The 144,179-nt window shown below is 35.6% G+C and overlaps 2 protein-coding genes across 10 annotated transcripts; one reads left to right on the forward strand and one right to left on the reverse strand.

Moving 5' to 3' along the window:
• Positions 1-17,470: 17,470 nt before the first annotated feature.
• Positions 17,471-25,218, reverse strand: TIMM21 (translocase of inner mitochondrial membrane 21). 4 transcript variants are annotated; one of them, XM_007487789.3, is made up of 7 exons: positions 24,525-25,192; positions 21,946-22,008; positions 21,753-21,850; positions 19,294-19,326; positions 18,518-18,591; positions 18,330-18,435; positions 17,471-18,233 (listed from the first exon to the last, which is right to left on the reverse strand). In XM_007487789.3, exons 1-7 carry the CDS (start codon positions 24,832-24,834, stop codon positions 18,129-18,131), a joined length of 789 nt encoding a protein of 262 aa, XP_007487851.1. In that variant the 5' UTR covers positions 24,835-25,192; the 3' UTR covers positions 17,471-18,128. The 4 variants fall into 4 exon arrangements, with proteins under 4 accessions (XP_007487851.1, XP_001373599.1, XP_007487852.1 ...); XM_001373562.5 differs by lacking the exon at positions 19,294-19,326 and having other exon boundaries at positions 24,525-25,218; XM_007487790.3 differs by lacking the exon at positions 21,946-22,008 and having other exon boundaries at positions 24,525-25,204.
• A 1,274-nt stretch (positions 25,219-26,492) lies between these two features.
• On the forward strand, positions 26,493-109,577 carry FBXO15 (F-box protein 15). 6 transcript variants are annotated; one of them, XM_056823581.1, is made up of 11 exons: positions 26,754-26,995; positions 29,200-29,448; positions 35,281-35,385; positions 44,205-44,309; positions 59,912-60,154; positions 66,814-67,023; positions 71,966-72,092; positions 75,201-75,283; positions 76,099-76,244; positions 104,663-104,787; positions 109,038-109,577. In XM_056823581.1, the coding sequence occupies exons 3-11, from the start codon at positions 35,297-35,299 to the stop codon at positions 109,305-109,307; spliced, it is 1,398 nt and encodes a 465-aa protein (XP_056679559.1). In that variant the 5' UTR covers positions 26,754-26,995; positions 29,200-29,448; positions 35,281-35,296; the 3' UTR covers positions 109,308-109,577. The 6 variants fall into 6 exon arrangements, with proteins under 6 accessions (XP_007487848.1, XP_056679559.1, XP_056679561.1 ...); XM_056823583.1 differs by having other exon boundaries at positions 29,200-29,401; XM_056823582.1 differs by lacking the exon at positions 26,754-26,995 and adding an exon at positions 27,778-27,916.
• The last annotated feature ends 34,602 nt before the right edge of the window (positions 109,578-144,179 follow it).

The following is a 144,179-nucleotide window of genomic DNA, read 5'->3' on the forward strand; positions in this document are numbered from 1 at the left end:
CCCTTGAAAGAAATAGTCATAGTCAAGCAAAATAAATTCTCACATTGTCCCTGTCCAAAAAAAAAAAATATGTCTTATTCTGTATTCTGAACCCATTTGGAGGTAGATAGCACACTTCATCTTTTGTCCTCTGGAATTATGTTTGGTCATTGAAACAGGACATTTTTTAATCCACTTGGTTTTTAATTTATGGGTTGTGAAGTTGAACATTTGGGGTAATGAGCTTTCATTTAGGAGTTTATTATTTATGAGACACTTTAAAGTTTGCAAAGTCTTTACATATGTAGCTGTGGTGGGTTAGAGTAGGGGTGGCGATCAAGGTTGTTCAAACAATTCTGTTAGCATTTTCTCATACTACTGAATTGTTAGCTAGATGAGTTTCCTAGTTTAAATGCTCCTCTTTCACTGTAGGGAACAGTATCAAAAGAACTATGATTCTCTTAATCATCTTGTTAGCTCTGGGACTGAACTTCTGGCAAAACACCTCAGTGCTGGGTCTATCTCAGGGAGATGTTTCCCTTTCATTTTCCTCTTCAAGTCAATTCAATAATAATTCATTAAGCACCTGCTATATGCCAGGCACTCTGCTAAATTCTGGGGATAAAGAGAAAGTGAAAACTCCCCCCACCCCAAACAGCCTTTGCTTTCAAAGAGCTCAGAGCCCATGTGAGGAAGACAACACGTAAACAACTATATAGAAATATGATATAGAAGAGATGAACTGGAGCTAATTTCAGAGGAAAGGCACTAAAATTAAGGAAAGTCAGAAAAGACTTTTTGTAAAAGGTGAGACTTTAGCTAAGATTTGAAGAAAGAGTTAGAGATAAAGAGGAAAGGAATTCTAGGCATGGAAGACAGATAATGAAAACCCCAAGGAGGCTAGTGTTACTGCGTCATAGAAAAAGTGAAGGGGAGTAAGGTAGGAAAGGGCCAAGCTGTGAAGGACTTTTTAGCCAAAAAGATGATTTTATATTTATGTAATTCCTGCCCCGAAGTCCATTGGTATGGGACTCCCTTCTTAGAAGGCCCTGCCTTGTGTGAGGGGTGGGGCAGAATTGGCAAGAGGAAAGTTCCAGTCTCTTCCATCTTCTCTCTCTCAAAGCTGGAAGTCAAGAGCACCTAAGAAACTTGTTTCTGTAATAATTCCTGCTTGAAGGGAGAGTCTGGAATTGGCAGGGAGGAGCAGAATCAGTAAATTGGGGAAATGAGTGAAAGTGCAACCAGTGCTTGAAAGAGTGACCATGGAAACTATCTCATCAGGAGAGTCAGGTATCCCTGAGCCCAAGAAATAGAATCTAAATAAAAATACTCCAACTTCTAATAGCCACTAGTTAGATTTGTTTGTAAAGACAAAGTAATTGTTTTAGACAAAGAAAAGTTAACAGACATTTACATTCCCAGAGGAAAAATTTCCAGGCTTCAATGAAGGATCTCAAGGAGCAAAAGGAAACACAAGATCACCACTATGGTATTTGTAGTCCAGGTGGTGAGGTTCAGTAAAAGTTTCTATTCCTATACAACTGATTCCCCGTTTGCCCATGAAATCTAACTCTGAGACTTTTTTTTATTTAAAGTAGTTGCTTTCCTAGATTTCTCCTCTTTCATCTCTATATAGCTTCTTATAGCTTTCCTTCCCTCAGTTATGAGCATGTTCTACTAATCCTTCCAGGAGCTGAAATCCACTTTTAGTTTGTCTATAGGGCTCAGTAAACTGATTGTTAAATGTCAACAGGAACTTTGGATGAGCAGGACATTCTTCTGGTCTGTTGTTCTTCATCTTTTGGTGCTATTTCCTTTCTGATGAATTCAAGTGACTCAATAAGATCAAAATAGGGTGGACAAATTATATATTATCCAATCTTACAATAACCCTGTGCTGTAGGTAATGCAATTATTATTATCCCTATTTTACTGATAAAGAAACTGAGGTTCAGAAAACTTAAGTGATATTCCTATGATTCCATAATTAGGAAACATTAGAATCAGTATTTGAAGTCATCTCCTGAGTGTTCACTTTATGACAACAGCTGCTTTTCTTTTTAATTAAGCCATGTCCTATTTGTCACCTTCATGTTTGGAACCTCAGCTTCCTCATCTGTTAATTGAAGGGGTTGGACTAAATCATTTCTAGGTTCCTTTCAGCATTAAATCCTTTTTCCCAAGGGTAACTAAGTTTTGATGCATAGAATTTAAATGCTGTACAAGTTTAAAATGGGTAGAGCTAAAATACTTTGGGAAGGCTTCATAGAGGCACAGCTTTTTACATAACAGACAATAAATACTTATTGAATTGAAAATGAATTGGACTAGGATTTTAGGACTTAAATTAAGCTGTGATTTAAATAAGCAGAAATGAAAGAGAAGTATGTGAAATGGGAGAAAGAGCACAAGTCTTGATTTTCAAGGCAAGAAATAAGATTCATAGAATTTTAGAGCTGGAAGGAATCTTAATGATTATTTAAATACCAGACACTTGATTTTTGAAATATTGTAGTGCAGACAGAGAAGTCAGATAACTTGTTCAAAGTAATTTAGTGGTTCTAAAGAGCCCAATACTATTTCTATTACAACATGAGTCATGGGATGTTCATAGAACAGTAAAGAAAATGACCAGAATATACTATGTACATTGGGAACCTAACAGCATAATCTGGTGGAGCAAAAGTTCCCGGTTAGATAAGGAAGTGAGTTGGTTTTTAAGGATGGATATGGGGAAAGCTGAATGAAGGGCACTAGCTCCACCAGCCCCACTCGGCCCTTTTCAGTCTTGTTCCCACCGTGGCCTACATTAAGTCTAGTTTTTAATATGGTTTTTAAAAATCTCTTCACCATTGCTCCAATCAGATCTTCTGAGGTTTTGTAAGTGCAACTCCCAAGATGATTTTCAGCGACCTAGGCTGGCAACCAAGAGTATGATAAAAGTAAAAAAGGTATTTTCAGCACATAAGTTAAATAAGAAGCATCTGAGTAACAGCAGAGTGAAACTCGTAAGGCAGTCCCAAATGCTTATGGGCTTTTCTATGACCCTGGCTAGGGCCTGGGAACTGAAGTCTAGAGTCAGGGAGATGAAATAGCCCTGGCCCTAAGATCAGATCTAAAAGACTTGAGATTCCAGAAGTAGCAGCCACATTTCTGAGACGCCCCAGTAGATGGCAGCAGAGAGCAGCTCAGCACTGAAAAACGCCCTTCGAGTGTCAGTAAAATCAGAGCAAACGACCCGAATTCCGGAGGGAGAAAGTAGCTCATAAAACGCGACATCACAAGGGGACGGTGACTGTTTGCGGGAGCAAGCAGCAATATTACAGGGAGAGAAGGCCATGAGTCTTCCCTCGTCACTCATGTTGTCCGATGACAACTGGGCGGCCATAGGCTACTTGACCTGATACTCGAGACGGATCCAACTAGCCAGTAGAGGGATTTCCACAGAAGCCAGAGATGTGACAAGGGGCGTATTTGTGTAGAATCCCGGGATCTGAAATTGATCAGAAGGCTGATTTGTGCTTCAATAGGAGTCCTCTTCACAACATTCCCAGCAAGTGTTTGTTCAGACTTGACTTAAGATTCCCAGGGAAGGGAAGTCTGTTGTTTCCTGAAGCAGTTTATTTCACTTTTGTTTAACTCTAAATGTGAGAAAACATTTTCTTACATCAAGCAGGGTGGTGTAGTGGATAGTGCACAGGCAGAAAGAACTGGGTTCAGATCTTGCGCCTAATTCTTACCATCTCTGACCAAAAACAGTTCATTTAACCTGAGTTTGAATTTCTTCCTTGGAAAATAGAGATAATGATATTCACAAAGCATTTTGCAAACTTTGATATAAATATATATGATCTAAATGCCAGTTATTATCATGTATTATATATCATAGCATGATGAAGGAACTTGACTAGTTGGTACCATGAATTTTCATGTGGTAATTAAACCCTTGGGAGGGAGGAAGGAATGGCACTTAATGGAAAGTGAGTTATTACTGTTCTTTTGCTAACTAGGCAAGCATGTTAGTATCTTCTTTGTTCTTTACACATTTTCTTCCTTTTACCAGGTATTGTGTATCCTCAGTGTTTGTAGGAGAACTGAATATTTCTAGTAACAAGTCAAATTCAGATATTCCTGGGTAGACTTCTGGGTGGAGGAAAAAGAAGCCATAGTCATTGTTAAGAAGCCTTCAATATTGAATCCAGTCTTTTCATCCAGAGCTATAGATTTGAGTTGCAGGTTATACTTCCATTTTGCTTGTGGAACTGAAGCACAGGCAGAAATAGTGGAGAGATGGAGATGATATTTGGATCCTACTTCCTTCTCCAAAAAGAAAAGGTAAATTCCAGGACAGATTAACTCTGACAGGTTTTTAAAAAAGGTGGGAGGAGAAGGAGCTGCTACAAAATTTTGGGTAATTCTTACTCTAAGTATAAGCTCTTGTGAAGATTGGATTTAGTTATCTCCTGATTGTAACAATGAAGATACTTAGCTCTTTCTTTATTGTGAAGATAAAATTGTAATCTTCTGATTGTAACAATGAAGGTACTTAGCTCTTCCTTTTTAGTGAAGCTAGAATTGTAAGCTACAATCTATTTTTAGATTTTAACTACAAAAAGGTGTTAAGTAACTACAAAAGGTGAACTTAACAAAAGAGGTGTTAAGTAAGCCAAAAAGAACAATCTAACCAAAGGTGAGAACTAAAGAATGGGCAGTCCTGCAGAAAAATGTCTACTGTGATTGGTAGATGTGAAAATTTAGGGGAGGTGACACAAGAGAAAAAGGTCTTTAAATAGAGGAAAAAAATACTGAAGAAGACAGTCAGTCACCCTGACTTGGAGTGAAGGATCAGTCACTCAGAGCTGAAGGGAAGATGGATTTTCGTAGATTCGTAGATTCGTAGATTCATTCGGTTATTTGGGCACTGACTCAGAGAAGAGACTGGAACACAGACACCTGGACTTCTTTCAGACTGTTACCATTGGTGAGTGAAAAGCTGATTTAGTGACCCCTCCTTTCTGGAGGTGTGAAGCCTCTAGGAAAGGCCCGACTTCTTGAGACTCTTTTCCCCTGACTGGGACTTAGAAATTCTAACTTATATAAGAAGAAGCCAGAGTTTCTCTCTCTCTTGCTCTCATTCCTTAATATCTTCCTTCTATTGTAAATATTATAAACCATACCATAAATTCCATTTACTCTAGGGTAGTGGTTCTCAACCTTTCTAATGCCAAGACCCTGCAATACAGTTCCTCATGTTGCAGTGACCCCAAACCAAAAAATTATTTTGGTGGCTACTTCAAAACTGTAATTTTGCTACAGTTATGATTTGGAATGTAAATACCTGATATGCATTATCTCATTGCTACAAATTGAGAGGTTGAGAACCGCTGCTCTAGGGGATTTATTCATTTTGGGATTTAGAAATTAAATCCCTGTTGACCACCTAATTAATATATTATCAGTCCAACCACAATTAAATTTTAACACTCTAAAAGAGAGTTCAGTCAATAAGAGAAGAGGGAATTAAAAAAGCTAATTCCTAATTTCTTCAACATATGTTTAGAATATGAGAGCTAGCTATTAACATTTCTGTAATTTTATATTTACTCCTTTGCTTGTTATTATGAATTCCTAATATAGTTTCCCAAAATTATTACATAGACATAGACATAAACCTGAGCAACATTATTTTGAAATAATACTGTTAAAGCTTTAGAACCAAGCTCTACCATAAAACCATACAATGCACTAATAGCTCATTTATAACATTGTTCATTTGGAATTTATTGCCTCCTTGTAATATTTCATATATTATAATATTTTTCTGGAAATCAACTAATGACATTAGATAGGACACTGGTAAGGTTCAACCCCATCCCTTCCCAATGATTAAAGAAGGGGGAGGGAAAGCTGGTGGCCCCATCTACACAGAAAGTTGGATGGTGTTCCAGAGGTATCCTTTAATTATTTTATCTTTATTCTAAGTTCCCTTCTTCCTGCCAAGGGTACTATTACCCTTTCAGTCAAGTAGGTTTGCAACATTGGAATCATCCTTGACTATTCACTCTTTTTTTTTTTTTTAATTTAAAACTCCCTCTTTCTGTCTATGTTTTGGTTCTAAGGCTGAAGAATAGTAAGGGATAAGCAATGGGGGTTAAGTGACTTGCTTAGGGTCATACAGTTAGGAAGTGTCTGAGGCCAGATTTGAACCCAGGACCTCTCATTGACATACCTAGCTCTCAATCCACTGAACTACTTGATGTCTTCAACTCTTTGCTCTTTCTTACTCTACACATCTGATCAATTGGGAGGTCTTTTCCCCATTATCTCTCATATCAACCTCTTTTCCCTTAAATGACTACCTCATGTCCTCATTATCTTTCACCTAGACTAGTGATGGCAAACCTTTTAGAGGAGTGGATGATGTGATAAATGTCCTCAGGCACTCATGGAGAGGGGGAGTGAAACAGCTTAGTCCTACATCCCTCTGGCTTTCTAGTAACAAACTCTGGCTAACTCTGTGTGGGGGTGATGGTGCACATGCCCACAAAGAGGGCTCTGAGTGCTCCCTCTGGCATGTGTGCCATATGTTTGCCACCATGGACCTAGACTATTGCAATAGCCATCCAATTGGTATTCTTGCTCAAGGCTCTTCTCATTCTAATCCATCTTTCACATAGCTGCCAAGGTGATATTCCCAAGCTAGTCCAACTCTGCTTGTGCCATCCCTCTACTCACTAGATACATGTAGTGCCCTATTACCTATAGAATAAAAATATAAAGTCCTCTGGCATTTAAAACCCTTTGTAAGGAGCAGCTAGTGGCACAATGAATAGAGCACTAGTCCTGAGTTGAGAGGACCTGTGTTCAAAGCTGTCCTCTGACACTTCCTAGCTGTGTGACTTATGAAAAATATTTCACTTAATATCTTTTGCCTAGCCATTGCCCAGTTGTTACTAATAGAAAGTATTTTTTAAAGCCTTTCACAATCTGGTTCCTACTTGTCTTTCCATTCTTGTTGTATATACACTATTCAGTTTTGCTTAACTGGCCTTTTGTCCTCATAGGTGACTTCCTTCTCTGTGCTGTATACTCCATGCTTGGACTGCATTCCTTCTTCACCTTTTCTAGTCTTAGAATCTCTGGTTTCGTTTGAAACTCAACTCAGGTTCTACCTCCTCAATGAGATTTTGATCTGATCTCTAGCTGCTAGTGTCCTCTCCTTCCAAATTATGTTGTATTTGCTTATTTCTGTATATGCTATTTCCTGATCAAATGGTAGCTCTTTGAGTGCAGGTACTTTTGTCTTTTTAATCACCAGTGCCTGGTGAAGTGCTTGGCACATTAAGCACAAAATGACTTAATGAAGGTGTGTCAATTTAGCATAACATGTTAAATAAATGCATGTTGATTGATTGGCCACTAAAAAAGATAACAGGGGGCAGAAACCAGTAGGAATAGGTATTAAGCCAAGTTCCAAAGTTTGCTGGAAGAAGAAACATGGGGTACTGTGGTTTGGGGAGCTACATTCCTAAATCATGGTTTTCTAATGTGCATTTTCCTTCTTGCCACTACATTACTATTCTGGTACAATGCAGTTTAGCATATAACTTTCAGTCCCACATACTTGGCACACAAAAATTCAATCTCTTATCCAGGTGCTGTATGTAGGTAGCCACTAAGCCAGGAACAGGTGGAGAACAACTGACTAGAAAACCTGGAACTAATTGCCTGGATAAAGGATAACTGTGATGGCCTACTTATGTCAAGGAAAGATTTCGTGGTTTAGTGAGTCATGTTCAAAATTCTCATGGATTACCATTTAAGAAAGTCTTGGCTCAGAGCAGAATTAAACATATTACAAGTGATACTAATAACAAGTGACATTTGTATAGCACTTTAAGTTTTGCAAAATAATTTTCACATATAATCTTATTTGGTGGTAGTAATTTCCCTCTATGGCAAGTATTACAGATAGTGATATCTCCATTTCAAGGATGAGGACAATAAGGCAATAGGTAGTCATATAGCTTTTAGCAGATCACACAGATGATGTATCTGAGTCAAGATTTGAATCCCCACGTTTCTGACTTTAGCACCAATATCTATTGGCTGGATGTGAAGGGAAGAATCTGGGATTACCCTGGCCAGAACCACTGGTAAAGCTGAGTTAGATCACTGGGAATGGACCAGGACAAGTGTTTGTGACATGTTGCTTCAAAAAAGGAATGAACTTCCTTGTTTGCTCCCATAAGAGAGTACCAGGAGGAATATCAAGAAGTTACAAAGAAGCAAACTGAAGGTTGATGTCAGGAAAATCTTTTAAATTAGAAAGATTTGTTTAGATCTAGAGCAGGACTAGATGAAGGGGTGCAAGGGTTCCATATAATTCTAAAAGTTTGTGATTTTGTGCCTGACTCATTTTAAGGGGTTATTTGGGTACACTGGCTATATGACTGAGATTTAAAGAGTCTTCAATTTGGAGAGCCATGTGCAAATGTTACCCCAGTTGGGCTCATTGAAAATCAGCAAGAGAGCTATAAAATTATAAGACATTTCTCATTTACACCCTCAGATTGTGTCATTGACATAGACAATTAGAATCTTCTCTTAGTTACAGGTTAACTATTAATATTAAATGCCCTGATCACAATTTTATAGTCTGAGAAAAATCTAATTTTCATTACTTCTAGTATCTGTGCATATGTGGATTAGTGGAGGGAGATGGGGCAAGTTAACTTTCTAAGAAGGGTGGCAGATGCTCTAGTGCCAGGAATTGGCCTTTTCCAATATCAATAACAATGTGGGCAACTACAGATACCTTGTTCTAATTAGATTACTTGGATATCTGTTGGGTAGAAATATGAACCAAAGTAAAATGGAAAAAATTGGCCAGAATTGGTCTGAGACTTTTGTATGGGGAATTTATATGACTAGATCAAATGGATCACTTTTTCTTGTTACAGGATAGTTTTCATTATAATTGGTCTTGTCCTATTAAAAGGACTACTCCCTATCCTTCATCTCCCAAAGAAAAACCTAGAACAGAGCTCAATATATAGAGGGGGCTTGCAATTTCACCATTGAATCTCCTCTCCCAAACTATAAAGTTGGTGGCAGTAATAGGCTATTTTGAAACTAGCAAGGGAAATATATGAGCTGGAGTCTCTTAATGGTGACCTAGCTAGACTAGAAATGGTAGGAATAATAGACTCTCATGCTCTCATCCTATTCCTCTTAGACAAACCTGATCAGGTATAATAGCCAGCCTTTATAGTGTGTTAAGGCTTGCAAAGCACTTCAAAAATATAACCTCATTTGATCCTCATAATCACACTGGGAGGAAAGTGTTATTATTATTTTACAGATGAGGAAACTGAAGCAGACAGTGGTTGACTTGCCCAGAGTCACATTAAGTTTTTAGAGGTATACTTGGAGTCTACTCAACTCAAAATCCAGGGTTCTATCTCCTGTTCCATTTAGCTTTCTGTGACCTTAAAGGGCTTCCAGATCATAATTTTCTTTCTTTTCTTTTTCTTTTTTTGGTGAAGATATTTTGTTTTACCAATTATAGGTAACAGTTTTCCACATAAGTTTTCTGAAGTTATATGATTGAAATTCTCTCCCTCCCTCCCTTCCCTTCCTCTTCCTTGAGATAGTAAGCAATTTGATCTAAGTTAGGTATGGATTATCGTGCAAAACATATTTCCATATTGTTTATCATTGTAAGAGAATATTCAATTAAAAACAAAACCTCAAAATAAAAACAGAAATGAACTAAAGTGAAAAATTATGTGCTTTGATCTGCATTCTGACTCTAACCATTTTTTCTCAGGAGGTGGATAGCATTCTTTGTCATAAGTCCTTCAGAATTGTCCTAGGTCATTGTATTGCTGAGAGTAGATAAATCTTTCACAAGTGATCATCCCACACTATTGTTACTATGTACAAAGCTCTCCTGGTTTTGCTTACTTCATTCTGCATCAGGCCATGTAGGTTTTTCCAGCTTTTTCTGAAACCATCTAGTTCATCATTTCTTATAGTACAATAGTACTCCATCACCATCATGTACCACAATTTGTTCAGCCATTTCTCAATTGATGGATAGCCCCTTAATTTCCAATCCTTTGCCAACCCCCCAAAAGCTGCTATAAATATTTTTGTACAAACAGGTCCTTTACCCTTTAAAAAAATCTTTTTGCGATATAGACCTAGTAGTGGTAGTACAGGATCAAAAGGTATGCATTGTTTTATAGTCCTTTAGGCATAGTTTTGAATTGCCCTCCAGAATAGTTGAATCAGTTTATAACTCTATCATGTATTAATGACCCAATTTTCAACATTCCCTCCAACACTTATCACTTTCCTTTATTGTCATATTGGCCAATCTGCTGGGTATGAGGTGGTACCTCAGTGTTTTTTTTTTAATTTGCATTTCCATAATCAAGAGTAATTTTGAACATTTTTATATGATTATTGATAGCTTTGATTTTTTCATCTGAAAATTGCCTGTTCATATCTCTTGACTATTTTTCAATTGGGGAATGTCTTGTATTCTTATAAATTTGTCTTAATTCTCTATATATTTGAGAAATGAGACTGTTATCAGAGAAATTTGTTATAAATATTTTTTCACACTTTGTTGTGACCCTTCTAATTTTGGTTACAGTGGTTTTGTTTGTAAAAAATCTTTTAAGTTTGATATGCTCAAAATTATTCCTTTTACATCTTATAATGTTCTTTATTTCTTGTTTGACCATAAATGCATCCCTTCTTCATAGATCTGACAAGTAAACTATTCTTTGTTCCCCTCATTTACTCATGGTACCACCCTTTATGTCTAAGTCATACACCCATTTTGACCTTATCTTGATATAGGGTATGAGATATTGGTCTATACCTAATTTATGTCATACTATTTTCCAGTTTCCCCACCAGTTTTTACCAAATAGTGAGTTCTTATCCCCAAAGCTGGGATCGTTGGGTTTATCAGACACTAGCTTCCTAATGTCTTTTACCTCTAAGCTAGTCCACTGATCAATTAGTCTATTTCTTAGGAAACACAAGATGTTTTGATGATTATTGCTTTGTAGTGCAGTTTGAGATATGGTATTGCTAGGCCACCATTCTTCACATTTTTTCCTATTAATTTCTTGATATTCTTGATCTTTTGTTCGTCCAGATAAATTTTATTATTTTTTTTTTAGTTCTAAAAAATAATTATTTGATAGTTAGATTGTTATGGTCCTGAATAAGTAAATTAACTTAGGTACAACTCTTATTTTTATTATATTAGCTCAGCCTACCCAGAGTAATTAATTTTTTTCCAGTTATTTAGATCTGACTTTATTTATGTGAAAATTGTTTTGTAATTTTGTTCATGTAAGTCCTGTGTTTGTTTTGGCAAGTACATTCCCAAGTATTTTATATTGTCTAGAGCTATTTTAAATGGAGTTTCTCTTTCTATCTGTTTCTGCTGGATTTTGCTGGAAATGTATAAAAATGCTGATGATTTATGTGAGTTTATTTTTTATCCTGCAATTTTGTAAAAACTATTAATTATTTAAATTAGTTTTTTTTTCAGTTGACTTTCTAGGGTTCTTTAAGTATATCTGCATATCATCTGCAGAGTGATAGTTTAGATTTCTCATTGCTTACTTTAACTCTTTCATTTTATTTTTTTCTCTTATTGCTAAAGTTAGTATTTCTAACACAATATTAAATAGTAGTGGTGATAATGACTATCATTGCTTAACACCTGATCTTATTGGGAAAGCTTCTTAACTTATTCCCATTGCAGATGATACTTGTTAATGTTTTTTGAATAATTGAAAATCTGTTACCCTAAAAAAGAACTGCATTTCCTGAAAGCCCACTAACTTCCTGTCATTACGTATTTCCTACAGACAGGGGATATTAGGCAGAGACGTGGAGGGTCCCAGCCCCTTTTTGGCTTGTTGACAGCAATCATGGAGGTGGCAAGCGAGAGTTTAAACTGGCTGATTAGCCATGAACATGTGGTCTTTATTTTATATTCCTTTATTTCTAATGATCATTAATAAATCTCCTAAAATGTAATATTTTTATTATTGACATTTAATTTTCATTTTTACATTTTAGATAAATGCTATTTATCATTTTTAGGAAAGGTCCATTTATTCTTATGCTTTTGTGTTTTTAATAGGAATGGGTGTTGTATATCGTTGAAGGCCATTTCTGCATTTATTGAGATAATCATATGATTTCTGTTAGTTTAGTTATTGATATGGTCATTTATGTTGATTTTTCCCCAATATTAAATCAGTTTTGCATTTATGGGATAAATCCCACATGGCCATAGTTATTAGTTCTTGTGATATATTGCTATAGTCTCTGCTACTATCTCATTTAAGATTTTTGCATCAATATTCATTATGGAAATTAGTCTGTAATTTTCTTTGTCTGTTTTTGGTCTTCCTGATGTTAGGTATCAGCATTATATTTGTGTCATATAAATAATTTGGTAGGACTCCTCCTTTGCCTATTTTACCAAATAATTTATATAGAACTAGGATTCGTTTGTTTGATAGAATTCATTTGTGGCTCCATCCATTCCTGGGAACTTTTTCTTAAGAAGTTCATTAATGGTTTGTTCAATTTGTTTTTCTGATATGGGATGATTTAAAGATTCTATTTCCTCTTTTGCAAATCAGGGCAATTTATATATTTGTTAATATTCATCCATTTCACCTAGATTGTCAGATTTATTGTCATATAATTGGATAAAATAGCTCCTAATGATTTAATTTCCTTGTCAGTGGTAGTGAATTTCTCTGTTTCATTTTTGATAATGGTAATTTGATTTTCTTCATTCCTTTTAAAAATCAAATTAACCAATGCCATATCTATTTTATATTTTTTCATAAACCAACTCCTAGTCTTATTTATTAGTCCAATACTTCTCAGACTTTCAATTTTATTAATTTTTCCTTTGATTTTTAGGATTTCCAATTTACCATTTAATTGGGGACTTAATTTGTCCTTTTTAAAATTCTTTAGTTGCATGTTCAATTCATTGATCTGCTTTTTCTCTATTGTATTTATGTAGGTGATCAGACATATAAAATTTCCTCTATGTACTGCTTTAGCTGTATCCCATGAATTTGGATATGTTGTCTCCTCACTGTCATTCTCTTTAATAAAATTAGTTTCCATAATTTTTTCTTTGACCCACCCCTTAATTAGAATAATGTAGTTTAATTTTTAATTTTTCTTTCCAGGGACCTTTATTGATTATAACTTCTATGGTATTATTATCTGAAAAGGATATATTTTATTATTTCTGCCTTTAAGATTTTTTACAGCCTAGTGAATGGTAATTTTTGTGTAGGTACCATATACTGCTAAAAATAAGGTATATTCTTGTTTTTTTAATCTCTATACAGCTTTCTCCAGAGATGTGTTAAATCTGACTTTTCTAAATTCATTTATTTCCTTTACTTCTTTTTTGTTTATTTATTTTGATTTATTTAGTTCTGAGAGGGGGAGGGCTGTTTCCTCACTAGTATAAGTTTAACTGTCAGTTTCCTCCTGAAGCTTATTTTATTTCTCCTTTAGACATGTGGAGGCTTACAATTTAATCTATGTTTAGTATTGATATTACTTCATTGTCTATAGTACTTTTATTAAGATGTAATTTCTTTCCTTATCTCTTTTAATTTGATCTATCTTTGCTTTAACTTTGTCTGAGATCATGAATGCTACTCTTGCTTTATTTACTTCAGCTGAAGCACAATAGATTCTGCTTCATCCCCTTACATTTACTCTGTGTATGTCTCTGCCTCAAATGTGTTTCTTGAAAATGAAATATTGTAGAATTCTGGTTTTTAATCCACTCTTTTATCCACTTCTCTTTTATGGGTGAGCTCATCATTCACATTCGCAGTTTTGATTAGTATCTGTGTATGCCCCTTCATCTTATTTTCCCCTTTTGATCTTGCTCTTTTTCTCTCCTTTCACTCTGTCCCTTCTCACAAGTGTTTTGCTTTTAATCGCCCCCTAAATTCCTTCTTTGTATTACTCTTCCCCCCTCAACTACTATCTTATTCTCTTCCTATTTCTCTATAGGGCAATATACAATTCTATACCCCAAATAGTATGGTTGTTATTCCCTCTCTGAGCCAATTATGATGAGAGTAAGGTTTAAGCATTGCCCATCACCACCCTTATCCTGTTCTCCAGTAATAGATTTTTTCATGCCTCTTTAGTGGTATAATTTACCTTATTTTACCTCTCTTCCTTTTTTTCAGTGCAAACCTCTTTTTCATGCTTGAATTTTTTTGTGTGCATAACATGTCATCTTAAACAGCTTATTTTCACACCCTCTTGTCGATGTATACTCCTTCTAATTGCTCTGATAATGATAAAAATTTTAAGAGTTACAAATATCCCCTTTCCATGTAGGAATATAAGCAGTTTGATCTTATTGAATTCCTTAAAGTTTCTCTTTCTTATTTACCTTTTAATGAATCTCTTGAATCCTGTATCTGGACATCAAAATTTCTCTTTAGATCTAGTCTTTTCTTCAGGAATGCTTGGAAATATTTTATTTTATTAAATGACCATTTTCCCCTCCTAAAAGTATTTTTACTAGGTTGTAAACCTAGTTCCTTTGCTTTTCAGAATATCATATTCTTGATCTTTTTAATTTGCCTATAAATATATTCCTGGGAGTTGTCATTTGGGGATTTATTTCAGGAAGTTATTGGTGGATTCTTTCCATTTCTAGTATACTCAGGAATATCAGGGCAGTTTTCTTTGATAAGTTCTTGTAATATGATGTCTAGGCTTTTTTTTTTAAACCTTGTCTTTTAGGTAGTCAAATAATTCTTAGATTATCTTTCCTGGATCTATTTTCTAGATTAGTTGTTTTTACAATGAGATAATCCATGTTTTCTTTTTTTCTTCTTTTAATCTTTTTTCATTTTCTGATGTCCCTTGAAGTCATTAGCTTCTAGTTGCCCAATCCTAATTTTTAAGTAATAGCTTCTTTCTCTGAGCTTTTGAACCTCCTTTTTCATTTGGCCAATTCTACTTTTTAAAGATCTCTATTTGTCTAATTCTTTTTAAACTGCTATTCTCTTCCTGCATTACTTTCATTTCTCTTGACCATTTTTCTTCTGCCTCTTATCTGATTTCTGAATTCTTTTTTCAGTTCTTCCAGAGCCTGAAACCAATTCCAATTGTTTTTCTTCTTTTTGTATATGGCTGCTTAGTTCTTACTGTTACCTTCTGAATCTGCACCTTGCTCTTCTTTGTCTTCACAATAATTTTCTATGATTAGGTGTCTTTATTTTTTGTTTGTTCATTTTCCTAGCCTTTTACTTTTATCCTAAGGGCAGGCTCTGTACTCAGAGCAGAGGGGGTACTCTCTTAAACTTTAGTTTTTCCTTTCTGCTATCCTTAGTTTTAGTTCTGGCATTTTTCAGATCTTTCATAATGGCATGATGACCTGTGGTCTGTAGCCTGAGAGCTCTGAAAGCCACCTTGCACTGCTGACTCAGTCTCCTCTATGGACTGCTAATTGCTTTTAGGGCTCATGGAACTGGGGGCTACTTTGTTCTGGGGCTCAGGGCCTCACCTCAAGCCTAGGCAAGAGCTCTGGGCCTCTCTCTGGGCTTACACAGGTCAAGTGGATTGTAGACTGCCTTGCCCAGGGGGTTGGGGCCTCAGTGAAGGCATAGGCAGGGTTCTGGGCCTCCATTTAGCCTAGCACCAGCCAGACACACTGAAGACCACATTGTACTAGCTTTGTGATCTTCACTGTAGGCTTGGGCAGGGGCTTTTACTTTCACTATGGGCTTACCCTAGCCTGGTAGACCATGGACTACCCTGTACCTAAACCTGGGGTGTCACCACAGGCTTGAGCAGGGGTTCTGTGCCTTCTCCTAGGTTTGAACAGGCCAAGAACTGTGGACTGCCTTGAGCTAGGGCTTGGGGTGTCACTGTAGGCTTTTGCTGAGGCTTGGAATTTCAAGTGGTAGACATGGAGTATTCTGCAGTTGGCTGAGGGAGGGTCTTGGGGTCTCAAAGTTGGCTTGGTCCCAGGTTCATAACCTGGAGCAGTAGGTAGGGGGTGGGTGGCTTTTACTTTTTGGTGTGGCTTTTCTGCCAACTGCACTCCCCTCTCATTCCAGTGGAATAGGTCCTCTCTTTCTGCCTTCTTTTCTGCAGGACAGTTACTTCATTTTGGGTCCTTATTGGTTCTGTCACTCCAGAATTCATTTTGAGGCATTCTTTCTTTTTTTTTTTTTAATTTTAATATTATTTTATTTGGTCGTTTTCATACATTATTCACTGGAAACAAAGATTGTTTTCTTTTCCTCCCCTCTCCTTCCCCCCCCCCCCTCCCTCTCCCATAGCCGACGAATGATTCCACTGGTTATCACATGTGTTCTTGACTCGAACCCATTTCCCTGTTGTTGGAGTTTGCATTATAGTGTTCATTTAGAGTTTGAGGCATTATTTCTAAGGTTGGTTTGAGAAAATTCTCATGAATGGTTCTAGCTTTCTGTGTTTTATAGTTCAGTAAGAATTATAAATTGCTTTTCTCTCTCAAAGTAATAATTCACAAATTATTTCCAGACTAAGTTTTTATTGATCTTACTCTATTGGCCTATAGCAAATAAATTTCAAGGATATTTTGATATCTTTACAGGCACAGTTAGGGGAACTCCTTAGAGTAACTCAAAGAGTGGTAGCTATATAAAAGATAGCAAATGCTTTCTTTGGGGGGGAAAATAATTCCTAAATATTTCTATGTCAATACAAATTTTGCCTAAAGGTTTCAAACCCTATCATCCTTTACCTATAGGACTTAAATAATTCTTGATCCTGTTTTCTGATTTGTGAATTAGAATAGATGAGAGATGACATTTAAGCACTTTGAAAATGTTAAAGAACAATATACATGCTAAATATTATGATTCTAACAGTTTTTGATACTCCACATTGCTAAAACAGGCTAAATTACAATTACTAAGTATAATACTTTAATATCTAAAATTGCACTTAAAATGTCACAAAGTACTCTGTGTATAGTATCTCATTTGGTTCTCACAATGACCAAAAGAAATAAATTTTATTTTCATTTTATAGATGAGGATTGAGGTTGAATCATGTATTACATAGGTGCTCAAACCCAGGATTCCTCTTACTCTGAATCCAATGCATTTTTCTCCATGTTGAACTGCTTCTCTTACAGTAAAAACTTAAGTGAATGTCTGGTTTTATATGTTTTGAAATAAACATTTCCTTCTTTTATTAAGGATATATCAATATCTTAGGCACTAGAAGACTAATACCTAGACCTCACACTTTCCTCTATACTCAAGATTTTTGGAGCAAATTTAGCCATCTTTATCCCTAACTTGGTGACAGTCAGCTCTTTCCATTCCCTACCATGACACAAATCAAAAACCTTCCCACAAAACAGATTTTTCATATTCAAAAGATCTATGATTTACACTAACTTTGTTTATTTCCAAGGTTGCTTTTGGTTGTATAAAGAAAAAGTACATATTATAGAAGTTGGTATGTATGAGGAATACTTGAATAATATGATTAATCTGACATGGCATCAAACCTTTATCTGTTAATTTTGAACAGCTTTACTACATTATTGGTTGGTGTACTGTAATCCCTAAGCTACTTCCTCATATTCACACTGAATTCAGATTCAACATTTTATATCAAGATAATTTACCTTTGACATATTTTTTAAATTTAATTTTATTTCATAAGGTTGCATATCATAAGGAAAAGCATGGAGTCCTATGATTCACCTTCCATATTTCTGCAGCATAAAAATTTAATAAAAGAAAACTCCTAATTTGAAAGATGGCATTGTTCTAGATGAAGCCAAAATACTGTGAGTAATAATTCACTTGAATAAAATGAAGATGTGCTTTATTTCATGGTTTTTTGCCCAAATTAAGATCTGTAATATTATCATTCTAATACCACACAAATTCCCTTACATTCTTCATTATTACATATTCTCTTTTATATCTTTTTCATAATTGTCTCACAAAGGGAGCTATGAAAATCATGAGAGTTGTGATTCCCTGCTATGTGACATAGTAGAAAGTATCACAGTTATTTGATTCTTTTAGTTAATTATCTAAGGATCGATTATCTTCAATAACAATGGTTCTTCTAGGATACACATCAACATCCACAAATATATAGCGAAATTCATATTTGCCACTTTCTGGGTTCTGAAAGAAGGAAAAATATACTTCAGGATGTTATTCTTTTCAGCAGATAATTTCTAAGAATTCAGCATCACATCTCACCCATGGTTATCTTTATACCTCTTTCATTTCAAGATGCACGGTTCCTTGTTTCCCTGGTTCTGAGCCTTCAATGTAGAATTTCAGACGCATGTACTTTAGTCCATCTTTTACATATTCAATATGACTGCCAAGGAGATAAGTAGATCATGTTTGAATGTTTTTAATTTTCATAATTACTTAAATTTATTATAAGAAAGTTATTATACCTTACATGCTGTCTTCTACCTCGCCTTGTTGTTTCCCCATAACCTTTAATGGAGTCACCAAAAACACTAATTACCTATGGGAAAAAAAAAGAGTAGCTTAAAAGTAAATAGATTTTAAGATGATTCTCATGCAAAATATCACTTTCAGGTATCTTGATATTTAATCTACCCAAAATTAGTAAACTTAATTCTATTATGTCATAATGCCAGTCTTAAGAAAGTAAGTGAAGAACTTGAAAGAAATGAAAAGACTTGTTTGGGGGGTGATTTTTAATTTTATTTCTTTAATGACTTCAATGCACTGACTTAAAATGGGTAACAACTGTATATAGTTTCATTAGAAAGGTTCAATCAAAGATGAAGTAAAAACTTATTTTCACCAACCTCCACTAAACATAAAAATTCTCTGAAAACAAAATGTTCAGACATTCAGATACTAATAGCATCTGGTTATGTTAAAATCAAATGCTCAGAGTTTTGAATGTGATTTAAGGAACAAAGTTTAATAAAAGCTGCCATTAAAATGAAATACTTTAAAAAGCAAATGCCAGAGCAAGGTAGAAATCAATTAATATTGACATATTTAGAACAGACTAGGCCTAGATATCTTAATAAAGTACTTCTAATGGGAATTTCATAGTGAAGCAGCAATGAAGTTTTTAAAGAGTTTTAAATTATATCCCTTTAGAAATCCTTGCTTAGAAAAAATAGTTTCATTCAAATAAGTGAAAAAAATGTTTCCCTTAGCTATATTTCTCTCTCATTTCCTCTAATACCTTGTCTCTTTGTTGAGGTGGACCTTCAGTATCCTTGGTTTTTGGCATAAACAAAAAAAAAGGAATGTTATAACAAGTATGTCCCAGAACTATAAAGTTGGAACAGGTACAAATGTTTATTCATATAATTAACTTCAAAGAGCAACAGATTAAATACATCACAATAATTATTTTATTAACTCATTTACTTGATTAAACCCCAGGTTATTCCTACTTTCTTTCAGATGATACTAAATCTGACTATGATATCATTCTTAGCTTTTTTGCTTTGTTCAATAATAGTGAACATCCTCCAAGTGGATGAGTTCTATAATGCAATCTTTCTAGTTTTATTGTTATTTATAATGATTACTCTTATTATTTATACTTGGTTTCCTATACACAGAAGACCCTCCTAATTGTATGATGTTCTTATTCCCTTTCTATCTCCTGTAATTAACCAAGAAAGCAGTACTCTGAGAATGTGGGATATATTACTGCACTCTTCTATTAGATTCTACTTTTAGGGGCTGAGTTCTCCTTTCATACCTTGATTCTGAGTTCTATATACCATTACCTTTTTTTGGAATGGGGATATTGGGCTGGCTGTTTAATGAGATATTTCTTTAGCAAGAAGTCAGCTTCAGGACATGCAGGTAACCCATTCAGGCATGTAAGCCCTCCAACTCAGGTGGAGACCTACAGGAAGTCAAAATTGGCTATGCATGCTCTGGGAGGTATCTGAAGATGTTTTAAAAATATATTCATATTAAATAAACAGATGGCCTCTTGTTACCTCTTTTTATTATCACAAAAGAGAAGGGAAAGAACTGAAAGATCAAGGAAAAAGGAAAAACTTTAGAATACAATAATTCCCACCATAAAATGGTGTATGTGTGTGTATGTATAAGTGTGTACATATACATACATACATATATATATATATACATATATATACACACATATATATTTATACATAGAGAGGGGAGAGGGGAAGATGGTTTCTTGGTGTTAATCTCTGGCCATGTTTGACAATATTGTAATTGATATTAATGATGCCATACCTTTTGCAAGTTACTCACTGAAACCTTAATCATTATGAGAGCCTCCCAGTGACCGAGCAATTTCTGGGAAATAAATCTAGCACTGTAAATGAAGGCCAAATTAATATTTTTCAGGCACTAGTAAATCAGGTAAAATAATTCTTCTGGGCACTGAAATGAGCCCTGAAAAAATTAATGTTCCTAGGTTGAATACTTTGGCTATTTTAAATATATTTTATATTACTAATAATTATAGCATGAATTTGTGTTTGAGTTTCACTTGGAAGGGGTCAAAATGCTTCCTATATAGGATTATAAATACAAATACAGAAAGGATCTTAGAAACCATCAATTCCAACTGCCTCTTTTATAATTCTAAACCCTGTACACTTTTCATTATACTACTCTGCTTCCAATATGGAATTACATGTTTTCCGTTGTGTATGCAGTACTGTAAAAAAATGGAGATTTGAACCCCGGACTCCAATCCCCAGAAGTCCTTGGACACTTTCCAGAATGCTTTGTAATCTGAGATCCTCACCTGGGCTAGATTAAAAATTTCTATTTAAACTGGTTGTAAAGCTAACTGGCTCTCTTTTCCCGTTTCCGATTCCAAGCAGACGCGCCTCTCATGATGTAGGTGAGGTTGAATGGTCCTCTCGGCTCACCCAGGCACGTGCTTTCTTACTTGTATTTTCTTAAATTCTTAATCTTAAATAAACCCCTAAAAATGTAATACTTCTAGAGTAAAACTAATTTTCTACCTGCTACACTTTGGCCTAAAACTTTAATCTTAACAGAACAGCAGTTGCCCCCTTATCCGAGGTGAATACATTTCAAGACCCTCAGTGGATGTTTGAAACTGTAGATAATACCATACTCAATTATACAGTTCTTATTTTTAACTTTTAACACTTATGTTAACTTTACTGTATAGTACTCTGCTCTTTACTGTGCTCTCTCTTCCTGTTCCTACCTCAGCTCTGTGGCTGCTTAGCTCCCCACAAAAAACAAAAAGGCAACCAAGACCTAAAACATCTTCCAAGTGAAAGTAGAATTGACATTGGGAGAGAACACTACTACTGCAGGCAGACAGCAGCAACAGTAAGACCTCCAGAGCAGAGAGATATCTTTGTCCTACTCTGCCCACTTGGCCACCTTCTGCATATCTGTCCTTGGTCTATTCACATCCAGAGGTTGCTATCTTCCCATCTTCCTCCTTTCCCTGGAATTTAAAGTTGACCTTAGGTAACCTGAAACTTTGGATGAGAGGAAGGACACCATATTATAATTGTATTTAGAAATAGGAGGTTAAGTTGCCCAAGGATAGCAGCAATCATTTAAAGTCACAAATCCTAGGTAACAACCTTCCCACCAGCCTTTACTGTCTCAATTTTATGTTCTAGTTCATAGATAGGAACAATCTTAATAACTAACCTCTGGATGAGATCTGCATTTTTCTAAAGCTTTTCCATAAATTTTACTAGGACTGGATGATGAGAAAAGTTCTTTGAAAATCACGTAGAATAGGCCACCTGAAATCATAGGAGAATCATATGAAAATAGAATATCTGATTAGAGCAATATGCAAATAGAGAAATTTAGAAATTGTACTTGCAATTTTTTCAACCTGTGACACTGATTCCAATAAGCACTACTATTAAATAGGTAAAATCTCTTCCAGCTTCTTTCACTGTGAAAGGAAAACAACACAAGTTATATATGTACTATGTCAATACAGAATTTTGGTACTACTAGGAGAAGGACAAGTAGGTAACACAATAGGGTTGGAACTTTGTGGGGTGGTTGTTATTAGCGGTAGTTATAGACAGTTATAGGTAGATATAGGCAGTTTTAAATAGTAGTTATAGGCAGTAATAGAATAACTAGTATAGACATTAAGAAAATTTCTTTCTCTACCTCTTTCCTATATTTCCCTCCTTTACTATATTCATTTTACTATCTCTATTTTAATAAAACTAAATTGTTAATTGTTAAAAGGTTTTAGAAGTTTTCTTTTCTCTGGCTTAAAGGGATAATATTAATTCACAACTACTATATTTTCATTAAAACTTAAGTTACTAAAAGTTGCTCTTTTATTTTTGTCAAACCCCTAATTTAACATTTACATATGTCACTTCTAGAAGCAAAGGTATAGGAAAATAAATGTAAAGAACATTTGATTTTGAAAACTAACCTATGTTCTGACATTATATCCATAAAGAAATTTATACTTGATTTGTTCTTCTTTTAAAAAATGATTAGGATTAGAATAGGTAAGGTAGTTCAGCGAAAAGAGAGCCAGGTCTGGAGCCAGGAGGTCCTAGAATTAATCTGGCCTCAGATACATTTTAGCTATGCCACCCTGGGTAAAGCACTTAACCCCAATTGCCCTTAATACTCTTCTACTTTGGAACTAAAACTTAGTATTCATTCAAAGGCAGAAGGTAAGGATTTTTTTTTTTATGAGTAGGATCATACACTTCTCAGTTTGGGAGTGTTGGTTTTTAACTAAGATGTGATTATATAAATAGCAACTTTATTAATGGTAAATCATACATCTACTTTGTTTACTATATTGTTCCAAACAGGAGGTTCTCATCCCCCCAACACCCTAGGTTATCACCCAATCTTTCAACAAAGTTTCAGAAATGGAGAAAGCTTCAGTGAACTTTGTTTATATTCAACATTTTGATTTTCACAAAATAAGATAATGTAAAGGTACAAATACTGTATATTCACATTATATAACCTTACTCCCTAAAGTAAATTATTTGTTCTCTTTGAGCTGTTCTCAACTCATCTGGATGCTAATTCTCCTGGTTTAGGTAATATCATGACTCTGATCTTTCAGTGAATATTTCATAATATAGATTTAGAGCTGTGGCAAGGCCCAAACTCAAACCCAGATGCTGCAACTCAACTCCAGAGCTCTTCCCACTAAACTAGATTATTTCCCTAATACAGGGCAACCAATTTATTTTATTTACTACTTGCAAAGCACTGTGCTAGGTTTTAGCCATATTGTATTTATTTTTTAAGACTCAATTCAAGTCCAACTTCTTCTTCTACTTCTTTTTTTTAAACCTTTACCTTCTGTCTTGAAATCAATATTATATACTGGTTCCAAGGCAGAAAAGGGGTATGGGCAAGGCAATGGGCGTTAACTGACTTACCCAGGGTCCCATAGGTAGGAAGTGTCTGAGGTCACATTTGAACCCAGGACCTCCTGCCTCTGAAACTGACTCAATCCACTGAGCCACCTAGCTTCCCCCCAACTTCTTCCTCTATAAAACCTTTCTTAATGATTCTATCCCATACTGTTTTTCCCATTTTACCTATATCAAATAGCATAGTCTTTTTTTTTTTTCAAACTGCCATGGCTATACTTTATTTAATACCTTATTAACTAGTACTCACTCATTATTTTGTGTCCTACTTTCCAATAGATAGGGAAACACTTTATAGAGATAAGAAAATGATGATTTTGTACAATCAGAGAACATAGCCTATTGTTGGGCTCATGTTCATAGAAGTGGCTGCTAAATATTTCTTTATTATGACTAAAATAATCACATGAAAATTAAATGGCAATATTTTCCTTTTTTTAAAGCTGGGTAGTATTCCTACCCCTGCCCCAAGTGATACTCAGTCTATAGGTAATACCAGCCTTCCCACCCTCCCTTCCCCTCATTACTTTTTTTCCAGGCAAAATGGAGCAGATTAGGAGCAAATAAATTTAGAAATGAAAGGAATTTTACTGGTCCTGTCAGTGGAGAGGTTTCAGGGGATTCTTGCACTTGGATAGAAAAAAAAAATTACATCTTTATTTCTATACAATGATTTCCCTTGTATATATCCCTTGATTTCCTATATACTTTATTTGATACATTTAAAAACATTATTCCGAGAATGGGTGCACAGGCTTCCCCATACTGCCAAAGGAGATACATAATATACAAAAAAGTTTAAAACTTCTGGCTCAACAGAGAAGTAGATTGAAGCCTAGAGAGAGGAAATGACTTGACCAAAATAACACAAGTAGTAAATTTTGATATTATTAAACATGTTAGAATTTGCTGAGGAAGTGCTCAAGTCGGTCTTCTATGATTCTGGTTGTGTTCAAGTTCTATCTTTGTGTGAATTTTTATTTACTTATTTTTATAAACATGACATTTGAATTAAAAGGCACAAGTAACTGTTTATTACCTCTCTGTGAAGTTGAAAGAGCAGGTCCTCCTCTCTGACTTTTCTGCACAGACACTTGTTTGCTGCCATCTTCTTCTGATTTCAAGGGCCTGTTTCCCTGAGTCCAGATGGCTTTCTGAGTAACCTTAAGGATGCGTCTAGGTTGCCATACAACTTCCCTTTGCCCCAGCAGCCCCCACCTCAAACATGGCCACGTCCTAAAACAGGCTTTGTTAGGGGGGACCTGCGGGAGCAAAAGCAGTCGCTTCCCAGAGGAGCAATGCAGCTTCTTTGTACAATAAATAGCTCGAAGAAAAGACGCAGAAATCATGCTCGGAGAAAAAAGGCTCCTTGGCTAGAACGTGCCACCATTAATACTTTGTACAAGTTTATAGTCTGCACGCCAGCCCAGACATGTCCCGTGGTCTTCAGTGAGTGACCCTAAAGCCACAAGGAGGAAGACTACACGGGGTTCATGCAGAAATGTGAGCAGTAACGATTTCTAATTAAAATTAAGATAATTGTGGAAAAATTAACTTCTCCCTACTTTCCTTTATTGCCCTCTCCTTACTTTAATAAAAACGACAACTTTACATACCGCTCACTGACATTCACATCTCCCCCCAGCCCCAGCCATTGTACCTCCAAAGTTTCCTGGAAAATATCGAGGATCTCTGGGAAGAGTAGTTTGCAGACATCATTGTTGATAGACTTGTCCTCAGTAGGAAAGTAAAAACGGACTACAAATTCCACAATGCAATGTGTGTGGAGCTCAAATTAACCCCCTCGTCACCTTGTAGTCTGGTTTGAAAGCTGTATGGATTGCACGTAGTTGAAGTAACAGAATGGGCTATGCATTAAAACAAATTGTGGCAAGTTTAAAATTTTCTTTCTCTCCCTTCTCTGCAGTTTAAAGTTTAATTAAGCATTGTCCCTTTAACCTCTTACAAAATCAAGTGTTGTATGGATAGCTAATAATTTATAAATAGCAAATCTCTTAGTACCATAAATTAAAAGGATTGTGTAAATTGAAATTGTTTTAATTCTAATCCTCGCTCGTTCACAGATTTTTTTTTTCGGGTTATGGGCAAATTATTTATGTCTTGGTGGTCCTATACTTCAGTAAAACCAGGATATACTTCACAGATCAATAGCAGATGAATTATTAGTAAAGTTTTCTGTTAAATACTCTGTACTGACATTTTTACTCCGAGAGACCAAGAACCATTTACATAAACACCAATCCAATGATGTTAGGTTTAACAAGCCTGGATTATTGGTAATAATTTATAATCATAGAGTGTTAGAAGCTGGAAAAAATCTTGGAGAGTATTTAGCCCAAATCTTTGGTTTACTGACTAGGAAACTGAAGCATAGGCTAGGGCTTCATCATCTTTATAAATATTTTCTTTACATATATATCTATAAACACAAACACATATTCAAGACTGTTTTAATAATGTTGTTCAGTGATTTCAGGCCTCTTAGACTCTTCCTGACATCATTTTTTTTTTAAGTAAAAATACTGAAGTGGTTTGCTATTTCCTTCTCTAGCTCATTTTATAGTTAAGGAAACCAAGGCAAATAGGATTATGTGACTTGCCCAGGGTCACAGAGTGTCTGAAGTTACATTTGAACTCAGGTATTTTTGATGCCAGGCCCAGGGCTCTATCCACTTTAACACTTTGCTGCCCTGATTTTGGTTATATTTATCAACACTTAGTATATTAGGAATTAAAATGTCTTATTATGAAAATATTTTACAATTGTACTGTAAATAGGTATACTGATTAGTATCTACTTGTTTATAAAATACATGACAAAAAAAGCTACTAAGAATTGTTACAGTTTATTAGTACTTTATTAAAAAATAACACTTGAAAAGTAGCAACAAATGTGTTGCTTTAATTTACTTGTTATTATTTGCTTAAGGGCAGTTTAATGGCACAGGATTGAGTGCTAGGCTTGGAGTCCAGACAGCTCATCTTCATGAGTTCAAATCTGTCCTCAGACACTTACTAGTTGTGGGACCCTGGGCAAGCCTCTAAACCTGGTTTGCCTCAGTTTCCTCATTTGTAAAATGCTCTGAAGAAAGAAATGGCAACCACTCCAATATCTTTGCCAGAAAGCCCCAAACGAGTCATGAAGAGTTGGAGACCACTGAAAAGGGCTGAACAACAATATTATATGCTTATATATAGATTTGCATAAAAATCCCCAAACTCCTCCTCATAAAGGAGATCCGCTTTTAGTGGAGAGATGCAGTGAACTGCCAGACTGGAAAGGCTACCGGGCGGATGTGAGGGAATATGAGATCATACAAAGATGCTTGAATGAATCGACATTTTTAAGCCCCTATCACGTGCCGAGACAAGGATGAAGCAGTTTCTGACCTCTAGGAGCTTACATGATGTCGGGAAGATATAATCCACGAATAAGATGAAGCACAAGCCTGGCAGCACAGGGGCACATCATCATTCGGGAACGTTTTGGTGTGTTTTATATTTTTTGACATTTATCAATTTCCTTTGAAATCTCTGTTCTGTAATACGTATTGTTGTGTGGAGCAGTTTCTGATAATTTAAAAATGTTCTTTCTGTCGTGTATTCACATTATTCATGTTTTATTTGTCTATTTGATTTTCTTTCCTCCCTTCCCCCCACCCCCACCCCATTAGATTACCTAGTGGGTTATCGATTTCGTCAAATCTTAAAAAACCCGTCCCTTCCGTGGAATTTCGTTGAGCATTTGTAAGGTCTTTTTTTCATTAGGGGACTGTTTTACCACGGGAAAGGTCAGGACTCTCTCCTTCCCTCTCCTCCCCCAACGGTCCCCACCAATTACCCCAGGGGCCCTTCCAATTTTCCATACATTTGCCCAAGGTCCCTTGGGGACAGCAACTTCATACTTGGGCAATAATACTGCCCCCACCCCACCCTTCCACCACCAGCTTAGCCGACTGGTAGTACCCAAGAGCGACTTATGCGCCAGGGGCCGGCGGGCGGAGGAAAACGGCCGGGCCGCAGGCGGTGATGGGGCCGGGTGCCTGAGGAAGAAATTTCCGCGGGGGTCCGGAGTACTTCGGCAAGCGGCGGCGGGCGGGGGCTGTGAGCGTGGAGTAGCGGACGGTCGTTGGCGCAGCGGCCTCCTCCTCCTAAGGGGGAAGGCGACGAGCCCCTCCCCTCCATCTGGGCTCCGGGCCACCCTCGGGCTCCGTCCCGCCCGGGCCAGCGTTCTAGCGTCTCCATGGCGACCGGACGGGGCTGGATCCTCCGGCAGCACTGCAAGGGGCTGGTGCGGGCGGCCGAGGAGATCCCGTGGCAGCTACGCCTCCCGCCCGTCGACACTGGCTGGGCCTCCCCTCCAGCGCCCCTTGACAGGGCTCCCGGCCCCTATTTCTTCCGGCGGCCCAGGTAACCTAGCTGGGGTGGAAGGGCAAAGGGAGAGGTAGGGGACGAAGAGAGGACGGTAGGGGGATGGGAAGGGGGGAGGGGAAAGAGACTGGCCCCTCCCAGTTGGAGTTGGCCTCTAGGCCACTGCAACCTCGTGACTCCAGGGAAGAGAACCACACCCCACGCTTGCGCGTGAGGAGGACTGGGGGAAGGGGTCTGTCACCTCTACTTGGTCGTCTCCTGGCTTAGTAGAGGGGTGTGGCAGGGTTGGGAGCTTTGGGTAGGGTTACGTAAGGATCTTAGATTCAGAGCTTGAAGGGTTAGCAGGTAGTCATCAAAGACAATTTTATAGGCCAAGAGAGGATCTTAGTTTAGGAACCTTCTCTCTTGGGGGCATGTCTGTTCTTTCTTTCGGGCCAGCTATCTAGCAGAAGTTCTTAACCTTTAGTTTTTTTTTTTTTTGTACCGGGGACCTCCTTGTCAGTCTGTTGAAGCCTGTCGACCTTTTCTCATATTATTTTTACTTTTATTGATTTCTGAAACATATTAATTATATTTAACATCCATTGAAAAAATTGATTTCCAAATTCTCTCCCTCCTTTTCCCATTGAGAAGGCAAGCAATATATTAATTATAAATGTGGAGTCCTGCAAAATATTTTCATTGTTAATCCACTTTGAAAAAAGTAAGGAAAATAAAGAGAAAAATGTATTCTTCATTCTACACTCAGATTCTCTTTCTGGAGGTGGACAATTTTTTATTTTTGAATCATAAGTCCATCGGAATTTTCTTGGATGATTGTATTACTGATTAGAGTAGCTAAATCTTTCACAGTTGACCAATATTGCTGTTATTCTGAACAGTGTTCTGGTTCTGCTCATTTCACTTTGCATCAATTCATATGTGATCCCGGATTTTTCTGGAACTATTTTGCTACTCATATAGCACTGATAGTATTACATTATAATCATATACTGCATCTTGTTAAACCATTCCCCTATTGATGGGCATCCCCTCAATTTCCAATTCTTTGCTGCCATAAAAAGAGCTGCTATGAATATTTGAAAGATTTTAAATTCTTTTTCTTTGATCTCTTTGGGATACTGACCTAGTTGTGGTTTTGCTGGGTCACAGGGTTTTGCACAGTTTAATAAACTTATATTGTTTTTAAATGCATAAAAATAAAACAGGTTTACAAAGGAAACTGATTATATTGAAATACAATTCCCAAAAAACAACAAAACTAAACAAATTTATGGGCCCCAAATTAAGGCCCTCTGGCTAGTGTCTTTTTATTCTTCCAGCTCTTTCAAATCACTTGCTGAACTCTTGGAGAAATCTTGAGGAAACTTGAAGAAATATCGTCTTTTTTGTTTAATGGAAAGCTCCAGTAAGGCTCAAGAATTTCATCATCTCAACCTGACTGAACTTGGATGAAGAAAGAGAGACCCTGGCTACCAGAAATCTGTGCTTAGTATCAGTCAAACTCCAGGGAAGCTTTTACTGGTGACTGTCTAAAAGGAAATTGTTCCCCAAAATCTTCTCCAAACTAAGTTCTGTGCCATTTGTACTTTTCTCTATACCAAATATAAAGGGGTCTAGGCTGATGAGGAACTTGGGATTACTGCCTATCCTTTTTTCACATGTTATTAAAACATAGGGGAAGAAGGGTAATGAATTTACCCATCCAAATGCTTAAATGATTCCTAGAATGCAGAGCATAAGAAGATTTATTTAAGAGATGCTATAAATTCAATTCAGCAAGCACCTTTTCTGTGCTAGCTAGGTTTGGAGAAGCCTGTGGAAAATACAAAGGCAGAAATCAAACATTCTTTACTCTCAAGATATTTATGTCCCACTGGAGGTGAAAGAAAATATACAAAGTAAGAGAGGAGGAAGAGGAAAACAACTTTTGGGTCACTAGGGAAAGCCTTGTCTAGGAGGTGACAACAGAGTTGAGCCTTTCAGGAAGGCTGAGATTCCAAGAGATGGAGCCAGCAGGAGAGATTGAATTCTAGGACTATGGGACAACTTTGGTAAAGGTATAAGAGGCAATAGATAGGATATTACATATAGGGTATAATAGTTTGGAAGTAAAATAGAGGATGGATTGGAGGTGAAGGATCCTTTAGCTACTCTGTTTGGTTTTTAAAGTCCTTAATTCTGGCTCCTACCTACTTTTCTACGTTTGTAGAACATTACTCTTCTTCCTGATGTCTGTATTCATATTGGTCTTTCTGGCCTGCTTGCTATTCAAAAATATGTTTCTTCTACTGTCTCTGAAGTTCTGTTGCAAAACCTGCCCCTATGCCTGGAATGCACTGACTTATCATTTTTGCCTCACAGAGTCCTTGTCATTCTTTAAAGCTCATTTTGAGAGTCACCTCTTATAAGAAAGCTATCTTTATTCTCCTCCAACCCCAGTTGCCATCTTCTTTTCTCCAGAAATAACTTTGTAATAATCAGTATATTTGTTCGGTATATAGTTATTTCTTAATGAATGCTTGTTGAATTTAATTGGCATAAAATGAGTATAACTTGAAAATTGATTTGTTATGGAGGATGAGAGAAATGGAAGAGTCAAGAATAATCCGGAGTTTGCAATATTCAAAAAAATTGTGTGACCAGAAGGATTATGTTGGTTGGACCAGAAATATTTGTTAGAGGCTTGGATTGAGGTACAGGGTGATGGGGGAAGAAAATGAGATGTGGTTTAGACATATTACTTATGGGACAACCAGGTGATCATTTATTGATGTTTAGCTGGTGGTTGATAATTACAGAATGGAGCTCAAGATAGAGAAGACAACTGTGATGGAATCCTTGCCAAAGTATACAAATAAGAGAAAAGGCTTAGGAAAGAGCTCTGGGTGAGTTCATGTAAAGGGGCTTAGAAATGGGTCATGATTCAGCAAAGAAAACTCAGAAGTAGGAGAAGAAGCAGGAGAAAGCAGAAAATCTAGAGAAGAATCTAGGAGGGTGTCGTCCAGTGTCAGATGCTGGCGAGCGGTCAAGAAGAATGAGGATGGAGAAAAAGTAATTGGGTTTAGTAGTGCTACCCTTGGTCAGTGTGGATAAATGATGGAAATGTTTATGACATGACATTGACCATGTCAGTAACTACTACAGATATGTAAAATTGTTAACAATGTACGTCTAGATTGTACTTTGCTCATTTCTTTCACTGTTAGTGCCTCCTCTTGAAATTGCTTTGTGTTATTTTGTATATATTTATGTGCAAGGTATTTCCTAATATTTTGTTATTACTTAAGGGCACAGACTATTTATTTCATTTTTATCTTTGTATCCCTAGCACCTAGCACAGTATCTGGAAACATACTAGATGTTTAAAACTGCTTGACTGATTTATATATATATATATATATATATATATATATATATATATATATATATCTTTGCTTGGTTTTTGCCATAACTAAGTTTGATAGCTAGCAAATGTTAAGTATCCCTACTTTTCTAATTGTGGAAATTGAGAGGTTGAATGATTTGCTCTCAAATCACAAGGTTAATAAAAGTATAGATTTGGGATTAGAACCCATATCCTCTGATTCAAGATACATTGCTGGTTCTTCTGTATCACACTGTTACCACTGGTATCATTTTAACCTGAGTAAGTAAGACTGGCTATCACAAATTCCAAAGCAAATACTCTGGGGAATATAACATATAACACTCAACATACTCCTTTGGTACAGAACTCTTCTTTTTGGAGGCCTCTAGGTGGAGCAATGGATAGAGCAGTGGGTAGAGCATTGGACCTGAAGTCAGGAAGATGTGAGTTAAAATCTTGCCTAGGACACTAGATATGTGGCCTTGGGCAAGACACCTAACCTTAGTTTGCCTCAGTTTCTGCCACTATAAAATGGAATAGGAATAATAATAGCATGTACCACCTAGGATTTTTTTTGAGGATACATTGAGCTAATGTTTGTAAAGAGCTTTGCATAGTGCTTGGCACATAGTAGGTGCTATGTAAATGAGATGTTTATGATTATTCCAGTATATTAGTGCTGCATGATATGGTGCTGGAATATGTGTTTCTTTGCCCTTGTGACTCTTGTTTTTGCTCTTGCTGCTTCTTATTTTGGGGTTTATTTATTTTTGAAGCTTTCATTGTTCCCCTGGGATGCATCTTAGAGAATATTGGAAAGGAAAGAAGACAGAATAGAGCGAAACTAAAGTAAGCTTTTTACAGCTGTTCTAGGTGACCCAAGTAAAGACTTCCCACACCAGAAGAGGTAGATCTCACTTGGCAGAGATGGGCTTTGAATGAGAATACCTTCTAAAGTAAAACTTCAATTAGAGTATCCTTCTTAGATAATGTGTCTCTTGTCTTTTATTGGCATCCTAATGTCTTGTCTTTCTCACTGCATCAATAGATCTTCATAGGATAGAGAGGTATCATATTTCTGTATTGCTTCCCATATTTCCCATTTCACAGATTGTAAAATTTTTCTTAGTTCTTAGAATAGTTTCTGAGCAGCCACAGGAATTAAAATACTACAAACTCATTGATAAATAACTTATTGATAATGCCACTAATAACTTGTTTAGAAGATAAATGTCCTACAACTCAATTTGGAAATGTGGATTTTAAATCAATTTGCCATTGTTACTGAAATTAGATCTTTTTATGTCCTTTTTAAAGGGGAAAACAGATTTTTATATCCTGAACTTCTCAATGCTTTTTAAGTTGAGTGAACTTGGTGACAAAATGATATAATTAGAGTGTCTTTTATTATGTTTGGTATAGGAAACTTGAATGTAACCCGTGATTTATATGTTCAGTCTGGTAAAGGGAAGACAATTACTATGTATATATAGAATCTTTTTATTGATTGTTGTCCAAGCAGTTTGGTATTTTTTAACATCTCAAGACAAAATAAGAAAATTACTCTTTTTAAAGAAAGAGTAGGCTTATGAGAATCCATAAATTTCACAAATATCTAAAATTTCAGAAATGTAGAAGAAGAAATATAATAGAAAAATTTGCGATTTTTTTTTTACTGTAGTTAATTTTGGTAAAGTGTATATTAAAGATTAGGATCCAGAACCCATTTTCTGTTCTTCTGTATTGTGCTTTTCATCACTTCACAACATAAAGTGACATATTTTTCCCTTCAACTAAAATTTTCATTTTAAATAGAAAATATGCTATTAATAGTGTCCAGGAGTTATGTTTACATCTCACCTTCTACAAGGTCTATCATGGACACATAAAGAAGACAAAGAAACTATAAATTGTCTAGTTCTTGAAATATATAGTTCATACATTTTATGAAGTGAAAGATGTGTGCTTTTTAATGGTGCTCAACAGTTAAGAAAGGATAATATACAGGGAAGAATCTGGGAAACAAGATACATTGATTCTTGTATTGGCTTTGCTGCTAGTTTTCTTTGTCAAAAGATTTTTCTTGGTCCTTTTTTTAAATGAAGGGGCTAGACAAGATGATCTGTATTTTTATTTTAGCTCTAAAACTTAGGTTGTGTAAAAAGACCATTGTATTTTGAGAGAACTTGAGTTTGAGTCCCATTTCTGCTCTTTACTTGCCAGTAAGCATGAGCGAAGTCTCCATTTTATAATTTTAAATTGATGATGAAGATGAACCTGTACTACTTTCCTCATATGGCTATTGTGAGGAAAGTGTTTCATAAAGACTGTGAAAGAACTTCATATAGGAAATATTACCAAATTTGAAATGTTAGTACAAAAGGAATAGGAATATTTATTTCTTATTAAGCTTTTCTATCCTTTTTGTAGTTCACCAGTGTTTGGGAATGTCATCAAACATAGATGATGCCTATCCATTTTAGTTACATTTTGGGAATACTCAGTATTTTTTAGGTCTTTTATTCTCTATTTATTGTAAATAGACTATTTCTTTTATAAAAGAAACAGTAATTGTATAAAAATACATATGTACAAGGGGATATTTTAGTGAATTTCAGGAATTCTTTGGTGAAATTGTATATGAATCCAAGGTCTAGATTTTCATTTTCCTGTGAGATTCCTTCAAAGTGAAAAAAAAAGTGGGGAAAAAATAAGCCTCCTGCATTATCTCCCATCATGTGCTAGTAAAAATTAGACAGTTTAAAAAATCCACTTATTCTGCTATCATATAGTTGTTGTGGCTAAATTTAGAGCTAGTCAGTGTCTATAAGAGATTAGCAGAGGATCTTATTGACACAATTCCAATTTCATTCTTTATTTTTATAGTTAACAATTTATATAGTTTTTGAAGGTTTGCAAATTGCTTTCCTCAATATAACTGCAAGTAGGAAAGTGATCTTATATTATCAATTGCATCTTACAGATGGAAAAGAGTGATTCAGTTCTCTATAGTGTCTTAGAGAGTGAAGGTTAGAGTAGGAATTTAAATACAGATCTCTCTATTCAATCATCAAATATTTTAAAATGTATTTTTATTTATTTTGTTAAATATTTCCAGACTACATTTTTTTAAAGAATTTGAGTTACAAATTCTATTTCTCAGTCCTGCCCCTCATGAAATCCTTGAGAAGGCAATATTTCAATTATACATGTGAAGTCACATACAACATGTTTCTATATTAGCCATTCAACAAGTATTTTATATCACTGAATACCAGGTCCTATGCTTAAATACTGGACATATAAAAACAAAAATAAATGATTCCATTCCTTCAAAGATCTTATATCCTAACTGTTCTATACCATGTCACATTAGATCAATCTTACTCCAAATCTAGAATACTTTCCTTGATGCTAGCAAACTTCTAGGATTGTTAGACATCTTCTGGCATGTTTTTAAATGAATAAGTGAGTTATTTTGCTTTTTTCCCATAAGACATTTTAAAAACCAAAAAAAAAAAAATACCCTTTAGTTGTATTAAGAACTTTGAATAAGTAGCTGTTAATCTTTTAGGATGAGAATAGAAATGTAAGAATAGATTTTTAGTTACTCATTTTGGAAAACAATATTTCATAGGCTTCTTAGTTATAATATAGTTATCTGGTGAGTGAGTGACATTCATAGTTTGAGTCCTTCAAGTTAAAATTTATAAGACCTATTATTTACCTAATACTTTACAGCTACTAAGATCTTCATGTATAGTGCAATGTCTTATTTGATTCTTCTCTCAATCCTGATGCAGGTATTTCAGGTATGATTGCCTCTATTTTTCAGGTGAGGATACTTGAGCTCAGAAAGGTGATTTAATTTGTCCCAATGTCATCCCAATAATCAATTTTGGTGCCATGGAATGGTGCCATTCTGTTGGAATTTTTTTTTTACTAAACTTCATGTATTGCCTTTATTGTTTGCATCTGAAATTTATATCATTCAGTAATTGTATAACTTTAATTTCTTCCTGATTATTTTCAGTAAGGGATCAGATGTCATGCTTAATCCTAAACCTTCAGAGCAATCTACCATGTGTGAAAGACATTGTTCGAAGACATTCTCTAAACTTTCTATGCACATAGAAGGGTAAGTAACAGAAGTAGTCTGTCATTTTGATTGTCATTCCTTTCAGGAGGGAAGAAGATGTTGGGAGGGGGTTATGATACTGTATATATCAAGTTGCTATTTTGGTTTTGAGCTCTTTAAAAATAGAAGGAGAGATGTGGGATAAATGTACAGTACAGAGGGGTTGATGTGAGTCATCAGCCTGTCATCATTTAACTAGTTTTCTGAAACTAAACCTCTAAAAGTAGCAAGTAAATTTAATTTTCCTGTCATTAAAATAAAAAAAAAACATTATATCCTCTGAGTAGAGTCTAGTGGAAAAAGGGAGAAAGCAGAATTTTGCTTTGAAAGCAGCATATTCTTATGAATTATCTGATATTAGGTAGCTTGGAAGATTATCTTTTCTTTAGAATTTGGGCTTCAACAACAAGTTTAACCTTTTACAGGAGCTTTTGTTTTTGTTATTGCTGGGAGCCATCAGGCCACGATATCTTACAAAGTGGCTCCTTGGCAGGATGGATACATCCACTCAGCCCCCTCTGTGTGACTTCTCTCATCAACATCCCTTATTAATTGAATTGGCATGATTATTGTCCTCTCCCTAGTCTCAGAAAAAGTAATATGAGAGCAAGATACTTGTACACCATTCCCACAAAATATCACCAAAAGATCAGACTCATAAAACCAGACCCAAAAGACTACCATGGGTTAACTTTTGCTTAGGATATATAATTCCTAACAAAAGTCGTGCCCAGAAATCCCCTACTCCTGTGCACAGAAACAAATTCTCCTGAGCCAGTATTGTAGGGAGAGGCTTGTATAATATGCTTTAGTATATCATGTCTCAATGACTTGATTTACCGACCAAAACCCATCTTGCAAAACTCCCTAACTAAACTCTGATAAATTATAAATCTAATATTAAATATGAAATGTGTTTCTGGCACCCCTTTGACCTCTCCACTTGACTACTCTGATTGTTAATTGTCTCTAGAATTTCTGGTTGATTATCTATTTTTATTAAAAGTAATAAGTTATTTTCCTTGATTGTCTATAAGGTCAAGCTCCTCACAGGTTAATGAGAAAATTAAGCCACCTGTGACAAAATCATTTATCTTGTGTAAAACCTTTGTGCATCCTGTCAGAATCAATAGTTACAATATAAGTGTATAGAATGATTACAGAATGTTAATCAAATGATTTGTGAAAAATTAATATGTCACCCAATTATCTGCATTTGAACATGTGTGTTGAATAATATAGCTGTGTGCCAAGAAGATGGGTATAAAAATAAAAACCAAATCTGGGCCAGGTGAAACAGCCATTCCATGCAGAGCCTGGTCCTGGGCTGACATACACACACAAAGCTGTCTTCCATCGCTCATTTTTTGCCTTGCCACCACACCTGGTTGAGAACCCTTCTCACCTCCCCCAAGCTGTGAGCAAGGCAGGTCCTGAGCTCATGGCATGTAATTGTATAAAATATTCTTTGAGATGTCAGGAAAAAGTATATAATTATCTAATATGAATTTGAAATATAATTAGATACCAAGATCTCTCACATTTGTATTCTAGTATATGTATGTGCATGTATAAAAAACTTAACTGAGATTACATTTTTCATGATAGTTTTTTTAATAATGTGCAATAATACAAGTTAGGAGAGGAGGGGGAAGACATTTATATATTTGATTTTTCAATAAGTATTTAAAAATAAAAAATAACTCTATTTTCAATAAGTATATTTCTTAAACTTGCTTACCTTTACATTTGTGGTCATTGGTTCATCTTATAAGCTTTGCTTTCTTGGTTAAGAAATAGATTTTGCTTACTGCAGTCTTTAAACTTCTGTAAAAACAGTAACTTTTTCCTTCCATTTCTCTTTTATCCCACCAGATGAAATAATTTTAATAAGAGCATAACATATCATTGATGATAAGTAGTATTGAGTAAAAGAGAAGGGAAGGAAATAAATATGTATTAAGCATCCACTATGTGCCATACACTTGTGCTAAGCACTTTACAAATATTTTCTCATTTGATATCATAGCAACCATGGGAAGTAGGTTTTGACATTATCCTCACTTTATAGTTGAGGCAACTAAGAAAAGCAGAGGATAAGTGATTTTTCCCAGTGTCACACATTTAGTGAAGCATATGAAACTATATTTAAACTAGTGCTTCCTGACATATGCCCAGCATTTTATCTGCTGTACCAACTAGCTGCCTCAGTGAATACACTTTATAGAAACTTCATGGAAGGCAATTAGAAGCAGCTCTTTGGAGACTTAATAATATTTTGTGAGTATTTCTTTCTTAGTTTTACTTAGAATTGACATGTAATTGGTAGAATTATTGTCTGTTATGCCATTTCATGCTCAATTCCTTCTCTACTTCCATATTTCCTGCCTGTTTTGACAACTAGAGAAAATATAGCAAAGTAGTGGGCACTTCCTGGTGTGTATTATTGCCTTCTGTGCTAATTGAGTCTCTCTTTGCTCTAATCTTTGTAATTCTGAACTTGCTTACCTTTAAATTTGTGGTCATTGGTTCATCTTATAAATATATTAAAATGTTTTAAATAAAACCAATGATGTCTATTTTATAAAATGTGTTACATAAGGGTTTTTACTGAATTGTAGTTAGAAACATTTAATGATGGCTCCAACTAATTCTATTTGCTTTCTTTTTGAAGTGTTTTCTTTGTTTTAGATTAATTTCCAAGCTTCTTTGAATCATATTGATTTAAAAAGAAAACTAAATGTATTCAATATTTCCCATAGACACCTCCTTGGTGCTTCTTTGTAGGAGGGAGGTTATCTTGAAATATTGAAGTCATATGTGGAATTTAAAGTCTTGTAGGTTATACTAAGGGAAGCTAAGTGCCTGAGTACATAGAATTCCCAGCCTGGAGTTAGGAAAACCTGAGTTCAAATCTAGCCTCAGACACTAGCTATGTGCCTCTGGGTAAGTCACTTAATCCTGTTTCCCTCTCTTTCTTCATCTGTCAAATGAGCTAGAGAAGGAAATGACAAGCCGCTATAGTATCTTTTTTAAGAAAACTCCAGATGGGGTTATGAAGAGTTGGACATGCCTGAGGAGCAACAACAACAATATTATACTAAAATGTAAAAGCTTTGAGTCTTCTGTTTAAATACCAGCCTAGTTCAGTTTGGAGATGCTTGCCATTAATGTACCACTAGGTTTTCCAATTAGCCATGACAAGTTAGGGAATGAAGAAAAACGATCATTACTCCAGTTCATGGCTTTTCTGCTATTGCAGAAAAGAGAGAAGAGAGAGCACTAAGAACAACTCATTATAAAATCTATATAAATATTTAATTAATTATTATTTCTTTTAATACAACATCCACAAATGAGTTGGCATACTAGTGGAAAAATTTGAGTTACATCTACGGGCATTTTTGCTATAAGCAAAACTGGAAGACAGCAGGTTGCTTTAGGATCCTGAAAGAAGCCATGAACTGCTCACAGAATAAGGAAAAGCAGTGGAAGGGAACTACATTTGCTAGAAGTTTGGTTTTAGATACTCCTAAACCAGAGTATCTGACGAGCATTTTCAGATTAAGCTTGGGGAGAGAACAAACAGATGGAACATGAGATTTATCAGCATTTCTATAGTGACTTAGCAATGGAATTACCATAGGGGAATTTGGAACCTAATATGTTATTTGAAGAGAAGAATGACATTTAAAAGGATAAAGTTGGTAAGAGAGGTTGGATCAGACCAAATTATACACAGAATAAATTTTTGTTACATGTGACACCATTGTAAAAGCACTGAGGATGAATTTATATGATATCTGAATGAAAGGAATAAATTAATTGAAAATAATGCCACCAAAATGTATAAAATCATATAGTACAATAGGGCCTCTGGTGAAGTTTACACACATTCAAATGAGTTGACCCATCCACAAAAGGAGAAAAAAAAATTGTTAAGAAATTGTTCTGGCTATAACATACAAATGAAAAGGAAATCCTGAGTTAAGTCTGTTTTTGATAGAATTAATTAAAAGAGATAAGATTTGTAAAAATGCTTAGGATAGAGCCTGGCAAATAGTAGCACCATTTAAATGCTTATTCTATCCCCTCCCTTCTTTATTAGATAATGACTACAAATCAACAGTGGGCTTGAATAAAGATTGAATAAGAGAAATCAAGTGGTTACAATTGCATATGAGAATTACTGTAGCACTTTCAGTAATTTCAAGATACTTCCAGGTGTGAAATCCTAACTTTTTAACTGTACTCTTCTGTTGGTGCTCAATATATGGTGCACAATAATTTCCAAAGTATCAGAACTGTATCTGAACCAAATGGAAATGGACATACCCACCATGGGCATATGAGCAATCTTTGGTGTGTTGCCAACAAAGATTTATATGCAAGAAATAGCATGATGAAAAGTATTTGGGAAATAACATCAATTTATCAAACTTATCTGTTCTAAGTACTGAGGATGCAAAGAAAAACTAAAAATTAGATCCTGCTCTTAAGAAATTTATATCTTTAATGTGAAGAACATATACAAATCAGAACATACAAAATAAATTAGAAAAGAATGTGGGACAAAGATTGAGGGACAGTGCTGTACTGGTACTCACAGAATTTTAAAAGACTTAGGGCAGTGATGAAGAACCTATTGCACAGGTGCCACAGATGGCACGCAGAGCACTCTCTTTGGGCATAAGTGCTTCAGCCATCTCCCCACCTCATTACTAGCAAGTCAGAGGGACTTGGGTGGAGCTGCTCCCCTCCCTCTCTCTACCATGCCTGAGGACATTTTTTCACACCACCCACTCCTCTGCTCAGTGGTCCAATGGGAATGCACTAGGGGTAAAGTGGGTGGTTCACAGGTGGCAGAGCTGAAGGGGAATAGAGTGCTCAGGCCACTCCCCCCTTTTCACCTTTGCTGAGGACATTTCTCTCATCACTTAGTCTCCTTGCCCAGTAGCCCAATGAGAGTACTTCTCTCCCCTGGGGATGTGTGGCATTCTGTCTCTTGGAGAATGGAGCATGGCACTTGGTTGGGGTAAGGGGGGAGAGAAATGGCACTCCATCTCATAAAGGTTTGCCATCACTGACCTAGGAAAGGGATGATTAGATGTATCTTGGATATGTCATTTATGCAGAATTTATACAAGGACATAGATCATAATTGCATAGAGTTAGAAAGCATGGATGGGATAAAATCAGTCTAGAGTTTTTTGGAGGAAATACTCATAGTAATGAAATCACAGTTCCATTGGTATGTTAAGTATGCATTTTATATGTATGTATTAACATGTATAAATATATAGATGCACAACATATCTTCCCTATAGTAATGATTAAAATATATTATTTCATAAATCATTTACTATCTCTGATTCCGAAGCTTTTCTGGAGAAGAGAATTTTGTTTCCTTTTAACTGTGTCATTGAGGTTCAATCTAATGAAAGTTTAAACAATTTCTAAGGAAAGTGAATCTCTGTTAAATGTTAAGAAAAAAGCTTTCTATGATGACAAATGGACACCTAACTCACTTATGAGAGTATGGGATCTAATGAATAGAGAAGGGCTTTAGAGTCAGCAGTCAGTCAACAAATATAGTTCTGTATGTCTGCTATATGGCAAGCACTCTGTCAGATTCTAGGATTACAAAGACAAAAATGAAAGTCTTTGACCTCAAGGTGCTTCTGTATTATTGGGCAGTAAACAGCATGTTCACATATAAGTCTATATAAAGTAAATACAGGGTAATTTTGCTCAGTAGGAGGTACTTAGAAGTTTGAGGAAGACCTGAATTTAAATAGTGCTGCTGACACATATTAGCTCTATGCTTCTAGGCAAATCACTTAATTTCTCAGGGTACCAGGTAATTTTAAGAATATAAATTACCAAATAGTTGCTGATATACGTTGGTAGAAGGAATTTTATCACTACCAATTTCTCTACCAATGAACTAAATCACAGTTTAGACACAATAACAAAAAAATACTGAGGCTTTTTCGACTTTATTTGCTAGTAGATAGGAGCACTTATTCTAGTGCACATTGAGAAAAATGTTTCAGTTCTTCAAGGAAATGTGGTTTTGTTGTTGTGGGACCGAGAGAGCTGGAATGGTTGAAAAATCCATCACTCCATTCAACCTAGTGATAAGCATCAGTGAATTTTAGCTAAATTGGTTCTCAGATGAAAGACATCTAAGCTGTCAGCAAACTCTTACTTAAAAAGTAGAGCCTTCCAAATATTGCCCTTTATTGTCATAATCTTTGACAGCCCAGACCAACTCCAAGTCACACATAACAAACAGAATGAGCATACCCTATGGAGAGTGGTATGTTCATTTTAGAGCATAGAAGATCTTAAGAGGAACAATCTAGAATGGCGTTATTGTTGAGAGTCTTGAATGCCAGGCAAGGGAATTTTTAAATACTGTCAATAGTCAGCAAAGAACCTTTGAAGAATTTTGGGCAGATGATAGTGCTGATGCAGTTATGGGTAGGACCAGGAGGAGAAAAATAGGAACCACAATCACTCATGACATCTTGATACACTAACAATGTAGAAATCCCCCAACTTTCTGGTAGCATAGTAGTAGAAAGTAAGGAGAAATAAAATTATTGTATAATTAGAGGCTAGTCTCATTCATTGTTTTAAAAATTATTTGTTGCCCTTGGATAAGAGACATTTGCAGTCTTTTAGAAATGGTTATCTTATTCCTGAAGTTTTGCCTAAAAGAATTTTTTTCACAATTGTAAAAATGTTTGGTCACCTTTCCTTGTCTCTTCTTCTGAAAAAAGATATGTATTCTTATCCTGATTACAAACCCTGCCTGCTGAACTACAGTTATTTCTTCAGAAGTTCCCCTTTTCTGACTTGATTGATTCTTCTTTTTTTACCTATTCCATTTCCTGTGAAAGATAGTGCATGTTTGTTCTAAGTTTCCACAGAATGCCCGATTGGCTCTGAACACTAAGCAGGCCTAGAAAATTATAAAAACCAAATCTATACTCTAGGGTATTGGAGCTGTGGTCAGCAGTTTCCCTAGCATGCTATGTTTCTTTGCTTATAGTTTGGCCACCTGTCTTTAACTGACAGGTATACTCTCTCTAATGAATACTTTTCTACAAAGAAGTGCCAGTTCTCCTGGTTGAGAAATTCCCTGACAATAGTGTCTGGGTTTCTTTCCACCTCAGACATTCTGTGAAAACATATCTGGCATTAATTGTATATGCTTAGATTCCCTGTCCTTAAAAAAAGCAAAACAAAACCACAGTCAGCCGATTTCCTGTAATAATTAAGATTTAGGAAAATCTATCCACATTTTTCCCCCTTTTGTATCACAATAGGTTGAATGATTAGAGAAATCTTTTAATTTTGGTTAGAGTGTGTCTTGCCTGGTATTTTTCTTATTTCCATTTTGTATTTATCATTCAGTTTAAGGTTTGCTGAACTTGTTCCTATGGTCCTTAAAGTCAGGATCTCCCTACAGGCTGTCATAAGATTGTTGTAATGTTTCTTAGAATCCTAGGATCTATCTTTCTGGAGGGACCTTGGGAGAGCTTCAGGCCCAACTATTTCCCTTAGGCAAGTGAGTGCTTAAAACCCTTCAGAAAACCTTGTAGGAACCTGATTTCACATTGAAGAATCAAGAAAGTCATCTGAAAGGTTTGGGGGTTACTCTTGAGGAGGATTGAGTTAAAAATGGATGAATGTGGTTTGAAAGGTAAGGTTGTCAAATGGTAAGTCTATGATCTCTGTAACTAATGTTATTTCACATAAATTGGGGAAATACTAAGTCATTTCCTAAGACTTTAACATAGTTTTCTTCATATTAGATAAAGATATGTTTTCCAGTTTATGATCCCATAATCCTGATATAAACCAGTAGTAAGCTATCCAAAGTATTCTCTGAAATCCTCTGAGACACAAATTGTACAGATCAAATACTAAATGAAATACTAAATTGTACTGATCAAAAAGTACCAAAATCAGTCAGTGGATATTTATGAAGAATTTATGTGTGCCAGACACTATGCTAGATACTGGGAATAAAAAAATAAGATAAAATTGTCTTTACCTTTAAGAAACAAATTAGGGGAGACTGTAGAGTAATTAATGTGTATATAATAAATACAAAAATTATTTTCTTGGGCAAAGACATGTTTCTGGGAGAGGGGACTGGAAAGGTCTCATGAAGAAGATGATACTTGAGCTGAGCTTTGAAGAAAACGAGAAATTCTAAGGGAAAGAAGTAAGAAAGAAGTACATGGGGAGAGTTTTGGTAAAGGTCTGGAAATAAAAGTTGGAATTTTATCATTAACAAAAATAGGTTTTTAAGATATACTTTTGGATTATTGAATTATAAAAAACTCATGAGGAAAGATTTTTTCTCAATAAATAAAACAAGAAAGAGCAATGATACAAATATCCTTTCAAGGCAGCTAATTGGCAAAGTGGATTAAGCACTGGGCTTGGATTCAAGAAGACTCAAGTTCAAATTTGTCCTGAGACACTTACTAGCTGTATGAACTTGGGCAAATTACTTAACCTCTGTCTTACTGTGTTTGATCAACTATAAAATAGTGATAATAATAGCATCTACTTACCAGGGTTGTTGTGAGGACCAAATAAGATAGTTGTAAAACCCTCTGTATAATGCCCTGCACATAATAGGCTCTTTATAAATGCTTGTTTCTTCCCTCTCTCCTTGAATTTTGAATTCATTTACAGTTGGTGAGAATGATTACTGTTTTTAGGTTTTTTTTAATCTGAGAAAGCTAAATTGCAGATAATAACATATATGTTTTTCCTCTCTATTTTTTCCTCAGTATGCCCTCTGAGATCTTACTGAAGATATTTTCTTACTTGGATGCTGTTACCCTTTTGTGTATTGGCTGTGTGAACAAGCGCTTCTATTCTTTGGCCAATGACAAGTAAGAAGAAAAGTATAACAGTTCATTGTTGTAATCTTTTATTAATCACTTATTATGTATAAAGGACCTTATGCTAGGTATTAGGGGATATATAACCTTTACATGGTCAGTCTAATGAGGAGATAGGACACAGGTAGCCTTGTTATACAATACCAATTAAGTGCTTTAGAGACCTAAAATAGTTATGCCTGTGACACCAAAGTGATGGGAAAGCTGTCATTGCTATATAGAGGCATCAAAGAAGACTTGATACAGGAAATTGCATTTTAATTAAACTTTTAAGGATGGATAAGTTAGGGTTAGATAAACTTAGGAAGAGTATTTCACATGTAGAAAAAAACCTGAGGAAAGTCATAATTGCAAGAAAGTAAAGGGGATGTGTTACTCATTCTCATTCTCTATATCTTAAGACCCCCTGGTGTAAAGTTCAAATTGGAGTGGGGAGAATTAAGGTGGGAAGACCTATTCTAATCTTTTGATTTTTCATTTAAAAAATGATCTAACTCCTCATTTTATAGGAGGAAACTGAAGCCTGAAGAAGTTACATAACTTATCCAAGACCATATAGATAATAAGCAGCAGAGCAGAGATTTAGACTTAATTCCTCTGATTCTAAAGTCAGAATTATATTTTAACACTCCTATGAGACTACTCTTATTCATATTTGAAAATTGGATCCCCAAAAGAGGGGAGGCTTTTATAACTGGATCTGTGGAAAATCCTTTGGGTGCTGTTACTGCTACTGTAGTTCACAAACACCTACCAGAGCGCTTCAGGCTAACAGCTCAGTAAATTTTATTAGCATTTATTATGGTGGTATAATTAGAACATTCACCTAAAAGCTTGGGGTGCAGACTTCCACAAATATACATCCATGGACTCAATAAGTGCATGAACTCAAATTTTGGAATAAAATGATAGTGAGCTTGGCACATGTATGGAATATGGGATGTTTGGGGGGAGGTGGGAATTAATCACTCAATTAGACTTCTAGAATCTATTTTCTTGAATCCATAGCTGGTGCTACTCCCCGTCACTAGAGGTTATACCCCTTGAAGCTGCCTCCTGCCTTGGGTGGTGACTGTTTCTCCACATCATTTGGCCCTTAGTGTATTTTTTCTGCTCCCAGCTGGATTCTTTTTCTACTATTTGTCCACTCTCTCCAACAAATTCATTTGGGGAAGGGGAAAAAGTAAAGGGAATACATTCCTTTTTTCTTTTCCCCAAATGACTCTGTTGGAGAGAGTGGACAAATCCCCAAGTTCAAAGGGAATTACTAGTTCCCTTTGTGGCTTGGTTCTTCTTCTGGCTCCATCTCGAGGACTTTTAAATTGTTTATATTCTCCCAGGTATTTAAAGTCCCCAGAAGAGTATTTACCTTGTTTATATACCACTTCCCTTCTTGACTCAATCAGAGAGTTTCACACCTCATCAAAAGATCATTGGTTTTTAATTATCTTATTTATATATTAAATTTTCCTTACAGATAACCATTTCAGTTGTTGTTGTATAAGTTGAGTATATAGGTAATCATTTCCCCCCTCTCTTTATGTACACATTTGTCATTTCTATGGAAATTAAGGAAAAATACCCTAAAACTGAAGAGTGGCTAAAATGTAGTTCTTGTAGTGATTTCAAATGTCTACATTCATATCTTGCTTTAAAAATCCAAGTGCAACTTTTTAAAGTATAGTTAAGAAAGATGATTAAGAATATAGGGGCAGTTAGGTGGCACAGTAGATAGAGTGCTAGGCATAGAAAGAGTGGGGAGGACCTTCGAATTTGTCCTCAAGACACTTTCTAGTTGTGTGAACCTGGGTAAGTCACTTAACTACATTTTCCTAGCCCTTGCTTTTCTGCCTTAGAGTTGTTACTAAGACAAAAAGTAAGGATTAAAAAAATGTCTTTGTAAGAATTTAGTTGACAAACTAAATCCGCAAATCAATGGATATTTTTAAGAAATACCTAGAGTAGGAAAAAATAGGATTTTTTTACCAAAGAAAAATAACAAATATTTATATGTGCTTTAGGACTTACTAGTTCTATTAGAGATACTTTCCTTTGGGTGATGTAAAAATTTTAAATATGACCTTATATACAAAATATTCATAACACCCTTTATGAAATTCTGTGGAATAAGCCTCAGTAAAGGAAAATCTTAACCATCTTGTATCTTTAACTGACATTTTCCCAACTCCATATTTAGAAGTAAAGTAATTAGGTGGACTAAATAACCTCTAAGATTTCATGAAAAAAAGTTAACTCATGAGAAGAATACTTGATGTTGGGAATTTAGTTTTTAAAAAGTAACATCTGGGTTTGATCTTTAGATTAATATAGATTTACCCCCAGTCTTCCACACATCTTGTGAAATAAAATGAAGCTTATCTTATTTTAATTTTTTAAAATTTCATTTTATTCTTTGAACTGTGCCTCCCTATCTCACCCAGGCTGAAAGTAGAGCAGTGATTGATCAGCTCCTTCCAAATACAGAGCTATACAGAAGCTTTTTCTTGCCATGTTTCTAACCAGAGGTGGTTTGTCCCTGCTTAGGCAACCACTCCTAGAGGCTCACCGAAGTTTTGGTGCTGAACTTAATTGGAGCATTTGATCTGCTTTAGCCCTACTTCAGATCAGTACTTTCAAGTTCAAGTGACCCAGCAGGTTTAGCTTCCTCCAGCAGCAGGGATTACTGGCATGAGTTTTATTTTTAGCATTCTCAGATCCACCCCCCCCCCCTTTCTCTCTTCTCCTCCTTCTCCCCCTTCTCCTTTCCTTCTCCCTCCTTATTTTTTTGACTATCCTGGTTGCTCCATTCAGGAAGGAAGGTAAATTAATGGATTCACTCTAATAAGCTGATTTTAATGTAACAGCCCATCCTAGACTACTTGCATTTTGAAGGAGGATCACTTGAGGAGGGCAATACCTTACCTAAAGATTTTTAGAAGGATTTCAGGCATCCCTTCACCTGGGTGGTTATTTTTCAGTAGGATGTAATGATACTTTAGGTTTTCTGATGTTAGGAACCTTGCTTACATTATACTAATGACAGAAAGATTAATTTATTATGATTTATCTTAAATTTGCTTGAAAGAATGGTATAATATAAGGAGCACTAGACTTGGAAGCAAGAGATTTGGATTTGAGTCCTGACTCTGATGCATGCTTGATAACAGATTGACAATAGGCAGATCACTTAATTTCTCTGAACCTCAGTTTCCTTATCTTGGAAATGCATATGCTACTTGTAACCACCACCTGCCAGCATAGTAAACTTTTAAAGTATTATGTAAGGTAAGTTGGTATTTACTAATTGAAATTTTACTGTGCCTTGATTATCAGATTGAGTGTGTGTATATGTAAATAAACAAATAAACAAACAAACAAACAAATAAATGCTTTGCTTTCCCCAAATCTCCTTGAATTCTTTTCAAGGATTCTAGAATTACCTTGCAAACTGTAGAATAGTTACTTCATAAGAGGCACTCAGGATTAGGGAATAGAGAATAAATCTGGATTCAAGTCCTTCTTGCTATTGGTTGTATGAACTTGGGTTTAAGTGATTTCACTTAATTTCTCAGTTACAGAGAAGGTGTTTACTTGAATCAGTTGAAGAAATATCTTCATCTGGGAGTACCTTTATCGATGAAATCCCAGGTCTAGTCCTTATCTCTTATTCTTATTGATATTTTAGATTTGATGTGATTGAAATCAGTTTTGATTTTGTCTTTTGGATCTATTTGCCCAGTATTGATGCTAAAGATTGTAATACACTAAGATTTATGCTCTGATGTCCTTTTCCTATTCATCTTGAAGTTTTCTGTTAAAACTAGAATCAGCAGTGTTTATGCAATGCTGACATAGGAAATTTGGGATTGAGGAATGATCTCACTAAAGCAAAGCAACATTCTAAATAGGGTCAAGTGATAAGTGAACAAATTTGAAGAAAGGAAGAACAAGGTTTTATAGAAACATAGAAAAGTATACAGATAAAGAATTCTTGATGCAGTGGTGTCATTACCTGAAGTATGTACTGCTCTCCTTTAGTTATGACTTTTTTCCTACCTCTAATAATTTAGATATTCAGGTCAAGAATATTTAAACTAAAAATTAAAATAAGATGAGTAATTATGGACAATTAACATGGAGCAAAAAAAATTCTCACTGCTATGAGAAACAGTTTTGGAATTTCTAACTAGAAACATTATTTGGAGAAGTCTGAATACTATCGTTAACTTTTTAAAAAGACTAGTTTTTAGGTTAGTGTATTCTTGGACTGGATCCTATGTCCAAAAAAAAATGAGAAAGATAAATCTCACACTTTTAAAATTGTAAAATAAATGTCCAAGAAAAAAGAATACTACTCTGCTCCACTTGGACCAGGGAAGAGAATTCATTTTCAAAAATTTGACAGGGGGCAGTTGGGTGACTCAGTGGATTGAGAGCCAGGTCTAGAGATGCCAGGTCCTAGGTTCAAATGTGACTTCAGACACTTCTTAGCTATATAACCCAGGGCAAGTTACTTAACCCTCATTGCCTAGCCCTTACTACTCTTCCACCTTGGAACCAATACACAGTATTGTTTCTAAGACATGGTAAGGGTTTAAAAATTTTTTTGACAGAAGGAAATACCACATCATTTTATTTTTTCTGGGGTCTTGAATCATTGCTCAAGTATCTCTTTTTATTTAGCTTTAAAACCTTTTTCTTTTCTCCATAGTAGAGGTCCTTCAGCGTATTGATACATTTGTGATTTCACTGATGGGATAACTTGTTCCCCCTAGATGGATTCCAAGTCCTCCATATTTTCTCATCTGGCATAGTTGTCTGTTTCTTAATGTATATTAAGTACAGAGGAACTGTCCAAGTTCTCAAGGCCTTCAAATGAGTGGCTGCCATTCTAGCACTCTTGTTATTTTCTTTTGGTTATCCTTTATTTTTGTTACTATAATCTGCCTATCTCTTTTTCTTTTTGGTTATGTCTGACCTTGATGGTTTTGCTCATACCCACTTCTCATGGACAGGTTGTCATTGCTACTGTTTTATAGCCCATAAAAGAAAACCATCGCATGTTTTGCCATTTTCTTTTTCCTTGTTTTGAGTTCATTGTGTTTTTAAACTTTTATTTTAAAATTTAAAATTTTAAAGAAAATTTTCTCAATACTTTTCATTTTTATATCACATTCATTTCTAAATATATCCCTCCTTCTAGTCTATTCAATAAGCCACTCTTTTAACAAACATTAAAAAATAAAAAAGAGGGAAAAAACCAGTGTAGCAAAACTAACCAATACATTGACTATGTCTGACAGTATATGTAAAATTCCACATATACAATGAAGGGAAGGAGGTGTATTTTCTGAGCTCATCTTCGGGGCCAAATCTGATTGTCATAGCTATATGATATTCAGGTTTTTGAAAAAAATTTACTTTATTATAGTTATATATTGATTCTGCTTATTTCATATAAGCCTTCCTGTCTTTTCTGAATTCTTCATAAGCATTAGTCCTTGTGGTACAATAATATTCCATTACATTAATTGACTATAGTTTGTTTAAGCATTTCCATATCATTGTGTGCATTGTTTCTGGTTCTTTGCTACTACAAAAAAGTGCTACTTTGAAAATTTGTTCTCTGGAATATATGCCTAACAGCTGGACCACTGGGTCAAAAGATGTGGACATGTCAATTATTTTTTGAGTATGATTCCAAATTGCTATACAGAATGATTGAACAAGTTCCTCAGTTCCATTATCACTAGTAATGATGGGCCAGTCTTTCAGTTGATCTTTCAACACTGACTTTCTATATTTTATAATCTTTTTCAGATTTTAGATTCTGAGGTAAAAACTCAGGATTGGTTTTATTTGATTTTCATTTCTTAATTATTAGTGATTTGGCACAATTTTTGTTATAGTTAGTAATTTTTAGTTCTTATGGGAACTATTCTTCATTTCCATTAACAATCTAAATTGGGAATGTCTTTGCTTTATATGTTGTATTAATTTCCTCTAAATTTTGTGTGTGCGGCCCCTGTCAAAGAGATTTAATAAAAAAGATTCCCCCTAAATTGTTTCCTTTTTTTCTCTTTCCTGCACTGATTTTGTTTGTGCAAAAGTTTTTCAATTTTCTAGAATTATTTATTATCTTGTAATGTCTTCTATCCTTTGTTCAGTTAAGGATTCTTTCTCTTGCCAGAGTGAGGAAAGGTATTCAATCTTACTTTTTCCTTATTCTTTGTGATGTGACCTTTTATATTTAAGTTGAGGATCCATTTTAAGTTTATTGTGGCAGATATTATAAAATGTTAATCTAAATCTAATTTCTCCTAAACTCCTTTCCAGTTTTCTCAGCAGTTTTTATTAAATGGTAATTTCTCTAAGTAATTTATTGTGTTTCAGCAAATACATGGTTATTGAGTAGTTTTGTTTTTCTTATTTGCTTATCTCATTTATTAATCAACTTTTCTGATTTTAAATAGATTTCAAATATTTTGGTAAGTGCTTTGTAATATAATTTGAGACTTTGAAGTATTGTTTTCCTTCATTTTTACTTTTCCCCCAATTACTACTTTTCAGATGCTAGTGTTTCCTGTTACAAATAATACTAGCTTTTGATTTTAAATATGTACTTTTTCCCAACTTAAAAATAAGCCTTCTATGCTTAATATTTTTAGAAAAATTTTCTCATATTTGAGTGTTGTACTTTGTTAATATATCATATTGCAGCAAACAATAGTGTGTGTATGTATGCAGTGTAAGGCATTGTACTATCTATAGTTGCATGCTTTAATTTGAAAAATGTGCATTTCTCTTCTTCCCTTTTCCTCAACCTTCCTGCCAGTTTTCTCTTCCTTTTTCCTTTTACTGGATGTTAACCCCCTCATCTCTACTTTCAAGGAGGAGGAAGTCTGGGGTACCTGGTGTTCTCTGATCTTTTAGTCCAGTTTTCTCTTCAAAATGGTTATGGGCTTAAGCCAATCTGGTTCCCTTTCTGTGTTCAGAATGCCCTCTCATACCAGGAAAGATGAAGGACTGTGAAGATGTAGCATCTCTCCTACTGATATATATTCTGAGAACCTGTGGGCATTGTAGCTTGCTCTGCTATTAAAACTAAAGGACTATCAGGCCATTTCATGTGCTCTGTAGCTGAACTCTGTAATTTGTTTTGTTTCCCTCAATTAGAATGTGAGTTCCTTGAAAGCAAGGATTGTTACATAGTAAGCCGTAGAACTTGGCATAAAATAAGTGTATAGTATTTCTTCATTCTTCTGTTTTCTTTTTCTAGAATAGATAGTTGGGCTACTTCCTTTTTTAAAAATTGACTTTTATTTATTTTTATTTTTTCATTAAAAAATTAAATACTTAGTAACCACTACCACAAACAAAATAAATTTAAACAAACATTTATAAAAATTATGTGCAAAACCACAAACTCCACATTATTGACAATTTTCTAAAAATATGTAAATTATATAGTTGTATTATAAACATCCTCTGCTTTTGAATTTCCTTTAGATTTGTTTTACTTTGATAATTTTGTTTCTTGATTTTCTGACTATTTTTCATGTAATGATAGTACATTTTATTCTTAGTTTTTCATTTCTCCATGTTTTCCTTTTTTATATTTCCAATATTTGTCATTTTTAATAACATAATTCAATCCACTAAATTCAAATACATGGTCTTTCTAGCCATTTCTCCCAATCATTGTATTTGTGTTATTTCCAGTTTTTTGTCATTACAAACAAATTATGTACAAAACCACATGTAAAAATGTTTTCATAAACACACAGCTTTTTACTCTCTCAATAACGTGCTTAGAGTCCAATCCTAGTAATGGGATCCTAGGTCAATGGGCATGGACAGCTTTATAGCTCTTAATTTATATTTCCATCTTATTTTCTAAAAAAAATAATTCATAGCTCCTCTACAATGCAATATTAAACATTGCCAGGATCATACTCTTTCCAAAACCAAGTCTTTCCAGTTTGGTCATAACCAATGTAATTTTTGTTCCAATGCTACAATCCTTCTGGAATGTAGGATTATCTCCATAATATAATGAATGTTAAAGTAAGACTTTTGCAGAATATTTATGCTTTCCAAACCATTGTTGTCCCATGAGAAACTATATTTGGATTATGTGTATATCAGATTTAGATCAACTAAACCTCATACAAGTGTGTTGGGGCTTTCCAGATATCTAGCATATTTAACTTATCTAAGGTTCTACTTAGCTCCTTAACGTTTTAATTTTGGTTATAGTTAATCTAGTTCTGAGAGGGGAAAATGAAAGACTCCCACTATTATTTATTTTGTTATCTATTTCTATCTGTATCTCATGTAATTTGTTTAAAAATCTGGATGCTCTAACTCTTCTTGCCTAAAGGTCCAATACTGATAATACTTCCCCATTATTGATGGGGATATTAATGATAAGTCCCAATTTGCCCCTTTCCCCCAACATAATATAGTTACCCTTTTCATCCCTTCTAATTATATTCATTTTAGCCCCAATTCTGTCAGAGATCATACTTCTACCCCTGCTTTTTCAACTGTTGGGATCAGCTGTTAGGATAGGAATAATATGAGGTATAATATGTTCTGCTCCAGTCCCTCACTTCCCTCTCTGTGTGGCTCTCATTTTTCAGTGTATTTCTTATAAACAGCATATTGTCAGTTCCTGGCTTTTTAAACTTTCTGCTATCTCTTCTCTTCCTACAGGTGAATTCATCCCATTTATAATCAGTTCATAATTACTAGCTATTTACTTCCATCTGTTTCCTTCCTCATTCTGTTCCCCTCATCCTTTCTTTCTGTCACATCCCTCCTCAGATATCCAATTTCCTTTGACCTGTCCACTTCACACCCCTTCCTCAAAATCCTCCATTATCTTCTTCTCTTGTCTTCCTAGTTCCAAATTGCCCCAGTTTTCCAAGGGTCCCTTCCTTGTCCATTTCCTATTTTATCTACCTTTCTAAAAATCCCTTCCTTATCCCTTCAACTATGCCCTGCTACATCTTGATATGAGTTCAATTCTAAAAATCCCTCCCCTCTTTTGTCCTAAGAGTCCCTCCCTCATTCCTTCACTTTACCCCATATTTCTTGACTTGTACTCCACTTTAGATATCCTTTCCTTCCCTTCCTTTTATGTCTTCCTTTGCCCTCCTTTCTCTTATCCCCTTCTTTCTCTTATTCTCTTAGTATCCCAAGGGGACTTCCAGTCCTTTCCTTATCCTATCCCCCTTCCCTCTTGTTTCTCAGTATGTTAAGATTTTTACCCTTCTAATTGTGTATGTTGTTCTCTCTTTATCCCAGGTATGATGAGAATAGGTTTCTAGTATTACCAGCCCTCCACCTTTTCCTTACCTTCTCTATGGCAGTTCCTTTATTCATTCCTCTTCTATAGGAGATAGCCATCCCACCCTACTTCTTCCTGGTTTATTCTATTACTATTTAGGCTCATTCCATTATATTATACCTTGATTTCAAGTCTTACTCCTTTGCTTGTTCATTTTTATTTATTTTTAAAATTTTAGCTACCAGGCCAATAGACTCAATTATTGTCTTTTTGCTGGAATCTCAGGGTTCCTAGTTTGTTGGGCTATATTACCTCAGGTTTCAGGATTTTTGCATGTGTTTGTTTTTTCATGGGTCTTATGTAGTTATTCTGTTTTTTGTTTTTAGTTCAGGGTCAGATGTATTTCTGGTCCCCCAGTTCAAATCTCAGTCCATGATTAACTCAGGGCTTCCAACCATAGCCCATGGGCAGTTCTATAATTACAGCTGAAAGCAGTCTACTTTCCCCTATGACAGCATATAGGGACTCCATTCTCCTGGAAGTAACCACAACTGACAGGGCCCCAGTCCCTCAATAACCACACTCACCCATGCTTGATCCTTCCTCACTCCTCCTGTCCTACTGCCACCACCCAGGTATCTAGTCTGTGTGCCTCCAACTTCTAAACTCTTTGTTTGTTAGTAACAAAGATTGGATTCTTGCCCTTAGAATCTGGTGCCTGTAGACTCTGTGGCATCTACTCCTTCCTCTTTCAGTGGGAGTTTCTGGAGCTGAGGGCAAGGCAGACACAGATGCTCACAGGGCACTCAGCCTATAGATGCCAGTGCTATCCCCAGGAATGCAAACTCCAGGGCTCAGCAAACCAGGTGAGGTTGTCAATCCTTCCCCCATGGGTTACTTTATTAATTTCACTCTGCTTGCTCTGTTCCTATCCCCAGATCCTACAACAGTGAGACTGAGGCCAGAGAATTTAGAAACCTTTCTCCTTAGCTCTCCCTGGCTTCTCAGCTTCACTCCTAACTCCTGTCTGTTTTTGTTACTTTTAGCATTGATTCTAGAGTTATTTTTGGTTGTTTTAGGGAGGGTATTAGGAGAGTGAGGAAGCTTTATACCCTACTCACCCATATTCCCCTGAATTTTTTTTTCAATTATTTTTAGAAACAGTTGTTGAAAATTGTTTTCTGGTATTTTGTGATTCAGATCTCCTTCTGCCTGATATAGGTTATATCACTACTTTCATGCAAACCATATTTCCATATTCCCCATGTAGACATATATCATATATACAAGAAAAAACTCATGAAGGAAATAAAGTGAAGAATGGTGTGATTTGACCTTTAACAAGTTTCCAACAGTTCCTTCTTTGGTTGTGGATGGTGTTTATTTATCTTTTTTATTCTTGGAACCTTTTGTTGGCTGGAAATACTTTTGTTCTTCATAGTCAATTATCAGACAGTATTCCTATTCCTGTATATTGTGTTCTCATTCTGCTCATTTCACTTTGCTTCAGTTCATACTAGTCTTTCTATATTTTTCTGAACTAATCTTGTTCATAATTTCTTATGGAATAATATTATTGTATTACAACCATATACCACAGCTTGTTTATTCATTCCCCAATTGACAGATACTCTCTCAGTTTATAATTCTTTGCCATTACAAAAATAGTACTAATAGCTGCTAAAAATATTTTTTGTGCAAGTAAGTCCTTTCCCCCTATCTCTGATATATTTGGGATATGGACTCCATAGTGGCATTGCTGGGTCAAAGGGTATGTAATTTTGTGGGTTTGGGGCATATTCATCTCCAGAATGGTTTTATCAGTGCACAGTACCACCAATGGTGCATTAGTGTCCCAACTTTCCCATATTCCCTCCATCATTTATCATTTTCCTTTTCAGTCTTAGTAGCCATTCTGATAGGTGATTATCAGAGTTGTTTTTTGTATTTCTCTAATCAATAGTGCTTTGGAGCATTTTCTCATATGATTTTATATATTATATAATTTCTTTATCTGAGAACTGTCTGTACCTATCCTTTGACAATTTATCAGTTGGGGAATGCTTTGTATTCTTATAAGTTTGGCTCTATTATCTATATATTTGAGAAATTAGCCCTTTGTCAGAGATATTTGCTATAGGAAATTTTCCCAGTTTGTTTCCCTTCTGATCTTGTTTGTATTGGTTTTGTTTATATATAGAATCTTTTAAATTTAATATAATAAAATATATTTCATTTTTCATAATGCCTTCTATATTTTATTTGGTCATAAATTCTGCTCTTATCCATAAGTCTGACAGGTAAACTTTTTCATGTTACTCTAATTTGCTTATGGTATCCGCCTTTTTTTCTAGATCAGGTATCCATTTTGATTTTACCTTGGTCTCTGGTATGAGATGTGTAAAGATGAATTTAGAGTTGTGACTTTAAGTCTAGATTTAAATGGTCTCCAAATAAAATTCCCAAGTCAGTCTGGAAATGTATGGTAATTTAATTAATATAGAGGGAAGAAATTTAAGGAGAAGAGAGAGGGAGAGGAAAAAGAGTTAATTTAAACTGCTCTGGCTCTGGCTGAGCCAGGTAGGAGTTAAAGGCCTTGGCTAAAGGGGCCTCCCTGAGCCCAAGGGAAAAAGAAGTCAGTCTTGTCACCATGAGACCTTCTCAAGGAAGCTGTCTGAGTGAGCTCTTCCAGGCTGAGTTCCAGGATCAAACTGTGAGTCCAGGCTGCTCACAGGAAGTGATCAGCCAGATCCAACTTTCCAGGGAAAGAGTTTTTGAGAGACAAAAAAATCCCAAATATATAGACCTTTCACCCTCGTGTCTCCACCTCTAAATTTTCACATCTACCAATTACATCAAAGGCTTTCTCCAGGACTGCCCATACTTTTAGTTTTCATCTTCTTTGATTAGTTTATATCTTTTGAGCTACTTCACACTTCTTTGTTAAGTTCACCTTTTGCTAGTTACTTGACCTTTTTGTGATTAATTTAACCTTCATAGTTACTTAACACCTTTTTGTATTAAGGTCTAAAAACAGACTTAGCTTAAAGTTCTAGCTTCACTATAAGGTGAGAACTAAGTACCTTCATTGTTCAATTAGGAGATTACAACTTTATCTTCCCCTAAAGTATGTCTAAGTAGGTTGGAGTAATGTAAAGTACTACAAGACATTCTTGGTTCTGTTAAAGAGAGTGTCTTCATTGTTACAATCAGGAGATAGCTAAATCAAATCTTCTAAAGTACAGTCTGAGTAGGGTGGAGTACTTTTAAAATTCACAGATGTTGGTATATGCCTAATTTGTGCATATTGTTATTAATTTTTCCTGTAGTTTTTTCAGATAGTGAGTTCTTCCCCATATAGCTTGGATTTGGGGTTTTTTTGAACACTAGATTACTATGGTCATTAACTGCTATGTATTGATTTTTTAACCTATTCCATTGACCTGGACTACTTCTTTTTTAGTAAATGATGATTTCACAGAGGAGGCCATTTGATATTTTGGAGTTTGATATAATTAGTCCAATATGAAAATGGAAACATTTGGAGTATAATGATAGGAAATATCTTTTCTAATTTTATACAGGCTATCTACCATAATGCTGATGAATGTTAAGCCAGCATAACTTTCTTTCAACCTTATTCCTCTTGATATTCAAAGCATAGTTGTTCAGATTTATCTCCCTGGTCCATTCTTCCATTTAGATTATACTTCTTTATATCATTTGGTGTCATGTATAGAATGCTAATATATATTTGGCTAATTTCCTCAAATCCAGTATTAAGTTGTTGATTATTGAATAAAGACCACCTTTTAAGAGTACTAATAGTTAAGTGAACAGTTTTAGAATTCTAAAGATGTGTATGATTCTTGGCATTCTATTCCTTTTTTTTTGCCATTTTTTACCATTAACACAGCAGAAGATGATTTAGGATTGCTATACATTTTAATTTTGTTTCATATGGCCAAAACTTTTATTACAAAGTGAGAACTGACCATACCATTCACCATGAGCCTTTCATTATTAAGGTAAGTTGGTCCTCATTCAGAAAATAGAATTTGTTGCTGGTACCATACACCAGTGGCACTGTGGATAGAGTGCTGGGCCTAGAGTCAGGAAGATTCTTCCTGAGTTCAAATTTGGCCTCAGATACTGATTAGTTGTGTGAATCTGAGTAAGTCACTTAACTCAATTTGTCTCAGTTTCCTGATTTGTAAGAAGAGTAGAGAAGGAAATGGTAAATCACTTAAGTATCTTTGTCAAGAAAACTCCAAAAAGAGTAGTTACAAATTGGACACAATTGAAAAATGATAAAACAACAGCCATGTTCAGAGTATTGTAGATACTTCCAGGGCTTATGCTCAGCTAGCATAGCCTTCTGGAGGTCAGGATCACTTCTATTGGATCATATGGGAATAGACTTTTTGTAGAGGAAATAGAAATTAAAGATGAACAGTTTGAAACTAATGTGACCCCCCCTCCCCCTTAAAACAACCACCATAACAATTGTATTATGGAAACCTTTTTTGGTCACAAAATGATTGTTTCTTGAAGGTAGAAACTTTTTTTCATTTTTGTCTTTGTAGCTCTCTTCTCTAGCAAATTGAATGTAGTACACAATTGATAGAATTATTGAATTTATTTTAATTTCTAGTACTTTAAGTATATATTTTATTGAGGCAATAATTATATATTTTCTTTTAAATACTTTTGAAATTTTCCTACAAATGCAGATAAATATTGTTGAATTTTAAGAAAGTTTTTTCATTCTCAATTTTTGCCAAATCATGAGAAGTAGATTAAACATTGAGTATAGAAGATGCCACATTATGTTATGGTAAACTAAACATATTATATTTTGAGGATTTTTTAGGTTCTACATCACCAAGTAGATTCACTTATCTTTAGAAAAGAAACTATAGAAAAAAGAAAAAAAACCAACTCATGGAATATGTAATTTTTCCCATTAATCATTTTTTGTCATCTGATTTTTTGTGGATCTGAGAGCCATAGAACCAAGAGAAGCCAAATTCTAACATATATTGGTATCAAAGTTACAAAAGCCAAAAACCAATCAAACAAAAAAGCATAAGCTAGCTGCGTGATGATTAAGGTTGTTTGTTTTTTTTTTAAATAAAAGTTTTTTATTTTTTGTCTTAGAATTGATTAATCTTGATTCTAAGGCAGAAGAGTGGTAAGGGCAAGGCAGTTCTGGTTAAGTAACTTCACCAGGGTCATATAGCTAGGAAATATCTAAGATCAGATTTGAACTTAGGTCCTTTAGCCACCAAGCTTTGTGTGTGCCAGTGTTTTCTTTCCTCACTTCTACCTCTTATAATTCATACTTTTCTTCAAGACTTAAATCAAGAATTTCCTGCTATAAGAGGCTGGTCACGATACTCCCAAGTACTACTTTCCCTTCTAAGGTTACCTTATATTTAACTTATATATGTGCTTTGTATATCTTTCTTTTTAAAAAATAGAAACCTTTACCTTCCTTTCTTAGAATCAATACTGTGTATTAGTTCTAAGGCAGAAGAGTGTTAGGGGATAGGCAATGGGGGTTAAATGACTTACCCAATGTCACACAACTGAGAAGTGTCGTAGGACCTCCTGTCTCTTGATCTAGCTTTCAATCCACTGAACCACCTGACTGTCCCTGTTGTTTTGTATATCCATAGGTGAACAAGGTCTCCCCTGTTAAATGTAAGTTCCTTGAAGAGCTAAATATTTTGCTATAATATATTAGGATGTAAATTATCATATTGAAGATAAAAGAGTTGTTCGTTTGTACTGATGAGGTAAAGGAAAAAAGCAGGGGAATTTAACAGAAACAAAGAAAATTTTTCTGGATTGTGTGGGGATAAGGAGGTGTGGTTCTTGGTTTACTCTTGGACTTTGAAAAATTTTTATTTTGTGTTTGTGGGTGCTTTAATAATGCTTACTCATTCACTGGAGGGATTAATTGTGATTAGGGGAAAGAGTGCTGGATTTGGAATAAGAGGAAGTAAGTTAAAATTCTGCCTTTGCTACTATTATGTTTGTGTGACCTTGGGCAAGTCACTTCTCTAGGCCTTAGTTTTCTCACCTAGAAAATCAGGGAGTTAGATCAGAAAATATCTAAAGATCTTTTTAGTTTTAAAGTTATGACTTCTTGAATATCTGAGCTGACTTAATTATTGTGGGCTTGTTCTTGGTTCTCAATCATTTTGAGTATGACAGGACTTCCTTGCTTTCAATTATCAATACTAATAGGAAAAAGGAACTTAACATTTATTTTCTTTATATTTTTCCCCAGTTTTATTTGGTTCAGAATCTACTCCGCTTCTTTTTCTCCTAAGAGATCAAACTGGGAAGTGAATACAGTAGAAAAGACAACTGCGTCTCTGAGCCAAGCATCACTTCATGACAAGGAAACTGGGTACTGGAAGAAAAAATATATTGTGAAACAAATAGCAGCTGGTAAAACAGCTGTAACTCAGCTTCTCAAACCTGTAAATCCATACACAGGTTTGCCAGTGAAGACCAAAGAAGCCCTCAGGTAAGCAACAACTTACAGACTGAGATTCAAAGTTCTATGCTATACTATGAGTGTGAGCGGTTTATTGGTTGGTTTTGAGTTTTGTGAATACTAGGTAAATAATGTAAATCTTTTTAAAAGGGTATTTAATATAGGACAATCAGATGTTTTGTAGATATACCAGAAATATACTATTTTTTAAGATATAACCCATGGCTCAGGGTCCCTAAAGCTCTAAATTTACATGGACTAGAGATCTGGTCTTAGGGACCACTCTAAAATTTCAATGTCTGTTTTTGACTTTTTATAACCCACTCCAGGCTTTATATATATATATATATATATATATATATATATATATATGTATGTATTTGTCCGTTCATATAGTCCATTTGTAGATTTATATAGATGTGGATAAGAGAAACTAAATAAATGCATTTAAGGCAGAGGATCTTATTTCATTACACAGAAAATGCAGAAGGGATAAAGGTTACATAGAATCCTATGAAGAAATACAAAAATCATGGTGTTCTAGGCTGGGCCTGATTCAGGAAGATTTTCAGTAATTTAAACTGGATATTAGAACAAATGAGACACTTGTAGATCAGTCAGAAATTAAAAGGAAATTTAGTCATAGCAAAAAGATATTCAATGAAGAGAGCTATTGAAGTCAGCTCACATTTATTCAGTTCATCTAAGTTCCCTTACCTAAGTGGCCCATTATGGTCTAGCAGCTAAGCATCAGGGAGAGTGCCTGAATGTTGGCTTTTTGTGCCAAGGTCATGAGGAAATAGCTTGAGCTCCTAGTTCCCTCAGGCAACCAATTTTGAGGATGGTCCTAGGCCTTTTTTAAAAAAATAAAAACTCTTTCCTTAATCTTAGAATAAATACTGTGCATTGGTTCCAAGGCAGAAGAGCAGTAAGGGTTAGGTAATGCAGGTTAAGTGACTTTCCCAGGGTCACATGGCTAAGAAGTGACTGAGGCTAGATATGAACCTGTGACCTCTCTTCTCTAGGCCTGACTCTCAATCCACTAGACCACCTAGCTGCTCCTTCCCACCCCCCATACCTTTAAAAGAAAAATTTGCCAAACTTTCATGGGGGCAGGAGTTCAGATATGATCCCTACTTTGGATTTAAAGCAATCATAGCCCAAAGGTAGTCAACACAGATCTCCTTAGGGTATACCCCTATTATTCCAGAGTTCTTTGAGACTCTATATTCAACTGTGTCTGTACCAGGGGTTTTTCATCTTGGTTTCAAAGACCTCTAAGGGATCTGGGATAGACTTTAGAATGGGCCTATGAACGTAGCACTTTTGATATTATTATAGCTATATTTCTTTTTTATTTATCTCAACATAATATTTTCCCATTTGCATACAAAAACTATTTTCAGCATTCATTTTCCAAAATTTTGCATTCAAATTCTCTCCTTTCCTCCTTTCTTACCCCTCTTGAGATATCCTTGAGATAGGAAGCAATTTAATCAGAATTTACTTATGCAATCAAGCAAAACATAATTCCAGTGTTGGTCATGTTGTAGTAAAACACTCATATAAAAAAATTCATAAGGAAAATAAAGTGAAAAATAGTATGCTTTGATCTGTGTTCAAACTCTTATCAGTTTTTTCTCTGGAGGTGGATAGCATTTTCATCACAATTCCTTTGGAATTATCTTGGATTATTATATTGCTGAGAATAATTAAGTCATTCATAGTTGATCATCTTATACTATTGCTGTCCCTGTGTTTATTAATCTCCTCGTTCTGCTCACTTCACTTTGCATCAGTTCATGTAAGTCTTCCCAGGTTTTTCTCTAATCATCTTGCTTCTTTTTCTTATAGCACATTAGTATTCCTTTTTAATCATGTACCACAACTTGTTTAGCCATTCCCCAGTTGACAAACATCCTCTTAATTTCCATTTGTTTGCCACCACAAAAAGAGCTGTTATGAACTTTTTTATACAAATAGGTCCTTTCTCCCTCTTTTGGATATCTTTGGATACAGACCTAATACTGGTATTGTTAGATCAAAGGATATACACAGTTTTATAGACCTTAGGCCATAGTTCCAATTTTCTCTCCAGAATGGTTAGATCAACTCACAATTCCACTGACAGTACATTAGAGTCCTAATTTTTTCCACATCCCCTCCAACATTTGTCATTTTCCCTTTTTTGTCATGACTCAGTTCTCTATATAGTTAAGAAATGAAGCCTTTATTAGACACTTGCTGTAAAAAGTTTTTCCAGCTTTCTGTTGATAGTTATATTTCAATACAATTGGTTTCCTTAGTAATCCTATATTTTGTTTTTTGCATTTAAAACATAATGCTTCACTAGACTGCCAAAAGGTGTTCATGATACAAAAAGGTTAAAATGCTCTAAACTGGCAGATCATCTTAGATTGATTTACTGAATTCCTAAGACACATCAAGGGGTATCTATAAAGAAACTAATTCATTTAGAGTCATTAAGACTTAGGGGTAGCGGGGGTGACTCAGTGGATTTAGAGTTAGGCCTAGAGATGAGAGGTTTTGGGTTCAAATCTGGCTTCAGACACCTAGCTGTGTGACCATGGGCAATTCACTTAACCCCCATTGCCCTGGCCCAAGAATGTCATATTCCATAGGGGGAAGTGTGGGTAATATAAGATTGGAAATAAAGGCCCAACTGCCTTCTACATCTGGATGATTAGAAAAATGAGAGCTTTTAAGTGTTCCTCATTAAAAGATCAGAGCTGAATAAAAAATTTGATTTTCAAATATGACTCAAGAGAAACATAAAGAGATAAACAAGAGAAATCATATGAGATTAAATAACTCTTTGCATTTCTCTGTATAAAGATAATACTTATAACTTTTAAGAACTTTATCATTATCATTAAAAGGGGAATATACTATGTATGTAGACAGAGGGCATGGGTATGAGTTGATCATGAGGGGATGATTTAAAAAAATAAAATTAAGATGAGAAAGAAGGGTGTACTAGGAGAAGGATGAAGGGATAGGTGGAATGGGGAAAATTATCTCATATAAAAGAGGCACGAAGGGAAGAATTTTTATAATAGAAGAGAAGATGGGTGTAATGGGCAATACTTGAATCTACTCTCATTGGAATTGTCTCAAAAAGAGGGAATAACACACACACTGCATTGGGTATAGAAATCTATCTTACCCTATAAAGAAATAGGAAGGGAAGGGAACTGATGGAAGGATGGATTAAGAGAGGCAATGGTTAGAAGCAAAATGGACTTTTTTAAGGAGTGAGAGAGAGAGAGAAATAAGCAGAGAAAAAGTAAGATGGAGGGATACACAGTAATCATAATGTTGAATGTAAATGGGATGAACTCTCCACAAAATAGATGTTAGCAGAATGAATTTAAAAACCAGAACCCAACAAGCTATTGTTTATAATAAATATACTTGAAAAGAAATCTGAGAGATACCCAGAGTAAAAGTTAGAGACTAGAGCAGAATCTATTATACTTCAGCTGAGGTTAAAAACAAAAAAAAAAGAGATAGCAATCATGATCTCAGACAAACCAAAAGCAAAAGTGGATCTAATTAAATGAGATAAGCAGGAGAACTACATTTTGCTAAGGGTACCATAGACAATAAAGTATTATCAATACTAAATATATATGTACTGTAAAAATGGTGGCTCCTTAGGTGAAAATAAAGGTTATTTCCACTGATTGTGATGGTGTTTCAGTGGAGTTTAGAGAGTTTATGGAGCAAGATTAGTATATGAAAGAGAGTCAAAGCTTGACTGGATCTAGCTTCTGTTTTCCTCACTCCTCCTTGAGGGAGGCAGTTGTCAGTTGCAGCACTAGGTTTCCCAAGGAAATGGCTGATGGAGAATTGAAGACAGGCTTCCCCTACCAACTAAACCTAGGGACATCCTCAGTTTTTCTCCCATAGAGAGGGTCTAGAGCCAAACTCCAACTGGGGCTTTGCCTCAAAAGGGGTTGGCTCAGATGACTCTCTAATGTTCTTGAATCGTATGCCTTTTCAAAACAATGTCAAGAGACTTAGCAAAATCTCCTTTTATAATGGCTTTAATGAAGGATCTTAGGTAATCTAGGCAAATGAAGGTGGGGATTGGTTACCCTAATATTTTCTATGGTCCCTCACCTGGGGAGTGAGGATTTTGCAACCCCAGGCATCTCCAACCTGTTTCCTCAATTAAATAACCTCACTATTATTTTATGTAACTAACTGGCCTAAGAAACTACAAAGAGATAGGTGCAAGAAGGCAGGAAAGGGCAAGGGAGCTGGACTCTCCTTTCAGTGAGTCCACAGCCCCCCTTTTGGATTTGTGGTATCTTCTCAGTTGAGAGGTGGTTGGAAATATCAGATTGAAGAAAGATCTTTAGGAAGCTTGAATATAGGAACAAGATCCTCTCAGGTGGCTTTCAGTGAATCCTGAGCCCAGAACAGATCCTCTCAGGTCAAGGACTCAGCTCAGAAGCCTCCAGAATTCTCCAGATCTTCCTCAGTTCACTTTCCTTCCCAGAATCCTTTGCTCTCCAGCTGATGTTTTTTTCTCTCCCTGAACTCTGATGTCAGGATTCCAAGAATCCAACTAAGTACCCATCCTTTCAAAATTTCACTTTTTGTCTTGTGCAGTCTTTCCCAAAGTTGCACTGGGATTACCTGTTTACTAAAATCTAATCCTAGCTAACTACTGTTCCTGCCCCCCCACCCCCAAATAACAAATCTATCTTTCTAACCCATTCTTACATTATGGTAACTAACGCTAATTCTTTTTCTTTTTTTAAACCCTTACTTTCTTGTCTTGGAATCAATACTGTGTATTGGTTCCAAGGCAGAAGAGTGGTAAGGGCTAGGCCATGGGGGTCAAGTGACTTGCCCAGGGTTACATAGTTGGGAAGTATCTGAGGTTAGATTTGAACCTAGGACCTCTCATCTCTAGGCCTGACTCTCAATCCACTTAGCCACCCAGCTGACCACACTAATGCTATTTCTAAGAATGGTTTGTGGAAAGATTTGGGAAGGAAAGTGTGTCAGGTTACATGACATTGTAAATTTGAAAAACAGGGTTGGACAACATTGTCCTGTAACAATATTTATATGAATCAACTAATGGTGGACAATGTAACAATTTTCTACTTCTAGTTTGTTTGAACAATATCAACTCACCCATCCTTACAGTACCAAGTGGCATAACATCCAACTTCTTTAAGGAAAGGTTAAATTAGGAAATTGACAGTAAAGCTATACTAATGGGGAGCCTCAATTTTCCCCTCTCAGGACTAGATAAATCTAATCACAAATAAAAGAAAAAAGAAGTTAAGAAGATAGTTTTTTTTAAAAAAAAAGTTAGATGTAATAGACCTTTGGAGAAAATTGAAAATAAAAAGGAGTATATTTTTAATATAATCAAAATTATTCATTTTCTATCCCATTAGTCATTTTTTTTAATAAAGGTGCCATGTACACTTGAGAAAAAAGGTTTGCACAAACAAAACCAATGCTGTGAAACTTAGAAAGCAGAAAATAGCAAAAATAATATAACAGAGTTCTCTGATAAAGGCTTCATTTCTCAAACATATAGAAAACAGAGTCAAATTTATGAGAATTCAAGTCATTTCTCAATTGATAAATTGCTTAAGACTATAAAGAAGCAGTTTTCAGAAGAAGAAATCAAAGCCATCTATCATCATATGGAAAGTACTCTAACTCACTGTCGATGAGAAAAAAATGCAAATTAAAAATAACTCTGAAGGTACTGCCTCACACATAAGATTGGCTAATATGACAGAAAAGGAAAATGACAAATATCTGAGGGATGTGGGAAAATTGGGACATTAATACTGTATTGGTGGAGTTGTGAATGGATCCAGCCATTCTGAGAACAATTTGGAACTATGTACAAAACCTTTAATCTAGCAATAACACAACTAGATCTGTATCCCAAATGACTTAAAAATAAAAATAACCTATATGTAAAAAAATATTTAGAGTCACTCTTTTTTGTGGTGGCAAAGAATTGTAAATTCAAATGCTATCCATCAATTGGAGAATGGCTGAATAAATTGTGATATATGGTTGTGAAAGAATGCTATTGTGGTTGAAAGAAATGATGAACAGTACAGTTTCATTAAAACCTGGGAAGAATTGTATGAACTGATGGAAATTGAAGTGAGTAGAACCAGGAGAACATTGTACACAATGATAGCAATACTCTAGGATGATCAGCTGTGAATGATTCAGCTATTCTTAGCAATATAATGATCCAAGAATAGTAGGAAGGACTTAAAATGAAAAACACTATCCACCTCCACAGGGAAAAAAAAATTGGCAGATGAAAGCATACTTTTAAAACTTTTAATATTTTTCTTTTTTTTTTGCAACATAGCAAATTATGGAAATGCATTTTGCATGACTACACATATATAATTTGTAGCAAATTGCTTACCTTCTCAAGGAGGTGGAGAGGAGGGAGGGAGAGAATTTTATACTCAAAATTAAGATAAAACTTTTTTACATGTAATTGAGAAAAATAAGAGAAAAAAATCCTTAAACCTGATCCATGCTTGTGGAATTGAATTAGTTCCTTTAATATTTACATATTTGAACTCTATAAGAGCACAGCATTTATATTTTCTCAAACATAGATTCAAGCTCTTTAACTCCATTTTCTCCCCAAATAGGGTATCTGGATTGAGTTGGGTGATTGTGTTAAAGGAGAAAAATGGGAAGGAGTATATCATGGAGCAGGCTGAATTTTCTGTGAATGACACATCTGTTACAGTTGTTTGGCATGGGAACAATTGGCCACGTATAGACAAGCTGGCAACACTAGATTTATGTGGTGTGACACCAGTTTTTTTGGATCGATATAAGGTCCCTACCAAGAACGGGTGAGTTTCATTTAAATTTATTATTAGATTAGAAAAACTTGTTAGTGGGAGTTTGTTGATAATGTTTTAAGCTGAAGTGTAATTAATGATTACATTTGAAAACTCTCTTCCTCCTGGATCACTGCTAAAACTGAAATAAAGGATTGTCATGGCATATTTATGAGTACTAACACCTTAGTTGTTTAAAATGTTAAGATGATATGTTCTAAATAATGGAGATTTTTCAAAAACTGAAGATTAATATTTAAGCTCTATTATATTCTGTCCTGTAGGTAGGTGGAAATAGTTAGATAGAAAAATGGATAAAACTCTGCATCTAAAGTCAAGAAGCCCTGAGTTTAGATTTGACCTCAGAAACTGTCTGAAGTTAATGAATTAACTTCTGCTGCCTCAATTTCCTCAATTGTGAAATGAGGATAATAATAGCACCTATATCCCTGAGTTATTTGTGAGGATAAAATGAGATAATGTTTATAAAATACTTAGCACAGGGTTTGACACGTTGTAGATGCTTGTTAAGCATTTCTTTTCTTTCTTCCTTGAACTTTAAAAAACACAATTTAATTTGATGATTCAGTGTTACCATTAGCATCAGTTGTTACATTTTATTGTAGATGGTATATCACATTTACTTCATTGACACAATGATTTAAATGATAGGTTGAATAAATCCTTTCAATTTGTCTTTTGCTCTTGTTATTTTTTGCTTTTATAAAAATAGAATTTTAAGGATGTAGTAGCTTCATCTCCCAATCCATGTAACATCACTACTTATCTAATAATGATATAGATAGAACCCAACCTTTGTTCTCATAACTATAGAGAACTCACAGATGAGAAAACTGCTTCTACTACTGAATGAAGATCAGTACCTTCTGCACAACTTGTAGTTTTAGAAAGTTGCCCCGGGCATTGAAAGGTAAAGTAAATTGTCTAAGGTCACCTTTAACCTAGCCAGAGTCAAAGGTGGGATTTAAGGCCAGATTTTCCTGCTTCCGAGTATCTATTTCGTTATTCTATTTCTTAACAATAATGATAATGATGGCTAAAATTTATATGGTTTTACATAGCACTTTATATTCATTACCTCATCTGATACTCAACAATTCTGTGCAATAGGTGGTATTATCTCATTTCATAGTTGAAGAAAATAAAGCTTCAAGGTTAAAAGACTTATCCAGGGTCATAAAGCTAGTTAGTGTCTCATGAGGTTTGAACCTGGGTCTGCTTGAAGTCTTGCTGTATATATACTTCTTTAAAAATTATTTAATTGGAATTAGAAATAATATTTTCTAAGATCCTTTCCACCTATGGATTTGATTTTATGGTAGTTTTAAAAAACTTCAATAAAAGGCTATATTTTAGACACTAAAATCCTTTGGCTTTTAGCAGCCTTCAGAAATCTTTTTTCTTTCAAATTTGGCATCTTTATAATTTTTTTTTCAGTTGCATGAAATTATTTCTTTGAAAAAATAGAAAACATTGTATCATGTTGCCTTTGATGGGAGATGTTATTTTGTAGATTTTTATGTGAATGCTAGAGTATGGAATTAAATTTTTGTAAATGCAGACCTAAATAGGACTTTTTTTGTTCTTGTTCTTCCTCAGCCTAGCCATGCCACTTGCCACTCATGCTGCTTAATAAGTGGTGGTACTAGTTCTACTGAATAATTTCAGTTTGTTCTGGTGCTGGGTACTTCTGGGCAAATTGTTCTTATGCTACATATGTCCAATATACACTTCCTGAAGTAGACATGAAAATTTAAGTTTTTATTTTTTTAATGAAGTCTTGAAGTAAGTTTATTTACTTATTTTTTGGTGTTTTTGTTTGAGTAGGCAATTTATGTGACCCTTTTTGATATGATGCCCAATACAAGTAGCCTCTTAACTAAGTATGTAGCTTATGATACATGCAGCTATTTTTGGAGAGTGCTTTCTGAATCCTTTTCTTAGATTTCAACAAAGTTTTCACATGAAAACATGTAGCATACTGTTTTCAAGTTTAGGTTTAAAGTACAAACATTAATTAGAAGATGAATGAATGAAAATTTTACTTATTTTACAGCAGGCATTGTTTTTGCATTGAGCTGGAAAGCTGAGTGCTACTGCATGTCTGAAAATTCTCAGTGTCAGTAATGATAGATATTAGACAATGACAAATGCTAGAATTCATTGGGAAAAATCATTGGCTATAATTAATTTCTATTGAATCACAATGGTTTTAGCTAGTAGTATTTGATAAATTGTGGTAAATATACATTAAAACATTTTTCACAAATTCGTTTCAGGAGATATTTTTATTGCATATCTATGAATAAATGCTTTCATTAGGAAGGAATAAAAATCCCTTTGTGGCTTAGTAGGACAGGAAAGGAGAAACTATTGTGACCTCTCTTTTCTTACCTTATAAGCACTTGAAGATAGGTAAATCACAACTCCTTTTTGGCCTAATTTGAAGTTCTCCTCAGACACATGAATTTTCCTAAATTACTAATGTATAGAGTAACATATGGATGTTTTGTACCATAGTGCCCCAAATTTATGGGAAATATGCCTTATTGGTTGTGAATGCAACGAATTAAATAGTGTTTCTCTAGATAGGCAAAGCTTAGCTCCCCAACTGTTTCAGCCCAAGGCATGTATGCTTTGTACCAGGTTATGAATTATCCATGGTCATCTACCAGTTCAACTGTATTTTTGTGTGCCTGTATTTGTATGTTCCTAATTAGAGCTCTAGTCAAGGTTTTAAAATTGGCATCTCCTTTGTGTGTCTCTCTACCCAAGGCCTTTAGCCTTCACTATAACATACAATTTAATACAAAACAAATGTCCATGTGCTATGGAGATTATTAAGAAGTAATATTAAAATGTTATTTTTCTCCCCTTGCATGCTGCACCTTAATGGCTTGTCTTCATTGCCTCACCATAATCACACTCATATATGCTCTTGATACATTAACAGGTGTAGAAATATCTGTTTTGCATATTTTGCCTCGTAATAGCCAGCTTTATTCCTTGCCCTGTCACTTTCAAAATTAAGAAGAAATCAGGTAATCTAGGACAACGAAACACAATAAAATGAACATTTATTATGCACCTATTGTGTTCTGTGCTGGGATTTATTGTTTGCTAGATAAATGTGACTGACACATAAGTCCATTATAAATAGTATGCTTAACTTTGAGGATAAATTAAGGTTTCCCTAGAGGATGTAGAATTTGAATTGAATATTAGAGGAGGGGTAAGAATTGATCAAGTATGGTGGTCATTACAGGCATAGATAAATAAAATGCATAGAAATGGGAGCAGTTCAGTTCTGGTAAAACATAGAAAGACCACAAATAAAAGATAATAATAATAACAATAATAGATGTTAATGATAATTTGTGGAGAGAATTTTATGAAATAGGGGGAGAGATATGATATGTTGATGGTAGCATCAGATTTGGGAAAGCTCACTAAAACAATATATTTTCAATGTGCTTAATAGTGGGATCATTGGGATAACAGAAGCCATAGAGTCTATCATTTTATATATGAGGAAATGAGCTTAGTAACTTACCCAAGTTCATACAGGTGTAATTGTAAGTCACATTTGTGAAGGACTTTAAGGTTTACATAATCTTTTCTTCACAACAACTCTGTGAAGTAGATAGTAGTGTGTAGTCTTAATTTTATGGATAAGCAAACCAAGGCTCTGAGAGGCTAAATTACTTGCCTATAATCATAAAGCTGTTAAATGTCAAATCCAGGATACCAATCTAGGTCATCTAATTCTCAGACCAGTTATCATATTTCTACTATATCCACAATACATCAAAACATCTTGATGAATTAGTGGAGAACTTTGAATTACCCTTTTCCTTTAGAGATTCTACATAAGGGTTAGGTATACAGTATGTTAGAATTAAGCTTTTAGAGTTGGCTCCTGAAATAAAGTACAAAACAACATTCAGAAGAAATCTTTTTAAGAAGTCTCTATTGCTGAGAGTGAGTGAGAGTCGTAGATGATCATTATACTGTTTTTAGTATCTTTTGTTAAAGTTGATTTTAAAGTCTAACTAATGTTATTTGACTTATTTTTTCAAATTCTCTACTTTTATATTATTTGTAAATTTTATTCCTAGATACACAAAAGAAAATAAAGAACATTTCTATGCCTCTGATTTTATAAAAATATTAAAAACAATTTTGTAATTTGTTTTGAGTGTTACCAAATCAACCCATATAAATTCTGTACTACTAATTAGTTTAGAAGTCTTTTTTCAGTCTAACTGTAGTCTAATCTTTTAGATGGCCAGTTATCTGTTTTATTGAAGAGAAAAATGATACAGTGCAGAGGGGACTTTGAGTCAAGGAAAACATGATTTGAAATTCTGGCTGTTACACTTGAGATATGTGATCCTGGGCAAGTCATTTAATGTTACTGAGCCTCAGTGTCCTTATCTGTAAAATGAGGATAATATTTGGATGGAGTGTTCAAGAAAAATCTTTTGTTAATCTTAAATTATTCTATAAGTGTGAGATTTATTTCAGTTTTCACAAGTGCCTTTTAAATCAGCTTAAATTTATTATTTTTCCTCTACTTGATTAACATACTTTATGTAGTATTCTTTATGACTAAAGCAGTGTATACTAGATATAAAAGGAAAGAGAGAAGATAATTTTGCCTCCCTTTCTTATTATCTTTTGACTAGGCTGTTGAATTGTAGAGAGAGTAGGAGGGGAAGACAATTTGAATGAGAAGTAAAATGAGATTGATGAGCTGATGTTTTCTTATTTGTCTATAAAAGTTATTTTTTTTCCTTCAGTATTGTCACCCATTGTAAAAGTAGCTTTTTAATATGTTGTTAATTGGCATTTTTATATGTGATAATTAACAACTCTGATAATACTAAAACTAACCTCTGTCTTTCCTTGGTTTGGTATTTGATGTTCAAAGACCTCGAAGGCGTTCCTTAGTTGCTGAGTACAATCTGACTAATCTAACTAAATCCACCTCGATTGGCTCTGACAGACTTATTCGGACCTTCTGCCTAAATCCAGGGCTTCTAATTGGTCTGTGGAAGGTAAGATTGGAGTTCTTTTTGTGTGGTGGAATTCCCTTTGCCTCCTTGTGAAAACTTTGGTATGCATTGCTTCTTGTAACAGGTCAATATTAGGCTTTATGAGGCTTATCACAACTTATATTCACTGCTGTAATGAGTTTTCCTGTGATTCTCAGTTTTAACTATTAATCCTGCATGAATGATTAACAAATTTACATTTCAATCTGCAGACCTCTGATTTCTTCAGTCTTAATGTTTCTAGTTGTCACCAGGACTTCAAAATGGTGCACTACTGACTCCAGAACTTAACATGTTGGAAGTGTTTTATCTTCTCCCACAGATGTAATAACACTAATTCCTTTGACTATTCAGATTCAAAACATTTTTGTCTCTTCACTTTCTTTTATTCCTTACACTCAATGTATCACTGAATGTGCTGATTCCTTCTTTACGATTTTCAATTTTTTCAGTTTTCTCCTTCCTTTTCAGTTTCAGCCATTACTTATATCAAAAGTATCCAATCATCTTTTCCTGATGGATAAATATACTAGTTCCCTAGTTGTTTTCTCTGCCTCTATTCCATTTTTCACACAACTAAGATAATTTTAGTAAAACATTTTTGTTATCATGTCATTTCCCTGATTAGGATTTCACATTGGCTCTCTCATAGCAAATTCAAACTCTTTATCTTGGCATTGAAAGCTTGCTATTATCTTTACTCCTTTTGTTCATTATTTTACCAGCTTACTTTTTATATGTACTCTATCCTCCTTCCAAACATATTCTACCATTTCTCTTGCTCCACTTTGTGACTTGCTATAATATGACTTTATCATTGCCTCTGATGCTTTCCTTCCCCCACATCCTCTACCCTTTCCTTAAAAACTTGATCAGAACTCTATTCTATTAGGAAACTTGCCTGATTGCCACTTCTTAACTATTAACTTATCCAGTTAGTTACTTCTTCATCATCTGTTCACTCTGTATTACTCTATATTGTACCTGTTGATATGTTGTTTAGTACATGTACTCTTTGGTTGCTTTATCTGCATGTGTTATATCTTCCATCTAGATTTCAAGTTTTATAAAGCTCAGGACCATGCCTTTTGCTTCTTTTATACTCTTCCTCTTCTAACTCACCCAGAGAGTCTGTTGTAGTAGTTTTCACATTTCTCTCAGTGAATGACCATACAATACACTGAATGTAGTTTACCATTTTGGAAGAGAATTTAACCATTTATCCTTCCCCTATTAGGTCAGTTTCTTATTTTTCAGTGGAGCAAGTTTATTGCTGTATTTTCTTGATAATTCTCTGGGTAAAAGAAACTACAACTTGAAATATAGTCTTTTATTTTTATACATTGGTCATATCTTTCCAAGACTCATTAATTGGCTGATGAGTCTTTATCCCATGGGGATTTAGAATTCTTTGCCACCATTTTAATTCTGGGGGGTTGGGGGTAGGGGAAGAATCATGCTTTATTTGGGTTTCATTACTTCTTTCCTCTTATAACCATTTTGTCTTTATTTTTTTCCATATGTTCTATGGATTTAAATGGCCTTGTTCTCTTTCTTTTTCCTTTTGTCTCTTGTTTAGTTAGAACCCTTTAGACTGTTCTTTAAAGATATCTTTTAGAAAACTTAGTTAAATTCCCCAAACATTTATTAAGAGGCTATCATATGTAAGGTGCTATACTAGATTGTGGGGATATAGCATAAACCTGGTTCTCAAGAGAACTAATGTCAGTAGGTTGGGGACAAAACATGTACACAAATAAATATGCCACAAGATAAATTGTGATTAAGAGCAAAGGAAAGCTCTATATCTGTGCTATGAGAAATTTGAGAAAGGAGAGATCATTTTGAGTTGGAAGAACTGGGAAAGGCTTAATTAAATGAATCAGAGCAGAATTGGACTTGGAAGGAAGAGAAGGATTTCAGTAGGTTGAAAGAAGTAGAGAGAGCATACATATAAGCCATATAGAAGTGGAAAGAAGACAGGATGATGTTGGGGAGCCATTAATAGTTCAGTTTGGCTGAAATTCAGAGGGCTGAAAGTTAGAATAGTGTGAGATAAAACTGCAAATGTACATTGAAGCTAAATTGCAGAAAACCTTGACTTTTATTTCTGAGTAGTGATAGGTTATTTTGGCAGCAATGTTTAGGATATATTAGAAGGTATAAGGGATTAGGGGCAGGAAAACTAGGTTTTAAAAATTATTCTCAGGCAAGATGTAATGAGGTCCTGAATTTAGGATGATTGTAGAGAATGGAAAGGAATGGATGGATGGATGCAAGTGATAATGCCAAAGGAAAATAGACAGCAATTGGAAACAGATTTTATGAAGATAAAAGGAGGAGAGGGGTGAATATATCTTCAAGATTTTTGAGTCTGGGTAGCTTGAAAAGAAGTGCTTTCATTAATAGAAGCAGGGTGTGGGGAGTAGAAATTTTTTTTTTAAACACAACTTCATTTGAACCTCTGGCTTGATATTCAAGCAGAAGTATCCATCATCCAGTTGGAATTATAGTAAGGGAACTTGGGAAGAGATTAGGGTTGGTTACATAGATTTAGGAATCACCAACATGGAGGTGATAATCGAAACCACAAGAGTGTATGAGACTGCCAAGGAAGAAAGTTAAGTTTTTTTAACCATATAATTATACTATTAATGAGGTTGATTACTGGGGAAATTAACTTCACATTAAGGTTGGGTTATTTTTAGTTTTTTTCTCTTTGTAAGGAATTCTAATTGGACTGTTTTTTGTAGAAAATATTTATTTTTGGTGTTATTTTCACATAGATATGTGTGTGCGTGTGCATGTCTATATATGATATCTTGTTCCTTAATAAATGCCAGGATGCCATAGGTAAAGGCTTTATGGGTATCACTTGTGCTACAGTGTTTGTACAAATTGTGGCTTTTCTGTATGTTGGCATAATGTATTATTCTTATTAAATAATAATGCTGTATTAGCAGAAACAATATACTAGCAATGCACCACTTTTGTAGTAGTAAGAAACAGCATTTATTGGCACGATTTATATGCCATTTTCTTTAAGAAGACCTCATAAAAAATTAAAGTAAGTCTGGGTGAAAAATGTATTCTTTGTAATTAACTTTCCAGAAAGAGAAGGAAATGGCTTTTGTTATGGCGAATCTTCATTTTCATCTACTGGTGGAGAGAAGCACTTTAGGCTCAGCCACTGTGTACGTACTGAATTCTTGTTTTTAATTTTTGTAGAGTAAATGTGAAAGAGAATCAGTTTCAAATTGGCTTATGCTAAGGATTAATTACAAAGACCTGTAAACAGTTGGCACAGCCCAGTGACATGATGCTACTGAAGTTATTGAATTATTCATGAGCCCATATTTACTTTATTTCTTTGGGCCTAAGAAATGTGACATGATTCTAGATGATTAAAGGGGAAACAATTTCCATTATAAAAAGAAGTTGTTGCTTTTCTTAGTCTTTCTTACTAAGAGAATTCTTACTGTCTTTCTCAGGAAAGATTTGTGATTTATCCCCTTTATTGAATAGAATTTGGTTTTTCTCAGTTGCATTCTTTTTACCTAGTTTTCAGGAATAGACCTATATATTTAGCACATTTTTCTGCCTGAAGATATTCTTTTATTGCTTAGTAGAATGCCTAGAGAGAGATGGACGATATTTTTATACACCATGGTTCAAATATATTTACCCTGGGTGGGGTTTACACATGGTGTATTTTATATTTTCTAGTTGCCCACAGAACCAATATCTTCCAGTGGTTTATAGAAATAAACATTTTATAGAAGTTAACAAAGGCTGTTACTCTTAATCTGTTTAATTAGATAATGCTGGAAATTATTAGGAAGTCTCTCTTGTCTTTTTATAGTAATGGAGGCAATGATGAGGTATGTGTATGTGTTTTTAAAAAATAAAATTATAGAGTCCTAAATCTTAATGGCCCAAAGTGACCTTTGTGTTTGACCTGTGATATTGTTTGTTGAGTTACATGTTCGTGTGTATTCTTTTTTTAAAGCCCTTATATGCTGCCGCCTCACATTCCTTTTCTGGATGACATTGACCAACAGTATGGACTACATGGTTATCAGCTCCATGTTGACATGCACAGTGGTGGAAGTTCCTACCTATGTGGTACCTTTCGTAATCTCTTCAGCAGGAAAGGTGAAGTTGATTGGATTTTTATTTTTATTTCATATTTTTTGAAGTTGGAGGGTCTAGTGAACAAAGGTATAACTAGAAGTTTTTAGGCCCAATCTTACAGCTTCTCTTAACATGTGACCCTTTTCCCTTCTCTATGCCCACTCCTAGTTTGTAAACTATATATCTTACTTTTCCAGGATATATATTGTTTCTGCATTTCTTTTTGCCTCTTTTCTAACACTATAATAGTCTCCAAAATGGTACTCCGTTTATCATCTTCACACTGATGCTAGTACTGTGTTCAAATCCCTTTCTTTCCTTTTTCTTTTGAATTTCTTATTGGTAAGGGAACAGCAGAAAAATCCTCGGTATATTGATGAGAAGCATCTTCTAATGGCTATGCTGCTTCCTTTTGGGTCCATATTCTCCTTAAGCCTACAACGGCTAGGCTGACTCTACTCAATATTTAGTACCAAAGTGCTTCCTGATGATGTATAGGCCCAAACTGTGTTGTGTGAAGCAGTTATAATCCCTGAAATAATTGTTGGATATGTATTTGGTATAATGATGGTGGAGGAGGATAGGGACCTATGTAAAATAGGAATAAGAAAAGACTGGTGCTATCTCTTCTTATTCATTATACCTGGACCAGGCCAGAGCAACAGCTAAACAGAGTCTAGCCATGTAAAGAGAAAGGGAAGTGTTTGAAAGGAGGATCAGAGGGCAAAGGAAAATCTGGGGAACTTTTGTTGATTAGGTTGGAGGGACGGAGAAAAAAAGACTACTAGGTGGGGTTAAGACCAAGGAGAAAGAGGGAGGAAGGGGCAATAAGAGATGGAGTAGCCAGGAATGGAAGGAAAAAAATTAGGAGCTGTAATGTAAAGGGCTGAATAATAATTCACATTTACCGTATGCTGCTGCCTGGTTAATTGTCCTTTGAGGTACCCTGTGTATACCACTTGCAGCTATTTCTCCAGGTTAAATACCTTCCATTTAAATGATTTACCAAATGGCTTGCCCTTAGGGCCTTTTTCTGTTCTGCTTGCCCTCTGGGTATTTGCAGTTTGACATCTATGTCTTTCCTAAATATAGGGTACTTAGAATTGAATATATATTTTATATAGTCCAACCAAGGATCTCCATGTTGAATCTATCAGTTTCCTTAGTTCTGGATACTGTACTTCTCTTCATGCAGGCTTAGATTGAACATTTAATTTATATTAAACTAGCAATCTACTAAACACTTGAGATCTTTTTTCAGATGCACTCCTTTCTAGTCATATTTATATTTAAAAAGTTGATTTTTGAATGTGAATATAAGACCTTCATTCCTAATTAATTTCATATTACTACATTTCTGACAGTACTCTGAGACTGAAGATTTTTTTAGGTTCTCTCTGTTATTCATTGTCTTAGCTATTTCTCCCAGTTTTGTATCATCTACAAATTTGATAAGCATTCTACTTATATATTTATGCAAGTCATTGATAGAATTATTAAGTAGAAAAGATCCTTAAGATGCTCTACTAGACACCTCTTTCATTGGTTAACATATAATGATTATTGCCTTCTCTTGTAGTCTTAACTATTTTGTCAGTTCCAAATCTATATAATTTTATAACATCAAAAGACATTAATTTAGTGTGATATGACCCATTCTTGGTGAAGTCATGCTGGCCTTTTTGTTGATCATTGCTTGCTTCTTTTTTTTAGATATTTACTAAGCTCCTATTTAATAATATGTTATAGAATTTTGCTAGGAATCCAAATCAAATTCACTGGCCTATACTTTGCAGACTCTACTCATATAATCATAGAATTTCAGAATTGGAAGAGACTTAAGTGACCATCTATTCTAATCCATACCTGAAAGAAACCCCCTGGTTTTAGATACTTTACAAGTTATCAATAATTCTCTGCTTGAAAACATATAGTAAAAAGGAACCTACTAGCACCTAAGGTCATCCATCCCGCTTTTGGACAACCCCAGTTATTAGGAAATTTTCCTAAAATCATACCTAAATTTCTCTATTTGTAACTCCTATCCATTTGGCCTAGTCCTGCCTTCTGGGAAGAAAAAATGGTTTATTTCCAGTTTAAATAATCAGGACATTTATCTTCCCTAACCCTAACCTATTTTTCCTTTCCCCTTGCTATGACCACAAAGTCCTCTTATCTTTTCCTGTGTTCTTATTCTGTCACCCTTGCAGGGTCCTCACTTTTCTATCTTAACAATCTTTTATCCTGTATTTAATTCTGTTATACAGTATCATCTTTTCATTCCCTTGCTTCCTTGTCTTTTTGCTACTCATGCTTCTAACCATTAATACTTAATTATTCCCATTATCCAATTCCTTTTAAACTCATAGGATTATAAGTCTAGAACTACTTAGGAGGTCATTAACCTCCTTACTTTATAGATAAAGAAACATAGAGCTCAGTCTCAGATGAAGAGGCCCCTTGAGGTTAGTGACTTTCCATAGGTCAAATCCTACCTCTTCTTATGTTGCTGTATGAAATCAAGCACCCTTTCTAGCCGAGCCTTTATAGTTTTTTATTAGATAATTTTAAATAGGCCTTCACCACTACACAGTAATCTTTTGCTTATTCTTTCCCACTTGAACTTTTATCATACTCCATCAGCACTTATTCTAAATTTCCAAAAAGAGGGAGTATTTTTAACATACATCAGAGGTAGAAGTTTTTTTTATGCAAAAGAGAAAACTTGGAGGTATATTTGATGCTGATATACTATTGTTCTGATCTGGTACAATATTCTCCTACCATCTGCAAATAATTTCCCCTCAAGACATCCTATATTTCTTCTCACTTTCGTAGCCAAATTAATTAGAAAAAAGCATCAACAATTGTATTCACTATCTCAACTTCTTTTACTCTTAACTTTCAACTCTTAGTTTTCTGGCTTCTCACCTCATCACTCAAATGAAACTGTTTTCTCCAAAGTTACTAATCTCATATTTGCTAAATCTGATAATCTTTTCTCAGATATCAGTCTCTTATTCTTCTTTCCCTATCTCCTTTATTTGACATTATTAACCACACTGCTGTATATTCTCTGAGTTTTTGTGACATTCTTCTCTTTTGGTTCTCTTCTTACTTTCCTGACCACTCCTTCAGAGTCTCTGGCTACTCTTCTTAGTCTCATTGTTTGTAGTATCATCATTATCTTGGGCTCTTCATTATCCCCCACCCTACATATCAAATGAATTGCCAGATCTTTCTATTTTTGTCTTTATAACATCTCTAATATCTGATTCCTTCTTTTTAATTACACAGCTGTCACTTTAGTTCAGGCCTTAAAAAAATCTCTTGCCTAGTTCCTAATTGGATTCCTTGTCTCAAGTTTCTCTCCACTCCAGTTTATGCTATATATACATTGCTGTCAAAGTAATTTTAAAAATGCAGATCTGACTATGTAATTTTCCCACTTACTGGACTTCAATGACTTCCTGTTGCCTCTAGAATGAATTAAAAATCATTTGTTTAGCCTTTAAAGCCTATCATAACCTGGCTGCAACTTATCTTTTAAATCTCATTAGATAATTAGATTACCCCTATCTCCCACTCTGTAAATCCCTCTCTTATCTCTGTGTCTTTGCATTGGTCATCTCATATGCTTGGAAATATTGTCCCCTTACCTTTGGCCTCATAAAGTCCCCCTTTCCCTTTCAGTTGCTGTGTAGACACTATATTCTTCATGAAGTTTGTCTTTATTTTCCCAACTACTAAAGTCCTCCTTCCTAAAATTCTTTGTATTTCATTATATCACATATATTTGTATTTATTAACTTTTTAATTTATGCTGTATACATTTTAACATGTACTTTCCCATTAGAATATAGGACCCTTCCAAAGAAGGCATGTATTGTACTTATATCCTCTGTAGTAACTAGTCAGTCAGTAAGTATTTAAATGCCTACTGTGTTCTAGGTAGGTACTATGCTAAGCACTGGAAATACAAAGAAAGGCTTTAAAAAGAGCCCCTACCTTTTAGCAGCTCACAGCCTACAATGTCTGAAAATTAGTAAACATTCAATAAATACTTGTTGATTGATTGATGATTACTTGTTTGGAAAAACTTTTGATTAAGTGAAGGATTTAAAATGGAAACTGATCAAATTTTCCCCATACTTTTAAATTTAAGGAGGATTCATTCTAGTTACTACAATAAATGGAGTTAAATTAATCTCTCCTTTTTATTGTCAAATTCCTATAGAAAATTTTTTCATCTTTGTTTACTTTTTTAGTTGTAGGATATAGGTTAGATCTGAAAGGGATTCAGAGGTCATTGAGTCTAACCCCTTTCATCTTGCAGATATAAATGAGATCTAGACATGGAGAGTGTCTTCGAAACAGGATTCCAACCTAGGTCTTCCTGATTACAAATCTGTTACTCTCACTACTACAACACAATTCATCTCTTCCCTTAGTTAGGTTTTTTTTTCCCCCTATATCTTTCCTCTACCCAAACAGGCTTTTTTTCTTAGGTTACTATTGATGCTTTATGTGGTTTTTTTTTAAACCTTTATCTTCCATTTTATATTTAATATTATATATTGGTTTTAAGGCAGAAGAGCAGTATGGGATAGAGAGTGGAGGTTAAGGAATTTGCCCAGTGCCATACAGCTAGGAAGTATAACAGGCCAGATTTGAACCCAGGAACTCCCCTCTCTGGGCCTGACTCTCTTAAATATTGAGCCGTCTAGCTGCCCCCTCCTGATACTTTAAATCCACTGACCTTTGTCTTGGTCATTGTACTTCTTGACCTTTCTGCTGTTCTTTCCTTATTCTCCTACATGTCTAACAGTTTTTCTTTAGGCTTCTTTGCTGGTACATCATCTATCTCCTAATCCTAATTATGGGTATTCCTCAAAGTTATGTCTCCTCTTTCAATACACTGTCAGTGATTTTAGTAATTTGCTTTCTATTACTCAAATTGATAGATAACAACCCTACACTGTTTGCTGGATCACCAAACTGCTTATTGAACATCTCTTGCTCTTACTTATCTGGGTATACATCAGCATCATTCCAGTCATGCAAATTGCAACACACAGGACTGCCCCTCTAGTTTAGACCTTTATCAACAATTACTGGAGTATTTGTAAAAGCTCCCTAATTGTCTCTATTACTTTCAGCCCCTCTCTTTTCTAGTCCATCCTTTGCTCAGATGCCAGAATACTTTTTATAAAGTTCAGTTTTGATCACGCCACTCTCTTGCTCTATACTGTTAGTACTTTTCTATTACCCCTAGGATCAAGCATCCTAGAAATCCTCAAACTGATTTATAAATCATTTTGCAATTTGGTTCTTTCCTATCTTTCCATTCCTATCTTACATTATACTATTATCATCAGATTTTAACACTTTTTCCTGAATTCATCTCTATATTCATCCCCTATACATTTGAATAACTTGTCCCTGATATCTGAAATGATCTTCTTATTTGTCTATAGCTCCTAGATTCTTTATCTTCCCTTAAGGTTCAGCTCAGTGATGCTTCTTCTGTGAAGCCTTCTCTCATTAATTTAGTTGTTCATGATTTTCCCCTTCTCAAATTATGTTGTATTTACTTGTTTCTGTAGAGGTTCTGTAGCCTCTAAGATTCTAATAGAATATGTGAAATTAGAAATTACTCCACCCTAATTAGACATACTTTAGGGGAAGATAAAGTTGTAAACTCCTGATTGAACAATGAAAGTACTTAATTCATACCTTATAGTAAATTTGGAACCTTAAACTAAGTCTATTTTTAGATCTAAAACAAAAAGGTGTTAAGTACATGTAAAGGTTAAATTAATCACAAAAAGGTCAAGTAACTCACAAAAGGCAAGCTTAACAAAGAAGTGTGACTCAGAAGTTATAATCTAACCAGAGAAGGTGAGAACTAAAGAGTGGTGAGAACTAAGAATGGGCAGTCCTGGAAAAAAGTGTCTACTGTGATTGGTAGATGTAAAAATTTAGTGGGGGTGACATAAGAGAAAATTCTTTTTAAAAGAAGGTAAAAAGTCAGTTCAGAAAAAAATTCATTTTGGAGTGGAATTGAATTCTGAACTCAGTTCAGGAGATTGAGTTCAGTGTAGGACTGGAACCCAGCTTGGAGATGGTCTCATGGTGAATGATAAGACTGACTCCCTTACCCTTTGGCTCAGGGAGGCCACTTTGGCCAAGGATTTTAACTACTGCCTGAGCCAGGGCAGTTTAAGTTTGTGTTCTCTCTCTCTCTCTCTCTCTCTCTCTCTCTCTCTCTGTCTCTCTGTCTCTCTCTCTCTCTCTCTCTCTCTCTCTCTCTGTCTCTCTGTCTCTCTCTCCCCCTCCCACTTTCCCTCCCCCTTAATTCCTTCTCTCTATATTAATTAAAAAATCTCCATAATTCCCAGCTAACTTGGGTATTTTATTATTTGGGAATCATCCCTGGCGACCAATTATTTAGATTTAAGTCAAAACACTAAAAATTATTTTACAAATATTAGCTAGAAGACAAGGACTACTTGTTTTTATCTTCTTATCAAGGCAGTTGTCACAGTGCTTTTCACATAAGTGATTGTTAAATGACCCTTTAATTAAAATTAATAATTTGACTGAGAATTGGATGGTAACTTAGTGGTATATAACCTAATTAAATTACAGTGTGCCTTGGCATTTGGACTTTTACTTTATTTGTCAATTTAAACAAATTAAATTGTTTCCTGTTAAATTTTCTGACAGGGAAGATATGTCCTCTATGCACATGTGTATATCTTTCTCTCAGATTCCAAACTTCTTAAGAATAAAGGGTTGCCATGTCTCCTGAATTTGTAGTTCCATTTTTAGATCAGTGAATGTTTAAAAAAGCTGGTAAGAAAACAAATGAGATATTGTTAGGAAGACTGAGAGGACACTATTTAGGAAAATTAAATGATACAAGGTGGCTTTTTATGCAATCAGAAATTTTAAAAAAAGAAAAAATTAAAAGAATTCAGCAGAGGGCACTATTGCCCTCAGACTTTTAAAAACATGAATAATGACTTAAAAGTTTTGAGTAATTTTCCTGTGGTTTTGTGTATATTTTGTATTTAGTAACCTCCTGCTGTATCATTTCATTTGAGGAGTTCAACACCGCATAATATTCTCTCCCTTCCCTCAAATGCTTTATCATTGCATTCATCCTTAGAATTTATACTGCTGTTCTTTGTTCCTGTGTTACCTAAAACAGACTTGCCTAAATAATTGATTTTTGATAGTGGCCCTTTGAGCTTCATCTTTTTTTGGTTCTCCTAGGGAACAAACATGACTACAAAGAAAAATAAAATAATAAACCACATTTCTGTTGTTTTTTAAAGCTTTGCCAAGCACTTCACAATTTAATGAAGTAGTACAAGTATTATTTCTATTCTACAGCAGAGGAAACTAAAGCTGAGAGGTTATTGTCGCATGGCTAATATATAACAGTCATAGAGAAGAAAAGTAACATCTGAAGAGCACCAGATATGGAAGATAATTTCTGCATAGGATGAAGGGAATCAATAGGACTGTAGACAAGAAAAAAATAATATAGAATATAGGGGCATTTTGCATGCAAGATAATGATTTTACATGATAATGAGTGTAACACTAATCCTTGAAACGTTGTTCGGAGGGGAAAATGATATAATGATAAGGGATGGGATTGGTATGATTTTGGTCAATTTTTAAGACAGCATGTAGGTGACTCAGAATAGAGTACTGGATATGGAGTTCAGAAAACCATGGTTTAAATCTAGTCTTAGATACATACTAGCAGTGTGATCTTGTGAAAGTCAATTATTCTTTAAAATGGAGATGATAATAACATTTATTTACCTGAGTTCTCGTGAGGCTAAAATAAGATAAAAGCTATATAAAGTTCCTTGCAAACCATAATGCTAGTGATTATTGTTATGATTGTTATTAGTTGGCTAAAAGCAGCATTGTATAGTGAAAAAGATAATAAATTTGGAACAAGAATAAATGGCTTCAAATTTACTTTGGTCACTACTTTGGGTAAGTACATCTTTGGGCCTTAGGGTTTTGTGTGTGTGTGTGTGTGTGTGTGTGTGTGTGTAAAATGACAGGCTGAAGTAGGTGGGTACTTAAGTCTTTTTCAGTTCTAAATCTGTGACTCCATGATCCTCCATTTCATCTGATTATAAAATGCAAGGGTTATTAGGAAGATTTCTCATCATCCAAAAAGACAGATCAGGTGGCAGTGAATAATAAAACTTGCTTTTAAAGAATAGAGTATCTAGATTTTAATGTTATAGTGCCTCTTTTCTATATTTTGTCTTTGAATATAAGTACTGAGGATGATCTTGACAAGAACATAGTACCTTTTTCTATTTTAAGGGAGTCAGAGACAGAGTAGATGATACTTTTAAGGGGGAGAAAAAAGTAGACTTGACTTGTAGACATTGTAAATATTTATTCTTATCTTTGTGTTCAATATTTTATCATTCATTTGTATGTTACTCTGTTTGTTAATACCAGAGTTGAATGATTCTTGGGAAACCGGGAACATGTATTTCTGAATTATTCAACATAGCACTTATTATATATGGTGCTTACTTAGTAAATGCTATTTGATAATAATGCTATATCCTCATAGGTTTTTTATTCCATTAATAACTGATGTGTTTTATGGGAGAGTTGATTTGTTTTTAGTTAGGGAATTTTATTTAATAAGCTTCATTCTTATCTACCTTCTATTTTCCCCTGCTGTTTATTATCATTTTTTCATTTAATTTCAGTAGCTATTTTAAACATTTTCTGCTTTTTAAATTTATTTTATGGAAAATGAAATTCCCCTTAACCAATTTCTAAGTCTTATGAGGCCAAATTCATTGTGTATATTTGATAATTAATTGCCCTGTGCCTTCTTTTTGTGAAAGAAGAAAAAGGAGAGGTTAGTATTTTGTAAACAATGAACCTGGAGATTAGTTATGGCTAATGTAAATTTAAAAGAAAATTAAAAGCCCAGTGGGTGAGAACTTTTAAAAAAATTCATGATAAATTTTTTAGGCTATGAGAGAGATGGTGCTCTATAAATCAATATAGACATTGATGAGTATGTCTCTTTCCATTTAAACTAGCCAAAGTCTTATTCCATAGAGCTACTTTTGGATATTGGATTGGAATTTTTCACATAGTATCATCATCTTGTTATTCTTTCATGACCATTGATTTTATCAGCCACTTGTCCTTGAACATATGGGTCATTCTGGAATGTACTATGTTATATTACATGGAATATATTTGAGCTACAACTTCTGTATGCCATAAATTTAAAAAACAACCTTTTATGTCTGTCTTAGAATTGATAAGGTTTCCACGACTGAAGAGCTAGTGAGGATAGGTCGGGGTGGGGGGTGGGTAAGTGACTCTCTCAGGGTCATATAGCTAGTAAGTATCTGAGATCAGATTTGAACTTGGGTCATCCTGACTCCAGACCTGGCACTCTGTCTGCTGAGCAATCTTAACTGCCTTTAAATATCCATAACTTTTCACCAAGAGATTCCATTATTAGGCATATATTTCTAGGAAGTCATTAATTTCTAAGAAAAAAAAGAGCTTCCATATTTACCAAAATATAGCAAGCATTTTTTGGTAGTAGCAAAGAACTGGAAATGAGTTAGATGCCCATCAGTTGGGAAATGGCTAAACAATCTGTGGTACATGAATGTACAATGTTATAGAATGTAACAGAATATAATTGTTCTGTACGCTGAATGTAACAAATACAAAGAAGTATGGAAAAATTTAGAATCAATGAAAGCAAAGTAAGCAGAGCCAAGAGAACAATATAAACAACCACAATGCAAATGAAAACAATCAACAAAATAATAGTGAATTTTCAAAATTTTCAAAAGCAAGCATGACTCTTAAGTTAAAGATATGATAAAAACACACCCACTCCTTTTCAGGATTGCAAGGTACATGGGTATGAAACATTGTATTTATTTTTCATTTTTTTTTGATTCATTGATTTTACTTATTTTTTTCTTCTTTTTAAAAATACTCTTTGTTATATGGGATAGTTGTAATACAAGGGGAAATTTTGTTGATGTTAGAAACAACAAAAATTTATTTAAAAAAATCTTTACTGAAATGGCAGAGTAAGAATAGCAGTAATACAATCCCTCTTGCACAAACCTTAGGCAGATTTTTCCATGTCTTGATTCTGAGCTTATTGTCTATTGAGCCACTAAGTTGTGATCAGTCTCCATAGCTTCATGCCCTCTACTGGATGTTACATGTGTTTTTACTGTAAGATGCTATTGTTAATTAGGGGATAGAAGTCATTCTTTTGCCTTCCATCTTTTGGAGAGTATAGGTCATTATCTTGGCTGATTCAGAGTTGACTAGATTGTTTTTTAGAGTCTACAGGGTACATGGATGATCCTGAACTAGTCACCTCAAATTCAAAGGTCAAAGCCTTATGTAATTTTATTGGTCTGAGGAGAGTTTTCATCTGTTTTGTTGTAGGGTTAGAACAATGCCTGGCACATAGGAGACACCTAGTAAATGTTGATTGATTGAACACAATTTGTTTTGTGAATCCCACATTGATGGACTTGATTTTTCATTCTTTTATTACAAAAAGTGTTTTTTATGTAAATTTTAGAGTATTTTGTACTTTATTCTTCTTGGAGTATGTGTCTAGGGATAGGATCTGTAGGTAAAAGGATATGAACAGAAGTAGAGACATTCTTAATATTCACCATAAATTAGTAATAGATACTTAGTCCATTGTACTTCTTGGAATTTCAGATAATTAAAGTTTTTAAGTAATAGGTAGTCCAATAATAATATAGTTTTCACCAGAACTTAAATTGTTATTGGCAAGTTATTTTAGTTATTTTGAAATCTGAGAAGTTGACTAGCCAGAAATTCTCACAAGAACTCTTTTCTTTAACTGTTACTTTCTTTTGTCAGACCAGACAGTTCTGAACTGACAGAAAAAAAAAATCATTATAATTTATCTTTTACTCTTCCTGATGTGAACATGCAATCAACCTTTGCTAGATTAGAAAGGTCTTGCTTCAACACCATATATACTCAAAAGAGATTAGAAAGATGCTCGTCCATCCCTCTTTTTTGTTCTTTCTGAGCCTCTTTATATAAGGGATTTTAAAAGTAAAGAAATAGAAAAAACATAAAGGTAACCTTGGCTGTATTAAGTCTACTTTGCTCAGTTAACTTCCACTTATTAATTACTTATGGCATACAGAGTATTTTATTAAATACCAAGGCTGATTTCAAAGTTTCAGTAAATGGTGGTTCCTACTGTCATGGAGCTTACTATCTAAAAGAGAAGTCTGTATAAATAATGCAGGGTGCCCCAAAGGTCTTAATGCAATTTTAAGTTTCAGCAGCTTAAAAACAAAGACAGCGAATTAAGTTTCTATTTTTTTCCTCTTCGGTTCTGAGTTGATGTAATATGTATAATTCAGATTATACAGAAATATTTAGGGGAATTGAATTTTTAAGGGAATTTCATGGTAAGAGTAAGAATTCCTTTTAGGATAGTTACATTTAAAGAGAGATGGATTCTATTTTCATTTGATCCTAGAAGATAACATACTATATAGGCTTTCCCCTCCTGTTTGTTTTGCTTTTAAGGTTTTTGGTCTTATCTTATTCTTAGTTAGTACATCTTGATGTTACAAACTTTTGACTTTAAGTCTAAAAAACTTATGTATTTTGAGAAAAAATTTGGTTGTCAGGTATATTTTATCCACCAAAAAATCTTTATCTTCATTCTATGCAATTGTGCTTTCAGCATATCAGTGAATGACTATCAGTTGTGTTTTTTATTGTACTATGTCTTCTTAGACAAGGATTAGGGTAGGATAAATATCATTCTTAGGATAAGGCAAAAATGATTGAATTTTCAATCAAACATAAAATACTAGGCTCATAGCCTATGAATTGTAAGCAACTTTGGAGATTGTTTAGCCCACCGGTGTCAAATGTACACCTGCTAGTCAGTATTGCTGCCTACAACTGATTAATGTAGGCTGAACCAGATTAAAATGTCAATGAAAAATATGTCATTTTAAATAAATAATTAATAATAATTTAGCAAAATAAAATAGAACATAGATTTATTTGGTTTTCTAAGTCTATATCTGAGTTCTGTAGAACTATTTAGTTAGGTTTCCATGATCATTTTGGTTTCATGTCTAGTCTGTGAATTTTTCAAAGAGCAGGATCTCTGAAGAGGATAGAGATAAAGATCTTATTTTTCAAAACTATAATATTAAGTATATTAATTATGTCAAACGTTATATAAGGCTTGTCAGAAGGGGTTGCATACAAGCTGATGCCATTCGCTTTCTCTATACTTTAATTTTCTTTTCTTTCTGTGGGGAAGAAGCTGCTTTTTATGTTTTGTACTTAGCTTGAAACTTTCTCATGAACTTACTATAAAGTATTACATTATACATATATGTGTATATTTCAACTTGTGGAATGTTTTTTCTAACTCTTTTCTTAAAGTTTGTTTTATCCTTATCAGGATCCTTTGAACCATTTTTAACTGCTGATGCATGCCTTAAAGAGCATTATGGAAGCCTACTTGTTTCAGGCCCTAAAGATCATAAACTGTATTTTTAAGGGTTTCTAAAGATTAGGAATTGATACCATGGCATCTAAAGCCAGGCTTTATAGGAAAAGTCTTAGTCTTCCTGGATTCTTTCAGAACGTATGTTTCATCATTCTACTTTTTAGGTGATAATGATACTTTATATTTTCTTTCTCTCTAAGGTTGTTCCTCTACAACCTTAATCTGTATGGTATGTTCATAAAATTCTGTTTGTCTATTCCTTCATTAATGTTACTCTTTTCTTTTTTTTTATAATATTTTATTTGATCATTTCCATGCATTATTCATTAAAGACAAAGATAATTTTCTTTTCCTCCCCCCCACCCCCCATAGCCAACGCGTGATTCCACTGGGTATCACATGTGTTCTTGATTCGAACCCATTGCCATGTTGTTAATATTTGCATTAGAGTTTCGTTTAGAGTCTCTCCTCTGTCATGTCCCCTCAACCGCTGTAGTCAGGCCGTTGCTTTTCTTTGGTGTTTCTACTCGTACAGTTTGTCCTCTGCTTATGAATAGTGTTTTTTCTCCTAGATCCCTGCAGATTGTTCAGGGACATTACACCGCTACTAATGGAGAAGTCCATTACGTTCGATTATACCACAGTGTATTAGTCTCTCTGTACAATGTTCTCCTGGTTCTGCTCCTCTTGCTCTGCATCACTTCCTGGAGGTCTTACCAGTCTCCATGGAATTCCTCCACTTTATTATTCCTTTTTGCACAATAATATTCCATCACCAACATATACCACAATTTGTTCAGCCATTTCCCAATTGAAGGGCATCCCCTCGTTTTCCAATTTTTGGCCACCACAAAGAGCGCAGCTATGAATATTTTTGTACAAGTCTTTGTGTCCTTTATCTCTTTGGGGTACAGACCCAGCAGTGCTATGGCTGGATCAAAGTCTTTTATTGCCCTTTCGGCATAGTTCCAAATTGCCCTCCAGTGTGGTTGGATCAGTTCACAACTCCACCAGCAATGCATTAATGTCCCTACTTTGCCACATCCCCTCCAGCATTCATTACTTTCCATAGCTGTCATGTTAGACAATCTGCTAGGTGTGAGGTGATACCTCAGAGTTGTTTTGATTTGCATCTCTCTGATTATAAGAGATTTAGAACACTTCTTCATGTGCTTATTAATAGTTTTGATTTCTTTATCTGAAAACTGCCTATCCATGTCACTTGCCCATTAATGTTACTTTATATTTGTCACTTTTAACTATACTAGATACTTCTCTGTAACCTAAATATTTCTACTTGCACAAAATTTCTTAGGTTTTGCATAATATATATTATTTCTATTATCTACTGATCCAAATTAGATAAGTAGTAGAAAAACCATACTTGTTAAATGCTTATTTGTTCCATCAGTAATCAGTTGGATCTTAATAATTCAGCATGATAATTTAGCATTGACATCCTGAATTTTCACATTCCTTGACACTATATTTTTATAGAATCATGCTATGCTACACTCTTATATTCAGCCCCTATTCCTTGTTCTTGCTTCCATCTCAGAGCATTTAAAAAAAAAATCTAAATTGTTTGGTGAATACCCAACATATCTATGTTGGTGTCCTCAGACAAAATCCTATTTTTCTCCTTGCTGGAATTGTTTCCATATCTAAACCTTTCTCATTCTTTTCTGGGCCGACCATCTGAAGCATATTATTTGGTATCCTAGCTGTCTTTCTTCTGAATGCTTTAAATATGCATTCCCAACATCTAGAGAATGTGTCAGATTGTGTTAAGATTTCTTCTCCTTTATCACTAACTCTGAGATGGAATGATTACTTCCTTCTAGGGTTCCTCTCATTTCCATTCCAACAGTAAGTTCCTCTTCATTACCAAGTATCAGTTCCAGAATAGAATTTCTTCTTATTGTCTCTTCTAGCCTTTGAATGATGAAGTTACTAAGGAAAGTTGCGAAATATTTAGCTACTATGTCTTTGGGACAGAGAAAGAGAATTCCAGCAAGAGTATGGATTATTGAAACCCTCAATCCCCTATGTCATGCCACTTTGTCAGACTTGTGATGACCTGTTTCTCAAATTACTCATTTATGTCCTCTTTTTGTTTCAATGGCCTGTAGAATAGTACAATGACAAAATAATGTCTAATTTTCCTTCCTTTGACTTTGACCAACTCTCCTTCAAATTTTCTTCTTCTTTTATTTCCTCACATGAGTATACTTTCTTACTATATAGGACTCCCCATGGAAGTCATTGTCATGGAATTCATTCCATCAAATATAGTGCCCATCAAATAAATTTGCTTTCTTGTGTTATAACTTAGTTTCTCTTGCTATAGGAGAAGCATGGTTTAGTAAAAAATAGGAAAGATGATATCCAAGGAATAATTTAAAATGAAACAAAAACATTTTGCACAAAGCATCCTTTAGCTACTATAAAAAACATGTAAGATTATATAGACACAATTCATGATAATCATTTCTAATTTTAGAGCTAGTTCTAAAAAGGCTTAGCACTATGGTATGTATGAGAGGAGGCACCTAGCTAGGATGACTCAGCTAGGTGGATAGAACACTAGACCTGCAGTCAGGAAAATATGATTTAAAATCTGACCTCAGACAATTAGCTGTCTGCCTTAGTCAAGTCACTGAATTTACTTTAATTCACTGGAAAAGGAAAAAGAAAACCAGTATCTTTTCCAAGAAAACACAATGGATAGTGTTGGTATACTGTGATCTACCTGAAAAGTCAGTCAACGAACTACAACAAATGTGTACCAGATCATTTTATTGGCCCTTTCAGAATGGGAATGAATAAATAATTTCAAATGAAACATAGATAATGCTACTACTGTTAGCCAGTTTTTCATTTTGGATTTTATTTGAAATATTTTTGTATCTATTCTATACCTCTTAGTATCTTGTATCATCTGCTGCACAGTGTCAAATAATATTTTACAACTATAACTTTTTAGTTTTTTGTCAAGGATATATTTATTGTTGGTTATATACAAATCATTGTGCCTATGTAGTAGAAAATATAAAGAATTTTGAATCTTGGAGAGTCTGTAGAGAGATCAACTAATCTAACTCCTAAATTAAACGATTGAGATTGGATGGCTTAAGAAAGTTGTTATTTTGTTTCAGAGCACAAAGACCAAGACTAGGATGCATCTGGCTTCCCAGACCAGTGTTCTTTCTGATGAGATATGTTTTTAAAAAGAGATTTCCCTAATAATTTTTTTTACTTCTGATTTAAGAAATCTTTAGAGGAAAAGAAATTATTTTCCTTTTCTGATTTTGATTCCAGGCGTAAGAATGATTTTACTTTCTCCTTTATTATACCATAAACTCTAGACAAGAGAATTATGCCCTCATTTGCTAGAAGTATTTGGTAATTAAAATTAAATAAACATTTATTAAATACCTGTTATGTACAGAGCCATACAGAGCAAGGAGGAACTAGGGAATGCAAAGACAAAAATAAAACAATCTTTTCTGTATAGAGATGACTTCCTGTTGAGTAATAGAAAGAAGGAGAGGTATAGCATATACTATACTATTTGGAGAGTCTTATGAGTATTCAAATGATATACCTCTTTTTTGTGACTCCTATCTATATTGTCTTTTAAATTCTTTAGAGAGAATGGAGGCCTTCCTTTTTATCTTTTTTGACCACTGAATTTTTGAGCAGGGAAGTGATATGATTAAGTGGTTGCCTTAGGTGGTTTATTTTGGTATTTGTATGGAAAAGTATTATAGAAAAGAGAAGCTAAAAGTAGGAAGACCAATTATTTGGCCATCACAGTCAAAAAAAGGATAATGATGGCCTAAATTCTTTGGGGGTGTAAAGAAGAGAATGTATTTGAGAGATTTGTAGAAATAGAATCAGCAAGATGTAGCAACCTGATTGGAGTCATCTATTTCTGCCATTTCCAAAGGTGACCTCCAAGGTTATAAATGTGGGTTTCTGTGAGTTTTGTGGTAACCTTGACAAAATAATAAAGTTTGGAAGAAAGGCAGGTGAGGGGTGGGTAGAAAAGAGAATATAAATTTTGGACATTTTGGGTTAGATCACATTTGCGACATCTGAACATATTGTCCAATAGACAAATAATGTAAGGCCTGAAATTCAGACATAGCCTTTGAGGGACAGTCATTTAAAAGAGCTAAGGATGAATGATTTTTCAGTTAAAAAAATAAACAAATAGGCAATAATCTGGGAGAGAATAGTGTCACTGAAGTAAACAAAAAGAGATAGTAATTAAAAAAAAAAAGAAGAGAGATTGTTAACAGGGTCCAAAACTGCAGAGAGATCAGGAAGGAGAGACTTTTTTTCATTTGAAATAATTATTAATCTTTAATTCATCAGTTTCAGACTAATGGTGGATTTCTAAGATGGACTATAACAGGTTGAGGAGTGAATGGGAGATGTGTAAATCAAGACAGAACTTTGTAGATCATTCTTTTTTAGAAGTTTAGTTCTGAAACAGGAAGAATGTCAATAACTTGAGGAAATAGTGTACAGTTAAAAATATTTTGGCTTATATTACAATATAGTTTATTTCCTTTGTAATTTTATGTGTTTTATGCATTTAAAAGCATTGTTTGAGGAATTCTTAATTTACTAGATTGCTCAGAGATCCATGACACAAAATATTAAGAATTTTTTGCTGTGAAGGATTAGATTGGGAGAATAGGAAAGGATGTTTTTGTTTATGAAATTGAAAGAGAAATGAAAAGACAAGAATTTATGATCAGAGAGTAGAATATATATAAGGACAAAATAGGGTCATAGTCATGTCAAGAAAATTAAATCTAAATTAGTAAACAAAGGAGAACAAAGACCAGACCACTATATTGGAATGTACACTGGACGAATCACGTGCAAGTCATCTGCCCTTTATGGGTTTTCCTTATTTATAAAGAAGTTTGACTACCAAGGTCCCTTCCAACTCTAACATTCCGTGGGAAGTAATGTCCCTGAGGTAGCATGATAGCTGATTGTGAAGGATTTTAAAAATTTTGCAAAAGAGGTTACAGTTAATGTAGTAGGCCATTGGAAGCTATTACAGGTTTTAGAATGGAGAAATTCCATCACTGTGGCATGGAAATGACTCTTTTATTTTTTGTTTTAGAAATCTGTGCCAGCAGAAAGCAGGGAAATCCATATGTTTGGGCCAGTCTAGGTAATTTTGGAGAAGCTCATCATAAAAAGTTGCCAACTAAGCAATGAAGGTTCTCAATATAATGACTAGTAAAGATTATTTGATTATGTTTAGTAGATCTGTAATATATGTTGATGAAAGGAGTAATCAAACTAATGAAATCATGAAGCTTTTGAATAAATACTGAAGTCTGGCCACAGAAGTTACAAAGATTATAAATGAGAAGAGATGGAAGTCAGGGAGGCTATGTAGGATGCTATTTCATAATCCACATATGAGATGATATGAGCCTGTACCAGAATAGAGAAAATGAAGATGAAGAGAAATAAAACAGTTCTGAGATTAATTAGAATAACTGCTAAGACAGTTTGGTTGTAAGGAATGAAGAAGAATTAAATAGATTCAAGTTTTGTAGGTTGGTAGACTAGAAGAATGATGAGAAACCATTAATAGAAAAGAGTGGGTAACATTTAATGGGAATTACAAGTTTAGTTTTGGATGCTATTTATGTGGCAAGTCTAAGCAGAAAATATTCCATAGGTAGTTAGAAATATTGCTGTGATGTTGGGGAGGCTCTTAGAGCTGGATATAGGGATATTTTTGTTGGCCCTTTAAATTCATACACTAAAAATGTTTATCCTATGCAAAGAAATGTGTTGGATGTCAGTATAGATGGAAAATTGAAGCCATGTGTGTGAATGAATTCACCAGTGGAATATGTGAAAAGAAAGAAAATAAGAGGACAGCATAGCTTTGGGGAACACCCATAGTTAGGAGGTAGGAAGAAGACAATTGCAGGAAAACTGAAATAATAGGTAAGAAAAGAAGAGAAGTACAATGTCACGAGAGTCACAGCAAAAAGAAGCAGTCTGGTCTAGTGTAAAAAAATCAAGTTTTGGAGTCTGGCTCACATTTAGTGGTATTGTGGCCTTTGGCAAGTTCCTTAACCTATCCAATGCTTAGTTTACTGAGCTATGAAATAAGGTTAATGATATTGCTTATGTCAGAGTGTAGTCTTTTAGACAATTGATTTTTAAAGCATAAAGCACCATAAAAATATGAGATAATGCTTGTTTTCAAGTTTTTATTTAATTTTGACAGCTTTTCTAATTTAATTAGTTATACATTTTTCTTGATGTGTGCATTAATACATACTTAATAGCTTGTTTTAATTCACTTAAATTTATGTCTTTAAGTACTTTAAAAGAAAGGTAAGAAATTCAGTATCATGCATAAACAGTAGAAGTAAAATAAAATAATTATAACATTGAAAAATTCAACCTGAAATAAAAAACACAATATGAATTAAAAATCTAGTTCACTGCTAAGAGGCAGATAGGTGGTGCAATGAATAGTTAATTATTTATGTATCTTGGATACCAAACCTGGGGTTGGAATTCAGGAAGACCACATTCAAATGTGGCCTCAGACACTTAAAAGCTATGTGAGCCTGGGTGGCAAATCACTTAACCTTTGTCTGCCTCAATTTACTCCACTGTAAATTGGAGATTGTAATAGCACATTCCAGGGTTCTTGTGATGATCAAATGAGATGATATTTGTAAAGTACTTAGCATTTAGTTTTTGCTTAATAAATACTTGTTTCCTTCTTATTAAATATTTCCTTTCCTATCATTTTATATTTTTTATGATTTTACTTCCTCCCTTCACATATGAGTACATGTAATGCATGTACCATATAGCTTGGAAATTTAAAAACTGTTTAACTGTCATTCTCCTTTTCAAGCTATTGCAAAATAATGGTGAAAAGTCTTGACCTCTAAGAGAAAACATTGATAATTAAATAAAGACATTCTGTGATTACTAAAGGGAATTACTATCTTTTAACTGACAATTATCATTGAGAACCTGTTGGGTTTTAATCATGTCCATTTTCTGCAATCTGGTAAGTAGAATCAACATGGAAAAATGACTGTTTCCTCATTTGGCTGCAGTCTGACTGCCTTTACATGTCCCTGCCCTGCTTCCACTTAGTCCAAACTCTTGATTTTGTGCATGGTTGTGCAGTAATACAGAGCAGGACAGAGTCACATCTGGTTCATTCAGAATGTCATTGTTATTTCTCCTCAGGAGGCATTACTGCTTTACAGGTTTTCTCTTTGTTCCCATTTGGCCTGCTGAGACAACACTGTAGCTGTTGTTTGGCAAGGGTCAGGGTTTATCTGGCATCCTTTCTTATGCCTGGGGAAAGGAGAGGTAAGCTGCATAGTTCTTGCTAATTACTCAGCAGTAGCAAAGGAAATGTGCACAGCCTGTGCCTTTGGACTAGAATGAAGACTTTTCAGATAATTACTGCTTGACTCACTTTATGTGGTCTATACTGTTAATGTCTTCTAACAGTGTGCAGAAATATTTGTCTTTAAAGCTACTATTTCTCTTAAAGTAGGCCATTTTGTCACAACGGAGGCAAACAGGCTAGCAGTGGATTCCACCTATTGATTCCCCTTCATTTGGGGAGTAGAGTATGTGATCACCATAGTAGGGTGATCTATATCTATCTATGGCTCTATATCTGTCATCATTTTTGTGATCTGGAGCTAATTCTCTCTGGTCACTGTTCACTTGTCTTTTGCTTTAAAGAAGCCAGGCTACATGTCAGTGAAGTTAGAGTCCAAAGGAAATGTAATGTACTCGTCTTTTCTACTCTATCACTTTTTGGCATGTTTTACCTAGTAGACATATTACTTTATTTCTGTCAGGTAGGTCTTTCTGTCTTTGGGGACCATCTATCTCTCCTAAGCTTTAAAGCATGACTATAGGGTGAAACTGCTGGGATCTGGAGCCAATTTTTTTTTAAACCCTTACCTTCCATCTTAGAATCAATACTGTGTTTTGGTTCCAAGGCAGAAGAGTGGTAAGGGATAGGCAATTAGGGGGTTAAATGACTTGCCCAGGGTCACACAGCTGGGAAGTGTCTGAGGCAAGATTTGAACCCAGGACCTCCCATCTCTTGGCCTGGCTCTCAATCCACTGAGCTACCCAGATGCCCACTCCAGAGCCAATTAGTGACATAGGGAAGTGCTTTTCTAGTTTATGAGGAACTCCAATGACTGTACCCATTACTTTTGCTTCCAACTTGTTTCTCCCCAGCCACTTTCTTGGGGCTCTGGTAAAGAAGATAGATGGAGGTTCCATTTTGTGGCTTTGTGGTCTACAATTCAGGGTTCCTCAAAGACCCATTTTCAGATTATCTTCAAAGTGTACTGCCTTACCTGTTGTGATGGCACATCAGCTTGGTGGAACCAAAGTTCCTGGTGGGGTCAGACAGGCTGCCTACTCTCTCCCTTGTTTCCTTCATGAATATTGCAGCCAACTACAGGTCAGGGACAAAAAAAAAATTATCCCTTTTTACTTAGTCATTTTCTGTGGGTTAGCTCTGGAATTCTGGTTGATACAGATTAGAAAGGCAAAAAATTTAAAATTTAAAAGGATATGTCTGATTATCAACAATATGGAAATAGGTCTTGATCAATGATACATGTAAAACCCAGCAGAATTGTATGTCAGCTCTGGGGGGGGGGGGAGGGGGAGGGGGAGGGAAAGAACATGAATCATAACCATGGAAAAATATTCTAAATTAATTAAATAAAAATTTTCAATTAAAAAAAAAACACTAGAGAGTATAGGGGATAAAAAAGGATATGCCTGTAGTTACTTTAATATTAGAATTTCTTTAAGACAGCATGGGATTACCTTATAGAACTAGAGAAAAATAACATTTATTTAGAGGAACAAAAAGTCTCTGGGCAAAGATAGGAATGAAGATGCCCTAGCATTATCAGATCTAAACTTCCTTTAAAGCAGAAATTATCAAAACATGGTTTAAAAATATTAAAGTCTTTTAGTAGAAGCTAGGACAAGAAATAGTTATAATTGCTAAGTATTTTATAAATTCAAGGATATTGATTACTAGAATATTGACAAAAGCTACTTGTAAAACTGGAAAGCACTTTGACAGAAATTAGACAACTGGGTAGTACAGTGGAAAGAAAAAGCAGGAAAATTCATCTTGGTGAGTTCAAATATGGCCCGGAGACTTGTTTGCCTCAGTTAGCTTATCTATTAAAAAAAAAAAAGAAAGAAATGGCAAACCACTTCAGTATCTCTGACAAGAGAACCCCAAAAGAAAGCATGAAGATTCAGGCACAACTGAAACAACTGAACAACAAGCTTAGACCAACATCTAATACCATATGTTGCAACAAAACCCAAATTATATATTACCTAAAAATTATTTAAAAGAAATTAGATGAGAATAGGGGGAAGTACCCTGAATAACTCTGGCCATGGAAGAATTCTTGAGCAAATAAGAAGTAATCACAGAAGATCAAATAGAAATTTTTAGTTATGTAATATTTAATTATGTATGAAGAAAATCCATGTAGCTACAATTAGAAGAAAAACAGTTGATTGGGGGAAAATATTTCTGAACAAATATTTTGGAAAAATTTTGCTAATTTATATACATATATTTTAAGAGCCAGACCCCAATGGGCAGGTGGTCAAAAGATATGAACAGTTTTCAAAAGAGTAAATTGAAGTTATCAACAAGCATGTGAAAGACTGTCCTGGGTTAATTCCAAGTTAAAAAAAGAATGTTAATATGAAAAAAGAAGAAAAAAGTAAAAAAGCACTGTCCCAACCCCTCCAATATAGTTTAGTCATTATAAAAAAATAAAGCTTCAAGATAGTCTTTTGGGGGTGGGGAGGAGAATATTCCAAACTACTACTAATAAGAAAAATGTACATTAAAACATTTTTAGAATTTTTCTTTACATCAGATGAGTAAAAATAGTAAATATTGGAAAAGTCGTTAGAAGACAGGCATGCTGCATTGTTGGTAGAACTTGGAGCCATTTTGAACAACAGTTTAGAATTGTATTAGAAATATTATTAATTTATATTTAAGTTTTGACCCCAAAATACCACATGTAGGCATATGCCAGAAGGTAAAATAGAAAAAAGATCTTATATGTACAACATTTAGAGCAACAATTTTTGTAATAGACCTGGAAAGTGTGTAACTGTGACTTTGGAAGTGACTGAATAAATTATGCTCTGAATATAATGGAATATTTTCATGTCATAAGAAATAATAAATATGAAGAATTCAAAGCAATATGGGAAGACCCGCTTCAATTAATTTTAGAGTGAAATAAATAAAACTAATAGGAAAATGTACATGATGACCACAATAATGTAAGGGGAAAGCACCATTGAAAGAATGAAGAATTCTGATCAATGCAGTCACTAATCATAACTTCAAGGACTTTATGGTCAAGTTTTCCTCCTGCCAACCCACAAAAATGTAGTAGGTATGCATTTAAGATGTAGTCATTGGATTGATTTATTTTTCTTACTTGTGTGACCTTGGATAAGTCACTTAATCTTCCTGAGCTTCATTTTATTCATCTGTGAAGGGAGGGGGTTGAAGTAGATGGCACTGGATTCTCTTTCAACCTTAAAACTATGATCTTGTAATTTTTAAAATCCTACTTATTTGTTGTAAAACGGAAGTCTTTTGGGTGTGAAAAGTAAGTTCTTAGGAAGTGAGGGTGATTTTTAAAAATAAAAGCATTTGCAAAACACTTTAGAAAAGAAAATTTCAGGGAAGAGCATCTAGAAAAGAAAAACACTCACAAAGTAGTGAGTTCTTGAGGCAACCTGATTTTGAAAATATTCAAGGATTGATTTTCAGTATTGCTGATGGAGCGGAAGATACCAAAAAGTTGTTTTAAAAAAAATCAAGAGAGAGGACTTCCGGTTAAGATGGCGGCTTAGAGAAAGCTCAAGTTCAGATCTCCGGAAAAACCTTCCCGACCGATCTCAAACTACAAGCTCCTAAGGCGCCGAAATTCAAAACGATCAACAGCACAGACCCTGGGAACCCTCCTCCTGGACCTGGACCCGGTTCAAAAGGTACGGCTCCCCTCAAAAGCCAGAACCCGAGATCCCTCGGACCTCAGGGGTAGGAGCGCAGAGTCCAAGGCTCCCGGAAGCCACAGCCCTGCCAGCTGGGCTCAGAGAGCAGAACCCTCAGGGCCTTCTACAGTCCCGGTGAAAGTTACTGCCTGGGGCTTCCGCTGCAGAGAGCTGGTCGAAACAACAGCAACCCTCAGGGCGGGCAAGACAGCCTCACGGGCTGGATCCTGCTATCCAAGTCTCAGTGAAAGTCCTTGCTCTCGGAGCTTGGGTTAGCTGCAGCCCATCCCCCCGCAGGCCGACGAAACAGCCTCACGGCCAGCGATTCTGAAGGCAACTTCCTGAAAGCAACGTGGTCCGACCCTTCCATTCCAGTTCCAGTGAGGCATATTCAGTTTAACCCAGGGAAAGTCATAGAACCATCTGCCCAGGACTAAAGCCTCTGAACACCAGACAGAGACAAGAAAAGCCAATCCTCCACATTCAGAGATGGAAAACTCCACAGAAGCACAGAAGCCCCAAAATACCAAGAAAAATAAGAAGAAAGGGGCGACTTTGGACACATTCTATGGAGCCAAAATACAAAATACAGAGCAGATAGAAGATAATATAAAAGAAAATGCTCCAAAACCTTCCAAAGGAAATGGAAACTCTCCACAAACCTATGAAGAATTTGAATCAGAAATGACCAAAAAGATGGAAGCCTTCTGGGAGGAAAAGTTGGAAATAATGCAAAAGAAATTCATGCATCTACAAAACCAGTTTGACCAAACTGTAAAAGAAAACCAGGCTTTAAAGGCCAGAATCAGGCAGCTGGAAGACAACGATCGTGTAAAAGAGCAAGAATCAATAAAGCAAAGCCAAAATACCAAGAAATTAGAAGAGAACATAAAATATCTCACCGACAAGGTGATAGATCTGGAAAATAGGGGGAGAAGGGATAATTTAAGAATAATTGGACTCCCAGAAAAGCCAGAAATAAACACCAAACTGGACATGGTGATACAAGATATAATCAAAGAAAATTGCCCAGAGATTCTAGAACAAGGGGGCAATACAGCCACTGACAGAGCTCACAGAACACCTTCTACACTAAACCCCCAAAAGACAACTCCCAGGAATGTAATTGCCAAATTCCAAAGCTATCAAACAAAAGAAAAAATCCTACAGGAAGCCAGAAAAAGACAATTTAGATATAAAGGAATGCCAATCAGGGTCACCCAAGACCTTGCAAGTTCTACTCTGAATGATCGTAAGGCATGGAACATGATCTTCAGAAAGGCAAGAGAGCTGGGTCTCCAACCAAGAATCAGCTACCCAGCAAAACTGACTATATACTTCCAAGGGAAAGTATGGGCATTCAACAAAATAGAAGACTTCCAACTTTTTGCAAAGAAAAGACCAGAGCTCTGTGGAAAGTTTGATACCGAAAATCAAAGAGCAAGGAATACCTGAAAAGGTGAGGAAACTGAGGATGAGAGTGACTTCCCCAGCTGAAACAGAATTGAATAAATAGCATCATGTCATTATGTTATTCAGCATAAGTTGGGACAGAAGCTCTCCTAACAAGTTTAACCAGAGTGTCCAGTTTTAGAATAAACCATTAAAGTGGATATCAAAATAATGAATCTCAATACAGCATCACTAGTGTGCACTAAGGAGAATTCTGCTGGCCCCCCCCCCCAATTCTCTCCTTTCTGGTAATCCTAATTCCACCTGCCTCCCAGGGTTGTTATAAGGATCAATCAATAAACTTTATTAAATGCCTACTATGTGCCAGGCACAAATGAGATCATATTTGTAAAGTATCCAGCACGATACTTAGCAAATTGTAAGCATTTAATAAATCCATCATTCCTTCCTCCCTCCCTTCTTTCTTTTCTTTCCCCTTCTCCTCCTCTTCCTTTTTTCTTCCTTTTCTTCCTTTCTTCCTTTTTAGCTCTCCCTCCCTTTCTTCCTTCTTGCCCAAGTCTACACAGACAATAAATATTGCAGAGGGTTCACAATTTCATAAATCACCAGATGCTGTCATTTCACCTTTATTTGCCTCAAGTTGAAGCTTGAGCCAGACTCCTAGTCTCCAAAAGCTATAAGACATCACCAGTCTCATTAAACGACTCAGTATAATAAATAAGCAAACGTAAAAAAAAAAAAAATCAAGAGATGATTTTACCAAAAAAAAAGACAACAAAATCTGTTGACCCATATTTATCCTTCTTTTGTATAAGAGTTTATTCGTGATGGAAAATAGAAGGAAACAGGTAGTTTTCCAAGAGAACTTTCCAAAATGGACCACATATTAATAAGCACAAAACAAACCATAAAGAATGTGAAATTATAGAGAATGTAGATTGTATTGATTAATTACAAAATAGCATATGTTTTGTTAGGGAAAAACACTCTTAAAGGATCTTATTGCCAAAAAAAAAAAAAGATTACTTATTGACTGTGAAATATTTTAGACATTCCTGTTTATAGGTTACATTTTTGCTGATTATATCAAGTCCCAGAAGTCTCCAGGGCCTCTTCAGTGAAAACCACAGCAAATAAGACCCCTGAAAGAGATGTGCCCACCTATTAAATGAAACAAGAAGTAGAAGAATACCTGTTATTCAGAATATGTGATACAGTTGGATCAGTATGTCATTTAATTAGTCCATTTATATGAGTATCTTGGACAAGTGTTGCAGATGGTTAATAAACCAGACCCCAGGATTGAATAGAAAGATTGGGAAGGGTTACATTTAGGAAACGTGTAGAACGCTCAACAATATTAAGCTGTTTCCAAGAGACCAACCCATCTTTCTAATATCATTGTTCCCATGATGAAGACATCTGCTTGTAAATTGCAGAACATGAACAGTACAATCTCCAAAGTATCAGAATTGCAAGTGACACAAAGACCATTGGAGAGCTATAAGTAAGCTGCAGTTTTAGTACCAAAAAGGGTCTTGAATAAAGAGTACCATATTAAAAAGTTTTCAAGAAAATATACCAAAATAACCAAACCAACCAAACGTTGGTCAATTATGTAATGAAAGAAAAGGCATAAGAGATTAAAAGCTAGACTGCTGTACTTAGAACCCACAAAATGCTAGAAGACCTAGACTTTTGGTGAATTGGAGTAGGTCAGAGGCTCTCAACTTTTGTTTGTCCTGGCCCCTTTTAAGAGTCTGGTGAAACCTATGGACCTTTTCTCTGAATGTTTTTAAGTGTAAATAGTAAAATTTATAAACTGTAAAAGAAACCAAATATGTTGAAATACATTGCTCAGAATATTTTTTAAAAGACACAGATTCATGGACCCTCAAATTAAGAATGAATTCACAAATTCACCCTCAAAGAAGAATTCTTTTCAGAATCTTGAGTATATCATTTTTGGAAGATTTACAGAGAAGATGTTGACAAAATTGCCCCGAATGAAAAGACTGGTATGGATCATGCTCTTTACATTGAAGCAGTGAGGTAACTGAGAGGAAAGAGCATTGAGCTTGGAATCAGGAATATCTGAGTTAAAATTCAGCCTTAAACTGGTTGTGTGATCCTGGACAAATCACTTAACTGTGGTCAGCCTCAGTTTCCAAAATGTAAAATGGAGACTAACACTGATTTCTTGTGTCATGAGGATTATATATTTGAAAAATGCTTGTGGTTGACACAGAAAGCAAATAATGTCTTTCCTTCCTAGCTTAACTATTGGAGGGAGTATCCCATCAAAGAAATCACAGATCCAAACTCACCCCCCCGAAACACACACACACGTGGCAAATGCCACAAAATTAAATGCTATGTGAATAAGATGTGGAAAAGATCATTTCTGAATACCAAAGATAGGAAATACTACTAAAAATTCTTATACCTATCATACTTCTTTTCTTTGAAATATTCAATCTACTTTTTAATATGAAGGATATACTTCTGTCAAGCTTTTCTGGATTACTTCTAATTTTTGGTTATAGCTACATAGCTTACATTTGTGCTTTAGACCTTCAAAATCTCTGGGATCTCTTTCCTCCAAACTTTCACAGTAGATCCTTCAGACCCAAGGTGACTTTATCCATTTTTATTTTCTTCCCTTGTTTTTATAGACATGGAGCTGCTTACTGTTTCCATAATTTTCATTCTTGTCAAATCAGAATATTATATTGCTCTCTTAGCAGTCCTGAAGTTGCTGACTACTGAGGAATAATATTAGTAGTATCCCCTTGACTCTTCCCAGAAACTACTTTTCCATGTCTCTGAACTCCCACTCTTAAAAATCTCATAGGCAATAGTATGTCAGCTTATATGAGTTTGAGAGAGTTGAGTATTATATTTTCAGTGCAAGCATTTATTTACACTTTAGGAATTGACAATTGCTGCAAATTAGACTAATTTCTTGTTTTGTTGATTGTCTAGACTTAAGAAGGTGATAAAGAAAATGTTAATCCAGGTTAAACTAAAATATGTCATATGCCAATTTTTTTCCCTCTGTAAAACTGATTGCTTAACATTTCCATCATACCCCTGCCCTCAGATGATCCAAACAAGACTTCTGACAATTTTTCCCCTTTTTGTATTAGCTGAATTAATGTTTTTCTTAGCTCATATAATTTAGACATAATCATATAAGCTGCATCTGATATGAAAGCATATAAAAGAAAAGAACTTGGCAAAGAAAATTTGAAAACTAAGTAATGACTAAATCCTGATGTATTATATTAATGTCTGCTAATTATTTTAAAAATATTTTCAGATTTCATTAAAAACGGATACATGAAGCTCATCGTTATAAGTTTTAAAAACAACGCACAACATTTACCTCTCATTGGAAAAGTTGGCCTCTGTTGGAAAACAGATGTTTTTGCTGGTTGTATACAGGTAATTTATTGTTTCTTAACCTTTTCTACTCTTTTCAAGGTAATTGGGTCATTGTTTAGTAAAAATGATATGCCTATTTCCCAAGTCTCTGTACTTTTCTGTTCTCCTCAAGTATTACAAATTCTTATGCACAATACATTTAGACCTAGGTGAGACCACAAAGGTCATCATTTCATAGATGAGGAAACTGAGGCCCAAAGAGTTAATAGAATTCCCTAGAGGTTACACAGGTCTTCTCAGGTGGCAGGGTTGGGATTTGAATTCAAGTCTTCTGAGTCCAAATCTGGTGCTTTTCCCACTAAACTGTGAGGCCTCTCACCTTTTGAGAAGGATGGGAAGGTTTTAAAATATATTTATCTGTCTTCTCTTAACATGCATTATAGTTCTAGAGTTCTCATTTTTAAAATTATTCCTTGTGCCTGCCTCTATTCTCAATCCCCTTTTTAATTTTGTAACTGAAATCTGATGTGTATAAGATGCTTTGAAAGCTAAGGTAGAGCTTATATGTAGTGTGTAACTTTAGGCTACAAAAGCTGTCTGTGTTGTGTTTTGCTCCCTTCTTCTCCTAGTCTGGGAAGGGTAGCAGCCTTGAAGAAAGGAAAAGAGCTCTGGAGGCCCCTGAGATCAAATCTTTCTCTCATGGGGAGACTGATTTAGAGAACTATTAGATCTGGTTGAGTTAATAGGCATCTTCTTTTTAGGATAAAAATACATTTTGGGAATTTGCGTTCATTGGTGATTGAATCTTTTCTTAGGCAAGTTCAGTGAAAAGCTTTGACTGAGAGAGTGAAAGAGAAGGAAATGGTGAAAGGAAAAAGTGGAGACTTAGTTGTCCATGAGGCCTTTTTTCCTATGCTTCTCCTACTTCCTTATTTGTCTCTATTATGGATATTGAAAGATTACCCTATTCACAGAATCTCACAGTTGGGTGCCATTGAGTCCAAACCATATTTGACCAAGAATCCCTCTACGGCATTCCCAGCAAGTGATCTTGTAACCTCTGCTTTAAGACCTCCAGTGAGGAAGAGCTCATTATTTCCAAAGGCAATCTGTTCCACTTTTGGGTAGCTCTAATTATTAAGGCATTTTCAATATATTCATCCTAAAATTGCCTCTTTGTAACATTCACAAATTTCCTTAGCTCTCTGTCCTTTGGAGTAGAGCTGTCAAACATGTGGCACACAGCTGCAAATAGCCCGCAATACTCCTGAGTACAGTCTGAACCAGATGAAACCTTAATTGGGAAATACTTAACAAGTGAGAATACAATTAAACATATATAATAGTACATTTTAAAATTAAGTCAATAATAGGAGCAGCTAGGTGCACAGTTTATAGAACACCAGGCCTGAAGTCAGGAGGACCTGGGTTCAAATTTGGTCTCAGACACTTTCTGGTTGTTTGACACTGGGCAAGTCATTTAACCCCATTTGCTTGGCCTTGCCCCCTTCTGACTTACAGTTGTTACTAAGAAAGTAAAGGTTAAAAAAAAAAAGTCAGTATGCAGCAGATCTTGGGCCCCTGATTATAATCCAGGGTCCTTTTTACTATACTGGGATTAAAACTAAAAATTATTTTCCTAACAGAGCCTGAGATTAATTTTTTAAGTGGCAGATTGTGTCTGGTGGACTATGAGCAATACCTATTTCATATAAATAGATATAAAGCATTAGGCCATTTCTAAACACATGTTAGAAAATGCTTCTGTTGATATAACAATGACAGTATATTAAAAATAATTGCTATGTATTAAGTCAACTCAAAAAACGTTCACTAAGCACTTAATTAAATGCTAGGTACATTGTTTGTTATGTTATTTCAGAAAATGAAGGGCCAAGTGGTTACTGTAAAAGGCAAGTCAGCCATAACCTTCAGTCCAATTTAGAATCTGATGCTTCATCATTCTATTATTTCATATTATTGGTCTGTCCTTTCATTATTGTAACGTTAGCAATAACTTTCCTATTCTTGTACTTTTTTTGTTTCTAGTATATATGTGGAAACACAAGTATGCCAATGAGAATATTAATATTTGCAAATAGATGTGTGGGAGTTGGCATTGATTTTAATTATTGGAAATATATAGTTAAATTAACAACTTATTTTTAATTAAGAAATCTAGAAATATGTGGGTTGGGGAATAAAATACACAGTTTCCTTGCCTGAAGCACTTATATACAGCTATATTTAAGAGCTGATATTCTAGCTAATTAATTAATGAGGTGATGCTACAAAATTGAATGTGTGAAGACAGTAAATGATATGTGTAAAAATGGAATTCCTACTTTGAAAATTTGACTCCTTATGTGTAAGTGCCATAGCTTGCTTAAAGATAGCCCTTTGAATCTGACATATTGCATGGTAAGTAGGATTGTTTGTAAAGAAGATAGATTTAAAAATTGTTTGTATGTTTAGTTTTGACTGCTACTTAGCTGCACTAATGGTAAAATTTCGTAGCTAAGAGAAGTTGATTTGGGGCCAGAGGTTTTTACAAAAAAGTAGGCCATACTTGGTACTGTTGAAACTTATCTCTCCCATGATTCCTTGCATGTGACAGCCACTCAAATATTTGTAGAATGAATGAGATTTCACAGGCTTTGGGATCGATTATACTGATTTGCTCCTGAAATTGGCCACTCACTCCTCAAAACAAAGGATATAGGATGCTACCAGCATGGTTTCCTTTCTATTGGAAATTAGAATGTCATTTGTTTTTTCTCTTTCTGTGGCTCAGTTGTTTGTGTGTGGGGATGAAAGGAATGATGAGGGGATGGGGAGTAGGGACAGTCAGAACTAGTGAAAATTAGTTTAACCTAAACTTATTTCTGGAGCAGGATAGAGTATATGTTAATATTCAATAGGACCTTGTTTTACATGAACTCAACACACATGAATTCAGTTATACCCAATTTTAAATTAAAAATTTAAGGCAGAAAAATATATAAAACAAAAAATTTTAAGCATGTGCTAATTCTACACCATTTCCCCAATTGACGTAAAGTCTTATAGCAGGTCACCCAATCATACTCATTTCCACTTTGAATAGCATTAGTGTTATTACATTATTTTGTGCCAGACATTGGCTTCTGCATCAGTATTTGTCAAGAGTTCTCTTTTGTAACAAGTTGTGTCTCCTTCAGAGCAGTGCTTTTCTTTGTTTCATTAATTTTAAATAGTTATTGCTAATGGTCCCAAAGTACAAGAGTAATGGTTGTAGCTCTGAAAAGCTTAAGAAAGACCTAAAATGTCTATGTATGTTCATATAAATAATACCTATTAAGTAACAGCGTTCTCTGTGATTTTCAAATTAAATGAAAGATCTTGGAACATATTGGTTGTATAACATGAGGGCCTAATGTACTATTAAAGTAAATTTATTATGTTGTCCCTATTCAATTTGAGGAGAGATTTTGGAGATGGGGAAGGAAGGTATAACTCTAAAATGCTTTAAAATGACCAGAGGATTTTTCTTACTTTTTCTGAGATCTCCTTATTTTCTCATTGATCTAATAAAATGAGATAAATTCTTCTATTCCTAATCTGTTAGATATAAACATATACACCTTCCAAAGCCTACTTGAAAATATTATCTCCCCTGGACATTCATGATGGGTAGAGCCAGATTCCATATCTGCCACCCCCCTTCCCATAGAGATTATCTTCACAAGGTTGTAAGTCCTCTCAGCATAATATTTCATCTTCATTAAATCTGATCTTATGTTGAAATATCAGATCAAATAATCTTAGAGCTAGAATACAGAAAAAGGATCCGCATTTTAGGGATGAAAGGGACCTTAAAGATAATCTAATTCAACTTTTATAGAAGAGGAAATTGAATCTTGAGAGGGAAAATGAATTTTTTGGGTTACACAATGGCAGAATAAATATGAGAAACTAAATTTCCTGTAAAAAAAGTATAATTTTAAAGTGCTTTAAAATGACCAGATTTCCCTTCCTGCTTTCTCTGAGATGTCCCTACTTTCTCATTGATCTAATAAAAATGAGACTGATTCTTCCATAGATGTGCCTTATTCTAAGGAATTAAACATGCATGAAGAGACAAATCTCTAGTATAGCAAAACTTAAAGAAAAATATCTTTGAAAACTTGGGATGTCTTTGAAATGACTGGCCTAGATTTTCCTTTGGAAGCCATTTATATAGAATTTCTCATTAACTTTCAGAAATCTAGGGTTATACTATGTAATTAAGTGCCAAAGATGTTATAGCTCTCTTTGTCTTTGTTTTATAGAACTGTTATATGATGGATGTAACCCTTTTGGATGAAACAGAGAAACCATTTTGGTGTTTCAGTTCCCCCGTTTGCATGAGACCTGCCACCAGACCGTCTGACTTTTTTAATTACAGAGGTCGTCACTTTTATGTAACCTACATAGACCCAGTAGGAAAAGTGAACTTGGAGCTGGTATGGATGGAAGAGACAGAAGAATACTACGTTGTTAGCCTGGCTCTTTACCTAAGAATAGAAAAAGTAAACAGTTGGTTTGGAACAAACTACTGACCATCAACCTGGCAGGAAATTATTTTGTTTCTTATTAGTTTTTGTTGTTGTTGTTGTTGTTGTTGTTGTTGTTGCTGTTGCTGTTGTTGGTATTGTAAGTTAAAATAAAACTTGTATTATGATTGCAACAGCATGTCTTCTGCCTTTCTTGTGGAAAAATATGAAGAATGGTTATTTTGTGTTGTTTCTTTGGATGATTTATGAGATATTTAAATATGTGAAAAAATCACAATAAAATCTTCCTACAAAGATTGTGATAAAATAAAGAAATATTTCTATTTATTATCATCTGGAATTATGACATAATGCTACATAATTAAGCATGGTTCATCTAGGAACACATAATCACTAGTGCTACAAATGTATTTTCTAAACTGGTAAGAATTCAGGATATTGGGATAATATTTAAAAATCAACTTCATTAAGCCCCTCAGGACTAAAAGATGATTTATTTGTGATATTCAGCAAAGCATATCAGTAAATTTAATAAAACAGATAAATGACCTAATTCATGGGAACAGAGGTCTCTTAAATCATTGGAAAGATTTATCACTTATAAGAACAAGTCATTGTACAAGTGGCCTTAAGAAATTGAAACTTATAATAGTTGGAAAAAAAAGATGAATGCAGTAAAAAAGACTGTCTCAAGAAAAAAAAAACACCTTATCAAAATACTTCTTTGTGAGTGAATTAAAAGGTGCTTTGGACCTCTGAAATTAAATAAGTGAAAATAAGGTGGGACACATATAGTGACATTACATATTTTAAAGTTAATTCTAATTTTTGCATTTAGTTAATATTAACAGTTTATTCATTTTAGCTTATTTTTACCTATGCAAAAAAGTGCTTATAAATAATTTTTTGGAATCTTGCGGTTTCTCCCACTGAGATTTAATTATACTCTCACATTTACATTAAATTTTCTTAACATGTAGGCTGAAACAAATATTGCATTTATAATTTATAAATATTATAACTGGAGATATTACTTCTTTAAGGGTGGTAGGTAAATGACTAGAACATAGAATCATGAAAGTCATCCTGAGTCCTTTTAGGGCTCTGCCAGTACAACACAAGCTCTTCAAGTCTTACTAATACGAAAGGTCTTTAAATATGGTCCTGGTGAGAGACTTTATGTCTGTTGTTCAAAATTCAAGGTACATAAATGTGCAATAGACTGATCACTGAAGAAATTGGTCTTAAGACAACAGGTTTTGGGATATTGTACTGAGGTAAATATAAACATAAAAAGGGACTTCCAGGTAATCATGGCTGCAATCTAGACGCCACACGCTTCCTCTCCCCGGCACCGAACAAAATAGACTACATCAAAGGAGTATAAAAATCACCTTTGGCAGAACAGGACTCTCCAGTACCACACAGAGGTGAAGGTACATGGGGTTTGAACATTTCCACACTATAATAAGAAGGAAGAAAAGCTTGCACAGAAATGTGAACTGAGCCTCCCTTCTCCCCTCCACCTCCCCCACCAAACCAGAGCGAGCTACCAGATCTCTCACTGGGACACCGAGTGAGTGGGGAACTTCTCTGGGGGGGGGGCACTCCAGGGTCCTTGGGATCTGGGGACTGCCAGGCAACAACGTCTCAGAGTGGTTTCACGGGAGAACCCGGCGCTGAGCGTGGTCTGCAGAGCCTTACTTGGGGCGGTTGCGCAGAGCATCTTGGCGGAGCTAAACACCAGGGGCAGACCACGCGCTGATTATCTGGGTGGAGCTGAACACCTGGGCAGCTTGGATGTGATCAGGGGCCCAGCTCTCTAAGAAACCTTGGAGGATGGGAAGAACTAGTCTGAGGCAACCTAAATTCACAGAAAACCCGTCCATATCACCCAGACCCCAGACCAAAAAGGAAAGGGGAATAAAACCACCAGAGGGATGGCTCACATGGCCCAAAATCAAGCCTCCAGGAAGAAAGGAAAAAGGTGACTATTGAAAACTTTTATGGTGGAAGTACCCAAGGAAAAGAAGAGAATGAGGAGGAAATCCAAAAAAAATCAGAACATGCCTCCCAAAATGGAAACTATCAACAAGCTCTGGAAGATCTCAAACTGGAACTTATCCAAAAGATGGAAACCTGGAAAGAAAAATGGGAGAAAGAGATCAGCAGTCTGACAGATAAGACTGCTCAATTGGAAAAAGAGCTCGAAGCATCCAATAGAAGGGCAGACAAAGCTGAAGAGCAAAACCAGTCCCTAATGACCAGAATTAAGCAACTCGAAGAAAGTGAGATCATAAAACAGCAAGAATCAATAAAGCAAACCCAAAAAATTAATGAATTAGAAGAAAACATAAAATATCTCATTGAGAAGGTCACAGATTTGGAAAATAGAGGGAGAAGAGACAACCTCCGAATTATCGGTCTCCCAGAAAAACCAGAGATAAACAATAAACTCGCTATTATTCTACAGTAGATTATAAAAGAAAATTGCCTCACTTTCTGGAGGAAGGGGGCAAAATAGAAATAGAAAGAATTCATAGAACACCCTCTATAATAAATCCCCAAAAGACAACCCCTAAGAATGTAATTGCCAAATTCAAGAGCTTCCAAGAAAAGGAGAAAATTCTACAAGAAGCCAAGAAGAGGAGCTTCAGATATAAGGGGGCTCCCATAAGGATCACACACGACCTAGCGGCTAACACTCTAAGCAAAGCATGGAACACGATATTTAGAAAGGCAAGAGAGCTGGGTCTCCAACCAAGAATCAACTACCCAGCAAAATTGACTATGTACTTCCAGGGGAAAGAATGGGCATTCAACAAAATAGAAGATTTCCAAGCATTTGCTAAGACAAGACCAGAACTCTGTGGAAAGTTTGATATCCAAGCACAGAAAGAAAGAGAAACATGAAAAGGTAAATATGAAAGCAAGGGAAAAGGAGATAAATCTTATCTTTTTCTTTAAGTCAAACTCTCTTCTATAAGGACTACATTTACATCAAATTATATATATTAATATGTGGGAAAAATGTATTGGTTAACTTTCAAAAATTGTAGCATCATAAGAGTAGTTAGAAGAAACATGCATAGGGAAAGATTGGGGCATTAAGAAGATTTGGGGAAAGTGGGGGCAAAGAAAGGAAAAGGGAGGGAGGGAACCATCGATAACACTAAGATTTACTTCAAGAAATAGGGGGGGGGACTTAATACAATACTCTTTCCCATATAAAGATACACATGGGAAGGGGAGGGGAAGAACTCTCATATGAGAAGGAGAGGAAGAGAGCGTGAAGTGGAATTACTTAAACCTTACTCTCAGTGAAATCAAATCTGAGAGGGAAGAACATCTAGATCCAGTGGGATCCTGAATTCTATCTTATCCATTAGGGCAAGAAAGAAAGGAAAATTAAGGAGGGGGGGGGATTATAAAAAGGGAGGGAAGGAGAGGGGGGAGGGGAAGGGAGCATAAAAAGGGAGGGGCTAGAAAGGGAAGCATCTCAAGGGAGGTGACTAGGGGGACTGACCTAAAGTAAATCACTGGTTCAAAAGGAGATAGCTAAAGAAGAAAGGTCAGAACTAGCGGAAGATATCAAAATGCCAGCTAATCCACAAATGACAATCATAACTTTGAACGTGAATGGGATGAACTCACCCATAAAATGTAGACAAATAGCAGATTGTATTAGAACCCAAAACCCTACCATTTGTTGTCTTCAAGAAACACATATGAGGTGGGTCGACACTCACAAGGTTAGAATTAAAGGTTGGAGTAAGACCTTTTGGGCCTCAACTGATAGAAAGAAGGCAGGAGTTGCAATCATGATATCTGACAAAGCCAAAGCAAAAATAGACCTGATCAAAAGGGATAGGGAAGGTAAATATATTCTGTTAAAAGGGAGTATAGACAATGAGGAAATATCACTAATCAACATGTATGCACCAAACGAAATAGCATCCAAATTTTTAATAGAGAAACTAGGAGAATTGAAGGAGGAAATAGTAAAACCATATTAGTGGGAGACTTGAACCAACCACTATCAAATTTAGATAAATCAAACCAAAAAATAAACAAGAAAGAGGTAAAAGAGGTGAATGAAATCTTAGAAAAATTAGAGTTAATAGACATATGGAGAAAAATAAATAGGGACAAAAAGGAATACACCTTCTTTTCAGCACCACATATAAGCACATTCACAAAAATAGATCATACACTAGGTCACAGAAACATGGCACTCAAATGCAGAAAAGCAGAAATAATAAATGCAACCTTTTCAGATCACAAGGCAATAAAAATATTGATTGGTAAGGGTACATGGAGAGCTAAATCAAAAATTAATTGGAAATTAAATAATATGATACTCCAAAATCGGATAGTTAGAGAAGAAATCATAGAAACAATAATTTTGTTGAAGAAAATGACAATGGCGAGACATCCTTTCAAACCTTATGGGATGCAGCCAAGGCAGTACTTAGAGGAAAATTCATATCCCTGAGTGCATATATTAACAAATTAGGGAGGACAGAGATCAAGGAATTAGAAATACAAATCAAAAAACTTGAGAACAAACAAATTAAAAACCCCCAGAAGAAAACCAAACTAGAGATCCTAAAAATTAAGGGAGAAATTAATAAAATCAAAAGTGACAGAATTATTGAGCAAATAAACAAGACTAGAAGCTGGTACTTTGAAAAAACAGACAAAATAGACAAACTACTGGTCAATCTAATTAAAAAAAGGAAAGAAGAAAGGCAAATTAACAGCATCAAGGATGAAAAGGGTGACCTCACCTCCAATGAAGAGGAAATTAAGGCAATCATTAAAAACTACTTTGCCCAACTATATGGCAATAAATATAACAACCTAGGTGATATGGATGAATATTTACAAAAATATAAATTGCCTAGACTAACAGAAGAAGAAATAGATTTCTTAAATAATCCCATATCAGAAAAAGAAATACAACAGGCCATCAAAGAACTTCCTAAGAAAAAATGCCCAGGGCCTGCCGGATTCACCAGTGAATTCTATCAAACATTCAAAGAACAGCTAACTCCAATACTATACAAACTATTTGACATAATAAGCAAAGAGGGAGTTCTACCAAACTCCTTTTATGACACAAACATTGTACTGATTCCAAAACCAGGCAGGTCAAAAACAGAGAAAGAAAATTATAGACCAATCTCCCTAATGAATATAGATGCAAAAATCTTAAATAGGATACTAGCAAAAAGACTCCAGCAAGTGATCAGAAGAGTCATTCACCATGATCAAGTAGGATTTATACCAGGGATGCAGGGCTGGTTCAATATTAGGAAAACTATCCACATAATTGACCACATCAACAAGCAAACCAACAAGAACCACATGATTATCTCAATTGATGCAGAAAAAGCCTTTGATAAAATACAACACCCATTCCTACTAAAAACACTAGAAAGCATAGGAATAGAGGGGTCATTCCTAAAAATAATAAACAGTATATATCTAAAACTATCAGCTAATATCATCTGCAATGGGGATAAACTAGATGCATTCCCAATAAGATCAGGAGTGAAACAAGGATGCCCATTATCACCTCTATTATTTGACATTGTATTAGAAACACTAGCCGTAGCAATTGGAGAAGAAAAAGAAATTGAAGGCATTAAAATAGGCAAGGAGGAGACCAAATTATCACTCTTTGCAGATGACATGATGGTTTACTTAAAGAATCCTAGAGATTCAACCAAAAAGCTAATCGAAATAATCAACAACTTTAGCAAAGTTGCAGGATACAAAATAAACCCATATAAGTCATCAGCATTTCTATATATTTCCAACGCAGCTCAGCAGCAAGAACTAGAAAGAGAAATCCCATTCAAAATTACCTTAGACAAAATAAAATACTTAGGAATCAATCTCCCAAGACAAACACAGGACCTATATGAACACAACTACAAAACACTTTCCACACAACTAAAACTAGACTTGAACAATTGGAAGAACATTAACTGCTCATGGATAGGAAGAGCCAATATAATAAAAATGACCATCCTACCCAAACTCATCTATCTATTTAGTGCCATACCCATGGAACTTCCAAAAAATTTTTTTTTACTGATTTAGAAAAAACCATAACAAAGTTCATTTGGAAGAACAAAAGATCAAGGATATCCAGGGAAATAATGAAAAAAAAATACAAAGTAAGGGGGCCTTGCAGTCCCAGATCTCAGACTATATTATAAAGCAGCAGTCATCAAAACAATTTGGTACTGGCTAAGAGACAGAAAGGAGGATCAGTGGAATAGACTGGGGGCAAGCGACCTCAGCAAGGCAGTATATGACAAACCCAAAGATTCCAGCTTTTGGGACAAAAATCCACTATTTCATAAAAACTGCTGGGAAAATTGGAGGACAGTGTGGTAAAGATTAGGTTTAGATCAACACCTCACACCCTACACCAAGATAAATTCAAAATGGGTGAATGACTTGAACATAAAGAAGGAAACTATAAGAAAATTCGGCGAACACAGAATAGCATACATGTCAGACCTTTGGGAAGGGAAAGACTTCAAAACCAAGCAAGAATTAGAAAGAGTTACAAAATGCAAAATAAATAATCTGGAATACATCAAATTAAAAAGTTTTTGTACAAACAAAACCAATGTAAGTAAAATCAGAAGGGTAGCAACAAATTGGGAAACAATCTTCATAAAAACCTCTGACAAAGATTTAATTACTCAAATTTACAAAGAACTAAATCAATTGTACAAAAAATCAAGCCATTCTTCAATTGACAAATGGGCAAGGGACATGAACAGGCAGTTTTCAGCCAAAGAAATCAAAACTATTAATAAGCACATGAAAATATGCTCTACATCTCTTATAATCAGAGAGATGCAAATCAAAACAACTCTGAGGTATCACCTCACACCTAGCAGATTGGCTAACATGACAGCTATGGAAAGTAATGAATGCTGGAGGGGATGTGGCAAAATGGGGACATTAATTCATTGCTGGTGGAGTTGTGAATTGATTCAGCCATTCTGCAGGACAATTTGGAACTATGCCCAAAGCAAGATAAAAGACTGTCTGCCCCTTGATCCAGCTATAGCACTGCTGGGTTTGTACCCCAAAGAGATAATAAGGAAAAAGACTTGTACAAGAATATTCATAGTTGCAGTCTTTGTGGTGGCCAAAAATTGGAAAATGAGGGGATGCCCATCAATTGGGGAATGGCTGAATAAATTGTGGTATATGTTGGTGATGGAATACTATTGTGCTAAAAGGAATAATAAAGTGGAGGAATTCCATGCAGACTGGAACAACCTCCAGGGAGTGATGCAGAGCTAAAGGAGCAGAACCAGGAAAACATTGTACACAGAGACTGATACATTGTGGCACAATCGAAGGTGATGGACTTCTCCATTAGTGTCAATGCAAAGTCCCTGAGCAATCTGCAGGGATCTAAAAAATACTATCCACAAGCAGAGGATAAACTGTGGGAGTAAAAAGACCGATAAAAAGCAACTGCTTGAATACAGGGGTTGAGGGGATATGACTGAGGAGAGACTCTAAATGAACAGTCTAATGCAAATACCAACAACATGGAAATGGTTAGAAACAGGAACACATGTGATAACCAGTGGAATTGTTTTTCGGCTATGGGAGAGGGAAGGGTGGTGGGAGGGAGGAAAAGAAAATGATCTTTGTTTCCAGTGAATAATGTTTGGAAATGACCAAATAAAATAATGTTTAAAATTTAAAAAATATATATATATACATACATATAAACATAAAAAAATAAAAATTTTAAAATATGTAAAAGGATATTTTGCTCACATATAAGATGTTTCATATGTTTCAGATATGCTCCTCGGTGACTGGCAATGGCAATGCTTATTAGGGGATCACTTTCCTACTGAGTAGTATGGACACCACTGTGGGGTATAAATTGAGATATAAATGAACTTCAAGTACTGTGCTCTTAGCTAATAAAGTAAATGCTCTCTTCAGGAATAGCTTAGCTGAAGCAGTCAACCAATTGACTGCTTCTAACTGTTTTGGCTCTGAGAAGACTTTTCAGGCCCTTCTCCTGTATTTCCCATTCTTTGCTCTGATTCCTGTCCCCCAGTTTGTCTTTCTACCCCTTAGTTCCTATGACTTAAATGAGAGCCTCTTTATTCCCAGGATCATCTTTTACTTAAAAAGCCATAAATCCCTAAATTTCCCCTATCAAAATGATAATCCTTTTAAAATCATACCCCAATCTCCAGGAATTTTAATAATTATTTAAAATTTTTTTCCATTTTTAGTTATAAAACATATATCTGAAGTCTTTACCTTAGTCTATCTCCCTGGTTCCTTTGATACTGTTTACACTCACATTTCTCTAGTCTTTTAATAGAAGTTCTTTCTCTGCCTCATTATAACATTAAATTGTTATTTTAAAAGCATCACTTTGCCTTGTGGAACAAAGAGATCTAAGTTCTCATGTCTACACTACAGATAATTTTCTCTCCCAAACTGTCCAAATCCTGTCTAAAACTATGCTATTATTGGTACTCAGAATGGTTATTCATAAGTGTGACAAAATGCCATATCTTTGAACAATTGTTACAAAACTTCCTTTACACAAAATTCTTTCTTTTATACATATAATCACCAAACTTGTCTGTTTATCTGTTTATCTTGGTCTTCATCTCCACCCCCTATCTCTCTAAGCACCGTCTCCTCACCCTACCCCAAACCCTTACTTCTGTCTTAGAATCAATATTGTTTATTGGTTCCAAGGCAGAAGAGTGGAAGGGACTAGGCAATGGGGGTTATGAACCTAGGACCTTTTGTCTCTAGGCTCTGAATCCACTGAACTACCTAGTTGCCCTCTGTGTTGTCTTTTAATCTCTCATGCTCCCTAAGAACTCCTTGCCTTTTCCTCAGCCTTGCCTTGCACATTGGAATTCTTAGTCCTTGCCTTGTAGCCAAATTTCCTTTTATGTGTTTCTTCAAATTAAAGTGTGAGTTCTTTGAGAGAAGGAACTGTCTTACCTTTTCTGTTTGTCTTCCCAAGGCTTAGTACAGTGCTTGAAATAGTAAGCACTTCAAAAATATTTTTTCATTCAGATTTCATTTAGGATCAAATTTGATATTTAGAGCTTTTCACAATATAGCCCAGTGATGGTGAACATTTTAGAGACTGAGTGCCCAAACTTCACCCTTATACCTGTGAAATGAAATTCTTGGTTCTCTTTGCCTGGTTGGAGTTAACACTTTGGAATAACAATAACTTAACTACCCTTACTTAGTACCTCACTAGACTGAAGTCAGCATTAACTCTCCTTTGTCTACTTTTGAATTAATCAACAAAAATGAATACATACTTAACCCTAAAGAAAGGGAAATCTTACTCCTAGGAGGAAACCTTTAGAAGCAAGAAGCCAGCAAAATACTTGGAAGAACTCCATCATTTTTTTCTAACTCAAACAGCCAGAAACTTTTGAATTCTTTTAAGAGTTCACATGCTCAAAAATGTGTGAATCCAGAGGTGAGAACTCAGATATGTAACAATTTTGGAAACTGTGATTGTTCCCTATGAAGAGGGGCAGGGATAGGAAGCCACCATAAAAGCCACAAAAATCCTTTGGCTGGCAGTCTGGTGAAGTTGAGTCTTGTGGAGAGTTGTCGCCTGGAGATAGTCTTCGAGGAACCTCATTGGAGACTGCAGCATAGATCCTGACTTCAACTTAGACCCAAGATGGCAAACCTATGACACTCATGTCAGCACTGATGTGCGTAGCCATTTTCAATGACATGTGGCTGTATGAGGCCACATACAGAGAAATATGGGGGCACATGCCAAAAAGGACATTTTTTTTTCTTGAAGTGACACACCACCCAAGTTATGCTCTGTTTTTCGGTGACTTTTGACACACCAAGCTCAAAAGGTTGCCCATTACTGACTTAGACTCTGACTCCTCGACTACTTGCTTGAGTGAGTGAAAAGGCTGACTCCCTTCCTAGTTTCTTAAGAGACTAGCTTCCATATTGGAGAATGCCACGTATGCCACTCACTACCAGCCCTCCTGGCTGAGGACTAGTATAGGTATTTTTTTTAACCTCTTTCACATTTCTCTACTTTATTGTTCCCCCTTCTATTTTGGTAAATAAACTGTGTCCACCCATTAAATATAACCTTTACACACCACATGTGAGCCCCCTACATAACCCTAGACAGGGGATAGAGGAAGTGCTCCCACTGGACTGCTGGGCAGAAGTAAGTATGATATGCAAAGTATCCTCAAAGTGTGTGTGGAGAGGAGGAGGGGAACAGCCCCCTCTGGCAGGTGTACCATAGGTTCGTCAACATGGACCTAACCCCTTCCCTACCTTTATAGTCCACTTATATATTACTCTCCTCTGAAAACTCTGTGGTTCAACCATATGCAGCTGCTTGCTGTTTCCACATACAAAGTTCGTATTCCATCTTTAGGACTTTGCACTGGTTGTTCATAATGTCTAGAATGCACTTCCTCTTGACCGTTGCCTCTTGGAATCACTGGTTTCCATCAAATAACAGCTCATTGCTCCCTTCTATATGAACCTCTTTCCATTAGCTCCCAGTGCCCTGCATTTTGCATATGTTGTATAACATATAATCCTCAACTAAAAATAATCTCCTCAAGGGCAGAAGGGATCATTCCTGCCTCTTTGTATTTTATCCCCAACATTTAGCATAGTGCCTATCGATAGAAAGTATTTAATAAATGTTTGCGGATTGATTGGATTGGTTGATTGATTAGGAAAAGATGATTAGAAGACAATAATGCAGGAGAAGATCTTAGGAATAAAATTCAAATTAGTTCTTTTTTCTCCAATGGCTTATATGCTATAGGATATTGTTCTCATTGTTTATAGTGGCTAAGAATCATCTTACTAAGTTGAGAAACCTGTGACCTTCTGATCCATGATGCCTTACTTGAAACCACAATTTTAGGATGGATCTTAGCTATGTATGACTCATCTGTTTTGCTTGCTTATATTGTATAGCTTTTAGAATAGCAGTTAGCACATAGCATTTAATAAATACACTATCTCATCTATCATTCCCCCTGAAACATATTTTACAAGTAGATTTCTATTAAATACTTGCTTTTTGATTTCTGTTTCTTTCCCAGTTGGTTAAGCAGAGCATACTGGGTATAGGGCCTACTATACTGGGCTGGGGCCTGAGCCTCCTATTTTCCATTTCAAATCTAGGTAATATAGAGACAATAGAGTCAAGAGGAAAAATAATTACGTATGTAGATAATGGTGTAATACAAATAGAAATGGAACTCTGCAGATACATTTTGACTTAGCAAACTATAAATTAACCTGTGTTTTTATTTATTTTGTTAAACATTTCCCAATTACATTTTAATTTGATTTGGACAGTTATGAGTTTCTCTGGCTGCAAGCTGCTAGCAGGTGTTAAGTTTGACTCCTCTGATATATATCAATCTCTTAAAGGTTTTAAAGAATTGTGAAAGCAGGTTTATTGGCAATATTTATTGACATCTTCACATTGAAGGAAAGACAAGATGGTGGCAGGTCTCAGGCAAGAGAAACCACTGCCACCATTTAAAATACAACCTTCTTTCATGTCCCTTTGGAGATAGCCCAGGATCCCACACTGAGAATCTCTGGCCTGGCAGTGTCTCTAAGGTCACCAGCCTGCATCTACCCTGGGCTTCACAACGATTAGTAAGGGGATTGATCCCTGGACAAGAGGCCCACTTTTCTTGCCACCTTCATCATTAACGATTATTGTCATCACTTAGGTAGATAAGTCAGAGTCCCAGGAATGGTTGCACCTCCTCAGACCCTGAATCCTGCTCCCTAAAGTTATCTTCTGTGGAAGCAGCCCCATAGAGGCTCAGCCTGGCATTTACTTCTACAGATCCTCGAGGCTCTGACTCATTAGCAAAGGTCTCTATACCAAAGCCTTGTCCCTGCCAGACATCAGAAATAGATATGATTGCCATATCCATTCCCATTTCACTGATGGTAAACTGAAGTCATAGCAGGAAAATAGAATTCAGGTATTCTCTCTCCTAGTCCAAGGCTCTTTATACCATTGTGGCTTTATCAAAAGCCTTATTTATTATACAAGTAACATAAAGTGACAAATAATTAGCCATTTAAAATTGAAATTAACATTAATTGAAACCTTTTTTTAAAAAATGATATTTTATGCTGAATTTTACAAAAAGGGGGGGGGAAGGCAGAGTCAAGATGACAGCTTAGACACAGCAAAAGTCCAGACATCTCTGAAAACCCTTCCATACCAATCAAAAACAAAGTGTTTCAAGGGAACAGAAAACTAAATTTAACAACAGGACAGAGCTGGGGGATCCTCCTGGATTCAACTTAAAAGGTACTCCAAAAAAAAAACAACAAAAAAAGCCTGAATTCTTGAACTCTTGGGTTAAAGGGAAAGGAAGAAGGAAGGTGTCAGGACTGCTCCCCCACCTAGTGTGATGAGTCTCCAGGGATGGTTAGAATCTCTGGGCAGGCAAGGGCTTTAGTCTAGAGGTAGTGCCTTGTTGCCATATCTGTGCCAGACTCAGGTTGAACACAGGTGGCAGAGAGGCAGCTGGAGGAGAAGCTCAGAGAGGACAGCCTAGTCACAGCCAAAATGCTCCATCTTTTCCCCACTCCCCTTCTTGAGGTTTTAGCCTCAAGGCAGACCCAGATCTGCAGATCAATTCCACCCTGGCTTAATCTTATCAACAGGGCAGGTAAGAAGTCTTCAGAGGGCAGGGAAGCTCAACCTCCAATACCCCTCCTCCATAGACTGCACAGAGAGTAGTTGTAAGAATCCAACTGACTGGGATCTGAGAACAAAGGCTGTAATCACTACAGAATACTTTGCTAACAGGGTGGGAAGCCCAGATCCCTTCAGCCTCAGCACCTTTACCTACACCTTCAGCTTCTATTGCCAGTAGGGAAAGATATGACCTCAGGGCTCATTAATACCATCAGCCTAACCTAGTCAATGAGCAGAGCAGAGAAGAAGCCTCTTCAGGACAGAATAGCCCAAACCCACAGATTCAGCAAATAATCAGAGGAGCAAGATTACAGCTAATTATGGGGTGGGGGTGGGGGGGAAGAAGGAAAAAAATATGAGTAAACAACAGAAAAAGAAAAAAGAAATTACAATAGACAGCTTCTATCCAGGTTATGAACAAAGAGCAAATGGAACAGAGGAGGACCAAGGCACACCAAGCAAAAACATAGAAACTCCAGTGAATTGGACACAGGCTTTGGAAGAACTCAAAACGCAATTCAAAAAACAATTAAGAGAGGCTGAAGACAATTGGGAAAAGAACTTAAAAAGCAAAACAAGGGACTTCTGGTCAAGATGGCGGCTTAGAGGCAGCAAAAGTCCAGACCTCTGAAAACCCTTCCTTACTGATCACAAACTGAATGCTCCTAGGGCACTGAAATTCAAACTGAACAACAGGACAGAGCCGGAGAACCCTCCTTCTGGACTCAGATCAAAAGGTACGCACCCCCCCCCCAAAGCCAGAATCCTAGATCACTCAGATCTAAGGGGAAGGCAGAAGGAAGGTCCCAGGACCCATCCCCCCCAACCCAGAAAGCTGAACTCAAGGCAGCAGCGGGAACCTCAGGGCCGGCGAAAGGGCCTCAGGGCCAGCTATTCTGAAGGGCGCACCTTGAAAGCAATCTGAGCCAGTCTTGGGGGTGCCCAATACAGATGGCAGGGAAACAGAGAGAGATGGGGGGAGCTTGTAACCCCCTGGCTGGGTCCTTCCATCTGAGTCTCACTGGAGGTTCCTGCTTCAGGGCACATCCAGTCCAAACCAGCTGAACCTAATCCCATCAGGAGCCCTCAGAGCTCAGGGAAGTCAGGACCCCTACCCCCACTCCCCTCTAGAGTGTAGGGTCTTCTGAAAGGACAGAAACCTCAGGGCCGGCAAAGGGGTTGCTCTGAAGGGTTTACCTTGAAATTAACCTGGACCAGTCTCTGGGCATCCAACACAGAATGGAGCAGAGGTTTTTTGCTTAGGGGCACATCCAGCCCAACCCAGCTGTACTTAATCACATCAGGAGCCCTCAGAGATCAGGGAGTCCAGGAACCCTTCCCCCTTAGAGTCCAGGGTCTTCTGAAAGAACAGAAACCTCAGGGCCAGCAAAGGTATGAGGTACCTTGTGGACAGTGTTGTGCCAGGCTCAGAGCATGGAAGTAAGGCAGCAGAGAAGCAACTGAGAGCAGTAACACCCGAAACGCCAGCAGGCAGGGGAGGGCAGATCCTTTGCTTCCCCGGGAAGACAGAGCAGCTGTGGAGAAAGGAGAATTTGCCTGGGGCTAAGGCCTTGGACCATCAGACAGATACACTACGAGACAGTCCTCCTCCCTCAGATAGAGATAGCAAACAGTATAGAAGTGCAAAAGCCTCCAAACACCAAGAAAAGCAAGAAGAAGGGGGTGACTTTGGACACATTTTTATGGAGCAAAAATACAAAATATAGAGGAGATAGAATAGGAAACACAAGCAAATGCCCCAAAACCTTCCAAAGGAAATGGAAATTCTCCACAAACTCTTGAAGAATTTAAATCGGAAATTATAAAAAAGATGGAAGCCTTCTGGCAGGAAAAATGGGAAATAATGCAAAAGGAACACAACAATCTGAAGCACAAAAAAATGCAATTACAGAAACAGCTTGACCAAACTGAAAAGGAAAACCAGGCTTTAAAGGTCAGAATCAGGCAACTGGAAGACAATGATCTTGCAAAAGAGCAAGAATTAATAAAGCAAAGCCAAAAGACCAAGAAATTAGAAGAGAACATAAAATATCTCACTGACAAGGTGACAGGCCTGGAAAATAGAGGAAGGAGAGACAATCTGAGAATAATTGACCTACCAGAAAAGCCAGAAATAAATAGTAATCTTGACATCATAATACAAGATATCATCAAAGAAAACTGTCCAGAGATTCTAGAACAAGGGGGCAATACAGGCATTGAAAGAGTTCACAGAACACCATCTACACTATATTCCCAAAAGGCAATTCCCAGAAACGTAATTGCCAAATTCCAAAGCTTTTAAGCAAAAGAAAAAATCCTACAAGAAGCCAGAAAAAGACATTTAGATATAAAGGAATGCCAATCAGGGTCACACAAGACCTTGCAATTTTCAGTCTGAATGACCATAAGGCATGGAACATGATTTTCAGAAAGGCAAGAGAGCTGCGTCTTCAACCAAGAATCAGCTATCCATCAAAACTGACTATATACTTCAAGGGGAAAGTATGGGCAATCAACAAAATAGAAGATTTCCAAGATTTTGCAAAGAAAAGACCAGAGCTCAGTGGAAAATTTGACATCCAAGCACAAAGAGAAAGGAATACCTGAAAAGGTAAATATGAAGGAAAGGGAAAAGGAGAAAAATGTTATCTTTTTCTTTTATTCAAACTCTCTTCTATAAGAAATACATTTATATCAATTTATATATATTTAATATGTGGGGGAAATGTAATGTGTAACCCTCAAAAATTGTATGCATCATTAGAGTAGTAAGAAGAATTATACATAGGGAACGTTTGGAGCAACAAGATGATATGGAGAAAGGGGGAACAGAAAGAAAAACAGGGGAGAATCGTTGATGGTACTAAGATATACTCCAAGAAATAGGGAGAAAAAAGTAAATAGAACAATCTTTCTCACACAAAGATACACATGGGAAGGGGAGGGAAAGAATTCTCCTATAAGAAGGAGAGGAAGAGAGTTTTCACTTAAACCTTACTCTCAGTGAAATCAACTCTGAGAGGGAAGAGCATCCAGATCCATTGGGATCTTGAATTCTATCTTATCCAACAGGGTAAGGGAGAAGGAAAAACCAAAGAGGGTGGGGGGGGGAGGGAACACAAAAAGGGAGGGAAGGAGAGGGAGGAGGGGGAGGGAATAAAAAGGGAGGGGCTAGAAAGGGAAACATATCAAGGGAGGGGACTAGGGGGACTGACCTAAAGTAAATCACTGGCTTACAAAGTTATAGCTAAAGAAGAAAGGTCAGAATTAGGGGAGGATATCAAAATGCCAGGGAGTCCACAAGTGACAATCATAACTTTGAACGTGAATGAGATGAACTCACCCATAAAAAGTAGATGAATAGCAGAAAGGATTAGAATCCAAAATCCTACAATATGTTGTCTTCAAGAAACACAAGAGGCAGGTAGACACTCACAAGGTTAGAATTAAAGGTTGGAGTAAGACCTTTTGGGCCTCAACTGATACAAAGAAGGCAGGAGTTGCAATCATGATATCTGACAAAGCCAAAGCTCAAATAGACCTGATCAAAAGGGATAGGGAAGATAAATATATTCTCTTAAAAGGGACTTTAGATAATGAGGAAATATCACTAATCAAATGTATGCGACAAATAGTATAGCACCCAAATTTCTAATGGAGAAACTAGGAGAATTGAAGGAAGAAATAGACAGTAAAACCATATTAGTGGGAGATTTGAACCAACCACTATCAAATTTAGATAAATCAAATAAAAATAAATAAGAAAGAGGCAAAAGAAGTGAATGAAATCTTAGAAAAACTAGAGTTAATAGACATATGTAGAAAAATAAATAGGGCAGAAAGGAATGCACTTTCTTCTCAGCACCACATGGCACATTCACAAAGATTGACCATACACTAGGTCACAGAAACATGGCACTCAAATGCAGAAAAGGAGAAATAATAAATGCAGCCTTTTCAGATCACAAGGCAATAAAAATAATGATCAGTAAGGGTACATGGAGAACCAAATCAAAAATTAATTGGAAAATAAATAATATGATACTGCAAAATTGGTTAGAGAAAAAATCATAGAAGCAATTCATAATTTCATCAAGGAAAATGACAATGGTGAGACATCCTTTCAAACCTTATGGGATGCAGCCAAAGCAGTAATCAGAGGAAAATTCATATCCCTGAGTGCATATATTAACAAATTAGGGAAGTCAGAGATCAATGAATTGGAAATGAGAATAAAAAAACTTGAAAGCGAACAAATTAAAAACCCCCAGAAGAAAACCAAACTAGAGATCCTAAAAATTAAGGGAGAAATTAATAAAATCAAAAGTGACAGAATTATTGAGCAAATAAACAAGACTAGAAGCTGGTACTTTGAAAAAACAAACCAAATAGACAAAGTACTGGTTAATCTAATTTAAAAAAGGAAAGAAGAAAGGCAAATTAACAGCATCAAGGATGAAAAGGGGGACCTCACCTCCAATGAAGAGGAAATTAAGGCAATCATTAAAAACTACTTTGCCCAACTATATGGCAATAAATATACCAACCTAGTAGATATGGACGAATATATACAAAAATATAAACTGCCTAGACTAACAGAAGAAGAAATAGATTTCTTAAATAATCCCATATCAGAAAAAGAAATACAACAGGCCATCAAATAACTTCCCAAGAAAAAATCCCCAGGGCCAGATGGATTCACCAGTGAATTCTATCAAACATTCAAAGAACAGTTAATCCCAATACTATACAAACTATTTGACATAATAAGCAAAGAGGGAATTCTACCAAACTCCTTTTATGACACAAACATTGTACTGATTCCAAAACCAGGCAGGTCAAAAACAGAGAAAGAAAATTATAGACCAATCTCCCTAATGAATATAGATGCAAAAATCTTAAATAGGATACTAGCAAAAAGACTCCAGCAAGTGATCAGAAGAGTCATTCACCATGATTAAGTAGGATTTATACCAGGGATGCAGGGCTGGTTCAATATTAGGAAAACCATCCACATAATTGACCACATCAACAAGCAAACCAACAAAAATCACATGATTATCTCAATAGATACAGAAAAAGCCTTTGATAAAATACAACACCCATTCCTATTAAAAACACTAGAAAGCATAGGAATAGGAGGGTCGTTCCTAAAAATAATAAACAGTATATATCTAAAACCATCAGCTAATATCATCTGCAATGGGGATAAACTAGATGCATTCCCAATAAGATCAGGAGTGAAACAAGGATGCCCATTATCACCTCTATTATTTGACATTGTATTAGAAACACTAGCCATAGCAATTGGAGAAGAAAAAGAAATTGAAGGCATCAAAATAGGCAAGGAGGAGACCAAATTATCGCTCTTTGCAGATGACATGATGGTCTATTTAAAGAATCCTAGAGATTCAACCAAAAAGCTAATCGAATTAATCAACAACTTTAGCAAAGTTGCAGGATACAAAATAAACCCATATAAGTCATCAGGATTTCTATATATTTCCAACACAACTCAGCAGCAAAAACTAGAAATAGAAATCCCATTCAAAATCACCTTAGACAAAATAAAATACTTAGGAATCAATCTCCCAAGACAAACACAGGAACTATATGAACTATATACAAAACACTGTCCACACAACTAAAACTAGACTTGAGCAATTGGAAAGACATTAACTGCTCATGGGTAGGATGAGCCAATATAATAAAAATGAACATCCTACTCAATCTTATTTATCTGTTTAGTGCCATACTCATTGAACTTCCAAAAAAAATTTCTTTACTGATTTAGAAAAAACCATAACAAAGTTCATTTGGAAGAACAAAGGATCAAGGATATCTAGGGAAATAATGAAAAAAATACAAAGGAAGGGGGACTTGCATTCCCAGATCTCAAACTATATTACAAAGCAGCAGTCATCAAAACAATTTGGTACTGGTTAAAAGAAAGAAAAGAGGATCAGTGGAATAGAATTGGGGCAAGTGACCTCAACAAGACAATATATGATAAACCCAAATATCCCAGCTTTTGGGACAAAAATCCACCATTCGATAAAAACTGCTGGGAAAATCGGATGGCAGTGTTGGAGAGATTATGTTTGGTTTAACACCTCACACCCTACACCAAGATAAATTCAAAATGGGTGAATGACTTGAACATAAAGAAGGAAACTATTAGTAAATTAGGCAAACACAGAATAGTATACATGTCAGACCTTTGGGAAGGGAAAGACTTTAAAACCAAGCAAGACTTAGAAATTGTCACAAAATGTAAAATAAATAATTTTGACTACATCATATTAAAAAGGTTTTGTACAAACAAAACCAATGTAAGTAAAATCAGAAGGGAAGCAACAAATTGGGAAACAATCTTCATAAAAACCTCTGACAAAGGTTTAATTACTCAAATTTACAAAGAGCTAAATCAATTGTACAAAAAATCAAGCCATTCTCTAATTGATAAATGGGCAAGGGACATGAACAGGCCAAACAAATCAGAACTATTAATAAGCACATGAAAAAGTGTTCTAAATCTCTTATAATCAGAGAGATGCAAATCAAAACAACTCTGAGGTATCACCTCACACCTAGCAGATTGGCTAACATGACAGTAGAGGAAATAGTGAATGCTGGAGGGGATGTGGCAAAGTAGGGACATTAATTCATTGCTGGTGGGGTTGTGAATTGATCCAACCTATCTGGAGGGCAATTTGGAACTATGCCCAAAGCAAGATAAAAGACTGTCTGCCCTTTGATCCAGCTATAGTACTGCTGGGTTTGTACCCCAAAGAGATAATAAGGGAAAAAACTTGTACAAGAATATTCGTAGCTGCACTCTTTGTGGTGGCCAAAACTTGGAAAATGAGGGGATGCCCTTCAATTGGAGAATGGCTGAACAAATTGTGGTATATGTTGGTGATGGAATACTATTGTGCTAAAAGGAATAATAAAGTGGAGGAATTCCATGGAGACTGGAACAACCTCCAGGAAGTGATGCAGAGCGAGAGGAGCAGAACCAGGAGAACATTGTACACAGAGACTGATACACTGTGGTATAATCGAACGTAATGGACTTCTCCATTAGTGTTAGTGCAATGTCTCTGAACAATCTGCAGGGATCTAAAAAATACTATTCACAAGCAGAGGACAAACTGTGGGAGTAAAAACACCAAGGAAAAGCAACAGCCTGCCTGCAGGGGCTGAGGGGAAATGACTGAGGAGAGACTCTAAATGAACAGTCTAATGCAAATACCAACAACATGGAAATGGTTAGAAACAGGAACACATGTGATACCCAGTGGAATATCGTGTCAGCTATGGAAGAGGTTGGTGGGGGGGAGGAAAAGAAAATGATCTTTGTCTCCAATGAATAATGTTTGGAAATAACCAAATAAAATATTGTTTAAAAAAAACAGCAAAACAAGTCATCTAGAAACAGAAGCATATGAACTAATATAAGAAAATAGTGTCTTGAATTTTACAAAACCAAATAAAACAAGCATTTCTATGTAAAAAGATTAGACATAAATGAAGTAATAAATCTCTAATATGCTTAGCTTACTTTTCTTCATATATACTTAATTACATCTGCAAGTGTCTCCCCACCATCCCCACATTAGATAAGGTAATGTCCAGGATACTGAGATGTTCATACAAAGGCTTTCATGTTTTGGCTTTCTAGTTTACTCTCTTGAGATATTATTCAAAACTTGTTCTTCCCTGTGTTAATTCTGAAACTGCATATAATGTTCTCTTTTTTCTACTTATTTCACTGTTCATTATCCCTATGGAGTTCTTTCCAAGTATTTTTAAAGTTAGCCTGCTCATTACTTCTTATGGCTTAGTAGTATTTCATCATGTAACTGAACATTTGAATTTTCTCCCCAGTTAAAAGGTGATCTCCCTTGGAGCAGGGACTATCTTGCTTTTGTCATTCATTCATTTGTTCATTCATTCTTGATTGCCTTTTTTTGTTAGTAATATATATATATATATTTTTTGCAGTTACTTTATATCTTTTACTTTTTAGATATCTTGAGAACTGGCATATTCATACCCTCCAAATTTTCTCCCATTTAGCACAGATGTTCTCTTTATTAATCTGAGCTGTGATCTTTTTGCATTTCCTGTCTCTTAATAAATAATAAAAACAATTCCATCCCTCTTACACATCCCTTCTCCCAAAGAAGGCAGGTAATATAATAAAGGTTATATATATATATATATTTACATATATATTTAATACATATTTCCCTTTGTCATATTGTGAAATCTGAAGTGTTGCTTACATTAGAGAAAAATTCATGCAGTAAATAATGTTTCAATCTTCTTACTCTGAATATTCTATAGAAGTGGACATCTTTTTCCACTCTCCTGATTCTGCTTACTTCACTTTACATCACTTCCAGGATTTTTTTTTTTTGTGATCATCTTGTTGGTTATTTCTTATAGCATGAATTACAACCATATATCAGAACTTCAGCCATTCCTCATTGATGGAGGTCCCTTAGTTTCTAGTTCTTTGTCACCACAAAAAGAACTGCTATGTAAATATTTTAGGATATATAGTTTCTTTTTATTTTTCCTTGGTCGCCTTAAGAAATAAACCTAAAGTTCATACTGCTGGGTCAAAAGGTAGGCATACATAGCTTTATAATTCTTCAAGTATAATTCTAAATTATTTTTCAAGATGGTTGGATCAGTTCCACCAAAAATGTATTAATGTGTCCATTTTCCATATCCTCTCTAACATTTGTCATTTTGTCCTTTTATTATTTTAACCAATCTGATAATTAGGAGAGGTTATAACAAGTTGTTTTGATTTGTATTTTTCTGATCAATGATGATTTCGAGCCTTTTAAAATATTGTTATATATAGTTTTGATTTCTTCATCCAAAAACTGTCTGTTCATATCTTTTGAACACTTATCAATTGGGAAATGGCTCATATTCTTATTTATTTGACAAAGTCCTGTATATATTATATATATATGAAGTCTATTTGATAAGCTGTCTATAAAGCCTCCCCCCCCCCAAATTAGTACTTTCCTTTTGGCCACGTTAGTTTTATTTATATAAAACTTTTTCAATTTTATGTATTCAAAATTATTCATTTCACATTTTAAAGTATTTTCCATCACTTGTTTATTTATAATTTTTCTCCTATCCATAAATCCTGTCTTTTAAAATGTGTTATTGCCACTTCTTTTGTAGTACATTGAGGGGTATGATTTTAAAGTTAAAATGTGATCACTCAGTCATCATTAGTAGAGAAATAAGTTGTATGATGTTACATAGTTATACAAGTTATATGAGCTATGCAATCTATAATAGATTGGATAGACCACACACACACATATTCATAGATTAGATGTCTTCTCCTTGTGTAACTGGAAATCTTGTGTCTTTGAACTACATTTCCCAGGAGCCCACTGACTTCCTGTCATTACGTGGCTTTGTTTTCTCTATCTTCTATTTCCCTCTTTTCTCTAACTATTTAGTTTCCTCATAGAAGGTGCAATTTTGTATGTACCTGTAGTTAGAAGATTTTTAGAGGTACAAGCTGAGTATGTTAAATGATCATTTGGGGAGATTAGTCTCCCAGATGAACATAGGGGGATTATGAAAATGGGATTAACTCTCTCCTATTCTTTTTATTTTAAACCCTTACCTTCCATCTTGGAGTCAATACTGTATATTGGTTCCAAGATAGAAGACTGGTAAGGACTAGGCAATGGGGCTTAAGTAACCTGCCCAGGGTCATACCACTGGGAAGTGTCTGAGGCTAGATTTGAACCAAGGACCTCCCATCTCAAGGACTGGTTATCAATCCACTGAGCTACCCAGCTTCCCCCTCCCCTATTTATTCTTTAGATTTTAGCCACCAGGAATGTATACACCCCCACTTAATTCTTAAGTGGGGTTGGGGGAGGTCTATGACCCACATGTGCTAGCTAGTGACAAATCAAAAACAGCTGACTGTTCCCTGGGCAGTCTAAAGCAAAGTTAAAGCTGATCCACATAAAAAGTTGAAGGAAGGCACAGGAAGTGATGCAAAGTATTGCCTTTAAAAATGGTGGTAACTTTCTGTGATGAGGTTTTTCCCCTTTGAACCTGGCCTTGGAGGAGCTTGGGCTTGAGACCTCAGACTTCTCTTTGGACTATCATATGGGTGAGTGAAAAGGCTGAATCCCTTTTTTAATTTTTCTGGAAGGATTAGCCTCGGTAGTGATTCCTCACCTTGGGGAAGGCCTTGTGGCTAGAATCTTTGCTTAATTTACTTCCACACCTCCTCTCCTCCTTGCTGGGGCCTCTGAAGCCTTGCCTGGTTCAGACCAGACCAAAAATAATTATCTCTTTCTCTCTCTCATTTTCCTTACTTTTGCTTTTTCTATTTGTAAATAAACTCCCATAAAAGTCATTCTGACTTGAGTAATTAATTTCAGTGACCACAGTTTTATATATTCGGTCCAACCATAATTTTACCCTTTACATCCTCTATTTGTTTGCTTACTATTTTTTGTTTCATCTCTAAATGCTCTTGGCATGATCTAACTTAATTGGTTTTTACATCAAATTGGGCTCAAGAGTAGAAGAAATGGAGGCAAGAAGAGGCAGCCTGGGACTGAAATTCTCTCTCCTACACTAATAGGAAACCTCAATTTCTCATATGGCCCCACAAATACCAGCAGGCTTCTGTGGAACTACTCTTTTCTTTATATAGACAGAAAAAAGCTTCTATGTGAAATCAATTTATTTAAGGATTATAGCAACATGAAAACTAAATAATTGAAAATGAGTACTTGCCAGTAAAACAGCAAATCCAATTTCTGCCCCTTACTACCTATGTGTCCTTGAGCACATGAGCTTAATTTTCCTCATTTGTGAAATGGACTATAATATGATATGACATAATGAACAAAGGGTAACCTACTGTGTCAGTAAGAAGTGGTTAGAATCATACCTTAGACACATGTTGGCTATGTAAATCTGAATAAGTACTCTCAGTTTTCCAAGTCATTCTCTAGGAATAACTGCTGTAAAATACTTGCCAATTTGCATCGATAGGTGGATTTTCTTCATGAGAGGTTCTCTATGCTAATGAAATCTTGGATCTAAGATCAGGAAAAAGGACTATAGTATATTGTACTAAATTAATTTTTTAATAGACAAACACTTGTCAAATGCTGGGAAGACAAATACAAAATTAACATCATGCAACATATTCTATTGCACATATTCACAGATAAACAAATATAGAATCAATAAAAATATATGCAAAATGATTGGGGAATAACAATTGTGGTATTTAAGAAAGGTATCTTTAAAATTTTTTTTATTTTAAAAATATTTTTTCATGTTTACATATTTCATTTTCTTTCCCTCCCCTCTTAACTCCTCACTCCTGGATCCAATAAGCACTTCTACTGGGTTATACAAATGTTATCAATTATACCTATTTTTACATTATTCATTTTTTCAATAGAGCAATATTTAAAAAACCAAAACCCCAAATCATAAATCCATATAAACAAATGATAAGTCATTTGTTTTTCTTCTGTGTTTCTACTCCCACAGTTCTTTCAATGTGGACAGCATTCTTTCTCATCTGTTTCACTATCTGTGTATAATGTTCTCTTGGTTCTGCTCATTTCACTCTGCATCATTTCCTGGAGGTCATTCCAGTTCACATGGAATTCCTCCAGTTCATCATTCCTTTCAGCAAAATACTATCCCATCACCATCATATACCACAATTTGTTCAGCCATTCCCCAATCAAAGGACACCCCCTCATTTTCCAATTTTTGTCATCACAAAAAGTGGCGAGGAATATTTTTGTACAAATATTTTTCATTGTTATCTCTTTGAGGTACAAACCCAGTATTGCTAGGTCAAAGGGATGCAGTCTTTTAAAGCCCCTTGGGAATAATTCCAAATTGCCTTCCAGAATGGTTGGATCAATTCACATTTCTACCATCAGTGCTTTAGAGTCCCAGTTTTACTGCACCCCCCCCCTCCAACTTTTATTATTTTCCTTTTCTGTCATATTGGCCAATGTGCTAGGTGTGAGGTGGTACCTCAGGGTTGTTTTGATTTGCATCCCTATGAGATACAGAATACTTTTTCATGTGCTTATTGATAGTTTTGATTTCTTTATCTGAAAACTGCCTATTCATGTCCCTTGCCCATTTGTCAATTGGGGAATGGCTTGATTTTTTTGTACAATTGACTTTAGCTCCTTATTGAGAAATTAGACCTTTGTCAGAGGTTTTTGTTATAACATTTTCCCCTAATTTGGTTGCATTGGTTTTGTTTGTACAATATTTTAATTTAATGTAATCAAAATTATTCATTTTACATTTTGTAATGTTCTCTATCTCTTTCTTAGTCTTAAGTTCTTTCCTTTAAGGAAACATCTCTTGTGAGATTTGTACTTAAGTTGAGAGGGTTAGTGCTGGCAAAGAGAAGGGTAACCTCATTCATTCTTTTTTTTCCCCCAGACTATTCTTCCCCCCCCCATTATAGGTAGAAACAATTTTTTTAATAAGTATTTTCTGATCTTTTGTAATTTGAGTTATTCCCTTCCCTTACTTCCTAGTCCCCTCCTCATATGGTAATCAATCTTATAAAGGTTATTCCAGTGTTTTCATGCAAAGCAAATTTTCATATTCCTCATATCATGAAAAAAGGAATATATCACACATGCAAGAAAAACTCATGAAGGAAATGAGAAATGCTATAGTTCAATATGCATTGATATTCTGACAGTTCCTCTATGGCTGTGGATAGCTTTTCAATGAGTCCCTTAGTTTTGTCTTGGATCCTTGCATTGCTAATAATAGTTTTGTCCTTCACAATTAATTTTTATACAATATTTCTGTTAATGTCTACATGATTCTCCTGGTTCTGCTCACTTCACTTTGCATAAATTCATAAAGCCTTTCCAGGTTTTCCAAGATTTTCCAAATCATTCTGTTTGTAGTTTATTATGGAACAGTAATACTCCATCACAATCATATACAACTTGATCACCCATTCCCCAACTTATGAACATCCTTTTGGTTTCTAATTTTGTTCCCCTTTTCAATTTCCAAGATGGTTTCCTGGTCTAAATCTTTTACTCTTTAATTGCTGGTGAACTTTAAGTTCAAAGAGAAGTGATTTTTCCATGTGTGGATGACTATATGATATAAAAAAGAAACAGGCTCAAGGGTTTTATTATATCCTTATTTTGTAATCCTTGTACACCCAAATCAGTGGGATTTTTTTTTTGTTAAAACCCTTACCTTCCATCTTAGAATCAATACTGTGTATTGTCTCCAAGGCAGAAGAGTGGTAAGGGCTAGGCAATGGGAGTCAAGTGACTTGCCCAGGGTCACACAGTTAGGAAGTGGCTGAGGTCAGATTTGAACCTAGGACCTCCCATCTCTAGGCCTGGCTCTCAATCCACTGAGCTACCCAGTTGCCCCCGGGAATTTTATTTAGAAAAAGACACTTAGTTGTGAGCTTATCTGGACTTTTTTAGAGGTGGAAATATTTCCTTATGCTTGAATTTAGTATGATAATCTGTTCACATATCACAAGACAATTTTAATCTTTAAAAAGCTTAATATTCTGACAATGTGTGTTAGTTTGTCACTATCAAAAGACTGGGATGCACACTCAAGAATATACAAATCCCTAATAGAAACTTATGAGATATGTGTGATCAAGACCTTGAATCAGAATACCAGGCAAAATGATGAAAGTTAAAAATGGATATTAACTAAGGTCAGAGACATGGTCAGAAGCAGTAAGTGAGTAGTTAGTCATTCTCCAGAGAATCCAAGTTTAGGATCACACATTAAAACAAAAATTGAACTAGGATATGTCCAAGAGATCAGAATACCAGGATAATACAGGTAAGCAGCTTTAGAATGAACAAAAGTTCACTGGATTTTTGCTTCTCCTTGGAGAGTCCTGTGATGTATGGGGTGGGAGCTTTACTCCCTTTGAAAATGATATAGTTAGAAGGTCATTTTACCCTTTTCAGTCTAAAGCCCACACATGGACACCAAAGCTTGTAGGTTACTGATAGTGATAGGAAAGCTAGCCCTGGCCCTTAATTTCCATGAACCAAAATCCCACCTTTTTTTGGAAATCTTTCCCAGTTCCTCCTAATTTAAGATCTTCCTCTATTAATTGTTTCCTATCTATCCTATATATAGTTTGCTTTCTATATATTTGTTTTCATGTTGTCTCTGCCATGAGATTTCCATCTTCTTGAGGCCAGGAACTGTCTTTAGCCTCAGCACTTAGTGCAGAAGCTAGCACACAGTAGGCACTTAATAAATGTTCATTGATTGGCAAGGTACTGAGTGATGTCTTAGCTATGGCTTCATTCTCTGTCTCAGGTCTGGAGTCATTAAACAATTTCAGCTATTCTACTTTTATTATGTGGAAAGGAAACTAAAATAAATTCTGGACTTTCTGACAATGTGTTGGAACAAGCAACAGTGGGAATATTAGAGAGAGAAGAAAGTGACAAGACTGACAGTTGGTGGGGAAGGGGCAACTTGGAGTGGCAGTTGGTTTTGTGACTAGGACTTCCTTCCTGGTGTTGGGAGTGGGAGGAGCTTTGGCTTCCCAGTCTGGATAGAGTTCCTCTACTTTCTTCAGCCTGAAAAGGCAGATCCAACCAGTTCTGAAGGTCAGAAGCTTGTTGTCTACTGCTATGATTTTGAAGTTAAGTAAACAGGAATAAGAAAAACCCTCAACCAGCCTGTGAGGCCTGGCTCCGGCTCCAAATCTGAGAAAGACTCCAACCTTATTTAGAGACATCCCTTTTCCCTTTTCCCTGATACTTCTACAATCCAAACTGGTTATTAAAATTTATCTTATTTGAATATCGCAGTCAGATAAGTGGATTATCTTTTCTGGGGCATAGAGAGAGCTGAACCTCAGTTCAATCATGCAATTATAAACGTTCTTTATCAGATCCCTGCTGAGTGACCAAATTCTGGGGAAAGGCTTGTACCTCAGGAGGGTCCATATTTACCTGCTCTGGGGCAACTTCGGCAGCAATCCAGAAAGAAGATATCCCCATAGGCTATCCTAAGTGGTGTTATATTTAAAAGAGTATATGGCGTAAACTGTAATAATTAAAATAGTGGAAGATATAAATTATGATAGATATGAGAGTGGGTGAGTAAATTTGACTGCAGAAATTATGTTTCCACTACAGTGTCTTATTTTTAAATCAATATATAAGGTTGTCGCCAGGGAAATATTCCCAATTATTCAATATACCCAAGTCAACTGGGTTTTATAGAGATTTTAATTAATAATACAATAAGTAATTAAAGAAAAGAGAGAAAAAGGAAATAAGTATGAAGGGCCTTAAGCCAACATGGCCTAGACCTGAGTCTTAAGAGAGAGAGATCAGTCAGTCAGTCTTTTATCACTCACCACAAGGGCTGTCTAAGCAAGGATTCTAGTGACACCAGGCCAGCTCCATCTCAGCTGACTTCATCAGAGAGAGTTCTAGCCAGAGTCTTCCTCAAAGAGCCTTCCAGCCAGAGACTGTTTCAAAGGTCCTCTCTCAAGAGCCTCCAGAGGGACAGAGTCCCCTCAGAGGAGCTCTAGCGAGACCTCCTTAGAGATTGTCCTCCAAGAGCTTCCCTTCTCCAGAGCCTCTCTCAAGAGATTCTCCCCAAGTGATCCTCATCCAAGCTTCAAAAGGATTCTCTTCTCAAGAGATTCTGCTTTTTCTTATATAGGGGGTTTTCTCCTTACATCTACCAATCACTGTAAATGTTTTCCAAAGGACAACCCATTCTAAAAACACTGCTGGGTCAACTTAATCCCTTTAGTAAGTTTGAATCAGAAAAAACACTGCTGGGTAGACTAATCCCCTCAGTAAATCTGAACCAGAGAAAACACAGCTGAGTCGACTAATCCCCTCAAGAGAAAACCTCTGAATAAGTTTTCACCTCTTTGCTCCTGGCAAGTTTACAAGTTGCCAGACCTTTATAGGTACCTAGCATCCCATTGTATCAATTCTAAAAACAGGCATGGCTCAAAGAACTCCCTGCCTCATCATAAGCATGGGTCCAAGTACTTTCATTGTTTAGCAAGGAGTTTTCTCCCCTAAAGCAGTCTTAAGTACGGGTGGAGTAGAGGTCCTCCCATTTCTGATCCTGGTGAGTTCTCACAGTCAAAATGGGGAATGTTCCCAGTAGGGAATTGTTCCAATTGAGAATTCCCCATTGGGGAATATTTTTAACATTCACAAGTCTGAGAAATTTCAAGATTTATGGTGGCTCATTTCTCAGCACCCAATTTTGGTTAAAAATAGCCTCTCAACAGGGGCATCTCTTACCTTTGCCTCACCAGCAGCCATATTCCCTCTCTCCCTTTAACTCCTCCATTCCCTGCTACAATCCTTCCTCATCCCCTGTTTTTCATATCCACTCATTCTTTCCCTATAAATATTACAATTATCAGTGACAAACAACTCTGGAGATGGAAGCTGTGACATTTAGCAAATTACACAATATGGCAGCATAGCTTTGCTTATACTGTGCAGCTTTGAACTAACTCAACAGGGATTATTTGTCTTTGTACTTTCCTGTCATAGACTGGTGGTATTGCTAGATATATGCATATCTTTGTGAATAAATGAATCAAAAACATTTATTAAGTGCTTTCTGTGTACTGTATGGTGTGTGTAGTCCCCAGAAAGGAGTGACTTCTGTATCAAAATATTAAAAGTGTAGTTGAATATATTAACCATGTACCAAACTGTATATTCTTAGCATTTTTAAGTACCCTGAGTCTATGAATGTTAGCCAGAGTATAGAGACTAGACAATAGACATAGAAAATTTTATTAATTCATTTTTTTCTATGATAATTAGTAAACATGGAGAACCTACTTTGCTTCTTTGTGCCATATTAGCCTTGATAAGTGAAGAAAAAACCAGGTAGATCCTATTGATGAGGCAGTTATAGATTTTGATGGCAGATGAGTTTTTGAAGGCCTAAATATTTTGAAAACTTTTGGGGTACCCTGAATAAGCTATCCCTCAGTTATTTCCTGTGTGATCTGGTGAGCAAACCAGGTATCTTCTGCTATCACCTCCTTCTTTCCCCCTCTCATACAGAGGAGTAGCTCCCTTTTGCCAAGGAAAACTCCTCTACATGCAGAAGGATTCCCAATCAATCCCAACTTCTCTATCAGATTGCCTTCTACTCATCATTTTCCAACTTATCTTCAGTCTCTCCCAGTCTATTATCTGCTTCAAAATGAATTTTGTGCCACTGGACCCAGGCTTCCAAAGCCGAGAGAGTGGGATTGTCTCTGTGCACCGACTTTTCCACTTAAATCTCTTTCACGCACAAGTATCTTTGTGCACACATGCACAAAGACAATCGTCATTCTCGGCTTCCGAGAGACTCCTACTACTATTGCCTGTAACTGCCTATAAATATGTCCATTTCCTCCATTCTGATTAAACTTTCATTTTGATCCATTCATCCCCTCTAGCTATCATCCCATATCTTTTTTCCTCTTTGGGGCTAAATTCTTTTAGAAAGAAATCTACAATAGGTACCCTTGCTTCTTTTCCTCTTACTTTCTTAACTCAGCAATCTGGCTTCCAAATTGATCATGTTCTCTACATATTTTAGATATAATTTATCTGAGAAACTGTCTATAAAATTCCCCTCTCCCCCAACTTATTGCTTTCTTTTTCTTTTTATCTTGGCTATATTTGTGTTATTTGTAAAGAAAACCAAAAAACTTTTCAATTGAATGTATTCTGAATTATCCATTTTACATTTCACAATGCTTTCTAACTCTTGTTTGTAAAAGACTGTCTGCCCTTTGATCCAGCCATAGTACTGCTGGGTTTGTACCCCAAAGAGATAATAAGGAAAAAGACTTGTACAAGAATATTCATAGCTGCAGTCTTTCTGGTGGTCAAAAATTGGAAAATGAGGGGATGCCCTTCAATTGGGGAATGGCTGAACAAATTATGGTATATGTTGGTGATGGAATACTATTGTGCCTAAAAGGAATAATAAAGTGGAGGAATTCCATGGAGTCTGGAACAACCTCCAGGAAGTGATGCAGAGTGAAAGGAGGAGAACCAGAAAATCATTATACACAGAGACTGATACACTGTGGTACAATCGAAGGTAATGGACTTTTCCATTAGGGACAATGCAGTGATCCTGAACAATCTGCAGGGATCTAAAAAACACTATCCACAAGCAGAGGATATAAACTATGGGAGTAAAAACACCGAGGAAAAGCAACTGCTTGAATACAGGGGTGGAGGGGATATGACTGAGGAGAGACTCTAAATGAACACTCCAATGCAAATACCAACAACAAGGAAATGGGTTCAAGTCAAGAACACATGTGATACCCAGTGGAATCATGCGTCAGCTATGGGAGAGGTGGGGGTGGGGAGGGAAAATAAAATGATTTTTGTTTCCAATGAATAATGTTTGGAAATGACCAAATAAATAATGTTTATTAAAAAAAGCTAAAAAAATGTAGAGTGCATGAAAGGAAGTGATGGGACCATATTGTGAAAGGTTTTAAATGCAAAAATATATATATATATATACATATATATATATATGTATATATTTCTACGAGTAATAGGAAGTCACTGAATTTCCTTGACATTGTCAGACATGTACTTTAGAAATACAGCAGTCTTCCCTCTTCTGTGATGTCACTTCCCTAGGTTTCAGTTACCCTTGGTCAACCATAAACTCTGAAGTCCACCCTGCTCTCCACTTGTTAGTTCTTCTGTTTTCTTTTTTACTTTTTGTTACTTTCACTTTATATTTTAGGGTTCTTTTTGGTGGTGGTGTGGTGGTGGAGGAGGCCACAGAGTGCTCAGCTGAGGGGTAGGAGCACTCTGAGGAAGTCTATCCATAGGAGGTCATCAGGTATTCCCTTATGTCCATGGTTTCAGTCATCCACAACAGGTCTTGAAGTAGATCACCTGCAGATACAGGACCTATTGTATACATTTTGCAGCTGTATGGACAATGAGTGGAAGAGAGTTGGGTGAAGGAGTGGAGGATGAGGAGCAATGAGGGCTTAGATGTGCACTCTGAGAGAAGAGGACAAACTTGTGAGAGTGGAAGCAGAATCGACAAGATTGGGTGTAGAGAATGAGGGAGATGGAAGAATGGAAGATTCAGGGTTTGTATATCTATGTGTCTAGAAGGATGGAGCTATCTTTCAGTTGGCAATCAATAAAAAATTTATAAAGGATGAGTACTTTAATCCTTATCCTAGATTTAATCTTGGTACTTTCTGGGCTTTAAATAGCTTCTTCCAAAAAATTAAATGTTCTTAGGTTAATCTTAACCTTGATAGTGTTAATCCTTGTACTTGAAATCAAACATAGATATGGAATATTTTAATTTTTGTGCTTTTCTGGTCACCACTGGATTCTAGTTTTTAAAAATTTTATAATATTAAAAAAAACTTGCCTTTGGATAGCAAAATGTTAAAAAAAATCATCCCAAAAATCCATACAGGAATCAATTTCAGACATCTGAATCACAGAAGAAGCCTTTCTTTTTTTTTTGAGAAGTACTAAAATTCACTTTTGAGGGCATGTCTTAAAGATAATGACAAGAAAATGAAAGTTGGAGAGGTGATTAATATAAACTCATGAAAGCTACCAGTTGCAAACCTTAATTATGCAACTGGTAAAGGTGATGATAGGGAAGAGAACAATATTTATTAAGTGCCTACTATGTGCCAGGCACTGTGCCAAATGCTTTACAAATATCTTAGTCTATCCTCAGCTTCTACAATTATGCCCATTTTCTTTTTGTAGAGGGAACTGAAGTAAACAGAGGTTAATTAATTTGTTTAGAATCACACTGATAATAAGTGTCTCAGACTAGATATGAAATCAGGTCCCCCTGATTCCAGGCCCCAAAGAAGCATCTATAAATCATAAACTAAAATCAGCTAGCTACTTTTAAAAATAACCCTTACTTTCCTTCTTAGAATCAGAATACTGTATTGGTTCCAAGGCAGAAGAGCAGTAAGTGCTAGGCAATGGGGACTAAGTGACTTGCCCAAGGTCACACAGCTAGGAAGTATCTGAGGTCTGATTTGAATCTAGGATTTCCTGTCTCTAGGCCTGACTCAATCCACTGAGTCACTTAGCTGCCCCCACCTAGCTACTTTTATTGGAAAATGATGTTCCTAGTACTCTCCCTCCCTGCCTTCTGCTAAATACCAGTTTTCCAAAATAATAACCACCTTAAAAATGTTTGCAGAATGAATAAATAAAAGAGCAGAAATGGTAAATTCTGCAAACATGAAACTAAAGACATAAAAATAATCTACTGTTGAATTGAGCATCTGGGTTTAAAACTAGGTCTTTCCTAACCAAACAAAAAATCCTTTAGAAGGTAATTTACAAGAAGACTAAATCAATAGTCTCGTGTATCACAAATATTATTTATTCATGTTTAGGCAAATGAGCATGAACCGGTAGAAAGAGCAATGATGCTATGTTATAAATCCTCAAAGTAGTCATCAAAAGTTGGATTTTCAGAATAACTTTACTGTCAATAAACTATCATTTTAAATATTTAATGCACAAGATAAAATGTCATTTTAGAGATTGGATTAGTAACAAAATGTGGATAACGTTTGTCAGCTTCATTTTGGAACATAGAATCATTCTGACAGGGAGCGCCAGAAGAAGTGGCAGTTTTGCCTTTTGATTTGGTCCAGTCTGTGACTTCCAGATGTAATACTTGAATTTTGTATCTGTTATCTATGAGCCATGGTACATTTCAGTGATCTGAAAGAGATTTCTGCCAGTGTGGTCCTCAGTTCTGTTAAGTTGTTAAGTCATTTTTCAATTGCGTCTGACTCTTTGTGACCCCATTTGGGGTTTTCTTGGCAAAGATACTGGAATCATTTGCCACTTCTCTCTCCATATAATTTCACAGATGAAGAAATCAAGGTATACAGGGTGCAGTGACTTGCCTAGTGTCACACAGATAATAAGTGCCAGATTTGAACATAGGAAGATGAGTTTTCCTGAATCCAAGCCTAGTGCTCTCTCCACTGTGTTACCTAATTGTCCTCAGCTACTGAGAAGTCCTCAATACAGTGGGACATTGGTGTGGGTCTGGGCTTGTAACAGGAATGGATGATGGCTCGATTTCCAAGTCTATTGCTAGCTAATCCTGTGGAATAGCTTGAAGGGCATCAGAAGTGTTGACTGCTGGGAGCAGGGAGTTTATGTCAGAACTCCATTACTGCTTCCCTCAGCTGCTTTTTTAAACAGTCAGTTGGTAGGCGGAGTGTTTCTTTGTACAGCATTTGTATGTTTCCTCCCCAATAGGTTGTGATCTTGAAAGCAGGGACGGTCTTTTATCTTTCTTTTATATTTCCAACTCAGCATTGTGCCTGGCACCTAACAGGCACTTAATAACTGGTTATTGACTGAGAAAAAGTCTTAATCCATTCCATAAAGACCCAAGCACTGCCCCTGTCCTCCCTGCCCCAGTCTCACTGTAATCTGAATGACCAGGATGGCTCTTTAGCCTCTTTCTAGTAAGGTGGACTCAGACTACTGAAGAGGACAGGCCTTCCCTTTCCCTTTCTCTTTCTTAGCGCCTGACTGAGCTATGCTCTCCCAGAAGTCACTAGGCACCCATATCCCTTCAGCCATTGCCTAAGCATCACCCCTAAAAAGCCCTGGGCAATACTTTAGTGGTGCCCCCCAACTCAGGCAATGCCCCAGCCAGTGTCCTAAGAATGTCCCCAGAAATTGCCCTACATTGCCCAAAGATTGTCCCCAGTATTAACCCTTTCATTACCTAGTCACTAGCCCCCAGTAGCAATCTTCATTTCCCTGGGCATCTCCATCTAAGCAACTTCTCTGAGAAGTCAGCTTAATCCTTACAGAAATGATAGACCCAGGTTTATTTTAAATGTAGGGAGTTCCTGAAAAGTAGTAGAGGGTATGGAAGTTGTATCTTCCTCCCCAAAAGATTTCCTCCTGGTGCCTTTGATTCCAAGCTATTCCCTAACAAAAGAAATTCTCTACCCCAGACCCAATAGATGGTCATCT

This window comes from Monodelphis domestica, chromosome 3 (genome assembly GCF_027887165.1).
Source record: "Monodelphis domestica isolate mMonDom1 chromosome 3, mMonDom1.pri, whole genome shotgun sequence".
Classification (NCBI taxonomy): domain Eukaryota; kingdom Metazoa; phylum Chordata; class Mammalia; order Didelphimorphia; family Didelphidae; genus Monodelphis; species Monodelphis domestica.

Excerpts from the sequence above, each read along its gene's own strand:
- TIMM21 (XM_007487789.3), bottom strand. The coding sequence starts at position 24,834 with ATGATTTCTGCGTCTTTTCTTCGAGCTATTTATTGTACAAAGAAGCTG. Across the intron at positions 18,592-19,293 it reads CACCTCAACAAAGAGACAAG|GTAATTAGTGTTTTTGGTGA; the intron begins GTATTAGAGGAA and ends TTTTTCCCATAG. Across the intron at positions 18,436-18,517 it reads GGTAGAAGACAGCATGTAAG|TCATATTGAATATGTAAAAG; the intron begins GTATAATAACTT and ends TCTCCTTGGCAG.
- FBXO15 (XM_007487785.3), top strand. The coding sequence starts at position 27,750 with ATGGCGACCGGACGGGGCTGGATCCTCCGGCAGCACTGCAAGGGGCTG. Across the intron at positions 27,917-35,280 it reads TATTTCTTCCGGCGGCCCAG|TAAGGGATCAGATGTCATGC; the intron begins GTAACCTAGCTG and ends GATTATTTTCAG. Across the intron at positions 72,093-75,200 it reads TTCTAATTGGTCTGTGGAAG|AAAGAGAAGGAAATGGCTTT; the intron begins GTAAGATTGGAG and ends TTAACTTTCCAG.